Source organism: Asterias amurensis, chromosome 10 (assembly GCF_032118995.1).
Source record: "Asterias amurensis chromosome 10, ASM3211899v1".
In the NCBI taxonomy this organism is placed as follows: domain Eukaryota; kingdom Metazoa; phylum Echinodermata; class Asteroidea; order Forcipulatida; family Asteriidae; genus Asterias; species Asterias amurensis.
In genome coordinates, this window is record NC_092657.1 from 18,074,793 (window position 1) to 18,218,971 (window position 144,179).

A 144,179-nucleotide genomic window follows, 5' to 3' on the forward strand; every position below is an offset into this window, starting at 1 on the left:
GGAGATATACCACCCATGGTCTATTTTTAAACTAGGCACATTTGGTAATTATTGTCGAAGACCAGTATTTTCAGTTGATTTCCAATATGCATTAGATAACCAACCTCTGGGAGAAAAAAAACACATTATTTTTGTTGCATAATTTTATGTGGTCAGATGCATACTGGTGACGTTAGTAATGCAGTGTACTATTAAATTTCATCAAAAAACATTAGGGACCACAGCCGTTCATTATGACCGTCAGCCTATTTTCATAATTGACCTCCCCCCACACCCCCCACCCCCTCCCAACCATATCCAAACATATTTTATCGGGCAATCAAGACTTGGCAATGAAAGCAAGCGCGACGCATTTATAAACAAAAGGTAGAGTTGTACAAAATACGCAGTTTTACATGGTACATGTAACATGTGTGCGTGTATGGGTGTATGTGTACATGTTTAATATGCGTGAGTTATTACGTCGAAGTACGCATGTGCATGGAAAAATGTACAGTTTCTAACTACGCCCATTTATGTAAATTGCCCAAGTTCGTCCTAGGAAAACAAATACGCACCCCGGTTTGTGGCGGATTTATTTTATTTTTTTTCAGGACGAACGTGGATAATTTTCTGCACACGTTCGTCCTGTGAAAAAAACAACCGACACACACCGGGGTCGACCCGGGGAAGCTTAACGAACGCACCCTATATAGATACTCAGCGCATTGAGTACCTTGTTAATTGGTAGATACGTGCGCTGTATAAGACTTCGATATTATAAGAGTGGTTTTTCACTTATTTACATTAAGAGGGTCCAAAAAAATTATTATAGGTTTTCCCGGCCAACTTCAGCAAAAATCCAGTCATTTTAACTCCTAGTTAGCATTCACTGGTCAACTAACATCATTCAATTTTATCAGGCCGCAAGACTCATTCAATTTCATTAAAGCCAGGCAGCTAGAGCTGGTCAACCATTCATTTTCACTACTGGGCAAACATTTTCCAAATTTTTGTATTCAAGTTAAGATTTTTCGTTATGCCTATGTACTTATACTCATTCGCTGCTGCCTATGTTGGACAGATAACTCATGAAAAATGCGTCAGATGGTATAACCATAGCCAGACCTACATGCCAAGGTATCTTGCACGTCAGATCATTGAAGGTTAAAGAAGAAGAAGATGGAGACAAAACATAACCCAGAACAATAACACAAATATAACAAATGTATAACAAACAAAGAAAGAACCTGTGAAAAAAATAACAGGTTAACATTGAGTTTAACTTATTTGTAAATTTGAGAACGAACCCTAAGGCTTAAGCCAAATAAAAAATAAAAAAAATCATTTCAATGTTATCGGACATAGGCTTTAACTTTAAAGGTAAGGCAAGCAATGGGAACAATTATTACAATTAAGAAAACAAAATGATGTAAATAGTGTGTCACAAGTGCCATGTTTATTTTATGCAATGCCCAGTTAATTAGTTTAGAGTATGTTTAACTTATATGTTGTGCTGTGTTTTATATGTGCGAGGTTGCCTCTTTAATTTAGCTCCTTTAAGGCTGTCAAAAGTTTGGAGGCAGGCCAAGAGGGTCCCAAGAGGGCGCCAATTATATTTAAATTAGGGCTTCAGGGTGTCAGAGAGGGCAGTATTTGGGGTGGGGCTTTTAAGGAATGTTGGTATTTACTTGTATTGTCCTAGGGAATGGGTTCCCTTTGTTATGTATTGTTCTGGTGGGTTGTGCAGTAGTTTCTAGCCAGTCTTGAGTTGAATTTGGATGAGAGCAGTCCGTATGAATAATGTTCTGACACAAGGCTCGCAACATCTCTGTCCGGGGTGGACTTTATCCTGTGTGGATTCATCAGAAGTTTAATATCCTGAGTGGATGAAAACAAACTTCTCAGAGCTTGTCCTGTGTGGACTTTATCATCAAATCCTGTGTGGATTTGTCAGAACTGTCCTGAGTGGACCCTTGCCAAAGAATCCTGAGTGGGTTTTGGCTGAGAAGACGAGACCAACGAATTCAACCAGCAAAATATCAACCGGTTTGAGTTGGCTGTAACTACCTATGTATGAGAACTCGAAGGCCAACAACTCATGGGGCAGACGTAAAAACTGCTGAGGAGAAGCTATAAAGAGCTCCAGCCGTCTATACGGAAGACTGCAGTATCGCCACTCAAAGGAGATGGGCAAGTAAACACACACCCCCCCCCATATAATCGGAGAAAACTACGAGATTGAACATTTGCCTGCATTGAACAATCATGCATTGAGAGACAATTGGTGGCGGGTAATTAAGATTGCATTGTCTTAGAGTGACTTTGCTTTATTGACAGATTTGTGGTGTAGCGAGGACAAAAGTGCACCTCAGTGGAGGAAGAATTTTGTGGAACAAAGAACGGAACTAGCTCATTGATTTGTATTGTGTATGACTAGGGTTTCATTGACTTTGTAGGGGATTAATATTTTCGTTGTTAATAAATTAAGTAAATTTTTGGTTAATGCAGACAATGTTTCACTAAGAATCATTTTTGTGTGTCATCGTCTCGGTTTAGCGGTCCACTGTATAGTCAGCCAGGGGAAATACAGCCCCATGATGTGACAAATGTACATGGAAACACCTATAGATAAACATCTGTGTTAGTGAGCTCTAATTTTCAGTTTACTCATGTCACAAAGCCATTACAAGTCATCTTTAATTTGAATGCAAAGAAGTTGAAATTCGTTGCACATAAATAAAAAAGAAAACTCAAACTAGCAACAAAATCACGTTTGCTTCGGTGAGTCTTAGTTCGAATGCATCAATTGTAAATAGGTGGTAGAAATTCAACTTAATTATGGTCAAAGTGTAGTCTTGAATACCTAAAAAATGAAATAGAATCACTGAAGCGAATCTGAACGAGAAAATTGCAGATCATGTGTGCACGAAAACGAAATTGAATGCATTAAGAGCTAAAAAGAAACCCTAGTTTGAGAGGATTACGGGAAACTTCGTGAATTTGAATGCATGTCAATGAAATTGCATGACTTTTTGCTGAAATTGGCCGGGAACACCTATACAAGGGAAACGTTCAGTTTTATAAAAGCGTAAGTTGAATGTAAATCTCTGTGGATGTTTGTGTTTGTGTCGTACAAAAAGTACCCAAACCCTAACGTATTTATTGGGGGTGCAGGTACAGTAAACACCGGCCTGAGTCTTTGATTTAAAGTCTTTTGTATAGGTGTTGTCGGTAAATTTCGGAAAATGAGCAGCCAATTTAACCACCAGCCTATTCTTTTTCGCACGAAATCGAATGTTACTAAAAAAGGGTCATTCTATTTCATTTTAAAACTAGTCAAATCTACTTTTACGTCATTCGATTTAACAAATTAATCATTCAATTTAACAACTCACCGAAGCTGCATTCAAATTAGCAGGAGTGTTTTTGAGGCGTGTGTTTAGTCATTCAATTTCAGTTTGAGGCAGTCAATTATAATAGTTGTGCAGTCTTAAAAACGCTTGGTTAACTTTTTGTTTCCTTATACGAATGTTAAAGGCATGCGGTTAATGTTTTGGCACTCCTGAACATAAATGCCAAGATGTTTGGCACGCCAACAGATAGTTGGTGAATATTTACAAAAAACAACAACTGGAAAAACATTGAAGGTCTCCCCCAAAAATAAAGAAATAAAAAAATAAAACAACCCTTATTGGGCCCAATGTAAAGTCTACTGGAAACAAATTTTCATTTATTGAAAGATCGATTCTTCAGCTCGACTTCGCCTTTTTGAAGGAAGCATTCCATCTTGAACATGTGATGGTACGAAACGGTTTGCCTTATACAGTTTATCTATTTATTCGTATTTCTTTAGTCGTACTTGTTTGAATTCTCGGTGAGCGAAATTGATGCCTCTTTACGAAATTGAAAATGATTAAATCAGCAAAATCTGTAGTCGAACCAGCTTTGCTAAATTGAATGATGATTGTGTGTCATGAAAAAGAATGAGTGTGCTAGGAACTTGAATGCCTCAAAACGAAATTGAATGACCGAATTCTGAATTTGAAGCGCAGTAAAAACCGGTGAGGCAAAATAGCTTTAATTCGAGCGCCTGAAAATGAAATTGGCTGCTCATTTGCCGAATTTGACCGAGAAAACCTATATTTATGATGGCCTACTTTAAACTGTTCAATCATTCAACCAGTGTTTCATATGCATATAATAATAACTTACCTTGTGTAAGCTGTCTTGCTCTCCGAGATAAATGCTGAATTTGATGATTTTAGTGGTACGTGTACACCTTTTATAACAATCACGCCGCAAAAGTGTGTACAGTACTGGCTCAGACCACGCCCAAAAGACATCACCGTCCTTTCGGATTCTCAGCGTGATTGGTCAAAAACAAAGTGACGTCAGAGCGCTTTTTATTTGGAACCAGTGGTCGGACATTTTAGCAAACTGTGTTAAAGGGCTACTTTCTGTTACCATAAGTGCCGCTTCCCACTCTGATTTAATTTCATAAATTTGTTTCCCCCCCCCCCCGCTGTTTATGGTATTTAGCATGAACCTTAAAGCCACCTGGAAATATATTTTCTTTTCAAACATAAGAGTATCATTATGTGGTTGTTTTTAACGATTTATATGTTTAAACAAACAAATAAAGTTGGGTGGGGTGACTCCGCCTACCATTTAGGTGACGTCAATCGAGGCAGACTTTGCCTCGATCGAACATCGAACACACGTACGTGCAACGGTACATTCAAGTATTGGTCGTGAGTTTGTACGTTTCGAAAAAGTTGTTATCTTGCATTTTTCCGGCAGTGTCGCCCCAGGTGTATTGCTGCTGGATGAAGCAAAACAACTAAAGATGGGGTCAGTTTGCAAAGTGGTCCGGTCCGACGTAATTTCCAGCGCTGTGCAGCAAACATTCGAGCCGTCCTGCTTCGAGAATCTGTTTTAATCTGTTTTAATCTGTTTTAAAACATGACGCCATTCCAACAGTTTTCCAGCTAGTGGGGACGTCGAAAAAGGTACCTGAAAGACGTAACGAACCTAAAATAGCATTTGCCTAACGTGAACAAAAGCAGGTATTGTTTCAACGTTGAGGGCATGTTTTTAGCTTGCGCCAAGCGTCACTATCTTGTGTTGGCACTGCATGCGATTCATCGCGCCTCGATTGACGTGACGAACAGCGTCCTCTCGGTCGGTTTGTTTTCTTCAAATTTGTAAATAACATGGAAACTAAGTTTTGTAAACCTTAGTTAATCGTTTATTGATATTCCACTCATCAAAACACATGTTTTAGTGACAAAAGCTTCCAGGTGACTTTAATATTGGCACAAAACCAAAATGCTGTGTGTTGACACGTTGTAACTTACGGAAGCTTAAAGTGACAATCCGCGCTAACAAATTTCCGAGATAATAATCTCGGAAATGTGAAATATTGGGATGTCTTTCCCTGATATTATATCCAAGTAAGACGTCTTTCCCCAAAATCTTATTTCTGGGAAAACGTCTTTCCCTAATATTGTATCCGGGTAAGACGTCTTTCCTGATATTTTTTTCTGGGACAACTTTTTTCCCTGATATTCTTTCTTGGTAAGACCTCTTTCCCCGATATTTTATTCTGGAAAAACGTCTTTCCCTGATACTCTTTCTTGGTAAGACTCATTTCCTGATACTATCTTGGTAAGTTGTCTTTCCCCGATATCTTATTCTGGGAAAACGTGTTTCCCTGATAGTCTATCTTGGTAAGACGTATTTCCCTGATATTCTGTTTTGATATAAGACGTCTTTCACACGCTTCGTATTGACCCCATTTTGACCCTTTCTTCTTTCCGGTTAAAATCGGAAGTTGAAATTTAAAAATTCATATCTCAGGAACTACGACCATACTACGTTGAAGGTACCGGTTCTGGTCCGATAACTGAAGTTAAGCAAAGTCGGGCCCGGTCGGTACTTACATGTGGCTTCGTATTGTCTGTGATCAAGGCGTTTTCGACATACATTTCCCTTTCGGTTTGTTAGTCTCTTCTACAGTCGTACATATTTGTGGGGGGTCATTTTAAGATACATTTATTTCATGTCAATATCAATCAATTTCATCTTTAAAAAAAAATAATAATAATATTTTGACAATTTATACATCATAATATGAAAGAGCTTAACTTCACAAACGGATATGTTGGTGACCTTTTCTTGATCTTTTGACCTGTCTTAATCGGAATTGCCTATAAAATGCAACTTTGGTAATCAAGCTGTGCATATATCCAAACTGGGATTTGTTACTTCCGAAAAAAAAATAGTTCACACCACGATGACGTCATCAAGCGGCACATGACGTCACCTTAAAGATACATGATCTATTTGATCTATATGCTAAGTAATACAATTCAGGCTTGGTCAAGGTGAAATGAAGCTTACATGTATTTAAACTGAGATGTGTTACGACCAGAAACTTATCGACATTTCGAACACCTTGTTTTTGTTACGATGACGTCATCAAGCGTCTCATGACGTCACCATAAAGGTGCAGGTTCATGATCTATATACTAAGTATTACAATTTAGGCTTGGTCAAGGTGAAAAGAAGCTTACATGTATTTAAACTGGGATGTGTTACGACCAGAAATGTATCGCCTATTCGAACACCTAGTTTTTGTTACGACAAAAACTTAAGGCTAGTTCTTCTCTTCGTCCGCTAGCAAAAGCACCTTTGTCTTCCGGTTCAAGTCGGAAGTTGAAAATTAAATTAAAAAAATCATGTTTAAAGGACGACGTACTTTCCACATTGGTCGTGCATAACGGTTTTACACGTGCAACACGTAGTGCTGCGGTGACGAGTCACGCTCCACAACAGGGTGTAGGTCAAAAACTAGGGTATAACAGTGCAAAAACCCGGTCTTCACTGCGTGGTAATGACCGAGTTGGTGGCTGGAGCTGTTAACGGACCGAGCCGGAGGCGAGGGAGTCCGTTAACAGCGCCAGCCACCAACCGGCTAAATTAAACGGCTAAAATTGTTCAAATTGTCCATTAAAACGCGCGCATGCATGAGCTCAGCGTCAGTTTATACGCGCGCACATGTAACACGCGCGCACTCAAAATTTATACATTTTCAGCGCGCGTACGCGCAAGTGCGCGAAGTTGCAATGAAACTAACATGGACATAAATAAGCATGCGATACAGTGCAACGCGCAAGGTTTACACAATGTATGCTGAGTTAGGGGCCACTTATTCGCTATTTTCCAAAGCCGGTCTTTATACCACCGTTAACACTCTCACACGTGACCGGGTTTTTACCAATCAGAGACTTGAAACCGTCCAAGGTATGTATTAATCATTCTTAATGTAGTTGTATGTACATGTATAGTCTGTGTTCGAGGCGTTTTCAACATACCTTTCCCTTTCGGCTAATTAGTCTCTTCCACAGTCGTCAATATTTCACAAGTTCATATTATTCAACAAAATAAGCTATTTTTTTACAATCTATACATCATATGAAAGGGCTTTACGTACTTCACAAAGGTAAAATGAAGCTTACATGTATTCACCTGGGATGTGTTACGACCAAAAATTTAACGACATTCTGAACACCTTGTTTTTGTTAAGTCTAGTGTAGTGTTATGTTTGTTTGCTTAACAAATCTTCTTCTCAGCGTCCATTGTCCCCTGACAAAAGCCTCTTCCGAAGCTCATATGAAATTGAAACTTAGTTACGTTATGACGACGTCATTGTTCAAAGTTTAATATTTCAAAATAACTTAAAACGCCTCAACGAATTTGTTAGAATCTATACATCCTCGAAAAGGGCATTCAACATTCAACATTTGTTACAAAAATTTGACCCCATTTGACCCCAATTATTGGTTCAACCCGGAAGTTGAATAAATTAGAAAATCATATCCCAATAACTACCAATCATTTCGTCAACATTTTCACATCAGTGTGTAGGTCTGTAATCCTTCTCAAATGTTTGCTTATAGAGATACCCCTTTTATACCCATTTTGATAACAATTAAAAACTACCAATAAACAGACCCAAGTTTTGTGTATATTGCACAAAGCATTGTATTTGGCTGTTCCGCTCCATTGATCAGCCGACGGTTCATTGACCAGAAAGTCCTCAAGACCTAATTTGGCAGGGGGCTTTGTTAGTATATTCGTATGGTGAGCACAACAAAGACACATGAGTTCGGTGGTCTAATGGTAAGAGATCTGCTCTAGCAGTGGTGAGAGATCTGCACAGCATTGCAAACCTTGTAGGTTCGAATCCCACCCATTTTATAAAACACCTTGGGTTGGGATTAAAGGGGTTAAGTTTTTATAATAAATTTGATGTGTTTGTACACCGAACAATTAGTGTTTGTCAAATACAACCACTACATGTAAAGTTTTTCTTTATAATGTTTTTTGTTTTTCCGAAAGAACCATATACCTGAAGATACTCGTGTAGTGCTTAAGAAATGTCAGTTTTAGATTTGGTATAGGCAACTATTATATAGAAAACCCCAAACAATGACGTATAGGGTCTGAACAATCAATCCACACGATTCAAGCCATCGTCCCTAGGTTTAAACTGGGGTGCACTAAAAGTTCACATGCTAAAATTTGCACTTTAGTTTGTATTGGTGAATTATTCATGTTTGGAGTATTATCAATTAAGGGTTCCAACAGCCGGTGTGGATGTTGTGTTATTGTCATTTATGAGCTAACAACTATTAGTGCAACTTTTGACTTTACAAACACTGTAAGCTTTCCACATATGTTTTCATGAATATAAAAGCCACCAAAAACCATTGTTATCTTCGCAAGCATATCAACTTGAAAAGTACAAATCAGTACTTGTATTAAGATAGCTAATTATGTTGAACAGCAGTGCAAGATGAAGTTGGATTTAAGTCCAGTTTGTAGAAAGGAGACCTTATTATTAAGTTTTCGTTCATTTTTTTCACCATGACACCATTAGATGTCAGGTCACGCGAATTCAATGCTTAGTACAGATAAACAAAAATATACCTCCTGTTCCACGTGTCATCGAGTCGCCATGTTTTGTTTTCTTTCTTGTAGCTCATCGGACACTTCCCCTAGATGTGCAAAAAAAGTTGCTATACGATTTTACGGACCAAGAGCAAACCCTTTTTTTGAACAAGATGTAAGAAAACGTATGGAATACCATACGTTTTCTATCTTGTTCAAAAATCGTTCCGACAAGCGTATTGTCCACACTTGACACTATTGGTTATTGTCAAAGATCAGTGTTTTCACTTGGTTTATCTCAACATATGCATAAAATAACAAACCTGTAAAAAATGTAAGCTCAATTGGTCGTCAAAGTTGCGAGATAATATTAAAAGAAACAAAACGCCCTTGTCACACGAAGTTGTGTGCGTTTAGATGTTGATTTCGAGACCTCAAATTCTAAATCTGAGGTCTCGAAATCAAATTCATGGAAAATGACTTTTTTCTCGAAAACTATGTCATTTCTGACGGAGCCGTTTCTCACACAGTTCTCTACTATCAACCTCTCCCTATAACTCGTCACCAGGTAAGGTTTTATGCTTATAAATATTTTGAGTAATTACCAATAGTGTCCGCTGCCTTTAAAGCCATTGGACCCTTTCGGTTCAGAAAAAAAAAAAAAAAAAAAATCACAGATTTACAAATAACTTACAGGGTTTACAGAAGGCAATGGTGAAAGACTTCTCTTAACAAGTATTCCATGAAATGCTTTACTTTATGAGAAAACAGCAAAACAATATAAATTCTCGTTAACGAGAATGACGGATTTATTTTAAACACATGTCATGACACGGCGAAACGCGCGGAAGCAGGAGTGGGTTTTTTCCGTTGTTTTCTCCCGACTCCGATGACCGATTGAGCCTAAATTTTCACAGGTTTGTTATTTGATATGAAAGGTGTGGTACACAAAGTGTGGGCCTTGGACAACACTGTTTACCGAAAGGGTCCAATGACTTTAAGACGTGGTGTAGGCAACCCTGATAGTAAGGAAACCCCAAACAATCACGTTAGTCTGAACAAACCAATCCACACTTTGCGAGGCTTCGTCCCTAGATTTAAACTGTATTGGTGAATTATTCATGTTTGGAGTATTATCAATTAAGGGTTCCAACAGCCGGTGTGGATGTTGTGTTATTGTCATTTATGAGCTAGCAACTATTAGTGCAACTTTTGACTTTACAAACAACGTTAGCTTTCCACATCTGTTTTCATAAATGTAAAAGCCAACAAAAAACATTGCTATCTTCGCAAGCATATACAATAAATAATAAACTAAAACCAAGGCGCACTTTCAATTACTGAACAAGAGAAACATTCAAAGGCGTCGGTCAAGGTTGTCAAGAGGAAAGCAAGCAAGAATACAAACTTGAAAAGTACAAATCAGTACTTGCATTAAATTGGCTAATTATGTTGAACAGCAGAGCAAGATACAGTTTGATTCAACTCCAGTTTGTAGAACGGAGACATTATTATAGTTTCCGTTCGTTGTTTTCATCATGACATCATTAGATGTCAGGTCACGCGAATTCAAGGCTTACAGTTTATAGGTGAACAAAAATATACCTCCTGCACCACGTGTCATCGAGTTGCAACCTTGTTTCTTTCTTAAAGCTCATCGGACGCTTCCCCTGGATGTGAACAAAAAATGCTGTTTATGTTAAAACAAGTTACTATACGATATTATGGGCCAAGAGCAAACCTACTTCTTTTAATATTCCTTACGTTTTCTGACATATTTGGTTTGCGGTAACACCATGTACGTGTGTATCATACTTGCCAGGTAGAGTTTGTTCTTAGAGCCCTGTCTTGCATTTATTCTACTGCCGCTGAGTAGATAATCGGTTTCGTGAGACTTCTCAGTTCTGAAAACAGCTGTCCTGCTTTTTAACTATAACCAGGGCGGATGGTGTAGAAAATAGACCTGGACTTTAGCTTATAGGATCGTATTAACTGACTGCCGAGGAGTCAGTTCTGAACTGGTCTCAACAATTCGACTAGCTTGCTCTAGTTATCGTCAGGAGACTGACATCTTATTCAAATATCTGATGTCTCAAAATCAAATTCATGGAAAATGACTTCTTTCTCGACTTCTTTTTCACAAAGTTCTTTACTATCAAACTCTCCCTATTACTCGTCACCAGGTAAGGTTTTATGCTAATAATTATTTTGAGTAATTACCAATAGTGTCCGCTGCCTTTAAAGCCATTGGACACTATCGGTTCAGAAAAAAATAATAATAATAAATAAATAAATCACAGATTTACAAATAACTTCCAAGATTTACAGAAGGCAGTGGTGAAAGACTTCTCTTGAAATAATATTCCATGAAATTCTTTACTTTTTGAGAAAACAGCAAAACAATATAAATTCTCGTTAACGAGAATGACGGATTTATTTTAAGCACATGTCATGACACGGCGAAACGCGCGGAAACAGGGATGGGTTTTTCCGTTGTTTTCTCCCTACTCCGATGACCGATTAAGCCTAAATTTTCACAGGTTTGTTAATTGATATAGAAGTTGTGGTACACAAAGTGAGGGCCTTGGACAACACTGTTCACCGAAAGGGTCCAATGGCTTTAATATGTGGTGTAGGCAACCCTGATAGTAAGTAAACCCCAAACAACCACGTTAGTCTGAACAAACCAATACACACTTTGCGAGGCTTCGTCCCTAGATTAAAACTGGGCTGCACTAACAGTTCACATGCTAAATTTGCACTTTAGTTTGTATTGGTGAATTATTCGTCACCAGGTAAGGTTTTATGCTAATAATTATTTTGAGTAATAACCAATAGTGTCCACTGCCTTTAAGATGTGGTAGGAACCCTGATGTGATAGTAGGGAAACCCCAAACAATTACGTAGAGTCTGAACAACCAATCCACACATTGCAAGGCTTCGTCCCTAGATTTAAACTGGGCTGCACTAACAGTTCACATGCTAAAATTTGCACTTTAGTTTGTATTTGTGGATTATTCATGTTTAGTGTATTATCAATTAAGGGTTCCAACAGCCGGTGTTGATGTGTTATTGTCATTTATGAGCTAGCAACTATTGGTGCAACTTTTGACTTTACAAACAACGTTAGCTTTCCACATCTGTTTTCATAAATATAAAGGCCATCAAAAAACATTGCAATCTTCACAAGCATTATACAATAAATAACAAACTACAACCAAGGCGCACTTTCAATTACTGAAAAAGAGAAACCTTCAAGGGCGTCGGTAAAGAGGGAAGCAAGCAAGAATATCAACCTGAAAAACACCAATCAGTACTTGCATTAAATTGGCTAATTATGTTGAACAGCAGTGCAAGATGAAGTTTGATTTAACTCCAGTTTGTAGAACGGAGACATTATTATAGTTTTCGTTCGTTGTTTTCATTATGACATCATTAGATGTCAGGTCACGCGAATTCAAGGCTTATAGTTTATAGGTGAACAAAAATATACCTTATGTACCACGTGTCATCGAGTCGCCATGTTTTTTTCTTTCTTGTAGCTCATCGGACAATTCCCCTTGGATGTGCGAAATGTGCAGTTTCTGTAAAAGCAAAAAGTTGCTATACGATATTAAGGGCCAAAACCAAACCCATTTATTTTAATATTCCATACGTTTTCTGACATCTTGTTCAAAAATCATTCCGACAGGCGTACTGTCCTCACTGGACACTACTGGTAATAGGCATAGATCAGTGTTTACACTTGGTTTATCTCAACATATGCATAACATAACAAACCTGTAAAAATAAGCTCAATTGGTCGTCGAAGTTGCGAGATAATAATTAAAGAAGAAACGAATACCCTTGTCACACGAAGTTGTGTGCGTTTAGATGGTTGATTTCGAGACCTCAAATTCTAAATCTGAGGTCTCGAAATCAAATTCATGGAAAATGACTTCTTTTTCAAAACCTATGTCACGTCTGAGAGAGCCGTTTCATACAATGTTCTCTACTATCAACCTCTCCCTATTACTCGTCACCAGGTAAGGTTTTATGCTAATAATTATTTTGAGTAATTACCAATAGTGTCCACTGCCTTCAAGACGTGGTAGGCAACCCTGATGTGATAGTAGGGAAACCCCAAACAATTACGTAGAGTCTGAACAACCAATCCACACATTGCAAGGCTTCGTCCCTAGATTTAAACTGGGCTGCACTAACAGTTCACATGCTAAAATTTGCACTTTAGTTTGTATTTGTGAATTATTCATGTTTAGTGTATTATCAATTAAGGGTTCCAACAGCCGGTGTTGATGTGTTATTGTCATTTATGAGCTAGCAACTATTGGTGCAACTTTTGACTTTACAAACAACGTTAGCTTTCCACATCTGTTTTCATAAATATAAAGGCCATCAAAAAACATTGCAATCTTCACAAGCATTATACAATAAATAACAAACTACAACCAAGGCGCACTTTCAATTACTGAAAAAGAGAAACCTTCAAGGGCGTCGGTCAAGAGGAAAGCAAGCAAGAATATCAACCTGAAAAACACCAATCAGTACTTGCATTAAATTGGCTAATTATGTTGAACAGCAGTGCAAGATGAAGTTTGATTTAACTCCAGTTTGTAGAACGGAGACATTATTATAGTTTTCGTTCGTTGTTTTCATTATGACATCATTAGATGTCAGGTCACGCGAATTCAAGGCTTATAGTTTATAGGTGAACAAAAATATACCTCATGTGCCACGTGTCATCGAGTCCCCATGTTATTTCTTTATTGTAGCTCATCGGACAATTCCCCTTGGATGTGCGAAATGTGCAGTTTCTGTAAAAGCAAAAAGTTGCTATACGATATTAAGGGCCAAAACCAAACCCATTTATTTTAATATTCCATACGTTTTCTGACATCTTGTTCAAAAATCATTCCGACAGGCGTACTGTCCTCACTGGACACTACAGGTAATTGGCATAGATCAGTGTTTACACTTGGTTTATCTCAACATATGCATAACATAACAAACCTGTAAAAATAAGCTCAATTGGTCGTCGAAGTTGCGAGATAATAATTAAAGAAGAAACGAATACCCTTGTCACACGAAGTTGTGTGCGTTGAGATGGTTGATTTCGAGACCTCAAATTCTAAATCTGAGGTCTCGAAATCAAATTCATGGAAAATGACTTCTTTTTCAAAACCTATGTCACGTCTGAGAGAGCCGTTTCATACAATGTTCTCTACTATCAACCTCTCCCTATTACTCGTCACCAGGTAAGGTTTTATGCTAATAATTATTTTGAGTAATTACCAATAGTGTCCACTGCCTTCAAGACGTGGTAGGCAACCCTGATGTGATAGTAGGGAAACCCCAAACAATTACGTAGAGTCTGAACAACCAATCCACACATTGCAAGGCTTCGTCCCTAGATTTAAACTGGGCTGCACTAACAGTTCACATGCTAAAATTTGCACTTTAGTTTGTATTTGTGAATTATTCATGTTTAGTGTATTATCAATTAAGGGTTCCAACAGCCGGTGTTGATGTGTTATTGTCATTTATGAGCTAGCAACTATTGGTGCAACTTTTGACTTTACAAACAACGTTAGCTTTCCACATCTGTTTTCATAAATATAAAGGCCATCAAAAAACATTGCAATCTTCACAAGCATTATACAATAAATAACAAACTACAACCAAGGCGCACTTTCAATTACTGAAAAAGAGAAACCTTCAAGGGCGTCGGTCAAGAGGAAAGCAAGCAAGAATATCAACCTGAAAAACACCAATCAGTACTTGCATTAAATTGGCTAATTATGTTGAACAGCAGTGCAAGATGAAGTTTGATTTAACTCCAGTTTGTAGAACGGAGACATTATTATAGTTTTCGTTCGTTGTTTTCATTATGACATCATTAGATGTCAGGTCACGCGAATTCAAGGCTTATAGTTTATAGGTGAACAAAAATATACCTCATGTACCACGTGTCATCGAGTCCCCATGTTATTTCTTTATTGTAGCTCATCGGACAATTCCCCTTGGATGTGCGAAATGTGCAGTTTCTGTAAAAGCAAAAAGTTGCTATACGATATTAAGGGCCAAAACCAAACCCATTTATTTTAATATTCCATACGTTTTCTGACATCTTGTTCAAAAATCATTCCGACAGGCGTACTGTCCTCACTGGACACTACTGGTAATTGGCATAGATCAGTGTTTACACTTGGTTTATCTCAACATATGCATAACATAACAAACCTGTAAAAATAAGCTCAATTGGTCGTCGAAGTTGCGAGATAATAATTAAAGAAGAAACGAATACCCTTGTCACACGAAGTTGTGTGCGTTTAGATGGTTGATTTCGAGACCTCAAATTCTAAATCTGAGGTCTCGAAATCAAATTCATGGAAAATGACTTCTTTTTCAAAACCTATGTCACGTCTGAGAGAGCCGTTTCATATAATGTTCTCTACTATCAACCTCTCCCTTTTACTCGTCACCAGGTAAGGTTTTATGCTAATAATTATTTTGAGTAATTACCAATAGTGTCCACTGCCTTCAAGATGTGGTAGGCAACCCTGATGTGATAGTAGGGAAACCCCAAACAATTACGTAGAGTCTGAACAACCAATCCACACATTGCAAGGCTTCGTCCCTAGAATTAAACTGGGCTGCACTAACAGTTCACATGCTAAAATTTGCACTTTAGTTTGTATTTGTGAATTATTCATGTTTAGTGTATTATCAATTAAGGGTTCCAACAGCCGGTGTTGATGTGTTATTGTCATTTATGAGCTAGCAACTATTGGTGCAACTTTTGACTTTACAAACAACGTTAGCTTTCCACATCTGTTTTCATAAATATAAAGGCCATCAAAAAACATTGCAATCTTCACAAGCATTATACAATAAATAACAAACTACAACCAAGGCGCACTTTCAATTACTGAAAAAGAGAAACCTTCAAGGGCGTCGGTCAAGAGGAAAGCAAGCAAGAATATCAACCTGAAAAACACAAATCAGTACTTGCATTAAATTGGCTAATTATGTTGAACAGCAGTGCAAGATGAAGTTTGATTTAACTCCAGTTTGTAGAACGGAGACATTATTATAGTTTTCGTTCGTTGTTTTCATTATGACATCATTAGATGTCAGGTCACGCGAATTCAAGGCTTATAGTTTATAGGTGAACAAAAATATACCTCATGTACCACGTGTCATCGAGTCCCCATGTTATTTCTTTATTGTAGCTCATCGGACAATTCCCCTTGGATGTGCGAAATGTGCAGTTTCTGTAAAAGCAAAAAGTTGCTATACGATATTAAGGGCCAAAACCAACCCATTTATTTTAATATTCCATACGTTTTCTGACATCTTGTTCAAAAATCATTCCGACAGGCGTACTGTCCTCACTGGACACTACTGGTAATTGGCATAGATCACTGTTTACATTTGGTTTATCTCAACATATGCATAACATAACAAACCTGTAAAAATAAGCTCAATTGGTCGTCGAAGTTGCGAGATAATAATTGAAGAAGAAACGAATACCCTTGTCACACGAAGTTGGGTGCGTTTAGATGGTTGATTTCGAGACCTCAAATTCTAAATCTGAGGTCTCGAAATCAAATTCATGGAAAATGACTTCTTTTTCAAAACCTATGTCACGTCTGAGAGAGCCGTTCCATACAATGTTCTCTACTATCAACCTCTCCCTATTACTCGTCACCAGGTAAGGTTTTATGCTAATAATTATTTTGAGTAATTACCAATAGTGTCCACTGCCTTCAAGATGTGGTAGGCAACCCTGATGTGATAGTAGGGAAACCCCAAACAATTACGTAGAGTCTGAACAACCAATCCACACATTGCAAGGCTTCGTCCCTAGATTTAAACTGGGCTGCACTAACAGTTCACATGCTAAAATATGCACTTTAGTTTGTATTGGTGAATTATTCATGTTTGGAGTATTATCAATTAAGGGTTCCAACAGCCGGTGTGGATGTTGTGTTATTGTCATTTATGAGCTAGCAACTATTAGTGCAACTTTTGACTTTACAAACAACGTTAGCTTTCCGCATCTGTTTTCTAAAATATAAAAGCCATCAAAAACATTGTTACCTTCGCAAGCATATACAATAAATAATAAACTACAACATTAATAAGGCGCACTTTCAATTACTGAAAAAGAGAAACATTCAAAGGCGTCGGTCAAGTTTGTCAAGAGAAAACAACAAGAATATCAACCTAAAAAGTACAAATCAGTACTTGCATTAAATTGGCTAATTATGTTGAACAGCAGTGCAAGATGAAGTTTGATATAACTCCAGTTTGTAGAACGGAGACATTATTATAGTTTTCGTTCGTTGTTTTCATTATGACATCATTAGATGTCAGGTCACGCGAATTCAAGGCTTATAGTTTATAGGTGAACAAAAATATACCTCATGTACCACGTGTCATCGAGTCGCCATGTTATTTTTTTATTGTAGCTCATCGGACAATTCCTCTTGGATGTGCGAAATGTGCAGTTTCTGTAAAAGCAAAAAGTTGCAATACGATATTAAGGGCAAAAACCAAACCCATTTAATGTAATATTCCATACTTTTTCTGACATCTTGTTCAAAAATCATTCCGACAGGCGTACTGTCCTCACTGGACACTACTGGTAATTGGCATAGATCAGTGTTTACACTTCGTTTATCTCAACATATGCATAACATAACAAACCTGTAAAAATAAGCTCAATTGGTCGTCGAAGTTGCGAGATAATAATTAAAGAAGAAACGAATACCCTTGTCACACGAAGTTGTGTGCGTTGAGATGGTTGATTTCGAGACCTCAAATTCTAAATCTGAGGTCTCGAAATCAAATTCATGGAAAATGACTTCTTTTTCAAAACCTATGTCACGTCTGAGAGAGCCGTTTCATATAATGTTCTCTACTATCAACCTCTCCCTATTACTCGTCACCAGGTAAGGTTTTATGCTAATAATTATTTTGAGTAATTACCAATAGTGTCCACTGCCTTCAAGATGTGGTAGGCAACCCTGATGTGATAGTAGGGAAACCCCAAACAATTACGTAGAGTCTGAACAACCAATCCACACATTGCAAGGCTTCGTCCCTAGATTTAAACTGGGCTGCACTAACAGTTCACATGCTAAAATTTGCACTTTAGTTTGTATTTGTGAATTATTCATGTTTAGTGTATTATCAATTAAGGGTTCCAACAGCCGGTGTTGATGTGTTATTGTCATTTATGAGCTAGCAACTATTGGTGCAACTTTTGACTTTACAAACAACGTTAGCTTTCCACATCTGTTTTCATCAATATAAAGGCCATCAAAAAACATTGCAATCTTCACAAGCATTATACAATAAATAACAAACTACAACCAAGGCGCACTTTCAATTACTGAAAAAGAGAAACATTCAAAGGCGTCGGTCAAGTTTGTCAAGAGAAAACAACAAGAATATCAACCTAAAAAGTACAAATCAGTACTTGCATTAAATTGGCTAGATATGTTGAACAGCAGTGCAAGATGAAGTTTGATTTAACTCCAGTTTGTAGAACGGAGACATTACTATAGTTTTCGTTCGTTGTTTTCATCATGACATCATTAGATGTCAGGTCACGCGAATTCAATGCTTATAGTTTATAGGTGAACAAAAATATACCTCCTGCACCACGTGTCATCGAGTTGCAACATTGTTTCTTTTGTAAATCTCATCGGACGCTTCCCCTGGGTGTGAAAAAATGCTGTTTCTGTTAAAACAAGTTGCTATACGATATTATGGGCCAAGAGCAAACCTATTTCTTTTAACATTCCTTACGTTTTCTGACATATTTGGTTTGCGGTAACACCATGTACGTGTGTATCATACTTGCCAGGTACAGTTTGTTCTTGGAGACCTGTCTTGCATTTATTCTACTGCCGCGGAGTAGATAATCGGTTTCGTGAGACTTCTCAGTTCTGAAAAGAGCTGTCCTGCTTTTTATCTATCACCAGGGCGGATGGTATAGAAAATAGACCTGGACTTTAGCTTATAGGATCGTATTAACTGTACTGCCGCGGAGTCAGTTCTGAACTGGTCTCAACGTTTCGACTAGCTTGCTCTTTTTATCGTCAGAGGAGACTGACATCTTGTTTAAAGATCGTTCCGACAAGCGTAGTGTCCACACTGGACACTATTGGTAATTGTCCAAGACAAGTGTTCTCACCTGGTTTATCTCAGCATATGCATAAAATCACAAACCTTTTAAAATTTAAGCTCAATTGGTCGTCGAACCTGCGAAATAATAATGAAAGAAAAAACACCTTTTTCACACGATGTTGTGTGCCTTGAGATGGTTGATTTCGAGACCTTAAATTCTAAATCTGAAGTATCGAAATAAAATTCGTGGAAAATGACTTCTTTCTCGAAAACTATGTCACTTCTGGGGAGCCGTTTCTCACAATGTTCTATAATATCAACCTCTCCCCATTACTCGTCACCAGGTAAGGTTTTATGCTAATAATTATTTTGAGAAGTTACCAATAGTGTCCACTGCCTTTAAAATATGGTAGGCAACCCTGATAGTAGGGAAACCCCAAAGAGTCTGAACAACCAATCCATACATTGCAAGCCTTTGTCTCTATATTTAAACTGGGCTGCACTAACAGTTCACATGCTAAAATTTGCACTTTAGTTTGTATTGGTGAATTATTCATGTTTGGAGTATTATCAATTAAGGGTTCCAACAGCCGGTGTTGATGTTCTGCATGGTGTTCCAAAGACGACACTTCGCGTCGCCGTCGCCTTCGCCGTCTCCTCCGGACTCTTGAGGGCGCTGTTTCACTGTCCTGCACAGAGCCGTATATTGGGAGAGTTGCGACAACTTGCGATTAGAAGCCATTTTGTGTCCAAAACAAACGCGCGGGACCAGACTATAATGTGGACTACACCGTAGACTACACATGTAGGATGCGACGTCCCGACTACTCGCGCACACGAACAAAATCCATCGTTTTGTATCGAGTAAAAACAGAGATTCTTCTTTAGTTTTGAGCAGATCAGCAGGGAAACAATGTTCTGCCATTCAGGTAGTGATATAAAATCGTTTAACCTTCCACCCAGGATCTTGTACGTTAAAGTTGTATGCATGTGAAAAGTTTGTTATGATACTGACTGAACTCACCGAACTCATGCTGAGTCAGTCGGCGACTGTGAACAAGTTTAAACGATACAGTGACAAATGTGGACCATGTCATTTCTGAAATTCTTAACTCTTGAATATTATTAATAACTGTTTACATAAGAATGCCTCAGTTCGTTCATGGCGGTACTGATGGAGCATGAAGGAAATATTTTCTTTCTGGTTTGGAGCCAACACTTTGTTCAACGCCGACTCTGTCCGTGTATCTACTGTTCACAAATGCAATGGCTAATATAAAAAAAAAAATTGTCAACAACAACAAAAACCAAAATGAGCCATGACTATTGTTTAACTCACATTTAGCCAGGAATGGCTCCCAGTCAAAACTGGGCCAGTGGCTCAATGTCTTTTTGTCAAAAGTTTTTGGCCATTATTGTGAACAGAGGAGCCGATATTTTTGGCTCAAACTGAGTTTTTTTTTTGCAGTGAAAGATTATATTCATTGATAAAAACATGTAAAATACAAGTGTGGAATGTATAGACGATGTGACCTCTGACGTCACACGAAAACCACAACATGTGTACGCAATCTCACTTTGACTACGCATCTCAGTGCCCGGCGAAACATGACGTATATAGTGTTTTGTCAACAGAGGGCGGTTTGAATGTAAACATAGGTCACATCGTCTATGTAAGACTGGGAGTAAAAGTCAACAAGGGTTCAGGGTTTTAAACCAAGTGCAATCAACAATTCTCAAAGGGGGGCTATATTGAAACAACTGAAGATGTTTACCTTCAACCTTCCTCGTGCAGTTGAGCCATGTTTGAATCTCCTGTTAGTCATCACTGTGGATGAATGTATCCATGTATGTAACCACGAAGGGTCTGTAAGGTGTACGGGTATTCAGACCACCAACACGTATCGTAGCGCACTGGCATGGATCAGGTTCAGGAATTACCCAACGGTAACGAAAACCAGACTCTGGATCACGTTCAATGGTGCAGATAAGTGCTTCGTGAAAAAGAGAATATACAAAACAATCAGTTTTTGTTTTGACTGCCTGGATGGCCCATATAGTAAGGTGGATTAAGGAAAAGATCGTGACAGGGCGGACAGAAGCACCATTTTTTTCACCAAAGTATCAATTTGACCCACAGATTTCAAAAAAGTCATGCTCCAAAAAATCTAAGAATGGCATCACCTTGAATTACGTCATTATGACGTCATAACCTTTTTTTATGTAATAAAGCCTAGGAAAATGCCATGCGATGGGATTTCTACTTGCCAAAATTATGTTTCTAAAGGTCAAGGAATTCAATTAGGGTAGTATTAGTTTGAAAAAAATAAATAATATATTATATGGTGAGTATAGTGATGTAATTATGACGTCATCATCATCAACACTACACAAATAACGCAAAGTTTGAAAGTAAAATTAATGTCGTGTGGCTTCGTCAAAATGCTAATCTGTTTGAGTTCATATGGTATAATTACCGTGACACTGATCTATAAGACACCGTGATGTCATTATGATATCGTAAACAATATACTATCAACCAAAACAAAACACAATAACACAATGAAACACAATGACTCTTACCTGATATAGGTTATAGGGTGTATTATTATGTTGAATAGCGCATATGGGAAACTTCAAAGGAAATGTTGCAAAAAAGTCTCACGGAGAGTCAAAAATGAAACTTTTTGTATTAATAGTAGTAGGCATCCGTCAATCTTTGAGAACCACGGAGTTGTGCTGTTTGAATTGGATGTTGGTTAGGGAATAGCGTATGGTGTGGCTGTAGAGTCCAATGCGGGAATGACAGTCTCTGCCGCAGTAACTGCAGGTGAAAGATGAAGCTGTCCTAACTGCTTGAGGCTGGGCCTTCCTCTGGAGTCATTCCTCATCTGCCCGTTGCGACAGGTATTCCTCGAACTGAGAAATACCTCTCTGCACCTCCTGCTTCCGGGCGCATCGGTCTGCAGTGACTGCTTCACAGGTGGTTGTATTGGTTGCAAGTGACTTGGGGTCACACTTGGAAGTGTCTTTGTAGCGCAGCTTGGGTCTACCGAACGGCCTCTTCGTTCCCTGATGCCAGCTCTCCATACAGGAGGTCTTTTGGGATACGTCCGTCCTCCACTTGGTGACATGTCCCAGCCAAGGCATTATACTCGAGGAGGGTAAACATGGAGACTTGCTGCTCTATCAAGCAATGTGTTATTGGTATGTGGTCTCTTCAGGAGATGCAGAGGATGCGCCTCAGGCGTTGCATGTGGGAGGCGTCGAGTCTATGCTCTTGACGGGAGCCTATGGGTACGGGGTTCACTGCCGTATAGAGGAGCGTTTTCACCAAACGAACCTTCTAAGGCTGGACTTTGGTATGCTCTGAAAGCTTTTTGTTACATCATTACTCTCTTTGTAAGCGTGGAGAGTGTTGTGGTAGTCTTTCCTATACCTTAGACGCCTGTTGAGTTCTACTTATACGAGCGAGAGATTGTCGGAGATGGTTGAGACATGATACACAAACTCATGGACAGCCTCAAGCTCATGGTTGGTGATGCTGGTAGACAGTGGTTCATCAACATCCTGGCCCCTTACCTGCGTTTTTGTAAGACTGATGGTAAGTCCAAAGTCTTTGCAAACCGCATAACATCGATCCATGAGCTGCTGTTGGTCATCTGGTGTGTGTGTGTGTGTGTGTGTAGAGATGGCTGTGTCGTCTGCAAACAGGAAATCTCTAAGGCATCTCGTCCGAACTCTGGACTTTGTTTCGAAATGTGAGGGGTCAAGAGGATTCCATCCGACCTCGTACGAAGGTAGCTGCCCTCTGTGGCTGATCTAAGAGCATGCTTGGGTAGAACAGAGAAGAAAATGCCAAAAGGGTTGGAGCCAGACACAGCCCTACTTTACACTGTTGCAGAGGTCGAAGGGTTCAGATGTTGAGCCACTGAGACTATGAACCCCGTAAAGTTCTCCTGAAAGAAGATTTTACGATGCGAAGCAGAGCAGGAGGGCAACCAATCTTGGAGAAGTCCTTGGTGAGGTCTATACGGCGATGTAGGGTGACTTTCCCTACTCCCTACTTTTTTCTTGCAAATGTCTGATGGATAATATCATGCCAATGGTCGACAGTTTGGCTTGAAACCACACTGAGACTCTTGGTAGACTCTTCACAAAGAATTCAAAGTCTCTTTAGGACAACTCAAGCAAAGAGTTTCCCCACAATGCTAAGAAGAGAGATGATGCGATGGCAAAATATATCATGCAGATCCTTGATGTGGATTCGTTTTACGCACTTGAGGACTTCGGGGATGCCATATTTTCCTGAAGCTTTTCCGGGGGAGAGTGGACGGGCAATCTTTGTTGTTCAGAACTTCTGTGTTGACATTGTTCTCTCCGGAGTACAGCTCTGAGTAGTGCTCCACCAATCGATCCATCTGCTTCACAGGGTTCTTTAGGACCTTACCGGTAACTTACTTTAGAGGAGCGGTCATCTTCGGGTGGCCTACTTTATTCCCTCGTACATACCTCTAACATTTCCTGTGGCAGCAGAGGTCTGGATCTGAGAGCAGAGTTGGGCACAGTAGTCAATGGCGCATCGCCTTGTGGTTTGCTTGACTCGGTTTCACGTGGTCCGTGGTGCATGCAAGTTTCTCACAGAAGGTGAGTGTTTGTATGCAGAGAGAGCGCGTCTCTTATTTTCTATGCGAGTTGATATCTCCTCAGCATGAGCCTCGAACCAAACGGGTAACTTGATTAGCCTCTTGCCGAACCAATGGCATTGTAGACAGCATCCCTGAGGTGTTCCCATCTTCCGCTGACATCGAAATTGGGTACTCTTGGCAAGACATCTTTATGGACCTGGACAAACGCTTCCACTATCTCAAAGTTGTGAGTCTTGTTCGTGTCAATGCGAGGCTGCCCTGCCTTCTTGGATCTATGAACTCTCCTTGGTTGAAGCTTTACTTTGCTGCACTCAAGGGAGTGGTCTGTATCACAGTCTGCATTTGGGAGCTGCGGGTTACCTCTCGTGAGCACGAGATCAAGTTGGTGCCAATGCTTTGCTCTATAGGGTGTCTCCAGGATACCTTGTGTTGGGGTTTTGTGTTGAAGAAAGTGTTTGGTGCAGAGATTGTTGTGCAGCAGACGTTGACCGTTTACATTCATAACTTTCCGATGTGAGGAAGACCAGGATTTTGATCGGCACCAACTCTGGCGTTGAGATCTTCGAGGATGAAGATTGGATCTTGCTCTGGGACTTTGCTGATAATGGAGCTTAGATCGTTGTACAATTTGTCCTTAGGTTCCGACCAGTTAGCTTGAACATGTTCCGGTTTAAAACCTAAATCAGTGAGTGATACAAATCCTGATACCATTCGTTTAACACCACCAGACGCAATCCAGATGCAAGATGTTTATACTTGTGTGTTTTTTATCTCCAAAACAAATCCGTGGTTTGGTCATCGTAGGACATTTTCGACACCAGTCGGCCCCAAAACAGTTTACAAAGTTGTATATGGTAATTACATTGTCTCAAACTGAAACAAAACCATTTCAATCCAAAATCAAATTTTAATTTCAAATGTAACTAACGCTGGTTTGCTAGCCATCAGAACCATAAGCTGAAAATTAAACATAATAAAATGTTTTCATACAAACCACTGATTTGTCCTCACAGTGATGATGACGTATTTTATACCATTATATGCTAAAGAAATACAAATTTAATACACAATCATAAAACTGTTTGTTTCAGCGAAACAAGAACGTCGCCATTCGATTCCCTGGCCTCTGATACATATAATTCGCAACTGAAATAAGTTGCATCGGCATTACATAGCTAAAGTTATGCTGTTTTAAGGAAATGACTGCCATTTTCAATATATTACGTTATAATAAGGTCAAGGTCATTGCAATTTTTTGAGCATCAACATAGTCACCATAAAGGATATTAATTTGTTACAAACTAATACCACCGTCATTAAATTCCTTGGCCTCAGAAACATAATTTTGGCATGTAGAAATCCAACCATTGTATTTGCGTTTGCTTTACTACATCATAAAAGACGTAATGACGTCATAATGACGTAATTCAAGTCATCCCATGCTCAGATTTTTTGGAGCATGACTTTTTTGAAATCTACGGGTCAAACTGATACTTTCGTGAAAATTTGGTGCTTTTGTCCGCCGTGTCACGGTCTTCGTGTTTTTTGTCCCTAATGCACGCATTACCAGCAAGCGTACACTAATTAATACCACGCAGGGAAGATTGGTTGCGTCAAACTAAGATTCATCGCTTCAAACCCACGCAAACCCTGGCAGAAAATAATCAAGGTTGAATCAATTTTGAAACCTTACTATTTTGAATCGTTGTTTGTTTATGTCGGTATAGAAAAATAACTGGGCAGTTTCCATTCGATGATTTTGTTTAAAGCTACTAATTGAGTCAACCTGTCCACCTGGGTAGTGCAAATCAAACAATTCATGTTTCATTTAACAGTTTGCTTCATGTTTTAAGGTTTTAATTGACTTCGACATGGTGTTAATTTGACGCTTCTCGTTGGAGACTTAGTCTTTATGTCGAGTATTTTTGTCAAATAAGTAAATAAATTACTCTAACGCATGTAATGACAATTGTTTTCATCTTAAATTGAAAAGGTAAAGGGAGACTTTCGAGACGCTTGGTGGCAGCAGACTCACCAGGTAAATTCCATTGTTCTCGGTAATGTACGTAGACAATGGAAATTTACCTGCTAAGTCTGCTGCCACCTAGCACCTCAAAGTCTCACATTGATGAAAACAAAAACAAGTGTTGCTTACTTTACCTGACTTTACTTCCCCAAAAATGCAGCTTTAAGTTGTGTACTAAATAGATCCATTTTGATGTCGAGGCTTCGGGAGCAACTTGGTAGGACGAGCGAACTGCTTCTTCGTTGTGCCAATTAAGCATTTCCTTTTCGTGTGTGGCTTAAAGACACTGGACACTATTGGTAATTGTCAAAGGTCACTCTTCTCACTCTGTGTATCTCAACATATGCATAAAATAACAAATCTGTGAACGGGACTCAATTGGTCGTCGAAGTTGCGAGAGAATAAAGGACGAAATAACACCATTGCCGCCAAGTTGTGTGCTTTCAGTTGAGGTCTCGGATTCAATTCAATAGAGTGATAAATTACTCCTATATCAAAAACTACGTCTTAACTTCAGAGGGAGCCTTTTCTAACAGTTCCCAAGTAAGTTTGTAATACAAAGAATCATGTTAAGTAATTACGGTATAAAATACCAATAGTGTACAATGCCTTTGAAGCTAATTCTTGAGTCAAACTTACAAAATATCCGAGTACATTTTTGCATGCGTTTTCCCAATTTACCCCTTTTATCTATTTTTTTTTTTTTTCTGCAATCAATTCAATTTTCCTTGGCGATATTTTTGTTTGTACTGTTGGTTACTATACCTGACTTTACTTCCCCAAAATGCAGCTTTAAGTTTTGGAATAATGGCCCCATTTTGATGTCGAGGCATTGGGGCGAATCGGAAGGACGGAGCGAACTGCTCCTTCGTTATGCCAATTAGGCATTTCCTCTTCGTGCGTTTCCTTAAAGACACTGGACACTAATGGTAATATTGTCAAAGACCAGTCTTCTCACTTGGTGTATAATATACACCAAGTGATGTTATCAACATAATATTGCATAAAATAGCCGACCTGTGAAAATTTGAGCACAATTGGTCGTCGAAATTGCGAGATAATGACGACAAAAAAAAATCCCTTGTCACACGAAGTTGTGTGCCTTAAGATGCTTGATTTCGAGATCTCAAACTCTAAACTTGAGGACTCGAAATCAAATTCGTGGTAAATTACTTCTTTCTCGAAAACTATGGCACTTCAGAGAGAGCCGTTTCTCACAATGTTTTATACTATCAACCTCTCCCCATTACTTGCTACCAAGTAAGTGTTTAAGTTAATAATTATTTTGAGTAATTACCAATAGTGTCCACTGCCTTTAAAACGTGAGCTTTTCTGACGTTCACGTTCACGTTTGTGCTCGCGTAACGTGCAGATTAACATCACTATTGATAAAAGCCATCCTTGCCTGATGCTGAGCATAGCTTTGAAAAGTTGTTGAGCCGATAAAGTTATTTTGTTAACAATAACCTTTGTATCACACAACAAGTTGCAGTGCTTGTTATGGCGACCTGTTGTCATGACCTTTGTAACAGCAGAAGCAAATAGTGTTAGCATTGCTAGTTGTTTGCAGACAGGATATATGTGCATATTACAAGGTCTCTGCCAGGAGTGTCTATTGAAGTTTTATCAATCAAACATGTGTTATTTCAGATTATACAAAATACTAGCACATAGATTGAGTTTGGTCTTTTTAGCCGGGATGCTAAATATTATGTGATTTGTATAATAGCAAATAATTGTTTCAAAATGAAGCCCGGCTGTTTTGTACGCGTTTTGCACTTTGCAATTGAGACTTTTCAAGATGGTGGTCTTCATGGTTGGATTGCTTTGTTGGGTTTGTTAACAACCAAAGTAGCTTGGTGTAATTTGGTAAAAAGGTCTAGGTATGATGTTACCTACACTACAAGAACAGTTCGTCACATCAACTTGGTTAATTGGCTGGATGGTTGCTTTTGTCAACGCTGGGGGATATTTCGCAGGTAAGCAGAGATTGAGTTTATTGTGGGTTACGGCATTCAGCCCCAAACACAAAGTTGTTATTTGTGTTGGTAGGATTCCAAAGGGGACGAACTAGTTTCTCAGGATGCTTGCTACTTGTGTACCTATTATTATTTTGTATTGTTTGGTATGAACACAAATTACTAAAGCAGCAGCTGTTGAAAGGTCATTATTAAAGGATTTGGGTGCTTTTTCAAAATGTCCATAAATTTATATTAAACTTACAGGGTTTGAAGATAATGATAGTGGAAAGCTTCCCTTCAAAAATTACTTACTGAGGTGCTGTATTTTTTGAGAAATGAGTAAAACAATGTAATGAAAATACGTTTGTAAATGCTTAAAATAATTTTCGTCTCGATCATGAGACGAAAATTATTTTCATGACATTGTTTTACTCATTACCCAAAAACTACAGCGTCTCAACACGTAATATTTTCAGGGAAGCTTTCTACTATCATTATCTTCAAACTGCATGTGTAAGTTTAGTGTAAATCTGTGGACATTGTGTTTTTTGTCCTACAAAATGTACATACACCCTTTAAAGGCAGTGGACACTATTGGTAATTGTCAAAGACTAGCCTTCACAGTTGGTGTATCTCAACATATTCATAAAATAACTAACCTGTGAAAATTTGAGCTCAATTGGTCGTCAAAGTTGCGAGATAATAATGAAAGAAAAAAACACCCTTGTCACACGAAGTTGTGTGCGTTTAGATGGTTGATTTCGAGACCTCAAGTTCTAAATCTGAGGTGTCGAAATCAAATTCGTTGAAAATTACTTCTTTCTCGAAAACTATGGCGCTTCAGAGGGAGCCGTTTCTCACAATGTTTTATACCGTCAACCTCTCCCCATTGGTCGTCACCGAGAAAGGTTTTATGCTAATAATTATTTCGAGTAATTACCAATAGTGTCCACTGCCTTTAACTTACAAAACCCTAACGTTTCAGCAGTTGTAGAATGATCGACTCTTTGCAACTCACTGATACAATGGTAAAATTTATTTCAATACCGCAATTATATTACAAAAAAGCACAATAAGTTGAAATTACCCAAGTAACACAGTAACATGAGATAATACAAATAATTGGTGCACAATGTATTAATAATAACCGGGAGAATGACAACATTTAGGAGTAAGGTGAAGCAGAACGCTTTTGTACCATAACCTATGGACAAACAAACATAAAACCACGGAACCGTGACAGGACAAAGGACAAAGGAAACAGACAAGACAACGAGACAAGGCCAACACAACTTACAAGTTACACCTTTTGAGACTATGAATAAGAGTCAAGGAACTGAGATCTTAGGTTTTTAACAAACATAGATAAAGACGGTGAAGATTTAAAAGAATCATTTAAACTATTCCACTATTCCAGTATTTTTTACCTAAACAAGATTATGTTTCTTCTATTTCGAGTGTTGTCCTCGGTCAATGATATTACGGCGGAGGTTTCTCCAGGATGCATGTGGACACTTCCCCCGCTGTCTCAAATCCATTGTCCTTTTTTTCAGCAGATCGACATAGGTCAGATGGCCTCGACCTCTTTGAGCTTGACTTTGCTTGGGCTCCCAGAGCACAAGCTTGCTGGCTGGAAGCTCAGGGTGGCGTTAGCAGTGCCCTGCAAACCTCAGTCTTCTAGCGCAGATTTTGGCGCTAAGCTTGGGGAACCCGAGATAAAGGTCTGTGTTTGATGTTCTTCGCTCCCGATACCAAGCACATGGTGTAGCATTCTGGTGTAGCAACCGTGAAGTTGTTTATGTAGAACAGATGTTAATGTCCATGCTACGCACCCATAAAGTAGCACTGATTCAACAGTGGCCACGAAGAGCTGTACTTTCAGGTGTTTACTCATCTTTGTACACCATACATTTTTCATGCTGTGGAGTGCTTTCCAGGCCAGAGCTTTCCTAACTTTGATATCCCTGCTTGTGTTGTCAATCCATGACCCTAGATATTTGAAGTCAGCTTGTCTTACAAGTTTGTCCCCATTAATTGCTTTGAGGCATGTACCCTCGTCTTCCGTATTGTATGCCATGTACTTTGTCTTCTTGATGTTCAAAGTCACCTGGAAATATTTGTTTCCTTTAAAACATAACAGTATAGCTTACGAACAATAAAACATTTTTTTTAGTAATTGTTTGCCACGATTTATATGTTTAAAACATATATAAATTTGTTTGGGGGGCTGACTCCGCCTACCCCTTTTGTGACGTCAATCGAGGCGGACTTTGCCTGCAAAGCGTATAGTAAAAACACGTGCAAAGTACATGTACGTCCAAGTCGTGAGTTGGTACATTGCAAAAAGTGTTTTTCTGCATTCAGCAGCAATACACCTGGTCGGCATTGCCGGAAAAAAAAAAAAAAAATCTTTTTGAAACGTACAAACTCACGACTTGGTCCGTACATCTACGTCACGAACAGCGCCCTCTCGGGTTGGGGTCTACTGTTAAAGTTGTAAATAACATAAGAATTGATTTTTTAAAACCTTAGTTAACTGTTTATTCACATTCCACTCATCAAAACACATATAAAAATTATTAGTGACAAAAGTTTTATTTTGAAAAAATACCACTTGCAGGTGACTTTAACTGCAGACCCACTTTTTGTCATTCAGTCTCCACCCTGTCAAGAAGCTCTTTTGCTTGACTGATTTGCTCTGTAAGTAGGGCAATGTCATCTGCAAAGTCCTGTCTGTCTGTAGGTAAAGTAGGTCCTAACTCTCCTACTCTGTTTGGGGTTGATTATAAAGCCAAGATTCTACTTTGACTCAATTCGTATTGTTTTGAGTCAGAATAATTTGGGTAAAGGAGTCAGTTTTGTGTTTTGTTGGGGTTTGTGTAACCCTTTTTTTTTTTTTAAGACTAAAGCATGTTTATGTTTTCTAGAAGGAAAGTAGCTAGGGGTTTGCTTGAAGGCATCGGACACTGTTGGTAATTTCTAAAAATAATTGTTAGCATAAATCTTATCTTGGAAACGAGGAATGGGAAGCTGTTGACTGTGAGAAAAAACGGCTCCCTCTGAAGTAACGAATTTTGTTTTAAGAAGTAATTTCTCACTAAAATATTTCAATTGAGTTCGAGGCGTCAGTTAAGTCGAATTCGATAATGTGAAAGCACACAACTTGTGCTACAAGGGTGCTTTGTGTGCCATTACTCTCTCGCAACTTGGACGACCAATTTTTGAGCTCAAATTTTCACTGGTTTGCTATTTTAGGATGTTGTGATACCCCGATTTTCAAAGGCGTCCACTGCTGAAGGCACTGAAAGGGAAGGAAAAAATTGCGAAAGAGTTCACGCCAAAAGCTTGCTAACGGCCGCCACTTTGCCTGCAAACACAAGCGTAAGAACTCAATAATCATGCAAGTGTTCATCCTTGTTAATGTTTTTATTTATTTCAAAGGTTCTTTTCCAAGTTCACAGCGTAATCTATTACAAAAATGCCAGGTTAACGCATCCCAGTGAGATGCAATACGTTTTACTTTTCTAATTTACTTTTGAAAAACTTACTTTCATAAAAGGTATCCTAGCCACGCCACTAAAGGAGAGATTTGGCGCTAGGACTGTGGTGACAGTGAGTGGATTGGAAGCTGGTATCTCCATGATAACTGCGTCATTCCAATCCTGTTTATATGCAATCACCTTCATCCTCACCATGTTTTCTTTAAAGATGAGCTATAACGGATTTTTGATATAGCCAATATTACTATTTTTGTACAAGAAATGTAAAATAAGGACTGATATGTTAGTAGTATTCAATAAAACCTTTTCCTTCATGCAAAAAAAAACACAAATTCGCGCGGCGTACTCCGACCCAGAAAACTCAGTTTCGGCAAAAGCCGGTGACCCACGAACCATTCATACACAGTGTGTGACGTCACACCACGTACCGAAGCTCTGTACACAGTGTGTCAGGTCAATCGTGTGCGTGCATTTTGAATGTGGAATAACATCGGACACTATAGGCTGCATTTTTTCGTCACAAAAAACAGCGAAAATGTCCGATGGCAGCGAGTCTTGGGAAAACCACAGTATAGATGAGGAAAAGGCATTTCAGGGAGGCACTTCAGAGGAAAGTGAGGGCTCTAGCGATAAGGGGAGCTCACCGGACGATTGAGAAGCCGAAGACGTGTTATGAGTACATGTAGTTAACCAGCCCGGGGACGATGATCGTCAGGCCGAAGACGATGAGCCAAACCCTGATGATCGACGGCTAAAGCCAGACTGGTAAGGCCACAAAACGTTTCATGAACTATACTGAATGATGCTTCGTTTGATCAGTTTATTTCTGCTTCATAAAAATAGTTTAAGGCTATCCTTGACTAAATTAAAACATGAACGAACATGATGGACAAGGTTTATTGTTTACCTCCATTCACGTTATAATACATGTATGTGAACAACACATGCACTGACTTAGGCAGTAGAAATGTGAGGGGAGGGGTAATTTTTGTCTTGCGTTTTATACTTTGTTGGCAAAATTCATACACTATCAATTTAAACTGATATTGTAGATAACTCATGTTGTTGTTTTTCTCCACCAAGTAACTGCGTGGTGGTTGACACATGTGCATACACAAATATCTCATGTACTTGCATGTAACTGCTACTTTGGATTATGATTGCCTTCTGGCATGGGTATAGTTTTAAAGCAATTCAGGTACACACATACAATATTGACACGTGACCATGCAAACCACAAATCTGTTAATAATTTTGTATGAATTCTTTTGTTAATAATTTTGTAAGAATTATTTTGTTTTGTTTTACAGAAAATATTGCAATGTTGAATATCAGCAAGTGGTGAGCTTAGGACTATCTCGGCCGTTCAATCGCTGCCACTGACATCAAGTTTGATGGCAGCAACACGAAGGACGTTTCCAAACCCTCATGTACAGTACAGTGGAAGGATTTTCGTATCCACCAACGGATTAGGCAGCTTTGCTTTGGTTTAGTCGTAACAATTTTCCTAGTTATAATGATCCGGAGGGAGTGAGAAATAATTTTATAAGCATAATAATTTATGCATACATGTACATGTATATTATTTCTTTTTGTGTCTTTCAGAGGGGTGGGTGGTTCAAATTGATTAATTTAATTTGAACCACCCACCCCTCTGAAAGACACAAAATGTAAATTACTATGGCTTAGGTGTGTGGTTCAAATTGAATAATTTAGCACTTATGTGCAATAAACTTGCCACCTGTTGTCAACAATACACTATGATTAACATGGTAACAACATTCAACTTGGTTAGCAGAAATATAAAAACAAAACAAAAAAAACAGAAGCCTACATGTACACCTCCATAATAACGACAACACTAAAAATGTATGTATTTGCAAACGACAGTAGTTTATTTTTGAGTCTAAAATATCAAAATTGAAAAAAGGTTGCCTAGTGATAGCGAAATCATCTGAACATTCCGTCTTCAAACAAAGTTAACTATACAACCCTGTCAACGCCCCTCCCCCTAATAAAAAAACCTAAGACATGTTATGTACCTAGTTAGCTGTGGTTCTCTTTGTAAATTGTAAATTAAGTTGTACATTAAAAGAGTATAATAAAATCATTGTTTACAGACCATGTCATTCTGTTTTTAAACAAAGTTGATTGTACTACCCTGGTTACCCCCACCCCCAAAACAAAAACAAAAATAATATAAATATAAAAAATAAAATAAAACACCCACATCATTTTTGGCTTTTGCGGGTCATGGGTGCATACTTGGTCTATACCAGGCATTCTACAATAGTAAGCGCAGAAATTTAGCCTTTCGACGTAAGCAGAGAACGGTGGTCATGGCGCAGAATTTGGTGGTGAACAGATCCATGAAATTGGGCACAGGTCATTCTTCCTTCAAACAAAGTTGATTCTACTACCATGGAACCCCCCCCCCCCTATCAAAAAAAATAAATAAATAAATAAATGTGTACAGGCTAGGGCCCAATTTCATGGATCTGCATACTGTAAACAAAGAATCTGCACTTGCGGAAGCAGGGAATTCTGTGCTTACATCAAGCGCGTTTCACAGGTTACCAGCGAATTTTGGCTTTTGCGGGTCATGGGTGCATACTTGGTTTATACCAGGCATTCTACGCTTACAAAGTGAGCGCAGAAATTTAGCCTTTGGACGTAAGCAGAGAACGGTAATCATAGCGCGGAATTTGGTGGTGAACAGATCCATGAAATTGGGCACAGGTCATTCTTTCTTCAAACAAAGTTGATTCTACTACCATGGAACCCCCCCCCCCCCACCCAAAAAAAAACCACCAAAAAATCTATGTGTATATACAGGCTAGGGCCCAATTTCATGGATCTGCATACTGTAAACAAAGAATCGGCACTTGCGGAAGCAGGGAATTCTGTGCTTACATCAAGCGCGTTTCACAGGTTACCAGCGAATTTTGGCTTTTGCGGGTCATGGGTGCATACTCGGTTTATACCAGACATTCTACGCTTACACAGCTAGCGCAGAAATTTAGCATTTGGACGTAAGCAGAGAACGGTGATCATAAGCGCAGAATTTGGTGGTGAACAGATCCATGAAACTGGGCACAGGTCATTCTTTCTTAAACAAAGTTGAACCCACTACCTTTGACCCACCCCCCCCCCCAAAAAAAAAAAAAAAAAAAAAAAAAAAAAGCTGCTCCATCCTTTTCCGGCTGGTGAAGGTTGATGTCAATGACACGGGGGTTACACATCAGCTGCGGATGGAGTTGTTTTCATGTTTTGTCACCCTGCTGACAATGAACAAGTGCATTGTGCATGCATTCTTTGCGTATCTGTTTATGAAAAATAAAAAACAAAACCAAATAATCGTTATGTGGGATTTCTTGAAAATTTACAAGGCAGAAATACAATCTCGGAAGGTTTGACGTAACATCATGAACTGACAATCTCTCTTTGAGTTGGCGTAGTTTTGAAAAGAACCTTACAGGAGTTAACGCAAAACCAGAACAAAAGGAGTCCACATGCAACAAAACCAAGGGGGCAGGTTTTCTTTATGTCTGATAAAAACATGACCTCCAACCACCCCCTCCCCCAGATCTACACCTAGTACAAAACTGTTCAGGTACAGATCAGGGTGGGTGGGGGGGGGGGGGGGGACTTCTTGCGATTCAACACCCCATCCCCTCCCCCCCCCCCACCTTGAACAGTTTTCAAAGGGGCAGCTGAAAAACTAAAAATGAAGAAATCATCTGATCCTCTGAAAATTTGCATGCATAGGCCTACTACTTACCTAAAGTGCTATTGAGAATCTTAGGTCTCCATTTCTAGTTCTGGCTAGCATGTGTCCGTCCTGCATTGTCTTCGTCCTGCATTCTCATTGTAGTGTAGAGCTGCGAGTTATTTCTATCAAAAAAATACAAAAACAAAAAATAAATCAAAAAACTAGTGCTGAAAAAGAACTGGCCTTATTTTACAAATGCAAATAAAAATATAGTAAACACTCCATGTAATTAACCGTGCCAAGCCAATAATAAACAACAGCTATAGGAAAACTTCACACTAAACTTCTCCGGAATTGGTAATTCCTGAATTAGGAAAAAAAATGACCATGGATGGGCAATTATATGGATGGGAGTTTGAACATATTTTTGAGCTGTGCCTTAAAAAAAAAACACGAACAATTCTTAGGCAGCTTTGGCAAAAACAATGTCCAGCAATCCAGCATAGACCAATATAAATACATGTCAGCAAGGCCAATAAACTGTTAACTGTAACAATCAACTTTTTAAATGGATTAATATAGTGTTCACACATGTTTGAGCATGAACTTGCCAGAAAGTGTAAACCAGGGCATAAACATGCCAAACGCACTGGGTGGCTACATGGATTCATCACTCAACAGAGTCAATACACTATGTAGCTATTTTATGGTAGTCAGATTCAGAGCATGCACATCGTGTCATTTGACAGCATGATGATTGTTCCTTGCATGAAAAGGGTAGAGATTGTTTACTATTTTTCTTATTATAATTACATGTACATGTATTGGGCCTGAATTAATAATGGAGATAGTTTCTCAGTAGTAGATTTTTAAAAATTATTAACAAGTACTTACCAGGCTTTTCTCCCTCTCTTTTCTGTAATGCCTTGATTCTTTTGCTGTTCCACGGCCACTTGTGACCAGGGCCACGGCAGTGGGACCCCCCCCCCCCCCCCCGACGTCGTAGCATGCACAAGCAGCACTGGCTGGGGCCTGGTGGTAGAAGATCCCCCTGAATTCTCTCGATGTTTTGAAATTTTGAAACTTCTAGTGCATCCACAAACAACCAAATAGTCGGCAGTATTTATAGCTGATACACTAGAAACAAAAAGCTTCGTAGCACACACGCACGACTATAGTGTGGATGAAAACGCATACACAACACACGGAGTAACATGGCGTAATCTTTGTTTACTCTCGTTGCTTCATGGGTGTGACGTCACCATTTTTTGACCACGTTCATGACGTCCGCTGGTTTACAAATCCGCTTTGGTTTCAGTGTTGGTTTAATAGCCGGGAACCAGTACAGGGCGGGAAATTTCAAAATCGAAGAATCGAGGTCAAATTTTTTTGGTCAAATTGTAGCAAAATTATTTGGAGAAAAACATGACCACAACAATAAATTGATAGCTGAACACAACATAAACAAGTTCTGATAGTGATTTTAATGTAGGAGTACCATTATAGCTCATCTTTAACAAGTTTGCTCCTTCTGAACAGGTGTCTTAGCTACGCCTCTAAAGGAGAGATTTGGCGCCAGGACTGTGGTGACAGTGAGTGGATTAGTTGCTGGTATCTCCATGATAACTGCGTCATTCCTATCCAGTTTATACGTCATAACCTTCATCCTTACCGTAATTACAGGTAAGTAAAGGAATGAGTGATCACGAAAACAATTAGATATAGTAGCGAAGTTTGGAGAAATTTCTTAAATACGAATACAAACAAACAAATCAATACCTCTAGACCTTTGGCAAAGTGCACCCTATGTTTGTTACGCATCTTTATGTTTGACACGGGACAATGTGTATGACGTCATCGGCCACAATAATTTTGAAGTCTTATACAGCGCACGTACCAAGATACGGCGCTGAGTGTAATAAGGGAATCAATGTGTGTTGAATTTGAAAACCGATTCAACACACTTTGATTCCCGTTCATAAATACCTTTTCGGTCAAAAAATATCAACACTTTTTGGTCAAAAAGTAAACTAAATGCAACAGTTATAATTGTTCAATGATTTATTTCAACACAGCACCCCTCCAGCTATGAAATGGTAAGGCCCTAGCAGATAAACAACTCCTTATAAGGGAATGCTGTGCGCGTCGCGCGTATCGGGATGGCAGAACTATTTCAGCCGTCGCTCTCGACCAATATGAATGAACAAACTATCTTATAAGCACAGGTGCAAGCTCGCGTGTCACGCCCATATCAACACTTTTGACTGGTCATAATCAAAGGTTTAAACACACCCACGTGACGCGCTGTGCACCAATGGACCGATCCGACTTTCCACTAAGCTCCGCCCACCGCAAACTCGAGCAAGACACGTGTACGAAAACTCCCAATGACATTCTGCACGATTCTGCCAAATATACGCGCACGCATGACCGAGTTTGTCCGACCACAATCATTGCTGTGATTGGTCAAATGGGTGAACGCGCACAGTTTGATTGATAGGCCGGATCGGTCCATAGGAACAGCGAAACTGTCTGAGGTATTTATATATCAATCTTTCAATAGGTTTTTTTATGGTATACATTTTGAAACCCTAGAATGTAGTAACTTGTAAGGGTCTGCAAGGTGCTACGGCACATTCAGAACACCGGGGCGAACCCCTTCTCTGATCAATAAGTTCTTTTACATGCGTTACACCGCACATGGGACCAAGGGCTTTACGGCCCATCCCAAGGACGCCACAAGTGTCACGACTGTGGGATTCGAACCCACACTATGCTGATCAGAAACACCGGAGTTTAAATTCGGTGTTCGTATCCGCTCGGCCACGACACTTCCACGATATATGGGGCATAATTGTAATCATCTTTATTTCTTTATTCAAATCATAAGTTGTTTGTAAAAAATTGTGTCCTCTACATTTGCATGATCAGCCATTGGCATCTCCTACGTGATAACGAAGCATCTGATTGGAAGCTATTTTAATAAATCCATCACAACAGCCTACGCTATGTCTTCCATTGGCAACTCCTTCGTCTTCGTGGCGTTTGTGCCCTTGATACAGCTTTTCCTAGACATCTACGGCTGGAGGGGAACAATGCTACTACTTGGGGGATTATCATTACATATCGCTGTTTGTGGAGCTCTGGTGAAACCACCTGCAGCTAGTAGGAGTCAAGATGGTTATGAGGCAGCTCACACAGACGAGGAGCAAGAGACCAGGGACGATGATGTAGTACCAAGCAACCGCTGTGGCTGGCTGTTATTGTTTTGCCAAAGTCTACTCACAGAGATACATTCCAGCTGGGATTGTTTTAATCCATATCATTCTTGCTTGTCTTGTTTGTGTTCATTGCGATGGAAATGTTACATAATACACTATCTCGAAATGATTCACACTGGAAGACGCATCACATTTTGTTGTTGTATTGGTAATAGGGGGAACAATAGCTTCCATTGTAATCGGTCCATTGTTTCAAGCTGTGCAGGTTGTCAGCGCATACGTATGGATTGCTGGATCTCACTCGCAGTCGTCATGTTTTATGCTGTCGATCCATGGTTGCACCATATTGCTGAAAACATGTGCATCGATACATTTTAAAAAGAAACTTTTTGAGAACTGGCGTTTTGGAGGTAAACAGTATTACATAGGCTGTCAGAATTTGATTTTGAGCAGCAAATTTTATGTTTAAACACTCTAGTAATTTGTTGCAACAAATTTCAAGGCTTCTTTTTAGCTAGTGCTTCCTGTGATTGGGCGCTGTACTACATACAGCTCAACCAAACTTGCTCCAAAACTGTCTTTGTGTGTGTTTTTTTTAGTCTACTTGAGGCTCTAGTTTTGTTAGTAAACACTGCATTAAGGCCCACTGACACTGCAGGATCTTTTTGAACTGAACATTTTAACAATTTGAAGGTGTTTTTAATAATCGTTTCTCTGAACCTATACCTGAAGTGGTCTTTAGTAACATTCATACTACTTCTTCCATCTTGGCCATGCTCGCTCAACTGTGCCAAGCAACAACAAAATACTCTACAAGGGACTACATGCTTCTTGAATGGTGATCTGCTAACTGAACAATGACTAGTAACAAGGGTCACATTGTGTTACTTCTGCTGCTTTCATGGAGTTTCTACAGCAGGACACAATGTACTGTATACTTGGTTCCTAGTTTTACTGCAGGTATACGTGAGCTTAAACATATACCTTTTAAATATGTAGGGCCAAGAGTTCAATATTACGACAACTCAACTTCAACATTTCAGTCATTGGTTCAATGTGGTGATATTGATCCTAAACCCAGGACCAACTACACAGGACTCGATTCGCCAGTATTCCAGTCGTTATCTTCACAGTGTTAGGGCCAAATGTGACAAGCTAAAAGTTCCACCACCAACTTGGAACATCATCAAAACTCTTGGACTTAACACCAAACCTGCTACTCGTCGAGGACACCGTGGTGGGTTGAAGACACATCGAAATGCTGTCAACCTCCAACATCCAATTATCCACAATAACAATAATGTCAACAATGAGAAGATTGATGTTTTAATACGCCCACGTCTACCTGCAGCACCAAGTTTTCAAGAAAAATCAGCCATAAGACTCCAATCAAGATGTCTAACAAAGGTAACAATCACGACGACTGCTCGTCCCAAGAAAACATATTGCTAACCTACACTGTTCCTGCTAAACTCTAGATCAATAGTCAACAAATTTGATGAAATAACTATGGTAGCCAATGCCAACAATGCTGATACCATAGCTATTACTGAAACTTGGTTACACCCTGATTCGCCTCCCGACCAGTTTGCCATTCCTGGATTTTCTGCTAACTTCAAATCAAGAAGCAACCGCCAGGGTGGTGGAGTGGCTTTTTATGCTAGGCACTTTTTGAAAGCGAGGGAACTACCAATACACGTTCCTGATAACATTGAAGCTCTTTGGATCCACATGAGACCCCCTAGACTACCACGTCAAATGTCATCTCTTATTACGTGTGTTGTCTACTTCCCACCAAGGAGTCCTCATGCCCAAGACTATATAGATCATCTCATTGCAAGCATTGATTCTCTTCAAGTACAGTATCCGGGTGCTGGAATTTCTTTGATTGGAGATTTTAATGACTTGGATATCCAAGGATTTTTACAGGATGAGCGTTTTACTCAAGTTGTCTTGCAGCCGACTAGAGGTCTTAACATTTTAGATAAGATTATCACAAATTATTCTTATCTTTATTTTCAGACTGAAATTTTATGTCCAGTGGCTAGAAGCGACCATAATTGTGTACTTTGGGTGCCTAAAGACAAAGTTGTAAAAACTAACCAAGTTAGTCGCAAGAAGACTGTACGCCCATTGACAGACAGTGGCCTCAGGTCATTCGGTTCATGGCTCACTAGCCATACCTGGGAAGAAAACTTGCAAATCGATGATCCATCTCAAAAGTGTGATCTACTATGCAAAACAATCCAACAGCACCTTGGTGTCCACTTACCTACTCGCAATATTCGTTTCCACGCGACCGACAAGCCATGGATCACGGCCGAAATTAAAGCGGTTATAAAACAACGACAACAGGCTTGGCATCAAAACAACCGGCCCTTATGGAGTCATGTGAAGACTAGAGTCATGCATGCTATCTCGTCAGCCAAGAGACATTACTACCAAAATAAAGTTCGTCATCTGAAGACCAAGGACCCTGCTGGCTGGCACCGACAAATAAAGTTACTCACCCAAGGCCGACGAGATCAGCCACCCATAACTGTTCCTGGGGTTGATTGCAATGGACAGTTTGAACATGTAGATAATTTGATAAACAATCATTTTATATCTATAGCTAAGGACATTCCAAGTATTGATAGATCACTATTACCTCCCTATTTACCGTCACCCATGCCTTGTCCGTATGTTCAGCCAAGAGAAGTATACAAGGAAATTCGTCAGCTTAAAACTAACAAGTCTAGTATTTCTGGTGATTTACCTGTACGTATATTGCGTGAGTTTGCTTATGAGTTGTCTTTCCCACTTACTGACATTCTTAACACTTCCTTTGATCAGGCCAAAGTCCCTGAACAATGGAAATGTGCTGAAGTAGTACCAATCCCAAAAACTAATCCTCCGACCATTGCTGAGCTGAGACCAATTGCACTTACCAGTTGTTTTGCCAAAATTACGGAAACCTTTGTAGGTAAATGGTTGTTGGATGACGTTGCCGGGAAAATTGATTTTAACCAATTTGGCAATCAACGCAAATTATCCACTTGTCGTTATTTGGTAAAATTGTTGCATCAGTTGTACGAAAATGCAGACAACCCTAAATAAATTTCCACCATTGTTTTAACGGATTTCTCTAAAGCATTTGACCGAATTGATCATCATATATTGGTTCAAAAACTGCTTCAGTTACAAGTACGGCCATGTATTGTGTCCTGGGTTATTAGTTTTCTTGAATGTCGTAAGCAGCGTGTGAAGTATAAAGGAACATTTTCCTCCTGGGAAACAATTCACACTGGAGTCCCCCAAGGAACAAAGTTAGGCCCAGTATTGTTTCTTATTATGATCAACGATGCTTGTATTGATGACAACACCCCTTACTATAAATATGTTGATGACTTAACCTTTGTTGAAAGTCGAAATTATGTTCAATTACCTCATATTCAACAGTCCTTAGTCAATCTACAAAACTGGACTTAATAACATGAAGTTAAATGCAGCCAAATGTTGTACCATGTCAGTGTCTTTTGCCAGAAACTTGCAACATCATGAAATCCTGCTCATTAATGACACTCCATTAGAAAATGTGCATTACGTTAAAGTGTTGGGTGTGATTATTCAAGACAATTTAAAGTGGGACAGACATGTCAATGAGATAATCAAAAAATGTAACAGAAAGTTGTACATGTTGCGTTGTTTACGTTCTCATAATCTACCTGTGAACGATCTATTGGCAATTTACAAGGGTTATGTTAGACCTGTTTTAGACTACTGTGTTCCTTTGTTCAATGGTAATCTAACTAAAGAGCAGGTCAACAAACTGGAACGTAATCAAAAAAGGGTGTGTCGGATAATTTTTGGTAAGAACTATTCTACTTATAGGGAAGCTTTAAATGTGTGTAAACTTGAAACCCTTGAAAACCGTCGAGACAAACTGTGTAGCGATTTTGCTTATTCAATCGACTCCCATCACATGTGTAGAAATTGGCTACCTCCCCATAGAAACTGTCAGATTAATTTAAGACACACCAACAAATATGACCCACCCAGATGTAAAACAGTTCGCTACAAACAAAGTGCAATTCCTCAAATCGTCAGTCTGTTAAATACCTTTTAATATAGTTATGTGTGTATATTTAATAATTGTGCCTACTGGTTTTTTTTTTTTTACGAATGTATTTTTGCCAATGAATATCTAATAATAATTTTTATCTGATGTCCATTTCCTTGTTAACTTCTACTTAATGTAATTTTTTAAACATATTATTATGATGTTGACATGTGCAATTCAGTTTTTTTAACTGCGAGTCATGTTTTAATAAACCATTTTTGAATTGAATTGAATTGAATAATGGATGGAATGTTATGGCGGATGGGGTACCTCCATCGACATCTACGATTCCACCAACGGCAGCGGCGGTGCATGGGGCAGTGATGCCGCCGACAACGATCGGTGAATCTTTCAATACACCAGTATTTGTAAGTTCCGTTAGCGCGTTGGGCTAGATAGCGCGCCACTGCATAGCGTTTGTGACGATCTTGGAGCCGCCGCGCCCTTTTAGCGTTGCACGAAAAAATTTGGAAGGGCGAGTTTGTGATTGTTATAACTATGGTATTCTGCGTTGACGAGATGAACCGTATTTTAGGCGCTTTGGCTTAATTTGCCAACAACCGGGGAATATGTGCTGTTTATTTAACTGTGCTATATTTGCTTTAATTTCAAGTTCCTTTGCAAACCTTTTATTTTAACGCTTTTGGTTTCGCGGTACAGCCTCGTCCGGAAACCTGTATGCAGTAGTAGTTTTGGCGACCTCGCGGATTTAGCTACGGCCGGAGGTCAGTTTTGCTATTGGTTGATTTACTGTTGTTGATTTCGCGGAAATCAGTTTGGCTTTACTTGCTTTATTTATTACTTTTGATTTCGCGGGTGAAGCGACTACCGGGAATCAGTTCAGCTTATTGGTTTGCATTAAACACATTTTAGACGATCTTGCGGATGGCAGGCAACAGCCGGAGATCTGGTTAAGCTTTATAAAATACAAGCATTTTGTTATGGCTTGGCTCATTGCAGCATGAACAAATAAAAGGCTGCCCAGGCCACTCTGTTGATCGAGCCAATCTGTTTCTGTGTCGTATGTGGTAATAAAACCGGTAAATAGGGTGTACGTTGTGCCATTGTGTAATCATTTCTAAAAAAAAACACAGCACCTCATGAAGTAAGATTTCACCGGAAGCTTTCTACTATTTTCAAACCGTGTAAGTTTAACCACAATCGAGGAACAAAATGTAAGATTTTAAAAGTGGCAAGGATAATGGTTTGTTTTTGATTATTCAACAACTTAGCAGTTTGGCCCCCTTTTTGATTGGTAAGTGTTACCGTTATTCTTAATCATTTTACAGCCCTATTTATCGAGGCATTATGTGATGGCCTAAAACCTTTTTGTATCGACAAAGATTCGAACCCACAAACCGATTATCTTTGCCACTTTACTTTGATTCCAGTGCAATAAAGACATTCAATTAAAACATGCAATTGAAGTAAAATCTAGGTCTAATTTTTTTGTTAGCTTGATAAAGTTACGTTTAAATAAGACATTCTTAAATCAGAAGAAACCATTATTAAAGCTTGAATTCTTGAGTATCAATATCAGTAAACGTTCATTGCTTTTTGCAAAATGTTTTTTTTTTTTTTTTTTTTTTGTATTGTTGTATTTCATTATTTTCAATACATTATTTGTTTACTCAGAAAATAGTAAAACCCTAAGTCGTCCAACTCGTTTTCCTGGTCGTTAGCATTTTGATGTTTGTTTAATTCATCAAAAGAGAATTCTAGCATTTAACAATGATTTCAACTATTACCATTAATACATACATCGATATAATAATACATAATAACTCAACAAATGTTGAAAGGTTTAAATCTTCTCATGACTGATTATATAATAAGGTTACCTAGATAAAGATTATTGATTTCTCATTTGATTGTGATTTGTTCAGAATTGAAAGCTTTAACAAATCGTCTGCGATAGTGTAAAGGACCTGCTTGGTCACCAGATGTAAATTAACTCCGTTGCTTACAATAGCGAACTATAAAACAAATACCAGTTAATGCCCGCTACCATCGTTTGCCTTTAACTTTTAAAGGTCAGTGTTCAGAAATAAATGTTAATTATAATAATGTTCTCTTTGTTCAACAGATATCTTTCTGGTACCATTTTAGTCTAGTTTATCATGTTTTGCTCCACTAAAACCAAGAGACTTTGTAAATTTTTGAAAACTGGCAGTAGGAGAGCTCAATAATGATCTACTTCTTACTTAAAATTTAGTTGAATGATTTTTAACAAGTAGCTGTGACCTATATTAACCGTTAACTATCAAGTGTGTTCATGTGTTTGTCTCGTTTTGAGTTTGCTTGCTTGTAATTCTTATTTGATTACATTGACACATACCACCAACATTGGTTGTTTTGTTGACAATTTCCATGAGTTTTGCGGATTATTGTTTTATCCCCTAAACCATTTCAGCTCTCTGTAGACAGACATGTTGTCACTTATAAGTCACTATAACTTAATCCAAACACTCACAACAACTATATATCTTCCATCTAGCCATACATACCCAGCGACCGGGATTTGAATCCAACCCATTGCCTTAGTTACTGAATTTGTTAAACAATTAACGGCAAGTACCACCACTAAAATAAACACTTTTCCCCTAAATTTAGGAACTTTTCAAAACAATTACAATTGAATTACAACACTTAAAATCAGAAACCCTTCTTAAAACAAAGCTTTTTTTTTACCACAGTTTGGTAAAACGTAATGTTTCTTTTAAGGATTTTTGCCATGTTTGCTTTGTTGACAAATATGAAGCTGTTGTTATTCTTCTACTCAATCGCAGCTTTCATGTATTTAATTTTAACAACATTTCTTTTTAAAACTTAGTCTTGAAAATGGTTTATGAGATGACAATTTTACCAATAATTTACCATATTAATCAACACCAATATAATACTACCTTAACACACAAATATTGATAGGTGCAAATATTAATTAAAATAAGTTAAAATTTAGTGAAAATTGCATGTGACAGAAGTTCTTGAATCAAGCTGAAATGTAATACTTAAGATTGGAAAACAAAAGTTTTGTAAAAGTATTTCCACCTATGTAAAAGCACAGGTACAACTTCTCTGTTCATTTATCATTCAGCAGTCGTTGTTAAAAGTTGTATACATAATGATATGTTTGAAGGTTTCTGTTCAAATTTCAAGAACAAATCTTTCCCTTGCAAGGCTAAGTTGTTTGTCCAACTGGAAACGGAACTGCATTGTTTGACAAATTTGCCACCAAAGTAGTCCTGTAACATTCACTGCAGTTGGTTTGCCTCCATGTAAATTGACCTTGTGTGACAAGGCCCTTACAGTATCTCTAACGAAATGACATTAAAACCATCGAGAATTAGGCATGGGAACACAATGTAATCATTTTCCTTCAATGTTGTTATGGTATGTTAGGGGGATGTTGATCAACACAAAGCTCGTGACTTGTTTTAACAGACTTGTTTTAATGTAACATATACAGGTGAACAAACTGAAAAGATTAACGTATTACCATGGCAACTGTTTCATTTTACCATGGTACGCATTGTTTGATATGGCTGTTTGACAAGTTAGATTGCTGAGTAAAAGGGACAAAACGCTGTGCCGTTTTGTTTGTAGAAAATAACAGTCAAAGTATTACATTTGCGTGATTTTGATAAAGTCACTGAACATTTATCTAAAGTTATAATTTTTTAAAGCGGCAATGCTTATTACTTAATACTTCTTCCTTCCGAATTGTGCTGAAAAGTTAAATAATCCGTTCGCTATATTCATAAAACCCTTTTAAATTTGTTGTTTACATCAACCTCTACAAGAAACCATTTTTAAAATTTGAACTCTGTAAAATTCAAATCAATTACAAAGGTTTTGTTTTCCTTAAGTTAAACCCCACTCATTGCCCATAAATTCATTTCTACCTGTGTTTCCTCTAAATCGTAACGTAACTGTAACTTATTTAGCAGTTTGTTTTTTATGTTTACGAAAAGTTTATTTAACTTTACATTAATGTGATAACTTCTTCTGAATTTTAAATATGGTTTCAGCAGCTATCTACGAAATACAATTCAAAATTACTTTGATTAAAACAATGCTTAATAAGTGCACAATATGAATAAATAAAGATTTTAGGGCAAACATGGCCAATTCAACTACGTAATCTAAAAAAACATTTTTGAGCCAAGTAAAACACCAGGTTACCAGTCATGCTGCATTCGATTTGTTTTAGCTGATAGACCGTATTGAATAACCCTTTTTGCCATGAAAAGTCGCCATCTTGTATGGCAAACCGTAAATGAGTATGATAAATAATGCACAAACATACTAGTCTGCGTTTCTTGATCTTTTGACGGTGAAAGACCAAATTTTAAACGGATTTTTGTAACACATGTTTAAGACTCGGCTGAACAGCTTTTCGATTTAACAAATAAACGCACCAACATGCGATTGTGCGTTTCCTAATCGTTTGACCGTGAATGGGCTTAGAACATTTTCATCCTGAAATATTTTTAGCCACGAGGTGGAGATTGGCGGCGAATTTTGATTTCAGTCTTTACAATACGAGACCCATTCCATTCAGTAGCTCTAATAACTCGTTTGTATGGACCCTTAGTATCACCAGGTTGGATATATTCAGCGTTAAGGTTATTATCTACACCAGGTATACCAGAGCATCTATTAAACCACCATCCTCCTTCACTATTCAGACCTGGGCAGTTTGTGTCGTTTTGGTTATTATCTGTACGATGGTGAATGCTGAAGGCTTGATTGTTGGCAGTCTCAAGAATATCATCTGGAAAAAACAAAATAAAATACAAATATTATTTGATGCTCTTTTAAAGGATTCAGGTACTTTTTCAAAAATTAAGTAAGCAATTTTTAATGTCTGGTAAGCTTTTTTTGAGAAAAGTTACTGCACGCGTATTCTAGAATATAAGTTATATCAAAGGTGTAAATTAGCAGGCTATACTGAAAGGTGTAAATTAGCAGGCTATACTGAAAGGTTTAAATTAGCAGGCTATACTGAAAAGTGTAAATTAGCAGGCTATACTGAAAAGTGTAAATTAGCAGGCTATACTGAAAGGTGTAAATTAGCAGGCTATACTGAAAGGTGTAAATTAGCAGGCTATACTGTTTCAAAACACTTTAATACAAGGCTTGCTTTATACACGTTTCAGATCGTTGTTATTTCTTTATATTAAGATTAAAGCCAAACCAACAAGTAAAACAACACCAGCAGTTGGAATTACAATTCAGTTGGGTTATTACTTTCAAGGAACTTACTTCTGCATCCAATGAGTTCAATGCTTACAGCTGGATATCCGATGTCTGTTTGAGTGACAAGGATGAAGCGTGCTCGGATCGGCTGCTGAAACATGATGGTTACCGGTGCGGTTTGATTCGTGTTACCATGGAATATCTGCAGCACAGGATAGATAGAGCAACTTGATTAAGGTAAAAACAAATTGACAACTTTGCTTTTATATTCGTCACAAAGAAAACTAAATCTATTGTTCATAATGTTGCAATGTTCCTTGTGCGTACGAGTTTCTGGGATTACCAATTGTCTTTGTTTAATGCTAAGTTGAGTAACAAGTCCACGAGAATCAAAACTCGTCAATTTAAAGAGGCACACCGGCTCACCGTATACGCAATTTAGTGGTGTAGGATCATAACACATATTTTTATAGTGACTGCTCTTCTCCATTCCTGGCAGACCTTTGAAGTCATTATCTTAGTCTGTGTTGTAGCCCAAATAGCCCAATTCAGCCGGTGCGCCCCTTTACAAAACCAGTTTTGTTTGTGCAATGACAGAACCATTTACCTGAGGTTCTTTTTCAGGTGCTCCCTGGTGGCTTAGGTAGACCCAAGTAACGTTATCAAGGCTGTATTCTACTTGAAATGACGGTTCGCTTTCCCCTTGAGCTATGACTCCCTCAACTAGAGTTACTAACAGCAGGTCAATCTGAAGCTGTGGTGATTCGTCTGGAATAATATGGGCTTCCTTAAGAAGGCGTTGACCACATACCCATCGTACTGTAAATACAAACAATTGATTGATTGAAGATTTGATGTTAATGCGTTGTGCTCCAGTTCTGGTAAGTTCTGGATTGTTTTTATAAAAGGCTTCTCTATAACACGATAGACTGAAACTGGGCTCTGGTTCGTGAGTTAATTAAACAAATCTTGTTTGGTTGATCAATTGAGTTTAGAAATACTTCATGAACAAAAAACACATTTGTGAACATTAAAATTCAAAAGATCACCAAGCTTTTTGATAATTTATTGTCCATACTCAGAGAACAAAACGGAGAGACATTATCGTAAGAACTAGTTCTCAGATCGAAAGTTTGTGGGGGAAAACAGTTCCGTTTATCAATCAAATAAGTTGTTATTGCCATTACTTTGAAGTAATATTACAAAACGTGAATTTAACTTAACTGTTCGAGAACAATCTTGGTTTTAGAGTTGTAAGTTGCCGTTAAAAAGCTGAGCAAAACTCATTCAAATTATGTACACTTTAAAATTATAAATCGTAACTTTGTCAACCACCCTTTTATTGTTTAAAATATTGCTGTGTTTGATTTGTTTGTTTATGTATATACACAGTTTTCGCGATCAGTTCACTGTTATATTTAGACGAATATAACTTGTTTTAAAGACAATGTGTCTCAGACATCTCGTTAGAACTAACCTTTGCACCCTAGTAGTTCAACACGTATCCACAGAGAGCCATCAGTCTGGTTTAGTATGATGCGGATATAACGAGCACTGATTGGTGGATTGAACATGCTGGTAGCTACCGAGTCTGCTGCGGTGTTTCTTCGGATAATCTGTGAAGAAACAAAAACTGCAAATTATGATCATGCTATCTCCATCAAATAGCATGTCACTCACTAGTAAAACAAAAACCATTTAACTTAGCAAAGCAGAATTATCAATACACATTTTGTATTTTGTTCAAATCAGACTTATGGTCTCGAAATCAATTCAACTGTGCATATCACAACAGTTGAATTGATTTCGAGACCATAAGTCTGATTTAAACAAAATACAAAATGTGTAGTTAAAAAGTAGCCATAGAAGCTTAAACTAAAGTATCTTTGGCACAGCGACATTGTGGTTGTCCACAAACAAGTTGAACAAGATCAACCAAATCTGTTTGAATAGAATTTGCTTGTCAGTTCTTAGATTCGGACTTAATGGATTTGTGAAACCATTATAAAGCGCCAACTCATCAAGAACACAGCGTGTTTCAGTGGGTAAAGATAATGTTTGATACACTTCGCGAATTTGCATGGAAAGTCTGACTCCCTGTCTGAGTGCATTCCGGGTGTGTGGAGCAAAATGCGAGAAGGTGCGAATGGAAGCAGACTTTAGAAGCTTGACAGGTTGACATAATTAGGTTCCAATAACCTAATCAGTTTACATTAAACATGTATGTTCTTACCTGTGCTGAACCCTTAGTATGCCAAGTGTTCTGGTCATCACTGTACTCCAGCCTGTACCCATGACTCACATCTTCATTGATTACCTGATCAGATCCCTGCAGCATCATAATTCCCTCTACTATGACATTACTTTCGAGATCAATCTGTAACCATGGGTTGATGTCATTAGGATCAGGGCACCAGCCAATAGTATCACTGTTTGCTGATTGAGTGAGTCGTGCATTGCTTGGTTGACAGTTACCATCTTCCCTCTGCTGTGTACTTGATGCTGTGATTCTGTAGTCTGGAATGCTGCCATCTCCCATTCCGAGACGATTCAAACAAAAGAATCGTTCTGTATCAGATGTAATAAAGGCAACACAATAATATAAGATTTCTGGACATAACGGTATGTTTCGAAAAAAGAAGAAGAAAAAAAAAAACCACACACAAGCAAGTGACTTAAACGCTTTTGACAAAACAAGGTAATCTCAAATTATGGAACTAACAGGTTGTATTTGGCCCGGGACTTTGCTAGTTGTTGTTCCTTGCTCCATCAAAATAAAACAACTTGTATTAAACAAAAAATGAGCATTATGTGCGTGCTATGCATTTTTACATAACACATACTTATATCAATAGTTAATACATGTAGAGATTATACATGTTTAGATAAAAAACAAAGTATTTGCAGCGATTGTTTTTAGTAATGTTGTCATTTGAGATCAATATGAATCAAGTAAGTGTTTGCTTAATGAGACGTATCCCAACGGCGAGGGCACTTTGGTGCTTTTTGAGTCTTGCTGTGAAACATAACACAAAGTTTCAACAAATCAAACTAAAGAAGTATTATGGTTACTTTGATGTTGTACAAATCAACGGGATCAATAAATAAATAAATAAATTAATCACTTTTACAACTTTACCATTACATCCAAGGAGTTCAACACGCAACCCAGGACGAGTCGAAAATCCAGAAGTAGTATAATACCCAGTTGGTATGATGCGGATGTAGCGCGCTCTGATTCCCTCATTGAACATAGTGGTAACTTTTGTATTCATATCTGTATTTCCGGAAAATCTCTGTTAAGAAAACAATGTGATGCTCAATATCAAGAGCTATTTCAGAACAGAACAGTTTGATTCCGCCAAGGTCATGTGAATCGCAGCTTCCATACACGAAATCGATTTTGTTTTAGTTGAGATTGTTAAAGCATGCAGACGCTTACTACAGCAGTTGCTGTTAATTTTGGTAAAACATGCTGATAAACAGTGTTATAAACAATTGTTTTTTTACAAAATCTGGTTTAAAAGTTCATTCCGTTTCCATATGTAAAACAAAAGAATTGTTGATTATGGAGGAATAGTAAAATTGCCGTTTTAGTGAATCGATGGTCAATAAATAATATATTTTCGTAATCAATTACATATGGTGTCGTTAATACTTATTCAATATTCTGCATTGAACGGTTTTCTGCCATGTATTTATAACGTCATACCTGTGCGTTGTCCTTTTCTGCACCTCCTATAAAGCGCATGTCTTGCTCAGTGTCACCGTAAGATACGATGAACTCTGTAACCCAGAACCCTTTGTAGAAGTTAGCCTGTGTAACAACACCTTGAATCAATACCGGGTGATGTAGATCCACTTGGAACCATGCACTGTCTGTGTCATTCAATGTGGGACACCAGCCACCGTACAAATCTAGCCGTCCGTAAGTGTTCCAACTGCAGTACTGGTCATCAGTAGACGATGTCGTTATGCTTCCATCAGGGATGGTACCATCTCCCATTCCAAGCTTCTGCTGACAAACTTCATGAGCTGAGAAAATAAACAAATTCATAGTGTTCCATCAAGCCAACCTTTAGTGAAAACATTCAATTTTTTTGCGAATTTTGAAGTTGGTCTTGTTTACCTCAGAATTGTTTTAATTTTATTAATTCTAATTGAGACCGCGGTTTACCTTAAAAACGCGTTTTATTTTGGCTTTATAGTACATTTTCATAATAGTAGCTAATGTGTTGTCTAATAATTGTTTACAATAACTTTGAAGGGGAGTGAGGTAGAGAGTGCAAATATATTCTTACTTTACGAATTTTCCCCCCTATTTCTATTTCAATTGTATGACTTCGTGTTCTTGGAGAACGTGGTGAGTGGTCAACAGCATACATTATTAATTTATATCCTTTACCTTTGCAGCCACTGAGCTCAATATCTTAAGTATTCCAGGTTGTTGGTTTGCAGCTGATGCACCGAATTTGTTATGTGCAGTGTTCTGTGCAAGTCTGGCAATAAATTGTTTTCTAGTTGCTTTATAGATGAGATTTATAGACTAACGTTCGAAATCAGAATAGGCGTGTCTCGGTTTTAGGGTCTGTGAACTTCTTTTAGGACACCACCAAATTTCATCAGATTTACAGTTTGAAAATACAAATTGCAGAAACCTTCCATCGGTGTTGTTTTAGCATGTACGACGTATTTTCATGACATCGTTTTACTCATTTCTTAAAAATTACAGCACATCAGCAAGCAATATTTTTTTTATATAAGTTTTTTACTGACATTATCATCAATCTGTGTAAATTAAATCTAAAGGTCAATCGGTAGACTTTTGTTTTGTTATACAAAAAGTACCCCAATCGTTTCAGTGAGATTATGTACAATTTGACGTTTGAAAAAGTGGTGATTGATTGAAACAATACCTCTGCATCCAAGGAGTTCAATACGTAGGGTTGGGCTATTATTCCAGGCTGTAGGTCTGATGCGGATGTACCGTGCTTGAATAGGCTGCTGGAATATATTGGTAACTGGGGTGTTTCCATCAGTGTTGCCAATGAATGTCTGTAAAAATAAATTCAAACCAGAGGTGGAGACACAAATAAATACAAAATGATTATTAACACTTTGGTTACAACTAACGGCTGTACTGCAATATTGGAGTGTTTGTGTTTTTAATGAATATTGGTAAGGGGTGTTTGTATCAGTGTTGCCAACGAATGTCTGTAAAAAAACAGGGGTGGAAACAAATAAAGAAATAAAAATGATAATTAAGCTTTTGGTCATGAATAATAGTTGTATAGCTTAATTGGAGTGTCAATACATGATTACATGTCTGGATGGAAGGTGTCTTTGCCGAGTACTCTTACCTGTGGAGTAGAGGCCTCATTCACATACAGCCATGCAGTGCCATCAATGCTGTATTGTACCTGGTAGTGTGTCGTCCAGTAATAACCGTCTGGATTGCCCTGTGTGATGACGCCCTCAATATGCACAGGCTCTAAACCCATATACATTATTTGAAGCCATGAACCTTGATTTTCAGCTGGTCCCCAACAACCGTTCATATTCAGTCGTGCATTACTTGGCAGATAATTTGAATTCCAATGACTAGATGCTGTGATCTTATCATCGGGAATACTCCCGTCTTCCATTCCTAGTTTGTGTCCACAATGTCTACCAACTTGAACAAAACAAAAACAATTTAGCCTTTAGTTATTTTAAGTAACTGTTGAATTAATAATAGCCTCGTTTAGATTTTTGCCCGGAGTCAACTAACAGATTTAATTGTGTCAATTTTAGTGTTAAATTGAACGGCGGTTTTAAAACGTTAACATAAAGCAACATAGTAATTAAGAACAGGCCCGTCAAAACGTCGTTTGTGTTTTACAAACAAATATTTTACAATTTGTTCTTTAAAAAAATTACAATAAATGGAGCCTTTAAAATAACCTTGATAGACTATCAATATAATCAGTGGAGCCCTGGTAATAGTATCCACAATATCTGCAAACTAGAAACTGTTGATGAAACTATAATAGTTTTCGTTTGAACTTTTCTCAGTAGTCGACGAACGGTAAATATATTTAGCAAAATTTAATTTTTAATTGAATGGCGGTTTTGAAATGTTAGCATTAAATGCAACATAATAATTAGAGAACATGCCCTTAAAAACATTGCCTATAAAGTTAAAGACAAATGTTTAAGATTTTGTTCAACACTACATTAAATTGAGCCTTGAATATAGCCTTAATCCTAATATAATAAGTGGAGCCTTGGTTATGGTGAATACAAATCACACGTTACACATACCACTTTGTTGTATCCCGGAGTGCTCCAGAAACAGGGTGTAATCGCCAGGTCCGACGTGAAACTGTTTCTTCAGCAAATGACCGGTCATGTTATCTTCATTGGTTAGGTCCAGACGGATTGTCCAGTTCCCTTCAGCATCAGTCAGCTCATGTAAAATCTCATTGCCAAGCCAGAACTCACCATCCATTGACCCAAAGCCTTTCTTGTATTCTGCCCAACTGCGGTTGAAACTGACCGATCCGTTATAGCGTCGCTGAACCACCTTCAAATAAACGTATCATTTTTTTTGTTATGATAATTTTTTCATCGACAGTCAGATTGATCTTCATTTAGCTATTTTGTACAGGTTACTTCAAAATGAAAAGAAATCGGAAAACTCTTATTTTCTTTTCCTGGTAAAATGAAGCAAATTTAATCTATTCGAAAAAGATATATACAAATTATATTTAGAGAGACGTGGGCGAAAGGGCGATCCTTTTTTTCTTAAAGTTATTGCAACAAGTGTGGATCAATTTTGTTTTTTTAAGAACTGATTGCTGGTAATGCAGTGGTTTCTGGTGAATAAAGTCAAATGTAAACAAATATTAAGGGGACGCCATTAGTCTATATTGTCTCATTATAATATACACAATCACATACTGTGTAAGCAGATACGTAATCATTTGAATACGTAAAGTTTTAATATTTACGTGTGATTTATTTTCAACAAACGCTTAAATAGTTAAGGTGTGGTTACAGAGAATTGGTCATACCATTAAAACATTATGTGTGCACAATTCAAACACTATATGTAGATCCAGCATGTACAATTATTTCTATCAGGCCGGCTCGGAGGGTTAAGCACATTATTTCATTTGTTAACAGTTCTGAAAAAAACAATGATTTGTCGTGCTATACAACATCATACACGTCAGTTCTTAGGATGGTTTGAAGCTGGAGAGAGTTCTTTTTAGTCTGAGGTGCGGTAGAAGAGCATTCCAATTAGATGGACCAGAATGTTCAAAGGAACGGTCTACCCAAGTGTGTTATTGGCGTAATGTAACCTTGAGAGCATCAAGCATGCTTGGATACAACTAGAGTTAAATAAGATTTTGCTTCGGAGTTGGCGGATTGTTTAAGATGTCTTTGAATCTACATGAGTGAGATGCATTCCCAAATGAGTGATGTACTTACAATCCAGCCGGTATGGTTCGTCATATCACAAAGCACCTTGATTCCTTCGTTATTCTGGAAGGAATGGATAGTGTATATACCATTGTCGTTGTTACCAGCATCCAACAAAGCCTGACAGTCTGGGGGAATAAACAGAGTGATTTGAAAAAGTTTAAAATAAACGAAACATCTTTCATAGAAAACACGATCTGTGATTATTTTTATTTAAAGTCTTAGTACCCGGCTTTGCTACCTTTTTCGTCTTCTATTAAAATGTAGAGATAAGATGTTTCCCATTAAAACGTTTTTTTTTTTTATATCCCCGACGTGGGCTAGCTCGGTAGCCTAGTGGTAATGCACCTGCTATAGCCGAGCAAGGTCGTGGATGGTAATCCCACCCGAGTCTTTTATATTCAATGAATCTTACCCTGAACATGGCATTCATAATAATCATGTATCTCTTCTTGGTCATCAGTGAAGATTGGTTCGTTAGTGTAGATTTGTTTAGTTTGTCTTTTTGGAGCTATTTTAAACAGCCCTCCTGGTCGGGTTGAGGTACATATACACATATCCTCAAATGGTTGGATCCATCGTAGTTTGTTTTGCCTTATTTGAAATTTTGACCTTAAAAAGAGTCGTTAAGACCCCCACATGAAGGTGGTATTGGAATTTTTTTTCTCAAAAACTGCCTGGGTATATTTACCTTTCAAAAAATGTTGTTTGGAACCATTATATGCACCAATGAGGATGGGGAGTGCAAAACCAATTGGTGTACTCAAAATGTACCCTTTTCAAGATAATCACACTTTTACACTTCGTTTTGCTATACATTTGTGCATAAGGTCAATATTTATACGTTAATTACATAGGTTTGTAGTATCAACATAAAGTTAAAAATACATTTTATGAATAGATCTATCAAATGTGAATACATTTGACACCAATTTTGAAAATATTGATTTTTGACCTTTTTTGACCTTTTTACCCCCAAATTACCTTAAAATACAAAATCAAGCTGGGCATCCACCATAATCGTCTTCCCGAGCCCATGATCCATACTTCTAGCATGGATGCCAGCCAATAACAAACTAAGCCGTTTTTTTTTTTTTTTTTTTTTTTTTTTTCTAGAGCACTTTTTAAAGTTTGGCTGGTCTACTATACTTAGAAATGTACACTATTGTTCAACATTGCTCTTGTTCATAAAGTATACACTCCAAACTAATAATTGCATTTTTTTTCACTCACCCGGTACAAGGGCCTATCCCTACAGGGATCTTTCTCAAAAAGTAGTATATTATAAATTGTCATGCAAAAAAAAAACTTGTTATCCCTTGAATTTGAAAAACCAAAAACTACAATAAAGCGTTGATTATAGATCGCTCAAAAACTAACATAATAATTATGTAAGACACATAGATCCTTGTAACTTGAGTGTATGCCACATGTTGTTCAATAAACCCAAACCAGTTAAACCACTCAACATTTTTTTGATTCCTTTCCTATTTTGCAAACCAGCCTACATGTTCATCCCCAGTGCTTTAACCAAGGACGTTGAGGCTGAGTGAACAACACACGCAGCAACATAAAACGTAGTCCGGTACAGTTGTACAGATTATTCTCACACAACTATTCTACACACAATGTCGATGTGTGTTAGCCCTGTATATACTCAGTATTTTCTAGTGTTCTGTGAAAACAAATCACGGACATTTTACTCGGGTTGGATTCGGACCAACGACTTTTGCAATTCTAGAGCAGTGTCAGGCAAATATAGGGTGTATGGATAAAAACCAATATTCTTTCTCTCCGATGCAAGTTTAACATTTGAAACAATACTTTGGGGTGTCATAAAATAATACTGTAAACAGTGATCGTTTTTGTACGGAGCCTAAAAGGGACATTTACAAAAATAAAAATTTTATATATTTTGTGCACACGAATTCTCTCGTGCGCACGACATAAATCTGGATTCAGGAAGCAGCCCGTCTCTTCGCAACGCCGCCATTATCACACAAGTGAAATACCCATGTGACTCACCGAGACCGACCATTGGGGTTTGATGTCAAACCAGTAACTGTTGTTTGGCATTCATAGGAGGAACTAGTTAAGTTTGACATTCGAATATCGACTGTCAAACAAGGACCATTTACTCGTTTGACATCAGACTCATTTCGCCGGCGGGAGGGTCAAATTTAAGGAACACACCCGGCCCATGAGGTTTTACTTTTTAAAGATTATTTGAAAAGTCAATAAATTTAACAAACAAAATCCGTACTTTACTGCTCACAAATATGGACAGTTTTACATATTTTTTTTAACCAAATTTTGAAGGGTCTAATCTACAAATTCAGACAACATGGGCCTGGCACAACTACATTGAATTTAAAGAGGATGGATGGTGGTAATTCCTTGATCGGGCCCATGAGGTTTAAATTTTTTGTTTTTATTTATTTTACTTTTTGACCAAAAAGTGATGATTTTTTTGACCGAAAAGGTATTTGAATGGGAACTAAAGTGTGTTGAATCGGTTTTCAACTAGTGGTTTAAACCTCCCGAGGCCTGGTTCTTTTTAATTTACCTCGACTTCGTCTCGGTATAAAATGATCAAGAACCAGGCCTCGTTGGGATAAAACCACTAGTTGAAACCTATCCACCACACATTGATTCCCTTATTCATAAATACCTTTTCGGCCTAAAACATCATCACTTTTTGGTCAAAAAGTAAATTAAATGCAAAAATGTTAATTGTTAAATGATTTATTTCATCACAACACCCCTCCAGCTATAAAATGATAAAGCCCTCCACCGCCCTCTGGTAAACAACTCCTTATAAGGGAATGTTATGCGCCTCGCGCGTATCGCGTGATGTGACACAACTGTTTCAGCCGTTGCTCTCGACCGATATGAATGAAGAAACTGTCTTATAAGAACAGGTGCAAGGTCGCGTGTAACGCCCATAAATTAACACTTTTTACCGGCCATACACAAAGGTTTATACACACCCACGTGACGCGCTCTCCACCAATATGAATAGCGAAATTGTCTGAGGTATTTATGAATCGAAGATAAAACACCATTTTCGCACAGTGTGTGTTTTCAGATGCTTAAATTTGGGACCTCAGCTTAGGTCTTGGACTCAATTCAAATATTTAAGTGAGAAATTACCTCTTTCTTAAAAACTACGTTATCTTGTACATTAGTTACAAATGTAAATTTGGAGGCAACCATATGCACTACATAATACAACAGGAAGGAACACCTCAGCAGCAAAAAAAAAAGATTTTCTTGCAACTCTATTTTACGGAAATTGACAAGTCAATGTTTGTTCCTTCGTGAAAGTTGTCTTATATTGGCTGCATGTACAATTATTGCCCTTCGTGACATGACCCGAAAATGAGTTTACAGGGCAATGTATTGATGGGAGCAATTATTTTAAGAACAAGAACAATTTTGTCAATTTCTAAGTAGGTCCTGGATTGACCTTTACAAAGGTGAAATAACTGGATTTCCCCAGCAGGCTGGGTGAACAACACACAACAACATAAAGCATAGTCTTGTACAATTGTACAGATTATCCTCGAGCCAGATATTTTGGAGCATTTAACCCAAAGAAGATGGAAATGAAACGGCGTTCCATTAGTAGGTATGCCACTTCATTTAGTCGCCGCATTGGGACAGCTGTTCTGCAGCACCCACAATTTATTTGGTCTAATCTCACTCTATTTCGTTTTGATGGCATTCATCTGTCTTAGGTTGGGATGAGCTATTTCGGTGTAATTTACGGGGCTGCATCAATTTACATCACCCCTCCTACAAATTTTCGAAGTACAAGTACAACATTTTGGTGTTGACTTGGTTGGAAGTTGAACCGAAGTGAAGTTCCCGCACATAAGCAGCATAGGGCGACCTGTTGAGCTCCGCCCATTGCAAAAAGACGTCTCGGGAAAACCCTGGAAAAATGTGCAAGGTCATGAAAAGACCAACTGTACTGGGCTTAGCAAGCCCACATAGCATTACTGAACTAGCCAAGGTGGCACCACAACAGTTGTGTGGGTCCACTGAATAATGTATTCTGTGAGTGATAAAATGAATTATTCTCCAACTATATTTAAATACCACTATTAAAATGTTACCCATACACCAGTATACATTATTTACCTGCCGGGAACTTGTGACCTACAACATACAGGAAACCAGCGTAAGGATGTTTTTCATATAGCACATGACCAAGTGCAATGACGTTAACGGTTTGTGTCCAGCAGTCTTTATCATCATTAAACGATGCAGCTTCACATCCATCAAGTCTTTTACCAGCTTGGAGAGCCAAACCCGACCTATCAAGCAAACAAAAACGTAACATAATAAAGTGCACCCTCCGTTTTATGTTCTGATATTTATTCAATTAATGTGTCAATAACTACGTATTAAGTGAATGGCCAAAATGATGTCGATATTATTTACTTTTAACCCAACACCTGTGACGCCATGCTATTGTTAAATCACCTGGATACATTATCATATACTGAAAATGAGCAATGGTCAATAAATTGACAAGTGACATATTTTTATCTAATAAAGTTGATACTTTTGGTTTATTCGTTTTCAGTCAGTGACGACACACATACGGAGCCGGCCCCTTCAGACGATGTGGCCTTTGACGTCACTCGAAACCATGATTCGCGCGTATACCACCGGGCAAAACCTTTTTGTTTTGGCAGCCACCTAGAAAGTACACGATTCGCGAATATACCGCCGGGCAAGACCTTTTGTTTTGACAGCCAGCTAAAGTAGACGTAAAAATTGAAACGAAGGCCATATCTGTCGTTATGTATGAAAAAATCGATGCAACTCAAATTTCAAAAAGATAAAATTGTACGTAAAAAACATTGCTTCAAAAAGACAGAAAACAAGTCACAAAAACACAGCAAATTTTCCCTTTATGAATGTCAGCAACATTCCCCAAGTAGTATTTATGGATTGAGTATTTCATATTCTTCCCGAAAATGTCAAAAACGAGACCGGATCGTAGCTCGTCCAGTCAGGATACAACGATTTCCACCGTTAATCCAAAACTCCCTTTACACAAAAAATCAACTATTAGACAGCATGGTTTTCCTGCACGGTGATTGGCTGATGATGACATCATCGACTGATATGGCATCATGCTGTTTTTTCGTTGTATCCTGACTGGACTAGCTACGACGTGTTCTCGCTTTTAACATTTCCGGGAAGAATATGAAATATTCTATCCATATATACCAAATGGGGACTGTTGCCGACAATCATAACGGGAAAGTTTGCCGTGTTTTTGTGACTTATTTTCTTTCTTTTTGAAGCATTTTTTTGTTTTAAGTTGCACTGATTTGTTTTCATACAGAACGACAGATATAATCTCCATTTGAATGTGCTGCTACATTATTTTTGTCAATACTTTTCAGATAAGGCCAAAAAAGACTGAATTTCAGAAGCCCTTTGTCCTAATTATTCATTCAAACCGAGGTCACGCATGAAAAACCACAATCAACACTGCATATAAAACCGGGCAAATAGGCCTATTAACGCATGGGTTGCGGGTAGACTGTACACGTCTTTTTGCCCGGCGAAATATGACGTGTACAGTGTTTTGTCAACAGAGGGCGATTTTGAATGTAAAGGTCACATCGTGTATAGAGACCGATCTAAAGAAGAAAATCATTCTATGATTCAATTCACAATGTCATTTAATTTGTGTCCCCTCATCGGAATTTTGTTGTATTGCTCTTAAACCGTTTTGATGTATAGACTTGCCTTTTTTACGTATATCATTTTTGGTGTGTTTTTCTGTGTTTGTCTTTGCTTGTTTGCCTTTTTATAAATTGTTTTGTGTTTTGTATTATCTTCTGCTTTTTTATATGCCCCCTCTTGCCTCAATGTATTTTTAGGGTTTTAGGAGACATACGCCTTTTGGCGACAGTTATTTTTTTATACTTTTATGCTCTCCTGGGCACCCCACTGTTGTTTTACTTTGTTTTCTTAAATATTTTTTAATGTATGTATATGTGCTTGTAAATGTGATTGCCCGAATAAATATTATTATTATTATTATAACTATCACAATGATCATTCAATTTCATTTGAACCAACCTAGGGGTTGATGAAATGATCAGGCATTTATCTTTATAAAATAATTTGGGTATTTTTTGTGACACAAAACACAATGACCACAGATTTACATTTAATTTACACCGTTTTAAGACATTGCTAGTATAAAGCGTAGCCGGCCTTAACATTTTAGTTGCTGGGGTGCTGACGGTTTTGAGAAATGAGTAAAACAATGTAATGAAAATACGTGTAACATGCTAAAATAGATTTCGTCTCATGATCACTGAGACGAAAATTATGTTCATGACATGTTGTTTTACTCATTTCTCAAACAATTTAGCACATCATCAGCAAGTAATATTTTGAGGGAAGCTTTCTACCATCATTATCTTCAAACTGTAAAAGTTTAATGCTAATCTGTGGACATTGTGTTTTTTGTCCTACAGAAAGTGCATAGCCCATAATGGGCTAACGATAGTAATGTCCTGCATGATGCCCAACACTCTAACAGTGTGGATGGCTACATTAAGGTCTACTCGTATGTTGTCTCAGGGTTACAACACTCTGCATTTAGACTCAAAACAAACAATGCTGATTTTTGCGGTACCCGCTGCCAAAACATAGGATTCGAACTGCCTCTAGCTGCCGGGCAACCTCGGTAGTCTAGTTGGTAAGACACTGCTCTAGAATTGCAAGGGTCGTGGGTTCGAATCCCACCCGAGTAACATGCCTGTGATATTTTTTCACAGGACTCGGGAAGTACTGAGTATACACATCGGTGTATGGGTAAAAAACGAAATTAATATTCTTTAACCTATAATATGACGTATAACCATGGGAAGTAGAAATGCTCGCAATCTGCCAGGCGCACATTGTCAACTTAACAATTAGGCAGAAGGTAACTTCAACTAGCATTCATTGACATTTAGGTATATCTGAGAAACAAAAGTGATTTAAAATGTGTGAACTCTTAAACCAAACTTGAAGGTGGTAAAATCTTTTAAACTTGGCTTATGAAGAAAATTTGCCCCTTGCTTGAATTGTTAAGTAATGTAGACATATTATTGTTTGCGTATAAAAGCAATAGTTTCGCAACAAACGACCAAAAACTATTACATTTATTTAACACTACTGAACAAGTAAAGTATGTTGTCAACGTATCTACCACTTTGAAGTTTCATTTTACTTTTGTATATTGTATAACATAGGTTTTACAAAAAGTATTTACATTGTAGAATTAGTTTTGGGAAAATGTTAGGGAAACAAACGAAAATGGGAGAACCTGCTCCCCTCTGCATGGAACACAGAACTTGATATTGTGTCAATTCCAGATAAGAAGGACATCAGGAGAGTATGGAACTTACGATAAACATGATGTAATCGGCTTCTCACTATTTACTGAATCAATTGGCACTTTCAGTGCAGGCTACGTTATACGTCATGTTTTAAGTCATATGTTTACTTATGTAGCGTTTCATGCTAGATACCTAGTAAAACAATAAACCTTCAGGTCTCACGCAATATATTAGGTCTTATACATGCTACATAAAGGTTTCCGGTTTCAGGTCCGGGCAGCACTCAATACCTGTTCCGACGTAGTGGTCGGAACAGGTATTGAAATCATCAAGATTTGTATTTGTTATTAGCTGTTCCGACGTAGTGGTCGAACCAGCTATTATTATTATTATTATTTCATTTTATCACAGCATGCAAAAGAAAGATGTCATATTCCTTTGTGCCGGTAACTCCTCGAGTCGGGCTACGTCCCGTAGCCTTAGATCTCAAGAGTCTTTCTCAGGATCCTCGCTGTTCCCAAAAGCGCTGCATTCTGTAACAGATCTACCCTCACATTTGTCCCTATTTCATCTAGATGTTTCCCCAGTGCTGTGGGAATGGTGCCAAGTGCTCCAACCACCACGGGGACTACTTTTACCTTTTCCTGCCAAATCTTACGAAGTTCCCTAGCCAGGTCCTGGTACTTCTCGATCTTTTCCATCTCCTTCGAAGCTACCCTTATATCACCTGGCACAGCTATGTCAATGAGATGACACATCTTCTTCGTCTTATCTAATAGCACAACATCCGGACGCCTATGTGGTATAACATGATCGGTCTGAATGTTAAAGTCCCAAAGGATCTTGACCTGGTCGGTCTCTACAACTTTTTCCGGAACATGTTCGTACCATTTCGCAAGCACTTTGACACCATACTTCTTACACAGATCCCAGTGAATCACCTTGGCCAGCTTGTCATGTCTTCCTTTGTACTCCGTTTGGGCCACCTTACTGCATTCGCTAACAATATGAAACTACTCACAAAAAGTAAGGAAACTTTTTTCAATCCAGTATATTTGTTATTATTTAAGAGTCAGTTCAGGTAAATAATTGACATATTTGTTTACGGTCAAAAAATGATTTTTTTTTATACTTTGTGGGTGGAAGGGCCTTGGGGTGCAAGTAAACAAAATTGCATTTTCAATTCCATATATAGCCCGTTGCCATGGTTACGGCTCATTTTTTTTTTTTTTTTTGGGGGGGGCCATTTTAGGCCGATTTTGGGGTCTGAAAAACTGGATTTTAGCTCATATTTACAACTCCACCCCACCAAAATGCAACATTATTTCAAAAAACCTTTTATATCACTACAAAGTATCATCCTTGGCCTTCCTTGAGAAAAAAAAATATTGCTTTAAATATCACCCTTGTGCTATTTTTGCATCATGTATTACAGTATGTTTTTAGAACTTGCAAAATCGACATTTTTACCCTATTTTTGGACCCCAAAATGTCAACTTGCCAGGGGTCTCAGAAAATTATCCTTTCGGCTGTGATTAGGGCAAAAATTGGTCTTTCCATATCTGGTGTCGAAAACTTGGGCAATTGTATCATGTTGTGACAGTACTGCCTCAAAACTAGACTACTTTTTTCCCCAAAACGTGAAAAATGCCTTTTTAAGGGTCTTTTCACATAGTATCGATAAACGTGTCCACGGTAAAAAATAAGGAACATTTTTGTTATACTTTGTGGATGGTAGGGACCTGGGGTCCAAATAAACAGCGTTTACATTTCAAATAATAATATAACACGTTGCCATGGTAACAGTTTATTTGTTTTTAGGCCACTTTAGGCCGATTTGGGGGTCTGAAAAACTGTGTTTTAGTTAATATTTACAACTCCACCCACCCCACCAAAAAACAAGCATATTTATGAAACCTTTTCCATCACTATAAATTATCATCCTTGGCTTTACTTGAGACAAAAAACTATTGCTATAAATTTCACCCTTGTGGTGTTTTAAGATCGTGCATTATAGTATGTTTTTAGAACTTGCAAAATCAACATTTTTACCATATTTTTTGCACTCAAAATTTCATTTTTGCAGGGGTCTCAGAATATTTTCCTTTCGGTTTTGATCAGGGCCAAAACTTGTCTTTTTATTTCTGTTAAGAAAAACCCGGGCAATTGCATCCTGATGCAACAGAACTGCTTCAAAAATAAACCCTTTTCCCCGAAAACATAGAGAAATGCATTTTGAAATATTTGCTTCATTTTGAATTTATAACATTAAGAAGTTAGTAATAATTCCATCAATCTGGCAGCTTTTCATAAGCACTCTGTAGGCTTAGTGCATTACCAAACATTGATCAGGACTTGTTAATGACCTAAATCTTAGAATTTGCCCCGGCCCCACCCCGGCCCAGGCCCAATCATATTTCTTGACATTGCATAACAAAATAAAAAAGTTTTGTGAACAGCGCCTCTTTTTTGAAAGTGACATTTTTTAATTTCCCTTGCACATCAAGAAAGTTTGTACTGTCTTAATTTATTATTGGTCCTCAGAATATTTCCCCTTTGGTTGTGATTGGGCTATCATTATGGTTTGCATGTCTGCTGGGGAGAAACACTTTGGTTTAATGTATTCTATTGTGACACTTCTGCCTGAAACATGGTAATTTTTCTAAAAACAATAAAAATGCATTTTGAAGTTATCCCTTAGTTTGAATTGATAAAAAACAAAAACGAGCATGCTTGTTAAAAAAATATGGCACTGTTTCCATGTTCTTTAAGTAACATTAAAAAAGTTTATAACCATGCTTTGCCACTGAGAGTTCTTGTTTTGTCATGACTACTTTACCTAGTTGTACATGTATGATTCACATTGCAAGAAGAGAAGTAGTACGATGAGCATTCTTTACTATTCTTGTGTATACATTTGTACATGGCCTTTTAACAGTCTTCTTGGTCCCCTGCTCGCTACCAAACTAAACATTTTCATCCCTATCAGAACAAAGAGGCTCTAAAAGTGAGCAAGTACTGTGTCCAAATTCAACTGCTTTGGCCTTCTGTAAGCAGTTCCCCCAACCATGGTGGGGTTCCTTTCAGTTGTACTGTTGCAAACAATAAAAGAGTTCAGCAGGTAATGTTTGACAATGTTTTTTGTTGATCGTTCTCAGAGACATATATGCTAATTATGAACTAGTAAGATAGTGAATGGAAAAAATAATCAAACTAGCCCGAATAAACTTTTGTCACTGCAAATGCATCTTACTTATTTATGTTGAGCAGGTGCAAGTATTTACAACTTCTATCCGTGTTGTTTCATTAAAGGAACACACGTTGCCTTGGATCGGTCGAGTTGGTCTTTGAAATGTGTTTGTAAACGTTTATTACAAAATGCATATGATTAGAAAGATATTTTAAAAGTAGAATATAATGATCCAGACAAGTATCACTCAAAAACATCTTTCTAGCCATGCATTTTATAACAAGCGGTTACAAACGCATTTCAAAGACCAACTTGACCGATCCCTGGCAACGTGTTCCTTTTAAATGATCTATACGCTCGTCATGCAAATCGTTAGTATCATTGTTTTTAATAAGATCTTGGCAAATTTTTCCAACACTTTTAAGCAGGCTTTTTAATTTCCCGCATTTGTGTTGGACATGATTGGATGCTCCAAACCATCTGCCTCAAGCACAGAAACTACATTGTTTATGATCTCTATCTCTATGAAAAGTTTTACATTTGGTAGCAGGCAGGGACCAAGGTGAGTAGGCCCTGTATTAAAGACAACCTGTAAAGAATGCTCATCGCACTCTACTTGCAATGGGAATCATACCTGTACAATAGGTAAAGTAGCCAAATCAAGAACTCTCAGTTTCAAAGCATTGGTTATGGTTTGGTTGGATACCATTATATACAAACTTTGTATTCATTACTCAAAGGGCATGGAAACAGTGCCAGATTTTTAACAAGCATGCATTGCTTTTGGAAAAATTACTATACTTAAGGCATGATCAGTCACAACAGGATACAATAAACACAGTGTTTCTACCCAGAAGACATGAAAATACCAATAACAACCGAAAGGGAACACTTTCACAAAAAGAGGCGCTATTCACAAAACATTGTTTTATGCAATGTCAAGAAATATGATTGGGGCTGGGCCTGGCAAGATCTAAAATTAAGGTCATCAATCGTTCCTGATCAATGTTGGGTAATCCACTAAGCCTATAGAGTGCTTAGGAAAAGCTGCAAGATTGATAGAATTATTACTTTTTAATGTTCGAAATTCAGTATGAAGAAAAAACAAAATCAAAGTGTATTTTTCTGTTTGGGGAAAAAAGTCTATTTTTGAGACAGTACTGTTAACATCAGGATACACTTGCCCAAGTTTTTCTACCAGAAAAAAAGACAAATTTTGGACCTGATCAAAACCGAAAGGAAAATACTCTGAGACCCCTGACAAAAATGACATTTTGAGGGCCAAAATATGGTAAAAATGTTGATTTTGCAAGTTCTAAAAACATATTCTAATGCATGTTCTAAAAATAGCAAAAGGGTGAATTTTATAGCAATATTTTCTTGTCCCAAGTAAAGCCAAGGATGATACTTTGTAGTGATGGAAAAGGTTTTATGAAATATTTTTGATTTTGGTGGGGTGGAGTTGTAAATATTAACTAAAAAACAGTTTTTTCAGAACCCCAAATCGGCCTAAAGTGGCCTAAAAACAAATAAACTGTTACCATGGCAACGTGTTATATTATGATTTGAAATGTAAATGTTGTTTATTTGGACCCCAGGTCCCTACCATCCACAAAGTATAACAAAAATGTTCCTTATTTTTTACCGTGGACACGTATGTCGATATGTGTGAAAAGACCCTTAAAATGGCATTTTTCACGTTTGGGGGAAAAAAGTCTAGTTTTGAAAAGTCACAACAGGATACGATTGCCCAAGTTTTTGACACCAGATATGGAAAGACCAATGTTTGCCCTAATCACAGCCGAAAGGATAATTTTCTGAGACCCCTGGCAAGTTGACATTTTGGGGTCCAAAAATAGGGTAAAAATTTCGATTTTGCAAGTTATAAAAACATACTGTAATGCATGATGCAAAAATAGCACAAGGGTGATATTTAAAGCAATAATTTTTTTCTCAAGGAAGGCCAAGGATGATACTTTGTAGTGATATAAAAGGTTTTTTGAAAAAATTTTGCATTTTGGTGGGGTGGAGTTGTAAATATGAGCTAAAAACCAGTTTTTCAGACCTCAAAATCGGCCTAAAATGGCAAAAAAAACAAAATGAGCTGTAACCATGGCAACGGGCTATATATGGAATTAAAAATGCAATTTTGTTTACTTGCACCCCAAGGCCCTCCCACCCACAAAGTATAAAAAAATTTCATTTTTTGACCGTGAGCAACTATGTCAATTATTTACCTGAACTGACTCTTAATACTCTCTTTGTATATGGTATATATCAATGCAAAGCTGAACTGTTCCTCTTTAAAATGATGCCACATTTGCAATGATTACATGTTGCTGGACTTGTCTACATGAATAACAATGAGGCAAAGTCACAAATCAAATGTGCCAAAATTACCGTTGTCTGTGAATGGTCAATAGGTAATGCTCATTAATCAAACCGATCAAGCTTTTCAGAACTATTACACAGTGATTTTCACCAGTGAGCTCATCGGACACGATTTACCCTCATCTCATGAAAAACACCTTGTTTGATGGGTATTTGCAAGAAGATATTCTACAGCCGGATGCAGTCCCATACTTGCAGACTTTGGACCAAACGCCATCTTTCAAGATGACAACGCTCGCCCCCCTCGAGCCCGACTGGTGATTGACTACCTGAAAAATGTTGGGGTGCACCGGATGGATTGGCCCGCTTACAGTCCAGACCTGGATCCTATGGAACATCTGTGGGACCAGCTTGGCCTCGCTGTCCGCGCCAGAACCACCAACACATCAACTGTGGCTGACCTAACCAGGTTCCTTAATGAAGAATGGAACGCCAATTCCTCATCATCAGCGCATCACAAGACTTGTGTGCAGCATGAGAAGAAGGTGCCATGCTGTTATCAACGCCTTCGGATCATCCACTCGTTACTGAACTTTTTGTATCAATAAAGTGTATTAAGATCAGTAAGTTGTCTTGCTCTATACCCAATTTCTAGTCTCAATCAAGTGGATTAAGATCAGTAAGTTGTCTTGCTTGTTTGAATTACAGTGTCAATTCATACAGTAACACCAAAATATTGCTAATTTTGGCACATTTGATTTGTGACTTTGTCTCATTCTCATTAACGTGTTCAAGTCCAGCAACATGTAATCATTGCAATTGTGGTATCATTTTAAAGAGGAAGAGTTCAGCTTTGCAATAATACATACCATATACAAACAGAGTATTTAATAATAACAAATATACCGGATTGACCGAAAAGTTTCCTTTCTAACGAAAAGAAAAATATATAGAACGTAACCAAAATATATAGAACGAAATAAAATATATATAGAATGAAATATATATCTATATAACGAAATAATAATTGATATATAACGAAATAATAATATAAAAATAATATAGAACAAAACAGAAATATATGGGACGAAACATAAATATATAGATCGAATCAGAAATATATAGAACGAAACAAAAATATATAGGACCAACCGATTTCACGAAACGCTAGGGATTAATTCTGTTTTGAGTTAGGACAAGTAACTTGTTCTAACTTATGGTATGTTCAATGCGTCCTAACGTTTATGGATACTGAAGTCCAAAAGTTTAATCCTAAGTTAAGAAGGGGTTGGTGAAATCGACGGCCGCACTATTTATACGTATAAGAAATCAGTTATGTTGCACATCAATAATTGATACCTTCCGTTTGCCGTTGGTGTTCTGTCGTCGTAATAGCTAGATTGTTCCTCGTGCTTGGGATAGAGGTAAAAGCCATTTGTGCCTCTATCAAGGGCTCTGTATTTCCCAATGAGGTACTCGTTGAAGGGTAAGGGCCCACCGATCATCGTGTCATTCGTCTCGTCGGTAGCGGTGATACAACACTTCGATGCCTTAGGCCTTCAAAAAAAAAAAAAAAAGGATTATAAAAGATATTGCTGTCATAAGCTTTTCATGCCATGGTAAGCTTGTGAAAATCATTTTTAGCAAACCAATATTTTGTCAAGGTTTGCGACTTGGGTTACAAATCGTGAATTATATATATCAAATTTTTACGATACGGGCAAGATCATTGGGCCGAATTCATACAACAACAACTTTTTGATTGCGTTTTTGAGCAATTGCTTGAAGTGTTACAAGACGCCAACATGACAGCTTGACCTCTTACTTGTTCGTGATTTACAGAAAAGATTATTTGTTCCGTGGAAGATTTCATCATGTTTATGCTCGGTACAGATGACCGGGCTCGGCCTAGAGAAACAATCGGGAGATATTCCACCAATCCAACCTATCGTAAATTGTTTTGTTTCGACAAACAAAAATGAATGTTCGTTCTATTTTTCTTTTCAGTTACTGTTGACACATTCATGCAGCCATAACTAATAAATTTTTTGCTTCAAGTACAGCTGTGACGGATTTGTTTTTCTTCAGAAACATAACGATAAAAAAATCATCACGTGTCTGAAACCTTTTTTAATGTTAATAATCTATCCCATTTCGGACAGAAAATAAGCCCCTGCTCTTTCACACAACACTTGTGTGCACAAACACACATATTCATGAACATGCAGTGCGGTCACAGCCATTCCAGATAAAGGGGGTAAATAAAACTAGAGCGGATAATGTTCTCGCATACAGCCATGAATACAGTGCATGTAGCCTGATAATTATTTCCAAACTGAAAACAATAAAGAGTGTTATAATTGTCATGCTTGTTGTAGTAGACTGAACAATAACAATAACAATAACAATAACGATAACGATAACGATAACGATAACGATAACGATAGCGATAACGATAACGATAACGATAACGATAACGATAACGATAACGATAACGATAACGATAACGATAACGATAACGATAACGATAACGATAACTATAACGATAACGATAACGGTAACGATAACGATAACGATAACGATAACGATAACGATAACGATAACGATAACGATTTGAGTGTCACAGATTGACTAATGGAAGCAGTTGCAAATAGTTGTTTTGTATATTTTGTGGTACACTAAAATATAGGGCCATGATTTGCTGTTGTAAATAGTGCTAACGCGAGCTGCTACTGTGCAACTACTGGGGCAAACGCTACTGGCTACTGTGCAGCGGCTACAGCTACTGTGTTGTAAAATCATTTTTGTTTAAAGGAATTAATGGTCCAAAAGCGGAGAATTGCAAGTTTGATAATTTGTCATTGTTTTATTGGAAAGCGTGCCGATACCATCCCATAATGTTAGCGACCTTGTTCTTGTACAGTTTTGGTTAATTTTTAGTTATTATAGATATCCCTTATCCACCCGGCTAGTAATTTCCGAGAGTGGAGGATTTGACGCTTCTGTAACATGAGAAAGCACATGGGAATGTCGGCCAACATACACTGAGCTATGGTGGTGAATGAGAAAGCCGGAGAGGCGAAACCTTTGCATCAATTGAACTGGATAATCTGGAACTGGGAAAGAATGCCAAGATGAACATCCAATGAACACTTGTACGAACATTGATGATCTATGATAGTGTAGATTCAACGAGAGAGTTGACGAGCCTAAGGAGTGAGGTTAACCCTTAGAATAGACAGTTGTTGAACACTTGTTGGATTATTGAGAAGTTACCAAGTACTGTGACAAATTGGGGTCGAATTATTGAAAAGTTTCAAAGTACTGTGATATGTTGTCGAATTATGGAGAATTTGCAAAGTACTGGAGATAGATTGTTGAAGCATTGAGAATTTGCAAAGTACTTGATATATAATATTGTTGAATTTAGCGAGAAGAAGGAAGCTGAGAAACTAGTTAAGATTACTCGGAGTCTGTAACTCCAAAAGCTAAGAGTTGAGGTGACTGACTTCGTGGATTGGAAGTAGTGAATTTTGAGGGTTGGATTTATTGTAGTTTGAGGCGTGAATTTCGTTGTTTAAGCGGTGGCCACAGAAAGGAACTCAGAGAGCAGAATTGTGTTGTAAATAAATTTGTAATATTTTGTAAATATAATCTTGATTGGCTTGAGTGCAAATTTATTTCTGCAGTGTTTGGTTCTTCCTCGGTTGCAACAACAACCCCGATGCGTTGGTTGTGACATTGAGCAACAAAGGATAAACCAATCTAGCCCTCCCTTTTCTTGCTAATTTTGTGAACCCGATACTGACTTTGTTCTCCCAAAAATATTTTATAGAAAAAAAACAGCAAATTTCAACACTTTGAAAACATCTTCAAGAAAATTTGCTATATATTACCGAAAAAAGCAAAAAATTAAAAATAATTGTTAATTGTGAACCTGTTAACCGTTCTTCCAATCCATCTCCAGATCTAGATCTCTTCATTGGAATCGGGATCATACAGTCGATAATGCAAACATACATCATCACACACAGTTTACCCCTCTCAAAAATAATGAGGTGATCCATCGCGAGGATGTCAATTCTTACACTTAATTGCTGGATATTTAGACAGATTTAACTTATGGCAGTGATTAAAAACGGAAGCGGAACATAAATACTTTTATAAAATCCCTTTACTTGTACAAAAATCTGAGATTGAAGCAGTATATTTCGCGATTTCGCCGACGAAAAAAAACAGAGTCACTCGCTTCGTCTTTCACGTGGACGGAAGCATGAGTGTATTGGGCTAGTGCCCAGTACAACAAGTGTGTTCGTTGCCTGCATACGGGAAACCAATGGAGCCAGACTTTACTAACTACTACATACCCATTACGGGTCACGTCTTCAGATATGAAAGGAGTTCAACAATTGGATCGAAAAAGGCCCTATATTCCTCAAGACCAATCAAAATTATTATTACATCACTGCAAAAAGTATTTTATTTAGTTTATTTAGACATGCGATCCAGTTGTGTAAGATGAATGGAACGGCGGTGCTGTTCAATTTAGTGAGCAAACCCCGGGAAAACTGAGTTGACCTCCAAAAGTATTAATTACACTTTTGAGCGTTTTTAGCAGTTCTTCAATCTAAAAAGGCCCTATGTTCTCGAGTTGCATGAATTTATAAACAAATATCGTATCGAAAGGGGATGTTTTATACACTCAAACACTGAGCGATCTGGTTTGATTCCTGAGCGATTCCACGATGGTGTATAGTTGCTCAAGTTATAAAGTGGTGCATTTGCTTTTTAATTCTGTGGAACACATATTTCACTGCAAATGTTGGATGGGAATTTTATTCAGTAAGATAGAACGACAAAACCAATACTTGATCAAATCATTTCTGACGAATAATTTTGACCAAAACTGCACTCCCTTGTTGATCACTTTATTTGACCATGACTGTGTGTAGCTGTGTTTTTCTATACCCACTATTGGTCACGTGATCACATGTAGTCGTTTGGAGGGTTTACGCAGTAGGGGTTGCGTCGCAATTTACTAAATTTCTGTGTTAAACAGTTACCCAACTATGCGTAACATTTCTGACACAACTCTCGAGGGTACTAGCCAAATCGCCACGTAGCCCAACATTGCGTAAGAAGGTACTCAACTTGCGTTCCCAACACATTTACTCATCAAGTTTTCACACTTCTTATTTAGAGTGCATGTAAGACGGACGTCCTCTACATTATTATTCAGCCCAGACTCATGACCCAGCCCATAGCCAGCGCTAGTGTATATGATTTTTTTTGTACGTCAATGTCTGAGTAAATATTTGTTAACGTTGGTGTTATGTGATTTGGGGCACAAATCGTGCATATTTGGACCAACATTGGAGTGAACAATATTTTGTATATTAATTTGTGCAATGTTCATAATTCAATGAAGCCAAGGAAAGGCCGAATTAGTAATGATAACAGTAAAGATCGGTATTTAAACATAAAATATATTACACGTCATACACACGTATCAGTTATGACAAATAAATTGCATTGTGTTATTAATAACTCAAAACATGCTCATGTAGGCCTATAAGTTTTACAAAAAGAAAATGAATTTTTACTTTTGATAACTATTGCGTATCACGTGCGTCAGTCAAAGACGGATATCAAAACTTACTGATACGGGTGGTTACACACCAAACAATTGACTTGTCTGTAGAGGACACAGAGCGTAGCATTAATGTTTGCTTCAGATCCACCTGCTGGACTCTGGCTCGATGGCCACTCAGGTGGGGATGCTGTAGGAACTTCCTTTCCAGCACAACAACTGTGGAGAAGGTAAAATATAACACATCAAGGAACAGATTATAATGTTTGGATCTAGTTGTTCCTGATATTCGAGATAACCAGAGGATGAGAAAAACAATCCAACCTAGTCTGTTGCATTATTAAACCCTGCTAGCTAGGTCATTACAAATCAATGGATGGTCAAATGAGGGAATTTTGTTTTTAGAGCCGGAGTAACAAAATGCCTAACAAAGCTCAAAAGGCCCTTTAAAGGCAGTCGACGCCATTGATAATTACACTCAAAATAATCATTAGCATAGAACCTTACTTGGTTTCGAGACCTCAGAAATTAGATTTTGATGTCTCAAAATCAAGCGTCTGAGAGAACACAACTTCGAGTGACAAGGGTGTTTTTGTTTGTTCATTATCATCACGCAAGTTCGACGACCAATTGAGCTTAAATTTGTACAGGTTCGTTTGTCTGCATATATTGTGTTAAATCAAGTGAGAAGCCTGGTCTTTGACAATTATTGATAGTGTCCAGAAACAGCTACCTGAGCGAAATGTTTTCAACAGAAATGGTATTTTTACCTGTTTATAATGCACTTGTTCACAATTTTAATGTTATTTTGATATGTGTACACTTCTGAACTTTTTGTATCATCGATTAAAAAATTAGGCCCCTACCTAAAGGTTTTTTTTAAACTAAAAACACTTCTGCCGTTGAGAGCGGGCGTCAAAGGACAATGCCGCTGACGTCATTTGTGGGAGTTTGCTTTGTTATACATCCACGCTGCAACAAAGCGGCCTTATCTACTTATGACGTTTTGAGAGTGATTACGTAACGGGGCTTTTCGCAAATCTCGCAGAAAAGCTCTGGATAAGGGTATACAAAATGATTGTTTTTTTTTTACACAATTGAAACCTATTTATAATCATATGACTCGATTTCCTTATTCATCGAAAACATTTTAAGTGGAATTCAGCAAAGTTCACGACTTGACATTTTCGTTCAAGCAGGTCTTTTAGACCGATTGTGCTGCGAACGTCACGTGACCTGAGATGGGTATTACACATCAACAAACACGGCATCTGCATATCAACGTGCATTAAAAGACATGATTATTGTTGCGTTTGTTTGTTTGTTTTAATAGAGGCTTTTATTCTCGAAATCACTGAAGAATAGTCTTGAGTTTGTACCTTGGGACTTAAGCGGTTGCTGAAAAAAAGAAACCGAGGAAATTCTACAAGAATGCTCACACGAAGTCATAATTGTGTTTGTGCACGGAAAGTGTGGTTTTGTTGTAATGATTTTACTGCCGATATAAAGCAAAAACAAATCTCCTTGAAAAGCTGCGCATTCTTTTATTGTCAACCTTAACTTATTTAATGAGAAGGGGTAGCTGTCAGCAAGAGTCGGACAACTTTGAGGTCTCTTTCGGCATAGCCCGACTTCACGCCGTGCATACCGCACTAACCACGGCGCATGAGCTCGCTCAAACCTCGGCAATTTAGTTACGTATAATCTAACCATACTCTCAAAAGACACCTCTTAAGTAGTAGAATTCTGGATTTATCAAACACAACATCTGATTTAAATCAATGTCACAACATTTTTACCTTTATTGAAAGGGCTTCGTTTTTAGTAAAATGTGTTTTATTATGGAAATACAACCAATTATGGTCCATCAGTACGCGCCTGCTCATATATTATGTCTGTACTGGTGTAGCTGTGTTTTTATATACCAATCACATGATCACATGTTAGTATTGACAGCGCAATCGGTCTACTGCTTGAGAAAATATTGAAAAACTTACGACTCGGGAAGCTCCTTGTCACATGTTTCTTGATCAGTACTTGCAATGATCTGCACCAAACCAAGCATGCATACGACGAGCACTGAGTAAGAAAGCTCGGCCATTTTACTATATTGTTAAAGGAATAAAAACAAAGAATTGAAAATACAATGAATCTCTTATTTTCATATAAGTTTAAGTTGTACTGACACCAACAGAAACCTTCCACTTGCTAAGGACCAAACCCACACACAGAAACAGTTTGTAAAGTATGGATTAAATTACCTCTTATTGGAAATAAATCAGTTTGATCTTCAAAATGAAATGCATCATACAAACTGTTGGATATCGTACGTCGGAACAGAGAAAAAAAATTAAGTTCAGAGATTTGCCAATAACTTACAGGGTTTACATATAGTCAGGTTGCTAAGCGTAAAATATAAAGGTTACCATTACACGGCGGACAAAAGCACACTTTTTTCCCACAGGGCTTCCTATGGGTATATTAATCAATACTAGTCGAGGAGCCCTCCAGAATTTGTAATTTCTTTTTATGTAAATCGCAAAAATTCAAAATGGCGGCCTACATAACAGAATATCACTTTTTTTCTTCCTTTTTTGTATAACTACTTTAGACCAGTGTAAAAGACACTTTCAATGAGTTCTCATTTTTTTCGAAGTATATATAGGGGATTGTTACGCTTATAAAAAACAATCGGTGTACACAGGAAAGGAAAAGCACACTCTTTCCCGACAGCTACTAAGCCTATTATATACCAGCCATTTCTTTAAAGCCATTGGACACTTTCGGTAAACAGTGTTGTCAAAGGCCCACCCTTCATGTATCACAACTTATATATAAAATAACAAACCTGTAAAAAATTAGGCTTAATCGGTCATCGTAGTCGAGAGAAAAAAAACGGGAAAACCCTACCTTTTTTCGCACGTTTCGCCGTGTCATGACTTTTGTTTACTGTAAATCCGTAATTTTCGTAGTCGAGAATTGATAATTGTTTTAATGTTTTCTCAAAAAGTAAAGCATTTCATGGAATAATATTTCAAGAGAAGTCTTTTACCATTACCCTTTGTAAGCCCTGTAAGGTATTTGTAAATCTGTGAACTTTTGTTTCTGTTCCGAAAGTGTTATGGCTTTAAAGTAATGCCAGATTGTATACGTGTTATGTTTTAAGTCGAGAGGTGCTTAGATCGGTAGAGCATTAACATTAACAACAAACTCTCCTATTCTTTGAGAAGTCCCCACTCCTGCTATAATCAAGCATGCAATGGATGTTGAGAGACACTGTAAAATGTCTTAGTCAATGAATAATCCCAGACATTACTTCGACCAACCTGTGTTCACCCTGGCAAAGTCGGTACAGAAGAAATGACCAGATTCTCACTGCGAGAGTAAGCATGTGCTACATGTAGGTGGTATGCTAACACAAAAGGCACTCTGGAATAAGCTTGGGGATGTCTCTGCTTGAAGTTTCTGGCCGGACCGGACGACATTTTTCTAAGAGGAAGCATTATCTTGTGTGGCTGACATGTATCTGAAGGCATCCCACACAGAAACTCGATAGGCAAGCCGACAAGATCACTCTCTTGTCTGTGCACATCTCCATGAGTTAGGGTGTCATGCTCATTGAGGGCCCCAAAGATAAAGAGTCTGCCACAGCTTGAAGAAAAGAAACAGATGAGAAATCCTACTTTCATATACTTGGACCCATTAGACAAAAAACCTCATTCTCATCTTCATCGGGCTCACAGAGAGAATCCTCCCCTCTTTCTGTATGTTGATTTTCTTGCAGGAACTTACACTGCTGTTCTTTGTCATGAACCGTGTAAACTACTCATGGAGGATGCCTGCTGTCCGCATCAGTGATGAGCTCCTTGCCCTGTTAATGATGAGTTGGGGAAGTTTTGTGTGCACTTGGTCCTTTCAGTTAGTTCTATGTGATCGCTATAATCAAGCTCATGAGCATAAGAACAGTGTGAAAGATTCAGGTGGAGTTTTTTGGCTCAAAGAAAACCTGTTGTTTTTATTAGTTATGGATGCTCTCGGGAACAGATACTTCCTGCTGAAGCAACTTCAAGAAGAATGACTTCTCGAAAATGTGAGAGATATCCTGGAGAACTTCCAGCAGAATGATCAGGGCCTCCCAACAAAGGAGATCTCCCAGCCACAGATTGTCAGCCTCTCAAATGCAATCAGATGAATGGGCAATTCTCCTTGGATTATTTTTCAGGTCGCATGTGCATAGATGAATCAATTGTAACCGAATCGTGCACCTTGTGGGCTCGGATACAGAGAAAGATAACTTTGTCAAAAATACATGATATGCGCAACCACTAATGTCCATGACCCAAAGGAATTCTAAGCAGTAGTATTTCGGAAACCTTAACAGAGACACAGATCGGAGGATGATCGACCTCCAACTCCACCACAAAACCAGAAGAAAACAATAGATAAATAAAACAAAACATAGTTACAACTACATAGTTTGTAATTTGGCGCTTTACAAACAGTTGTTGTTATTATTATTATTTTTAACAAATATTTAAATTTTTTTCTGTAAATGGGGGTTACTATGTGTATGGTGAGCATTATGATTATGTGAAACTAAAAACTGTTGCCAGAAACCCCCTGTCTTCAGAATATTTGGATCCGCCCCCTAGTTGAGTATCTGCGATGTTTAAAAAGCAAAAAAAAAAAAAGATGTTGTACTCATATGTTGTCAAACTACCTGTAAGTCACTTATTTAGCATCCACCCTTAGGTTTGTATGACCCCCAGGACTCAATAAAAATGCTATTTTGTCATATTTGGCGGCCATTTTGAAATTTTGCGATTTACATAAAAATAACAACAATTATGGAGGGCTCCTCGGCTAATTTATTTAATAGACCCTTAGGAAGCCCTGTGCCAAAAATGGTGCTTTTGTCCGCCGTGTAACGGTAATTTCGCTAAGCCACCTGACTAAAAAGGTAATGGTGAGAATTACAGATTTATTTTAAACACGTGTCATGACACGGCGAAACAAGCGGAAACAAGGGTGGGTTTTCCCGTTATTTTCTCCCGACTCCGATGACCGATTCAGCCTAAATTTTCACAGGTTTGCTATTTTTTTATATAAGTTGTGATACACGAAGTGTGGGCCTTTGAACAACACTGTTTACCGAAAGTGTCAATGGCTTTAAGTTATAAACAAAAGACAAATGAGGCAGGTGTAACGTACGTTCAATACTTGGGTTATATCCACGTGGTAAAAACAAGACAAATCGCCGAGCTCTCGTTACAACGAAAAAACAACACGGGTACGTCACTGCTGATAATGTGAAGAATGATTCGGTGGGACCACATTAGCCCTCAACATGAATACAAACAATCGTGAACAGTTTCAGTCATATTATAAACAGAATAATGGGTTTTGCTCGTGGATTTTAAATAAGGGGATCAATGCGTGGTGAATAGGTTTTCAACTAGTGGTTTAAACCCAACGAGGCCTGGTTCTTGATAACTTTACCGAGACGAAGTCAAGGTAAATTAACAAGAACCAGGCCTCGGCGGGTTTAAACCACTGTAGTTGAAAACCGATTTAACACACGTTGATTTCCATTCATAAATACATTTTCGGTCAAAAAAACATCCACACTTTTTGGTCAAAAAGTAAAATAATGCAAGAAATATAATATTGTTCAATGGTTTCTTTCAACACAACACCCCTCCAGCTATGAAATGGTAAGGCCCTCGGGTAAACAACTCCCTATAAGGGAATGCTGTGCGCGTCGCGCGTATCGCGTGATTTGGAACAACTGTTCCAGCTGTCGCTCTCGACCAATATGAATGAAGAAACTGTCTTATGAGCACAGGTGCAAGTTCACGTGTTACGCCCATGTTTCAACACTTTTTTACTGGTCATAAACAAAGGTTTATACACACCCAAGTGACGTGCTCTCCACCAATAGGAATAGCGAAACTGTCTGAGGTATTTGAGAATGGTAGTTTATATATTGACTATTTTTTAACCTACGAACTGTGCAGAAATATTCATGAAGTTGTACATTTTGAAGTTACTTTTTTTTTTAATACAAAAACAATAGGTCAAAGGTTACGATAACATAATTATTAAAGATCACGGTTATCGACTTTCAGCGAAAAAAAAATCATAAAAGATTTGGTTTGATGATGCAATTCTCATTACTTTGTGATGAAAATTAACATGTTATGACATATGTTTACTAAAAATACTTTACTTTACTTTAAAATCTATACATTTTAGCAGTTTATGCCCTGACAACATGGAAAGTCGGATCGGGCTAAAAATTGTGTGCATAATTGCTCACTAGGAACTACAAGCAATTTCTATTAAGGTAAAAACGTGCGTTGGTCTGACATGGAATGACCCGTTATTTATGTTCAACTCATTTAGTAGTTCAGACGGAAGACTTTATATTTTATGAGTTTCTGAATTTGTGTTCAAACTTGTTTTTTTTTTTCTGAAACATCTCGCTCAATCAATTTCGTAAAAAAGTCGATTGTTATTGTAATAACTTAACTTGAGAGTAACATTATTACTATGAAGTTAAGTTACTACAATGTTACTGTTTCACAATGAACCAAACGCAAGATTACAGCTGATTCCTTGTTGTTGTTATTTGTTTGGCTTTTCGTTTATTGGTTAACTATTTTGAATTTCTGAATCAATAATGTTTAAAATGCCGCAAATGTAGCGTTGTGCACGGGACACTTGCTGATGTTTTTTTTTTTTTTTTTTTTTTTTTTGCCGTTTCTCCTTATTTGTTGACCTCCCATCCAGCCGCGCAGGTCCTGCTAGTGGTTCTTTCCCAGTCCCGTTTCGGATTTTTTTTTTTTTTTTTTCACGTTTAGTTTATTACTTTCATATCCCGTATTGTTTATAAGAATCAGTTCAGGTAAATAATTGACATAGTTGCTCACGGTCAATAAATAATTTGTTGTATACTTTGTGGGTGGAAGGGCCTTGGGGTGCAAGTAAACAAAATTGCATTTTCAATTTTATATATAGCCCGTTGCCATGGTTACGGCTCATTTTGTTTTTTTGGCCATTTTAGGCCGATTTTGAAGTCTAGTTTTGAGGCAGCACTGTCACAACAGGATACAATTGCCCAAGTTTTTGACACCAGATATGGAAAGACCCATGTTGGCCCTAATCACAGCCGAAAGGAAAATTTTCTGAGACCCCTGGCAAGTCGACATTTTGGGGTCCAAAAATAGGGTAAAAATGTCGATTTTGCAAGTTCTAAAAACATACTGTAATGCATGATGCAAAAATAGCACAAGAGTGATATTTAAAGCAATAATTTTTTTTCTCAAGGAAGGCCAAGGATGATACTTTGTAGTGATATAAAAGGTTTTTTGAAATAATGTTGCATTTTGGTGGGGTGGAGTTGTAAATATGAGCTAAAAACCAGTTTTTCAGACCCCAAAATCGGCCTAAAATGGCCAAAAAACAAAATGAGCCGTAACCATGGCAACGGGCTATATATAGAATTGAAAATGCAATTTTGTTTACTTGCACCCCAAGGCCCTTCCACCAACAAAGTATAAAAAAAAAACATTTTTTGACCGTGAGCAACTATGTCAATTATTTACCTGAACTGACTCATAAGTGTTTTTTCCCTTTCCGTAGGCCTATTGTATCCCGGCCCCTTCCACCGTCCCCCGTCCCCTTGAGCCCCTTCCCTCTCCCGTCCCAGGCCATAGAACCCGCGCTCCGTTTGCCTTCGTTCCCCCGCAATCCCGTGTGTTTGCATTGTGCTTCCCTTGCCACTTGTCCCGTTATACCCCGTTGCGACAACCGCTAGACATCATTGCGTATTCAATTCTGCAAGTAGCGTGGTGAAAAGGGGGAGGGGTAAGTGGAGGGACACTCTGAGTAACGACGAACCGTTTGATTACTATTGTTCCCGAGCAGTTTATTATTTTCCGGTCCTGTACCGTTTTCAAGTCCCTTTGTTTTCCCTTTCCCTATATATATTCCCAGCCCGTTTATTTTCCCATAAATTATTTTGCCCTTCCTCCACTCCCTGTTCCATCGTGTGTTCCTTCCCTTTCCCCGTTCCATAATCCCGCGCCTCCTGCCTCCCTTCCCCGCGGTCCGGTGCGTTGGCATTGTTCTTTGCATGTCAGTGTTTGCCCATAACTCATGTTTTCCAGTTTTGCGCGGGTCCCACTTATAGTGGCTCTATCCCTGTTTTTACGGTTTGATTTTTCCCAGTTCAGTTTCCCATATCCCATATCGTCATAGTCCCTGTTATTTTTTCATGTCCTTACCCCAGCCCTGCTCATTCTCTCCGTCATTGTTTGGCCGTTCCCCCGTCCCCCATTTCACAGGAATACCACTGTGTTCCCCTTCCTGAACCGTCCCACATCAGTCTAACTCGTGCCCCCCTCCCCGTGATTCCGTGCGTGTTTGTTCTTTGCATGCACTGTTTACCGGCCCATAAACTCAAGTTGTTCCGTTCCGCGCGGGTTTTCCGCTAGTGGTTCTTTCTCTGTTTCGTATAATTTTCCCTGTTGATTTTTTTTTTCAGTTACCCATGTCATCATTGGTCCCCTTTTCCTTTGCCCTTTTCCGTATTATTTCCCCCTTTTAATTTGTTCCCGTCCTGGCCGTTCCCCGGCCCCTTCCCACAGACGTACCACTGTGTGCCCCTTCACTCTCCCTGTCCCACGTGCTTTTATAACCCCAGACTTGACTCAAGTCCCAATCTCGTGCCATCCCCAGGACACTACTGTTTTGTGATGCCCTGCATTCCAAAACCTGTTCCGCATGCGGGACAGGGACTTGACGATGTCGCAGTCGCCGAGTATGTAAATGTATTCACTTATGAATATGTAATATTGTTACGTGATACGTTTTTACCAATCAAACGCACCCAAAAAGAAGACTAGTTCACTTGTCACTTGTGGGTTAAGTACTTAGTTGATGACTGAAATACATTTTTTAATAACCAATAATTATAAAAAAAATCCCTTAATGTTCATTTGAATATAAATAATACCTTGTCACATACATTGGGGTCGGTTTTGTTTGCAAAAATTGAATTTTGGGAATTGCAATAAAACTACTTATGACACCGACACCCCCTTGCCTGCTAATGAGTTTACCCCCCCCCCCCCCCCACGCGCGTGCCGCGTATAGACGCGTGCATTACAATGTCTGCTACTGTGATGTCACAGAGTATAATGAATATTTTTACCGGCAGGGGGCAGCGCTTCTACGCTCCCATTGGTTTTCTACATCTCCCACTTTGGGGAGATTTTCCAATAGCAACGTGCAGAGTAAGAAACGACCTCGTCAAGTCCCATTTCCGAGACCACATTTTTGACGGCGAGCGCGCACTGTACTTTATGCTACGGGTTGTTTCATAATAAGTTGAGGTAATGACTGAGGGACCTCTCACACGAGAATGGGACTTGAATCAAGTATATAATAACCCCCAACTCCGTCGTGCTTTGGTTGTGATCCCGTGCACTGTTCTTTGCTTTTACTGTACGCGCGAGGTTACTGGACGCTCGCGCTATGACTCTGACATCCTGACGGGTATAAACAACGCAGACCCCCTGACAACCCTAGGATAACCAACCCCATGATAACCAACCCCGAAGTTACTACACGCTCGCACTTTGATTGTGACGTCACAAACAACACATATCCACAACCCACGGGTACCCCGAAATTGACCCCTGGCCAGGACGCATCATTTTAGCAGGGTGCGGGCACCACTTGAAGTGAAAACAACATTGCGGCACCTAAAACAAAACATGGCGGCGCCCGGCGCAACCTCGTCCTCGAGGGGGCGAGGTATACCGTGCGCCAGCGGATAATTGGATATCGCAGATATCGCAGCGCCGTGGGTAGGAAGTTTGTCTCAACTGTAATAATGGGTGCTTTCGTTTGGCTTCCCTTGGTCGACCCCGGGTGCGTATTTTTTTTTTCCTAGGACGAACGTGGGCATATAACATAAAATGGGCGTGTTTTTGTCCGAAAAACCCTCTCGCGCACGCACGAGCGTTAGTGATGACCGCAAGGGACCTTGGGCCACTGGTGGTGGTATGTGAAATGAAAATAGTCGCGGTAAATAAATGGGGACAACACAACCTGCACTTCTTCTACTATCGCTTCACACAATGGTGTATATAGGTTGTGATGAACCAGTCTACCTCCTATATTTCTTCCTCCATGGTCTAACCATGGAGATATACCACCCATGGTCTATTTTTAAACTAGGCACATTTGGTAATTATTGTCGAAGACCAGTATTTTCAGTTGATTTCCAATATGCATTAGATAACCAACCTCTGGGAGAAAAAAAACACATTATTTTTGTTGCATAATTTTATGTGGTCAGATGCATATTGGTGACGTTTGTAATGCAGTGTACTATTAATTTTCATCAAAAAACATTAGGGACCACAGCCGTTCATTGAGACCGTCAGCCTATTTTCATAATTGACCTCCCCCCACACCCCCCACCCCCTCCCAACCATATCCAAACATATTTTATCGGGCAATCAAGACTTGGCAATGAAAGCAAGCGCGACGCATTTATAAACAAAAGGTAGAGTTGTACAAAATACGCAGTTTTACATGGTACATGTAACATGTGTGCGTGTATGGGTGTATGTGTACATGTTTAATATGCGTGAGTTATTACGTCGAAGTACGCATGTGCATGGAAAAATGTACAGTTTCTAACTACGCCCATTTATGTAAATTGCCCAAGTTCGTCCTAGGAAAACAAATACGCACCCCGGTTTGTGGCGGATTTTTTTTTTTTTTTTTCAGGACGAACGTGGATAATTATCTGCACACGTTCGTCCTGTGAAAAAAACAACCGACACACACCGGGGTCGACCCGGGGAAGCTTAACGAACGCACCCTATATAGATACTCAGCGCATTGAGTACCTTGTTAATTGGTAGATACGTGCGCTGTATAAGACTTCGATATTATAAGAGTGGTTTTTCACTTATTTACATTAAGAGGGTCCAAAAAAATTATTATAGGTTTTCCCGGCCAACTTCAGCAAAAATCCAGTCATTTTAACTCCTAGTTAGCATTCACTGGTCAACTAACATCATTCAATTTTATCAGGCCGCAAGACTCATTCAATTTCATTAAAGCCAGGCAGCTAGAGCTGGTCAACCATTCATTTTCACTACTGGGCAAACATTTTCCAAATTTTTGTATTCAAGTTAAGATTTTTCGTGATGCCTATGTACTTATACTCATTCGTTGCTGCCTATGTTGGACAGATAACTCATGAAAAATGCGTCAGATGGTATAACCATAGCCAGACCTACATGCCAAGGTATCTTGCACGTCAGATCATTGAAGGTTAAAGAAGAAGAAGATGGAGACAAAACATAACCCAGAACAATAACACAAATATAACAAATGTATAACAAACAAAGAAATAACCTGTGAAAAAAATAACAGGTTAACATTGAGTTTAACTTATTTGTAAATTTGAGAACGAACCCTAAGGCTTAAGCCAAATAAAAAATAAAAACAAATAATTTCAATGTTATCGGACATAGGCTTTAACTTTAAAGGTAATAAGGCAAGCAATGGGAACAATTATTACAATTAAGAAAACAAAATGATGTAAATAGTGTGTCACAAGTGCCATGTTTATTTTATGCAATGCCCAGTTAATTAGTTTAGAGTATGTTTAACTTATATGTTGTGCTGTGTTTTATATGTGCGAGGTTGCCTCTTTAATTTAGCTCCTTTAAGGCTGTCAAAAGTTTGGAGGCAGGCCAAGAGGGCGCCAATTATATTTAAATTAGGGCTTCAGGGTGTCAGAGAGGGCAGTATTTGGGGTGGGGCTTTTAAGGAATGTTGGTATTTACTTGTATTGTCCTAGGGAATGGGTGCCCTTTGTTATGTATTGTTCTGGTGGGTTGTGCAGTAGTTTCTAGCCAGTCTTGAGTTGAATTTGGATGAGAGCAGTCCGTATGAATAATGTTCTGACACAAGGCTCGCAACATCTCTGTCCGGGGTGGACTTTATCCTGTGTGGATTCATCAGAAGTTTAATATCCTGAGTGGATGAAAACAAACTTCTCAGAGCTTGTCCTGTGTGGACTTTATCATCAAATCCTGTGTGGATTTGTCAGAACTGTCCTGAGTGGACCCTTGCCAAAGAATCCTGAGTGGGTTTTGGCTGAGAAGACGAGACCAACGAATTCAACCAGCAAAATATCAACCGGTTTGAGTTGGCTGTAACTACCTATGTATGAGAACTCGAAGGCCAACAACTCATGGGGCAGACGTAAAAACTGCTGAGGAGAAGCTATAAAGAGCTCCAGCCGTCTATACGGAAGACTGCAGTATCGCCACTCAAAGGAGATGGGCAAGTAAACACACACCCCCCCCCCCATATAATCGGAGAAAACTACGAGATTGAACATTTGCCTGCATTGAACAATCATGCATTGAGAGACAATTGGTGGCGGGTAATTAAGATTGCATTGTCTTAGAGTGACTTTGCTTTATTGACAGATTTGTGGTGTAGCGAGGACAAAAGTGCACCTCAATGGAGGAAGAATTTTGTGGAACAAAGAACGGAACTAGCTCATTGATTTGTATTGTGTATGACTAGGGTTTCATTGACTTTGTAGGGGATTAATATTTTCGTTGTTAATAAATTAAGTAAATTTTTGGTTAATGCAGACAATGTTTCACTAAGAATCATTTTTGTGTGTCATCGTCTCGGTTTAGCGGTCCACTGTATAGTCAGCCAGGGGAAATACAGCCCCATGGTGTGACAAATGTACATGGAAACACCTATAGATAAACATATGTGTTAGTGAGCTCTAATTTTCAGTTTACTCATGTCACAAAGCCATTACAAGTCATCTTTAATTTGAATGCAAAGAAGTTGAAATTCGTTGCACATAAATAAAAAAGAAAACTCAAACTAGCAGCAAAATCACGTTTGCTTCGGTGAGTCTTAGTTCGAATGCATCAATTGTAAATAGGTGGTAGAAATTCAACTTAATTATGGTCAAAGTGTAGTCTTGAATACCTAAAAAATGAAATAGAATCACTGAAGCGAATCTGAACGAGAAAATTGCAGATCATGTGTGCACGAAAACGAAATTGAATGCATTAAGAGCTAAAAAGAAACCCTAGTTTGAGAGGATTACGGGAAACTTCGTGAATTTGAATGCATGTCAATGAAATTGCATGACTTTTTGCTGAAATTGGCCGGGAACACCTATACAAGGGAAACGTTCAGTTTTATAAAAGCGTAAGTTGAATGTAAATCTCTGTGGATGTTTGTGTTTGTGTCGTACAAAAAGTACCCAAACCCTAACGTATTTATTGGGGGTGCAGGTACAGTAAACACCGGCCTGAGTCTTTGATTTAAAGTCTTTTGTATAGGTGTTCTCGGTAAATTTCGGAAAATGAGCAGCCAATTTAACCACCAGCCTATTCTTTTTCGCACGAAATCGAATGTTACTAAAAAAGGGTCATTCTATTTCATTTTAAAACTAGTCAAATCTACTTTTACGTCATTCGATTTAACAAATTAATCATTCAATTTAACAACTCACCGAAGCTGCATTCAAATTAGCAGGAGTGTTTTTGAGGCGTGTGTTTAGTCATTCAATTTCAGTTTGAGGCAGTCAATTCTAATAGTTGTGCAGTCTTAAAAACGCTTGGTTAACTTTTTGTTTCCTTATACGAATGTTAAAGGCATGCGGTTAATGTTTTGGTACTCCTGAACATAAATGCCAAGATGTTTGGCACGCCAACAGATAGTTGGTGAATATTTACAAAAAACAACAACTGGAAAAACATAAAAAAAAAAAAAAAAAAAAAAAAACAACAACATTCACACACATTCAAAATGTCAGGTCTTGGTCAGTTAACCATTGAAGGTCTCCCCCAAAAATAAAGAAATAAAAAAATAAAACAACCCTTATTGGGCCCAATGTAAAGTCTACTGGAAACAAATTTTCATTTATTGAAAGATCGATTCTTCAGCTCGACTTCGCCTTTTTGAAGGAAGCATTCCATCTTGAACATGTGATGGTACGAAACGGTTTGCCTTATACAGTTTATCTATTTATTCGTATTTCTTTAGTCGTACTTGTTTGAATTCTCGGTGAGCGAAATTGATGCCTCTTTACGAAATTGAAAATAATTAAATCAGCAAAATCTCTAGTCGAACCAGCTTTGCTAAATTGAATGATGATTGTGTGTCATGAAAAAGAATGAGTGTGCTAGGAACTTGAATGTCTCAAAACGAAATTGAATGACCGAATTCTGAATTTGAAGCGCAGTAAAAACCGGTGAGGCAAAATAGCTTTAATTCGAGCGCCTGAAAATGAAATTGGCTGCTCATTTGCCGAATTTGACCGAGAAAACCTATATTTATGATGGCCTACTTTAAACTGTTCAATCATTCAACCAGTGTTTCATATGCATATAATAATAACTTACCTTGTGTAAGCTGTCTTGCTCTCCGAGATAAATGCTGAATTTGATGATTTTAGTGGTACGTGTACACCTTTTATAACAATCACGCCGCAAAAGTGTGTACAGTACTGGCTCAGACCACGCCCAAAAGACATCACCGTCCTTTCGGATTCTCAGCGTGATTGGTCAAAAACAAAGTGACGTCAGAGCGCTTTTTATTTGGAACCAGTGGTCGGACATTTTAGCAAACTGTGTTAAAGGGCTACTTTCTGTTACCATAAGTGCCGCTTCCCACTCTGATTTAATTTCATAAATTTGTTTCCCCTCCCCCCCCCCCCCCGCTGTTTATGGTATTTAGCATGAACCTTAAAGCCACCTGGCAATATATTTTCTTTTCAAACATAAGAGTATCATTATGTGGTTGTTTTTAACGATTTATATGTTTAAACAAACAAATAAAGTTGGGTGGGGTGACTCCGCCTACCATTTAGGTGACGTCAATCGAGGCAGACTTTGCCTCGATCGAACATCGAACACACGTACGTGCAACGGTACATTCAAGTATTGGTCGTGAGTTTGTACGTTTCGAAAAAGTTGTTATCTTGCATTTTTCCGGCAGTGTCGCCCCAGGTGTATTGCTGCTGGATGAAGCAAAACAACTAAAGATGGGGTCAGTTTGCAAAGTGGTCCGGTCCGACGTAATTTCCAGCGCTGTGCAGCAAACATTCGAGCCGTCCTGCTTCGAGAATCCGGAATAGACTACACATTTTCACATGAAGAAAAAAGTTCTGTTTTAAAACATGACGCCATTCCAACAGTTTTCCAGCTAGTGGGGACGTCGAAAAAGGTACCTGAAAGACGTTACGAACCTAAAATAGCATTTGCCTAACGTGAACAAAAGCAGGTATTGTTTCAACGTTGAGGGCATGTTTTTAGCTTGCGCCAAGCGTCACTATCTTGTGTTGGCACTGCATGCGATTCATCGCGCCTCGATTGACGTGACGAACAGCGTCCTCTCGGTCGGTTTGTTTTCTTCAAATTTGTAAATAACATGGAAACTAAGTTTTGTAAACCTTAGTTAATCGTTTATTGATATTCCACTCATCAAAACACATGTTTTAGTGACAAAAGCTTCCAGGTGACTTTAATATTGGCACAAAACCAAAATGCTGTGTGTTGACACGTTGTAACTTACGGAAGCTTAAAGTGACAATCCGCGCTAACAAATTTCCGAGATAATAATCTCGGAAATGTGAAATATTGGGATGTCTTTCCCTGATATTATATCCAAGTAAGACGTCTTTCCCCAAAATCTTATTTCTGGGAAAACGTCTTTCCCTAATATTGTATCCGGGTAAGACGTCTTTCCTGATATTTTTTTCTGGGAAAACTTTTTCCCCTGATATTCTTTCTTGGTAAGACCTCTTTCCCCGATATTTTATTCTGGAAAAACGTCTTTCCCTGATACTCTTTCTTGGTAAGACTCATTTCCTGATACTATCTTGGTAAGACGTCTTTCCCCGATATCTTATTCTGGGAAAACGTGTTTCCCTGATAGTCTATCTTGGTAAGACGTATTTCCCTGATATTCTGTTTTGATATAAGACGTCTTTCACACGCTTCGTATTGACCCCATTTTGACCCTTTCTTCTTTCCGGTTAAAATCGGAAGTTGAAATTTAAAAATTCATATCTCAGGAACTACGACCATACTACGTTGAAGGTACCGGTTCTGGTCCGATAACTGAAGTTAAGCAAAGTCGGGCCCGGTCGGTACTTACATGTGGCTTCGTATTGTCTGTGATCAAGGCGTTTTCGACATACATTTCCCTTTCGGTTTGTTAGTCTCTTCTACAGTCGTACATATTTGTGGGGGGTCATTTTAAGATACATTTATTCAATGTCAATATCAATCAATTTCATCTTTAAAAAAATAATAATATTTTGACAATTTATACATCATAATATGAAAGAGCTTAACTTCACAAACGGATATGTTGGTGACCTTTTCTTGATCTTTTGACCTGTCTTAATCGGAATTGCCTATAAAATGCAACTTTGGTAATCATAGTTCAAAAAAAAAAAAATAGTTCACACCACGATGACGTCATCAAGCGGCACATGACGTCACCTTAAAGATACATGATCTATTTGATCTATATGCTAAGTAATACAATTCAGGCTTGGTCAAGGTGAAATGAAGCTTACATGTATTTAAACTGAGATGTGTTACGACCAGAAACTTATCGACATTTCGAACACCTTGTTTTTGTTACGATGACGTCATCAAGCGTCTCATGACGTCACCATAAAGGTGCAGGTTCATGATCTATATACTAAGTATTACAATTTAGGCTTGGTCAAGGTGAAATGAAGCTTACATGTATTTAAACTGGGATGTGTTACGACCAGAAATGTATCGCCTATTCGAACACCTAGTTTTTGTTACGACAAAAACTTAAGGCTAGTTCTTCTCTTCGTCCGCTAGCAAAAGCACCTTTGTCTTCCGGTTCAAGTCGGAAGTTGAAAATTAAATTAAAAAAATCATGTTTAAAGGACGACGTACTTTCCACATTGGTCGTGCATAACGGTTTTACACGTGCAACACGTAGTGCTGCGGTGACGAGTCACGCTCCACAACAGGGTGTAGGTCAAAAACTAGGGTATAACAGTGCAAAAACCCGGTCTTCACTGCGTGGTAATGACCGAGTTGGTGGCTGGAGCTGTTAACGGACCGAGCCGGAGGCGAGGGAGTCCGTTAACAGCGCCAGCCACCAACCGGCTAAATTAAACGGCTAAAATTGTCCAAATTGTCCATTAAAACGCGCGCATGCATGAGCTCAGCGTCAGTTTATACGCGCGCACATGTAACACGCGCGCACTCAAAATTTATACATTTTCAGCGCGCGTACGCGCAAGTGCGCGAAGTTGCAATGAAACTAACATGGACATAAATAAGCATGCGATACAGTCCAACGCGCAAGGTTTACACAATGTATGCTGAGTTAGGGGCCACTTATTCGCTATTTTCCAAAGCCGGTCTTTATACCACCGTTAACACTCTCACACGTGACCGGGTTTTTACCAATCAGAGACTTGAAACCGTCCAAGGTATGTATTAATCATTCTTAATGTAGTTGTATGTACATGTATAGTCTGTGTTCGAGGCGTTTTCAACATACCTTTCCCTTTCGGCTAATTAGTCTCTTCCACAGTCGTCAATATTTCACAAGTTCATATTATTCAACAAAATAAGCTATTTTTTTACAATCTATACATCATATGAAAGGGCTTTACGTACTTCACAAAGGTAAAATGAAGCTTACATGTATTCACCTGGGATGTGTTACGACCAAAAATTTAACGACATTCTGAACACCTTGTTTTTGTTAAGTCTAGTGTAGTGTTATGTTTGTTTGCTTAACAAATCTTCTTCTCAGCGTCCATTGTCCCCTGACAAAAGCCTCTTCCGAAGCTCATATGAAATTGAAACTTAGTTACGTTATGACGACGTCATTGTTCAAAGTTTAATATTTCAAAATAACTTAAAACGCCTCAACGAATTTGTTAGAATCTATACATCCTCGAAAAGGGCATTCAACATTCAACATTTGTTACAAAAATTTGACCCCATTTGACCCCAATTATTGGTTCAACCCGGAAGTTGAATAAATTAGACAATCATATCCCAATAACTACCAATCATTTCGTCAACATTTTCACTTCAGTGTGTAGGTCTGTAATCCTTCTCAAATGTTTGCTTATAGAGATACCCCTTTTATACCCATTTTGATAACAATTAAAAACTACCAATAAACAGACCCAAGTTTTGTGTATATTGCACAAAGCATTGTATTTGGCTGTTCCGCTCCATTGATCAGCCGACGGTTCATTGACCAGAAAGTCCTCAAGACCTAATTTGGCAGGGGGCTTTGTTAGTATATTCGTATGGTGAGCACAACAAAGACACATGAGTTCGGTGGTCTAATGGTAAGAGATCTGCTCTAGCAGTGGTTAAAGATCTGCACAGCATTGCAAACCTTGTAGGTTCGAATCCCACCCATTTTATAAAACACCTTGGGTTGGGATTAAAGGGGTTAAGTTTTTATAATAAATTTGATGTGTTTGTACACCGAACAATTAGTGTTTGTCAAATACAACCACTACATGTAAAGTTTTTCTTTATAATGTTTTTTGTTTTTCCGAAAGAACCATATACCTGAAGATACTCGTGTAGTGCTTAAGAAATGTCAGTTTTAGATTTGGTATAGGCAACTATTATATAGAAAACCCCAAACAATGACGTATAGGGTCTGAACAATCAATCCACACGATTCAAGCCATCGTCCCTAGGTTTAAACTGGGGTGCACTAAAAGTTCACATGCTAAAATTTGCACTTTAGTTTGTATTGGTGAATTATTCATGTTTGGAGTATTATCAATTAAGGGTTCCAACAGCCGGTGTGGATGTTGTGTTATTGTCATTTATGAGCTAACAACTATTAGTGCAACTTTTGACTTTACAAACACTGTAAGCTTTCCACATATGTTTTCATGAATATAAAAGCCACCAAAAACCATTGTTATCTTCGCAAGCATATCAACTTGAAAAGTACAAATCAGTACTTGTATTAAGATAGCTAATTATGTTGAACAGCAGTGCAAGATGAAGTTGGATTTAAGTCCAGTTTGTAGAAAGGAGACCTTATTATTAAGTTTTCGTTCATTTTTTTCACCATGACACCATTAGATGTCAGGTCACGCGAATTCAATGCTTAGTACAGATAAACAAAAATATACCTCCTGTTCCACGTGTCATCGAGTCGCCATGTTTTGTTTTCTTTCTTGTAGCTCATCGGACACTTCCCCTAGATGTGCAAAAAAAGTTGCTATACGATTTTACGGACCAAGAGCAAACCCTTTTTTTGAACAAGATGTAAGAAAACGTATGGAATACCATACGTTTTCTATCTTGTTCAAAAATCGTTCCGACAAGCGTATTGTCCACACTTGACACTATTGGTTATTGTCAAAGATCAGTGTTTTCACTTGGTTTATCTCAACATATGCATAAAATAACAAACCTGTAAAAAATGTAAGCTCAATTGGTCGTCAAAGTTGCGAGATAATATTGAAAGAAACAAAACGCCCTTGTCACACGAAGTTGTGTGCGTTTAGATGTTGATTTCGAGACCTCAAATTCTAAATCTGAGGTCTCGAAATCAAATTCATGGAAAATGACTTTTTTCTCGAAAACTATGTCATTTCTGACGGAGCCGTTTCTCACACAGTTCTCTACTATCAACCTCTCCCTATAACTCGTCACCAGGTAAGGTTTTATGCTTATAAATATGTTGAGTAATTACCAATAGTGTCCGCTGCCTTTAAAGCCATTGGACCCTTTCGGTTCAGAAAAAAAAAAAAAAAAATCACAGATTTACAAATAACTTACAGGGTTTACAGAAGGCAATGGTGAAAGACTTCTCTTGAAATAGTATGCCATGAAATGCTTTACTTTATGAGAAAACAGCAAAACAATATAAATTCTCGTTAACGAGAATGACGGATTTATTTTAAACACATGTCATGACACGGCGAAACGCGCGGAAGCAGGAGTGGGTTTTTTCCGTTGTTTTCTCCCGACTCCGATGACCGATTGAGCCTAAATTTTCACAGGTTTGTTATTTGATATGAAAGGTGTGGTACACAAAGTGTGGGCCTTGGACAACACTGTTTACCGAAAGGGTCCAATGACTTTAAGATGTGGTGTAGGCAACCCTGATAGTAAGGAAACCCCAAACAATCACGTTAGTCTGAACAAACCAATCCACACTTTGCGAGGGTTCGTCCCTAGATTTAAACTGTATTGGTGAATTATTCATGTTTGGAGTATTATCAATTAAGGGTTCCAACAGCCGGTGTGGATGTTGTGTTATTGTCATTTATGAGCTAGCAACTATTAGTGCAACTTTTGACTTTACAAACAACGTTAGCTTTCCACATCTGTTTTCATAAATGTAAAAGCCAACAAAAAACATTGCTATCTTCGCAAGCATATACAATAAATAATAAACTACAACCAAGGCGCACTTTCAATTACTGAAAAAGAGAAACATTCAAAGGCGTCGGTCAAGGTTGTCAAGAGGAAAGCAAGCAAGAATACAAACTTGAAAAGTACAAATCAGTACTTGCATTAAATTGGCTAATTATGTTGAACAGCAGAGCAAGATACAGTTTGATTCAACTCCAGTTTGTAGAACGGAGACATTATTATAGTTTCCGTTCGTTGTTTTCATCATGACATCATTAGATGTCAGGTCACGCGAATTCAAGGCTTACAGTTTATAGGTGAACAAAAATATACCTCCTGCACCACGTGTCATCGAGTTGCAACCTTGTTTCTTTCTTAAAGCTCATCGGACGCTTCCCCTGGATGTGAACAAAAAATGCTGTTTCTGTTAAAACAAGTTACTATACGATATTATGGGCCAAGAGCAAACCTATTTCTTTTAATATTCCTTACGTTTTCTGACATATTTGGTTTGCGGTAACACCATGTACGTGTATCATACTTGCCAGGTAGAGTTTGTTCTTAGAGCCCTGTCTTGCATTTATTCTACTGCCGCTGAGTAGATAATCGGTTTCGTGAGACTTCTCAGTTCTGAAAACAGCTGTCCTGCTTTTTAACTATAACCAGGGCGGATGGTGTAGAAAATAGACCTGGACTTTAGCTTATAGGATCGTATTAACTGACTGCCGAGGAGTCAGTTCTGAACTGGTCTCAACAATTCGACTAGCTTGCTCTAGTTATCGTCAGGAGACTGACATCTTATTCAAATATCTGATGTCTCGAAATCAAATTCATGGAAAATGACTTCTTTCTCGACTTCTTTTTCACAAAGTTCTTTACTATCAAACTCTCCCTATTACTCGTCACCAGGTAAGGTTTTATGCTAATAATTATTTTGAGTAATTACCAATAGTGTCCGCTGCCTTTAAAGCCATTGGACACTATCGGTTCAGAAAAAAATAATAATAATAAATAAATAAATCACAGATTTACAAATAACTTCCAAGATTTACAGAAGGCAGTGGTGAAAGACTTCTCTTGAAATAATATTCCATGAAATTCTTTACTTTTTGAGAAAACAGCAAAACAATATAAATTCTCGTTAACGAGAATGACGGATTTATTTTAAGCACATGTCATGACACGGCGAAACGCGCGGAAACAGGGATGGGTTTTTCCGTTGTTTTCTCCCTACTCCGATGACCGATTAAGCCTAAATTTTCACAGGTTTGTTATTTGATATAGAAGTTGTGGTACACAAAGTGAGGGCCTTGGACAACACTGTTCACCGAAAGGGTCCAATGGCTTTAATATGTGGTGTAGGCAACCCTGATAGTAAGTAAACCCCAAACAACCACGTTAGTCTGAACAAACCAATACACACTTTGCGAGGCTTCGTCCCTAGATTAAAACTGGGCTGCACTAACAGTTCACATGCTAAATTTGCACTTTAGTTTGTATTGGTGAATTATTCGTCACCAGGTAAGGTTTTATGCTAATAATTATTTTGAGTAATAACCAATAGTGTCCACTGCCTTTAAGATGTGGTAGGAACCCTGATGTGATAGTAGGGAAACCCCAAACAATTACGTAGAGTCTGAACAACCAATCCACACATTGCAAGGCTTCGTCCCTAGATTTAAACTGGGCTGCACTAACAGTTCACATGCTAAAATTTGCACTCCAGTTTGTATTGGTGAATTATTCATGTTTAGTGTATTATCAATTAAGGGTTCCAACGGCCGGTCTTGATGTTGTGTTATTGTCATTGATGAGCTAGCAAGTGTTAGTGCAACTTTTGACTTTACAAACAACGTTAGCTTTCCGCATCCGTTTCTTAAATATAAAAGCCATCAAAAAACATTGTTACCTTCGCAAACATATACAATAAATAATAAACTACAACATTAATAAGGCGCACTTTCAATTACTGAAAAAAAGAGAAACATTCAAAGGCGTCGGTCAAGTTTGTCAAGTGGAAAACAAGCAAGAATATCTACCTAAAAAGTACGAAACAGTACTTGCATTAAATTGGCTAATTATGTTGAAGTTTGACTTAACTCCAGTTTGTAGAACGGATAGTTTTCGTTCGTTGTTTTCATCATTACATGATTAGATGTCAGGTCACGCGAATTCAAGGCTTATAGTTTATAGGTGAACAAAAATATACCTCATGTACCACGTGTCATCGAGTCGCCATGTTTTTTTCTTTCTTGTAGCTCATCGGACAATTCCCCTTGGATGTGCGAAATGTGCAGTTTCTGTAAAAGCAAAAAGTTGCTATACGATATTAAGGGCCAAAACCAAACCCATTTATTTTAATATTCCATACGTTTTCTGACATCTTGTTCAAAAATCATTCCGACAGGCGTACTGTCCTCACTGGACACTACTGGTAATTGGCATAGATCAGTGTTTACACTTGGTTTATCTCAACATATGCATAACATAACAAACCTGTAAAAATAAGCTCAATTGGTCGTCGAAGTTGCGAGATAATAATTAAAGAAGAAACGAATACCCTTGTCACACGAAGTTGTGTGCGTTTAGATGGTTGATTTCGAGACCTCAAATTCTAAATCTGAGGTCTCGAAATCAAATTCATGGAAAATGACTTCTTTTTCAAAACCTATGTCACGTCTGAGAGAGCCGTTTCATACAATGTTCTCTACTATCAACCTCTCCCTATTACTCGTCACCAGGTAAGGTTTTATGCTAATAATTATTTTGAGTAATTACCAATAGTGTCCACTGCCTTCAAGATGTGGTAGGCAACCCTGATGTGATAGTAGGGAAACCCCAAACAATTACGTAGAGTCTGAACAACCAATCCACACATTGCAAGGCTTCGTCCCTAGATTTAAACTGGGCTGCACTAACAGTTCACATGCTAAAATTTGCACTTTAGTTTGTATTTGTGAATTATTCATGTTTAGTGTATTATCAATTAAGGGTTCCAACAGCCGGTGTTGATGTGTTATTGTCATTTATGAGCTAGCAACTATTGGCGCAACTTTTGACTTTACAAACAACGTTAGCTTTCCACATCTGTTTTCATAAATATAAAGGCCATCAAAAAACATTGCAATCTTCACAAGCATTATACAATAAATAACAAACTACAACCAAGGCGCACTTTCAATTACTGAAAAAGAGAAACCTTCAAGGGCGTCGGTAAAGAGGGAAGCAAGCAAGAATATCAACCTGAAAAACACCAATCAGTACTTGCATTAAATTGGCTAATTATGTTGAACAGCAGTGCAAGATGAAGTTTGATTTAACTCCAGTTTGTAGAACGGAGACATTATTATAGTTTTCGTTCGTTGTTTTCATTATGACATCATTAGATGTCAGGTCACGCGAATTCAAGGCTTATAGTTTATAGGTGAACAAAAATATACCTCATGTGCCACGTGTCATCGAGTCCCCATGTTATTTCTTTATTGTAGCTCATCGGACAATTCCCCTTGGATGTGCGAAATGTGCAGTTTCTGTAAAAGCAAAAAGTTGCTATACGATATTAAGGGCCAAAACCAAACCCATTTATTTTAATATTCCATACGTTTTCTGACATCTTGTTCAAAAATCATTCCGACAGGCGTACTGTCCTCACTGGACACTACAGGTAATTGGCATAGATCAGTGTTTACACTTGGTTTATCTCAACATATGCATAACATAACAAACCTGTAAAAATAAGCTCAATTGGTCGTCGAAGTTGCGAGATAATAATTAAAGAAGAAACGAATACCCTTGTCACACGAAGTTGTGTGCGTTGAGATGGTTGATTTCGAGACCTCAAATTCTAAATCTGAGGTCTCGAAATCAAATTCATGGAAAATGACTTCTTTTTCAAAACCTATGTCACGTCTGAGAGAGCCGTTTCATACAATGTTCTCTACTATCAACCTCTCCCTATTACTCGTCACCAGGTAAGGTTTTATGCTAATAATTATTTTGAGTAATTACCAATAGTGTCCACTGCCTTCAAGATGTGGTAGGCAACCCTGATGTGATAGTAGGGAAACCCCAAACAATTACGTAGAGTCTGAACAACCAATCCACACATTGCAAGGCTTCGTCCCTAGATTTAAACTGGGCTGCACTAACAGTTCACATGCTAAAATTTGCACTTTAGTTTGTATTGGTGAATTATTCATGTTTAGTGTATTATCAATTAAGGGTTCCCAAATTTACAAATAACTTACAGGGTTTACAGAAGGCAATGGTGAAAGACTTCTCTTGAAATATTATTCAATGAAATGCTTTACTTTTTGAGAAAACAGCAAAACAATATAAATTCTCGTTAACGAGAATGACGGATTTATTTTAAGCACATGTCATGACACGGCGAAACGCGCGGAAACAAGGGTGGGTTTTTCCGTTGTTTTCTCCCGACTCCGATGACTGATTGAGCCTAAATTTTCACAGGTTTGTTATTTGATATAGAAGTTGTGGTACACAAAGTGTGGGCCTTGGACAACACTGTTTACCGAAAGGGTCCAATGGCTTTAATATGTGGTGTAGGCAACCCTGATAGTAAGGAAACCCCAAACAATCACGTTAGTCTAAACAAACCAATCCACACTTTGCGAGGCTTCGTCCCTAGATTTAAACTGGGCTGCACTAACAGTTCACATGCTAAAATTTGCACTTTAGTTTGTATTGGTGAATTATTCGTCACCAGGTAAGGTTTTATGCTAATAATTATTTTGAGTAATTACCAATAGTGTCCACTGCCTTCAAGATGTGGTAGGCAACCCTGATGTGATAGTAGGGAAACCCCAAACAATTACGTAGAGTCTGAACAACCAATCCACACATTGCAAGGCTTCGTCCCTAGATTTAAACTGGGCTGCACTAACAGTTCACATGCTAAAATTTGCACTTTAGTTTGTATTTGTGAATTATTCATGTTTAGTGTATTATCAATTAAGGGTTCCAACAGCCGGTGTTGATGTGTTATTGTCATTTATGAGCTAGCAACTATTGGTGCAACTTTTGACTTTACAAACAACGTTAGCTTTCCACATCTGTTTTCATAAATATAAAGGCCATCAAAAAACATTGCAATCTTCACAAGCATTATACAATAAATAACAAACTACAACCAAGGCGCACTTTCAATTACTGAAAAAGAGAAACATTCAAAGGCGTCGGTCAAGTTTGTCAAGAGAAAACAACAAGAATATCAACCCTTGTCACACGAAGTTGTGTGCGTTTAGATGGTTGATTTCGAGACCTCAAATTCTAAATCTGAGGTCTCGAAATCAAATTCATGGAAAATGACTTCTTTTTCAAAACCTATGTCACGTCTGAGAGAGCCGTTTCATACAATGTTCTCTACTATCAACCTCTCCCTATTACTCGTCACCAGGTAAGGTTTTATGCTAATAATTATTTTGAGTAATTACCAATAGTGTCCACTGCCTTCAAGATGTGGTAGGCAACCCTGATGTGATAGTAGGGAAACCCCAAACAATTACGTAGAGTCTGAACAACCAATCCACACATTGCAAGGCTTCGTCCCTAGATTTAAACTGGGCTGCACTAACAGTTCACATGCTAAAATTTGCACTTTAGTTTGTATTTGTGAATTATTCATGTTTAGTGTATTATCAATTAAGGGTTCCAACAGCCGGTGTTGATGTGTTATTGTCATTTATGAGCTAGCAACTATTGGTGCAACTTTTGACTTTACAAACAACGTTAGCTTTCCACATCTGTTTTCATAAATATAAAGGCCATCAAAAAACATTGCAATCTTCACAAGCATTATACAATAAATAACAAACTACAACCAAGGCGCACTTTCAATTACTGAAAAAGAGAAACCTTCAAGGGCGTCGGTAAAGAGGGAAGCAAGCAAGAATATCAACCTGAAAAACACCAATCAGTACTTGCATTAAATTGGCTAATTATGTTGAACAGCAGTGCAAGATGAAGTTTGATTTAACTCCAGTTTGTAGAACGGAGACATTATTATAGTTTTCGTTCGTTGTTTTCATTATGACATCATTAGATGTCAGGTCACGCGAATTCAAGGCTTATAGTTTATAGGTGAACAAAAATATACCTCATGTGCCACGTGTCATCGAGTCCCCATGTTATTTCTTTATTGTAGCTCATCGGACAATTCCCCTTGGATGTGCGAAATGTGCAGTTTCTGTAAAAGCAAAAAGTTGCTATACGATATTAAGGGCCAAAACCAAACCCATTTATTTTAATATTCCATACGTTTTCTGACATCTTGTTCAAAAATCATTCCGACAGGCGTACTGTCCTCACTGGACACTACAGGTAATTGGCATAGATCAGTGTTTACACTTGGTTTATCTCAACATATGCATAACATAACAAACCTGTAAAAATAAGCTCAATTGGTCGTCGAAGTTGCGAGATAATAATTAAAGAAGAAACGAATACCCTTGTCACACGAAGTTGTGTGCGTTGAGATGGTTGATTTCGAGACCTCAAATTCTAAATCTGAGGTCTCGAAATCAAATTCATGGAAAATGACTTCTTTTTCAAAACCTATGTCACGTCTGAGAGAGCCGTTTCATACAATGTTCTCTACTATCAACCTCTCCCTATTACTCGTCACCAGGTAAGGTTTTATGCTAATAATTATTTTGAGTAATTACCAATAGTGTCCACTGCCTTCAAGATGTGGTAGGCAACCCTGATGTGATAGTAGGGAAACCCCAAACAATTACGTAGAGTCTGAACAACCAATCCACACATTGCAAGGCTTCGTCCCTAGATTTAAACTGGGCTGCACTAACAGTTCACATGCTAAAATTTGCACTTTAGTTTGTATTGGTGAATTATTCATGTTTAGTGTATTATCAATTAAGGGTTCCCAAATTTACAAATAACTTACAGGGTTTACAGAAGGCAATGGTGAAAGACTTCTCTTGAAATATTATTCAATGAAATGCTTTACTTTTTGAGAAAACAGCAAAACAATATAAATTCTCGTTAACGAGAATGACGGATTTATTTTAAGCACATGTCATGACACGGCGAAACGCGCGGAAACAAGGGTGGGTTTTTCCGTTGTTTTCTCCCGACTCCGATGACTGATTGAGCCTAAATTTTCACAGGTTTGTTATTTGATATAGAAGTTGTGGTACACAAAGTGTGGGCCTTGGACAACACTGTTTACCGAAAGGGTCCAATGGCTTTAATATGTGGTGTAGGCAACCCTGATAGTAAGGAAACCCCAAACAATCACGTTAGTCTAAACAAACCAATCCACACTTTGCGAGGCTTCGTCCCTAGATTTAAACTGGGCTGCACTAACAGTTCACATGCTAAAATTTGCACTTTAGTTTGTATTGGTGAATTATTCGTCACCAGGTAAGGTTTTATGCTAATAATTATTTTGAGTAATTACCAATAGTGTCCACTGCCTTCAAGATGTGGTAGGCAACCCTGATGTGATAGTAGGGAAACCCCAAACAATTACGTAGAGTCTGAACAACCAATCCACACATTGCAAGGCTTCGTCCCTAGATTTAAACTGGGCTGCACTAACAGTTCACATGCTAAAATTTGCACTTTAGTTTGTATTTGTGAATTATTCATGTTTAGTGTATTATCAATTAAGGGTTCCAACAGCCGGTGTTGATGTGTTATTGTCATTTATGAGCTAGCAACTATTGGTGCAACTTTTGACTTTACAAACAACGTTAGCTTTCCACATCTGTTTTCATAAATATAAAGGCCATCAAAAAACATTGCAATCTTCACAAGCATTATACAATAAATAACAAACTACAACCAAGGCGCACTTTCAATTACTGAAAAAGAGAAACATTCAAAGGCGTCGGTCAAGTTTGTCAAGAGAAAACAACAAGAATATCAACCTAAAAAGTACAAATCAGTACTTGCATTAAATTGGCTAGATATGTTGAACAGCAGTGCAAGATGAAGTTTGATTTAACTCCAGTTTGTAGAACGGAGACATTACTATAGTTTTCGTTCGTTGTTTTCATCATGACATCATTAGATGTCAGGTCACGCGAATTCAATGCTTATAGTTTATAGGTGAACAAAAATATACCTCCTGCACCACGTGTCATCGAGTTGCAACATTGTTTCTTTTGTAAATCTCATCGGACACTTCCCCTGGGTGTGAAAAAATGCTGTTTCTGTTAAAACAAGTTGCTATACGATATTATGGGCCAAGAGCAAACCTATTTCTTTTAACATTCCTTACGTTTTCTGACATATTTGGTTTGCGGTAACACCATGTACGTGTGTATCATACTTGCCAGGTACAGTTTGTTCTTGGAGACCTGTCTTGCATTTATTCTACTGCCGCGGAGTAGATAATCGGTTTCGTGAGACTTCTCAGTTCTGAAAAGAGCTGTCCTGCTTTTTATCTATCACCAGGGCGGATGGTATAGAAAATAGACCTGGACTTTAGCTTATAGGATCGTATTAACTGTACTGCCGCGGAGTCAGTTCTGAACTGGTCTCAACGTTTCGACTAGCTTGCTCTTTTTATCGTCAGAGGAGACTGACATCTTGTTTAAAGATCGTTCCGACAAGCGTAGTGTCCACAATGGACACTATTGGTAATTGTCCAAGACAAGTGTTCTCACCTGGTTTATCTCAGCATATGCATAAAATCACAAACCTTTTAAAATTTAAGCTCAATTGGTCGTCGAACCTGCGAAATAATAATGAAAGAAAAAACACCTTTTTCACACGATGTTGTGTGCCTTGAGATGGTTGATTTCGAGACCTTAAATTCTAAATCTGAAGTATCGAAATAAAATTCGTGGAAAATGACTTCTTTCTCGAAAACTATGTCACTTCTGGGGAGCCGTTTCTCACAATGTTCTATAATATCAACCTCTCCCCATTACTCGTCACCAGGTAAGGTTTTATGCTAATAATTATTTTGAGAAGTTACCAATAGTGTCTACTGCCTTTAAAATATGGTAGGCAACCCTGATAGTAGGGAAACCCCAAAGAGTCTGAACAACCAATCCATACATTGCAAGCCTTTGTCTCTATATTTAAACTGGGCTGCACTAACAGTTCACATGCTAAAATTTGCACTTTAGTTTGTATTGGTGAATTATTCATGTTTGGAGTATTATCAATTAAGGGTTCCAACAGCCGGTGTTGATGTTCTGCATGGTGTTCCAAAGACGACACTTCGCGTCGCCGTCGCCTTCGCCGTCTCCTCCGGACTCTTGAGGGCGCTGTTTCACTGTCCTGCACAGAGCCGTATATTGGGAGAGTTGCGACAACTTGCGATTAGAAGCCATTTTGTGTCCAAAACAAACGCGCGGGACCAGACTATAATGTGGACTACACCGTAGACTACACATGTAGGATGCGACGTCCCGACTACTCGCGCACACGAACAAAATCCATCGTTTTGTATCGAGTAAAAACAGAGATTCTTCTTTAGTTTTGAGCAGATCAGCAGGGAAACAATGTTCTGCCATTCAGGTAGTGATATAAAATCGTTTAACCTTCCACCCAGGATCTTGTACGTTAAAGTTGTATGCATGTGAAAAGTTTGTTATGATACTGACTGAACTCACCGAACTCATGCTGAGTCAGTCGGCGACTGTGAACAAGTTTAAACGATACAGTGACAAATGTGGACCATGTCATTTCTGAAATTCTTAACTCTTGAATATTATTAATAACTGTTTACATAAGAATGCCTCAGTTCGTTCATGGCGGTACTGATGGAGCATGAAGGAAATATTTTCTTTCTGGTTTGGAGCCAACACTTTGTTCAACGCCGACTCTGTCCGTGTATCTACTGTTCACAAATGCAATGGCTAATATAAAAAAAAAATTGTCAACAACAACAAAAACCAAAATGAGCCATGACTATTGTTTAACTCACATTTAGCCAGGAATGGCTCCCAGTCAAAACTGGGCCAGTGGCTCAATGTCTTTTTGTCAAAAGTTTTTGGCCATTATTGTGAACAGAGGAGCCGATATTTTTGGCTCAAACTGAGTTTTTTTTTTGCAGTGAAAGATTATATTCATTGATAAAAACATGTAAAATACAAGTGTGGAATGTATAGACGATGTGACCTCTGACGTCACACGAAAACCACAACATGTGTACGCAATCTCACTTTGACTACGCATCTCAGTGCCCGGCGAAACATGACGTATATAGTGTTTTGTCAACAGAGGGCGGTTTGAATGTAAACATAGGTCACATCGTCTATGTAAGACTGGGAGTAAAAGTCAACAAGGGTTCAGGGTTTTAAACCAAGTGCAATCAACAATTCTCAAAGGGGGGCTATATTGAAACAACTGAAGATGTTTACCTTCAACCTTCCTCGTGCAGTTGAGCCATGTTTGAATCTCCTGTTAGTCATCACTGTGGATGAATGTATCCATGTATGTAACCACGAAGGGTCTGTAAGGTGTACGGGTATTCAGACCACCAACACGTATCGTAGCGCACTGGCATGGATCAGGTTCAGGAATTACCCAACGGTAACGAAAACCAGACTCTGGATCACGTTCAATGGTGCAGATAAGTGCTTCGTGAAAAAGAGAATATACAAAACAATCAGTTTTTGTTTTGACTGCCTGGATGGCCCATATAGTAAGGTGGATTAAGGAAAATATCGTGACAGGGCGGACAGAAGCACCATTTTTTTCACCAAAGTATCAATTTGACCCACAGATTTCAAAAAAGTCATGCTCCAAAAAATCTAAGAATGGCATCACCTTGAATTACGTCATTATGACGTCATAACCTTTTTTTATGTAATAAAGCCTAGGAAAATGCCATGCGATGGGATTTCTACTTGCCAAAATTATGTTTCTAAAGGTCAAGGAATTCAATTAGGGTAGTATTAGTTTGAAAAAAATAAATAATATATTTTATGGTGAGTATAGTGATGTAATGATGACGTCATCATCATCAACACTACACAAATAACGCAAAGTTTGAAAGTAAAATTAATGTCGTGTGGCTTCGTCAAAATGCTAATCTGTTTGAGTTCATATGGTATAATTACCGTGACACTGATCTATAAGACACCGTGATGTCATTATGATATCGTAAACAATATACTATCAACCAAAACAAAACACAATAACACAATGAAACACAATGACTCTTACCTGATATAGGTTATAGGGTGTATTATTATGTTGAATAGCGCATATGGGAAACTTCAAAGGAAATGTTGCAAAAAAGTCTCACGGAGAGTCAAAAATGAAACTTTTTGTATTAATAGTAGTAGGCATCCGTCAATCTTTGAGAACCACGGAGTTGTGCTGTTTGAATTGGATGTTGGTTAGGGAATAGCGTATGGTGTGGCTGTAGAGTCCAATGCGGGAATGACAGTCTCTGCCGCAGTAACTGCAGGTGAAAGATGAAGCTGTCCTAACTGCTTGAGGCTGGGCCTTCCTCTGGAGTCATTCCTCATCTGCCCGTTGCGACAGGTATTCCTCGAACTGAGAAATACCTCTCTGCACCTCCTGCTTCCGGGCGCATCGGTCTGCAGTGACTGCTTCACAGGTGGTTGTATTGGTTGCAAGTGACTTGGGGTCACACTTGGAAGTGTCTTTGTAGCGCAGCTTGGGTCTAACGAACGGCCTCTTCGTTCCCTGATGCCAGCTCTCCATACAGGAGGTCTTTTGGGATACGTCCGTCCTCCACTTGGTGACATGTCCCAGCCAAGGCATTATACTCGAGGAGGGTAAACATGGAGACTTGCTGCTCTATCAAGCAATGTGTTATTGGTATGTGGTCTCTTCAGGAGATGCAGAGGATGCGCCTCAGGCATTGCATGTGGGAGGCGTCGAGTCTATGCTCTTGACGGGAGCCTATGGGTACGGGGTTCACTGCCGTATAGAGGAGCGTTTTCACCAAACGAACCTTCTAAGGCTGGACTTTGGTATGCTCTGAAAGCTTTTTGTTACATCATTACTCTCTTTGTAAGCGTGGAGAGTGTTGTGGTAGTCTTTCCTATACCTTAGACGCCTGTTGAGTTCTACTTATACGAGCGAGAGATTGTCGGAGATGGTTGAGACATGATACACAAACTCATGGACAGCCTCAAGCTCATGGTTGGTGATGCTGGTAGACAGTGGTTCATCAACATCCTGGCCCCTTACCTGCGTTTTTGTAAGACTGATGGTAAGTCCAAAGTCTTTGCAAACCGCATAACATCGATCCATGAGCTGCTGTTGGTCATCTGGTGTGTGTGTGTGTGTGTGTGTAGAGATGGCTGTGTCGTCTGCAAACAGGAAATCTCTAAGGCATCTCGTTCGAACTCTGGACTTTGTTTCGAAATGTGAGGGGTCAAGAGGATTCCATCCGACCTCGTACGAAGGTAGCTGCCCTCTGTGGCTGATCTAAGAGCATGCTTGGGTAGAACAGAGAAGAAAATGCCAAAAGGGTTGGAGCCAGACACAGCCCTACTTTACACTGTTGCAGAGGTCGAAGGGTTCAGATGTTGAGCCACTGAGACTATGAACCCCGTAAAGTTCTCCTGAAAGAAGATTTTACGATGCGAAGCAGAGCAGGAGGGCAACCAATCTTGGAGAATAGTCCTTGGTGATGTCTATACGGCGATGTAGGGTGACTTTCCCTACTCCCTACCTTTTTCTTGCAAATGTCTGATGGATAATATCATGCCAATGGTCGACAGTTTGGCTTGAAACCACACTGAGACTCTTGGTAGACTCTTCACAAAGAATTCAAAGTCTCTTTAGGACAACTCAAGCAAAGAGTTTCCCCACAATGCTAAGAAGAGAGATGATGCGATAGTTGTTGCAATCACTCCCGTCACCTTGTTTTTGAAGAGAGTGACAATGTTGGCGCCTCTCATGTCTTGTGCCACTGTACCTTCTCTGCAGCACTGGCAAAATATATCATGCAGATCCTTGATGTGGATTCGTTTTACGCACTTGAGGACTTCGGGGATGCCATATTTTCCTGAAGCTTTTCCGGGGGAGAGTGGACGGGCAATCTTTGTTGTTCAGAACTTCTGTGTTGACATTGTTCTCTCCGGAGTACAGCTCTGAGTAGTGCTCCACCAATCGATCCATCTGCTTCACAGGGTTCTTTAGGACCTTACCGGTAACTGACTTTAGAGGAGCGGTCATCTTCGGGTGGCCTACTTTATTCCCTCGTACATACCTCTAACATTTCCTGTGGCAGCAGAGGTCTGGATCTGAGAGCAGAGTTGGGCACAGTAGTCAATGGCGCATCGCCTTGCGGTTTGCTTGACTCGGTTTCACGTGGTCCGTGGTGCATGCAAGTTTCTCACAGAAGGTGAGTGTTTGTATGCAGAGAGAGCGCGTCTCTTATTTTCTATGCGAGTTGATATCTCCTCAGCATGAGCCTCGAACCAAACGGGTAACTTGATTAGCCTCTTGCCGAACCAATGGCATTGTAGACAGCATCCCTGAGGTGTTCCCATCTTCCGCTGACATCGAAATTGGGTACTCTTGGCAAGACATCTTTATGGACCTGGACAAACGCTTCCACTATCTCAAAGTTGTGAGTCTTGTTCGTGTCAATGCGAGGCTGCCCTGCCTTCTTGGATCTATGAACTCTCCTTGGTTGAAGCTTTACTTTGCTGCACTCAAGGGAGTGGTCTGTATCACAGTCTGCATTTGGGAGCTGCGGGTTACCTCTCGTGAGCACGAGATCAAGTTGGTGCCAATGCTTTGCTCTATAGGGTGTCTCCAGGATACCTTGTGTTGGGGTTTTGTGTTGAAGAAAGTGTTTGGTGCAGAGATTGTTGTGCAGCAGACGTTGACCGTTTACATTCATAACTTTCCGATGTGAGGAAGACCAGGATTTTGATCGGCACCAACTCTAGCGTTGAGATCTTCGAGGATGAAGATTGGATCTTGCTCTGGGACTTTGCTGATAATGGAGCTTAGATCGTTGTACAATTTGTCCTTAGGTTCCGACCAGTTAGCTTGAACATGTTCCGGTTTAAAACCTAAATCAGTGAGTGATACAAATCCTGATACCATTCGTTTAACACCACCAGACGCAATCCAGATGCAAGATGTTTATACTTGTGTGTTTTTTATCTCCAAAACAAATCCGTGGTTTGGTCATCGTAGGACATTTTCGACACCAGTCGGCCCCAAAACAGTTTACAAAGTTGTATATGGTAATTACATTGTCTCAAACTGAAACAAAACCATTTCAATCCAAAATCAAATTTTAATTTCAAATGTTACTAACGCTGGTTTGCTAGCCATCAGAACCATAAGCTGAAAATTAAACATAATAAAATGTTTTCATACAAACCACTGATTTGTCCTCACAGTGATGATGAAGTATTTTATACCATTATATGCTAAAGAAATACAAATTTAATACACAATCATAAAACTGTTTGTTTCAGCGAAACAAGAACGTCGCCATTCGATTCCCTGGCCTCTGATACATATAATTCGCAACTGAAATATGTTGCATCGGCATTACATAGCTAAAGTTATGCTGTTTTAAGGAAATGACTGCCATTTTCAATATATTACGTTATAATAAGGTCAAGGTCATTGCAATTTTTTGAGCATCAACATAGTCACCATAAAGGATGTTAATTTGTTACAAACTAATACCACCGTCATTAAATTCCTTGGCCTCAGAAACATAATTTTGGCATGTATTTGCCATTGTATTTGCGTTTGCTTTACTACATCATAAAAGACGTAATGACGTCATAATGACGTAATTCAAGTCATCCCATGCTCAGATTTTTTGGAGCATGACTTTTTTGAAATCTACGGGTCAAACTGATACTTTCGTGAAAATTTGGTGCTTTTGTCCGCCGTGTCACGGTCTTCGTGTTTTTTGTCCCTAATGCACGCATTACCAGCAAGCGTACACTAATTAATACCACGCAGGGAAGATTGGTTGCGTCAAACTAAGATTCATCGCTTCAAACCCACGCAAACCCTGGCAGAAAATAATCAAGGTTGAATCAATTTTGAAACCTTACTATTTTGAATCGTTGTTTGTTTATGTCGGTATAGAAAAATAACTGGGCAGTTTCCATTCGATGATTTTGTTTAAAGCTACTAATTGAGTCAACCTGTCCACCTGGGTAGTGCAAATCAAACAATTCATGTTTCATTTAACAGTTTGCTTCATGTTTTTAAGGTTTTAATTGACTTCGACATGGTGTTAATTTGACGCTTCTCGTTGGAGACTTAGTCTTTATGTCGAGTATTTTTGTCAAATAAGTAAATAAATTACTCTAACGCATGTAATGACAATTGTTTTCATCTTAAATTGAAAAGGTAAAGGGAGACTTTCGAGACGCTTGGTGGCAGCAGACTCACCAGGTAAATTCCATTGTTCTCGGTAATGTACGTAGACAATGGAAATTTACCTGCTAAGTCTGCTGCCACCTAGCACCTCAAAGTCTCACATTGATGAAAACAAAAACAAGTGTTGCTTACTTTACCTGACTTTACTTCCCCAAAAATGCAGCTTTAAGTTGTGTACTAAATAGATCCATTTTGATGTCGAGGCTTCGGGAGCAACTTGGTAGGACGAGCGAACTGCTTCTTCGTTGTGCCAATTAAGCATTTCCTTTTCGTGTGTGGCTTAAAGACACTGGACACTATTGGTAATTGTCAAAGGTCACTCTTCTCACTCTGTGTATCTCAACATATGCATAAAATAACAAATCTGTGAACGGGACTCAATTGGTCGCCGAAGTTGCGAGAGAATAAAGGACGAAATAACACCATTGCCGCCCAAGTTGTGTGCTTTCAGTTGAGGTCTCGGATTCAATTCAATAGAGTGATAAATTACTCCTATATCAAAAACTACGTCTTAACTTCAGAGGGAGCCTTTTCTAACAGTTCCCAAGTAAGTTTGTAATACAAAGAATCATGTTAAGTAATTACGGTATAAAATACCAATAGTGTACAATGCCTTTGAAGCTAATTCTTGAGTCAAACTTACAAAATATCCGAGTACATTTTTGCATGCGTTTTCCCAATTTACCCCTTTTATCTATTTTTTTTTTTCTGCAATCAATTCAATTTTCCTTGGCGATATTTTTGTTTGTACTGTTGGTTACTATACCTGACTTTACTTCCCCAAAATGCAGCTTTAAGTTTTGGAATAATGGCCCCATTTTGATGTCGAGGCATTGGGGCGAATCGGAAGGACGGAGCGAACTGCTCCTTCGTTATGCCACTTAGGCATTTCCTCTTCGTGCGTTTCCTTAAAGACACTGGACACTATTGGTAATATTGTCAAAGACCAGTCTTCTCACTTGGTGTATAATATACACCAAGTGATGTTATCAACATAATATTGCATAAAATAGCCGACCTGTGAAAATTTGAGCACAATTGGTCGTCGAAAATGCGAGATAATGACGACAAAAAAAAATCCCTTGTCACACGAAGTTGTGTGCCTTAAGATGCTCGATTTCGAGATCTCAAACTCTAAACTTGAGGACTCGAAATCAAATTCGTGGTAAATTACTTCTTTCTCGAAAACTATGGCACTTCAGAGAGAGCCGTTTCTCACAATGTTTTATACTATCAACCTCTCCCCATTACTTGCTACCAAGTAAGTGTTTAAGTTAATAATTATTTTGAGTAATTACCAATAGTGTCCACTGCCTTTAAAACGTGAGCTTTTCTGACGTTCACGTTCACGTTTGTGCTCGCGTAACGTGCAGATTAACATCACTATTGATAAAAGCCATCCTTGCCTGATGCTGAGCATAGCTTTGAAAAGTTGCTGAGCCGATAAAGTTATTTTGTTAACAATAACCTTTGTATCACACAACAAGTTGCAGTGCTTGTTATGGCGACCTGTTGTCATGACCTTTGTAACAGCAGAAGCAAATAGTGTTAGCATTGCTAGTTGTTTGCAGACAGGATATATGTGCATATTACAAGGTCTCTGCCAGGAGTGTCTATTGAAGTTTTATCAATCAAACATGTGTTATTTCAGATTATACAAAATACTAGCACATAGATTGAGTTTGGTCTTTTTAGCCGGGATGCTAAATATTATGTGATTTGTATAATAGCAAATAATTGTTTCAAAATGAAGCCCGGCTGTTTTGTACGCGTTTTGCACTTTGCAATTGAGACTTTTCAAGATGGTGGTCTTCATGGTTGGATTGCTTTGTTGGGTTTGTTAACAACCAAAGTAGCTTGGTGTAATTTGGTAAAAAGGTCTAGGTATGATGTTACCTACACTACAAGAACAGTTCGTCACATCAACTTGGTTAATTGGCTGGATGGTTGCTTTTGTCAACGCTGGAGGATATTTCGCAGGTAAGCAGAGATTGAGTTTATTGTGGGTTACGGCATTCAGCCCCAAACACAAAGTTGTTATTTGTGTTGGTAGGATTCCAAAGGGGACGAACTAGTTTCTCAGGATGCTTGCTACTTGTGTACCTATTATTATTTTGTATTGTTTGGTATGAACACAAATTACTAAAGCAGCAGCTGTTGAAAGGTCATTATTAAAGGATTTGGGTGCTTTTTCAAAATGTCCATAGATTTATATTAAACTTACAGGGTTTGAAGATAATGATAGTGGAAAGCTTCCCTTCAAAAATTACTTACTGAGGTGCTGTATTTTTTGAGAAATGAGTAAAACAATGTAATGAAAATACGTTTGTAAATGCTTAAAATAATTTTCGTCTCGATCATGAGACGAAAATTATTTTCATGACATTGTTTTACTCATTACCCCAAAACTACAGCGTCTCAACATGTAATATTTTCAGGGAAGCTTTCTACTATCATTATCTTCAAACTGCATGTGTAAGTTTAGTGTAAATCTGTGGACATTGTGTTTTTTGTCCTACAAAATGTACATACACCCTTTAAAGGCAGTGGACACTATTGGTAATTGTCAAAGACTAGCCTTCACAGTTGGTGTATCTCAATATATTCATAAAATAACTAACCTGTGAAAATTTGAGCTCAATTGGTCGTCAAAGTTGCGAGATAATAATGAAAGAAAAAAACACCCTTGTCACACGAAGTTGTGTGCGTTTAGATGGTTGATTTCGAGACCTCAAGTTCTAAATCTGAGGTGTCGAAATCAAATTCGTTGAAAATTACTTCTTTCTCGAAAACTATGGCGCTTCAGAGGGAGCCGTTTCTCACAATGTTTTATACCGTCAACCTCTCCCCATTGGTCGTCACCGAGAAAGGTTTTATGCTAATAATTATTTCGAGTAATTACCAATAGTGTCCACTGCCTTTAACTTACAAAACCCTAACGTTTCAGCAGTTGTAGAATGATCGACTCTTTGCAACTCACTGATACAATGGTAAAATTTAAGAACAAGGTCAATCACAAATCAATTTAAAGGGTTCAATAGTTAATCCAAGAAAATAAGATTAAAGATTACTAAAAACATGCCGATAAAGAAGGCTTTCCAAATAAAGTATCCATGAATTCTTTTCGGGGTATTCAGTTCAGTTCAGTAATTTTTATTTCAATACCGCAATTATATTACAAAAAAGCACAATAAGTTGAAATTACCCAAGTAACACAGTAACATGAGATAATACAAATAATTGGTGCACAATGTATTAATAATAACCGGGAGAATGACAACATTTAGGAGTAAGGTGAAGCAGAACGCTTTTGTACCATAACCTATGGACAAACAAACATAAAACCACGGAACCGTGACAGGACAAAGGACAAAGGAAACAGACAAGACAACGAGACAAGGCCAACACAACTTACAAGTTACACCTTTTGAGACTATGAATAAGAGTCAAGGAACTGAGATCTTAGGTTTTTAACAAACATAGATAAAGACGGTGAAGATTTAAAAGAATCATTTAAACTATTCCACTATTCCAGTATTTTTTACCTAAACAAGATTATGTTTCTTCTATTTCGAGTGTTGTCCTCGGTCAATGATATTACGGCGGAGGTTTCTCCAGGATGCATGTGGACACTTCCCCCGCTGTCTCAAATCCATTGTCCCTTTTTTCAGCAGATCGACATAGGTCAGATGGCCTCGACCTCTTTGAGCTTGACTTTGCTTGGGCTCCCAGAGCACAAGCTTGCTGGCTGGAAGCTCAGGGTGGCGTTAGCAGTGCCCTGCAAACCTCAGTCTTCTAGCGCAGATTTTGGCGCTAAGCTTGGGGAACCCGAGATAAAGGTCTGTGTTTGATGTTCTTCGCTCCCGATACCAAGCACATGGTGTAGCATTCTGGTGTAGCAACCGTCAAGTTGTTTATGTAGAACAGATGTGCATGTCCATGCTACGCACCCATAAAGTAGCACTGATTCAACAGTGGCCACGAAGAGCTGTACTTTCAGGTGTTTACTCATCTTTGTACACCATACATTTTTCATGCTGTGGAGTGCTTTCCAGGCCAGAGCTTTCCTAACTTTGATATCCCTGCTTGTGTTGTCAATCCATGACCCTAGATATTTGAAGTCAGCTTGTCTTACAAGTTTGTCCCCATTAATTGCTTTGAGGCATGTACCCTCGTCTTCCGTATTGTATGCCATGTACTTTGTCTTCTTGATGTTCAAAGTCACCTGGAAATATTTGTTTCCTTTAAAACATAACAGTATAGCTTACGAACAATAAAACATTTTTTTTAGTAATTGTTTGCCACGATTTATATGTTTAAAACATATATAAATTTGTTTGGGGGGCTGACTCCGCCTACCCCTTTTGTGACGTCAATCGAGGCGGACTTTGCCTGCAATGCGTATAGTAAAAACACGTGCAAAGTACATGTACGTCCAAGTCGTGAGTTGGTACATTGCAAAAAGTGTTTTTCTGCATTCAGCAGCAATACACCTGGTCGGCATTGCCGGAAAAAAAAAAAAAAAAAAAAAATCTTTTTGAAACGTACAAACTCACGACTTGGTCCGTACATCTACGTCACGAACAGCGCCCTCTCGGGTTGGGGTCTACTGTTAAATTTGTAAATAACATAAGAATTGATTTTTTAAAACCTTAGTTAACTGTTTATTCACATTCCACTCATCAAAACACATATAAAAATTATTAGTGACAAAAGTTTTATTTTGAAAAAATACCACTTGCAGGTGACTTTAACTGCAGACCCACTTTTTGTCATTCAGTCTCCACCCTGTCAAGAAGCTCTTTTGCTTGACTGATTTGCTCTGTAAGTAGGGCAATGTCATCTGCAAAGTCCTGTCTGTCTGTAGGTAAAGTAGGTCCTAACTCTCCTACTCTGTCTGGGGTTGATTATAAAGCCAAGATTCTACTTTGACTCAATTCGTATTGTTTTGAGTCAGAATAATTTGGGTAAAGGAGTCAGTTTTGTGTTTTGTTGGGGTTTGTGTAACTTTTTTTTTTTTTTTAAGACTAAAGCATGTTTATGTTTTCTAGAAGGAAAGTAGCTAGGGGTTTGCTTGAAGGCATCGGACACTGTTGGTAATTTCTAAAAATAATTGTTAGCATAAATCTTATCTTGGAAACGAGGAATGGGAAGCTGTTGACTGTGAGAAAAAACGGCTCCCTCTGTAGTAACGAATTTTGTTTTAAGAAGTAATTTCTCACTAAAATATTTCAATTGAGTTCGAGGCGTCAGTTAAGTCGAATTCGATAATGTGAAAGCACACAACTTGTGCTACAAGGGTGCTTTGTGTGCCATTACTCTCTCGCAACTTGGACGACCAATTTTTGAGCTCAAATTTTCACTGGTTTGCTATTTTAGGATGTTGTGATACCCCGATTTTCAAAAGCGTCCACTGCTGAAGGCACTGAAAGGGAAGGAAAAAATTGCGAAAGAGTTCACGCCAAAAGCTTGCTAACGGCCGCCACTTTGCCTGCAAACACAAGCGTAAGAACTCAATAATCATGCAAGTGTTCATCCTTGTTAATGTTTTTATTTATTTCAAAGGTTCTTTTCCAAGTTCACAGCGTAATCTATTACAAAAATGCCAGGTTAACGCATCCCAGTGAGATGTAATACGTTTTACTTTTCTAATTTACTTTTGAAAAACTTACTTTCATAAAAGGTATCCTAGCCACGCCACTAAAGGAGAGATTTGGCGCTAGGACTGTGGTGACAGTGAGTGGATTGGAAGCTGGTATCTCCATGATAACTGCGTCATTCCAATCCTGTTTATATGCAATCACCTTCATCCTCACCATGTTTTCTTTAAAGATCAGCTATAACGGATTTTTGATATAGCCAATATTACTATTTTTGTACAAGAAATGTAAAATAAGGACTGATATGTTAGTAGTATTCAATAAAACCTTTTCCTTCATGCAAAAAAAAACACAAATTCGCGCGGCGTACTCCGACCCAGAAAACTCAGTTTCGGCAAAAGCCGGTGACCCACGAACCATTCATACACAGTGTGTGACGTCACACCACGTACCGAAGCTCTGTACACAGTGTGTCAGGTCAATCGTGTGCGTGCATTTTGAATGTGGAATAACATCGGACACTATAGGCTGCATTTTTTCGACACAAAAAACAGCGAAAATGTCCGATGGCAGCGAGTCTTGGGAAAACCACAGTATAGATGAGGAAAAGGCATTTCAGGGAGGCACTTCAGAGGAAAGTGAGGGCTCTAGCGATAAGGGGAGCTCACCGGACGATTGAGAAGCCGAAGACGTGTTATGAGTACATGTAGTTAACCAGCCCGGGGACGATGATCGTCAGGCCGAAGACGATGAGCCAAACCCTGATGATCGACGGCTAAAGCCAGACTGGTAAGGCCACAAAACGTTTCATGAATTATACTGAATGATGCTTCGTTTGATCAGTTTATTTCTGCTTCATAAAAATAGTTTAAGGCTATCCTTGACTAAATTAAAACATGAACGAACATGATGGACAAGGTTTATTGTTTACCTCCATTCACGTTATAATACATGTATGTGAACAACACATGCACTGACTTAGGCAGTAGAAATGTGAGGGGAGGGGTAATTTTTGTCTTGCGTTTTATACTTTGTTGGCAAAATTCATACACTATCAATTTAAACTGATATTGTAGATAACTCATGTTGTTGTTTTTCTCCACCAAGTAACTGCGTGGTGGTTGACACATGTGCATACACAAATATCTTATGTACATGCATGTAACTGCTACTTTGGATTATGATTGCCTTCTGGCATGGGTATAGTTTTAAAGCAATTCAGGTACACACATACAATATTGACACGTGACCATGCAAACCACAAATCTGTTAATAATTTTGTATGAATTCTTTTGTTAATAATTTTGTAAGAATTATTTTGTTTTGTTTTACAGAAAATATTGCAATGTTGAATATCAGCAAGTGGTGAGCTTAGGACTATCTCGGCCGTTCAATCGCTGCCACTGACATCATGTTTGATGGCAGCAACACGAAGGACGTTTCCAAACCCTCATGTACAGTACATTGGAAGGATTTTCGTATTCACCAACGGATTAGGCAGCTTTGTTTTGGTTTATTTGTCTGCAGTCGTAACAATTTTCCTAGTTATAATGATCCGGAGGGAGTGAGAAATAATTTTATAAGCATAATAATTTATGCATACATGTACATGTATATTATTTCTTTTTGTGTCTTTCAGAGGGGTGGGTGGTTCAAATTGATTAATTTAATTTGAACCACCCACCCCTCTGAAAGACACAAAATGTAAATTACTATGGCTTAGGTGTGTGGTTCAAATTGAATAATTTAGCACTTATGTGCAATAAACTTGCCACCTGTTGTCAACAATACACTATGATTAACATGGTAACAACATTCAACTTGGTTAGCAGAAATATAAAAACAAAACAAAAAAAACAGAAGCCTACATGTACACCTCCATAATAACGACAACACTAAAAATGTATGTATTTGCAAACGACATTGGTTTATTTTTGAGTCTAAAATATCAAAATTGAAAAAAGGTTGCCTAGTGATAGCGAAATCATCTGAACATTCCGTCTTCAAACAAAGTTAACTATACAACCCTGTCAACGCTCCTCCCCCTAATAAAAAAAACCTAAGACATGTTATGTACCTAGTTAGCTGTGGTTCTCTTTGTAAATTGTAAATTAAGTTGTACATTAAAAGAGTATAATAAAATCATTGTTTACAGACCATGTCATTCTGTTTTTAAACAAAGTTGATTGTACTACCCTGGTTACCCCCACCCCCAAAACAAAAACAAAAATAATATAAATATAAAAAATAAAATAAAACACCCACATCATTTTTGGCTTTTGCGGGTCATGGGTGCATACTTGGTCTATACCAGGCATTCTACAATAGTAAGCGCAGAAATTTAGCCTTTCGATGTAAGCAGAGAACGGTGGTCATGGCGCAGAATTTGGTGGTGAACAGATCCATGAAATTGGGCACAGGTCATTCTTCCTTCAAACAAAGTTGATTCTACTACCATGGAACCCCCCCCCCCCTATCAAAAAAAATAAATAAATAAATAAATGTGTACAGGCTAGGGCCCAATTTCATGGATCTGCATACTGTAAACAAAGAATCTGCACTTGCGGAAGCAGGGAATTCTGTGCTTACATCAAGCGCGTTTCACAGGTTACCAGCGAATTTTGGCTTTTGCGGGTCATGGGTGCATACTTGGTTTATACCAGGCATTCTACGCTTACAAAGTGAGCGCAGAAATTTAGCCTTTGGACGTAAGCAGAGAACGGTAATCATAGCGCGGAATTTGGTGGTGAACAGATCCATGAAATTGGGCACAGGTCATTCTTTCTTCAAACAAAGTTGATTCTACTACCATGGAACCCCCCCCCCCACCCAAAAAAAAACCACCAAAAAATCTATGTGTATATACAGGCTAGGGCCCAATTTCATGGATCTGCATACTGTAAACAAATAATCGGCACTTGCGGAAGCAGGGAATTCTGTGCTTACATCAAGCGCGTTTCACAGGTTACCAGCGAATTTTGGCTTTTGCGGGTCATGGGTGCATACTCGGTTTATACCAGACATTCTACGCTTACACAGCTAGCGCAGAAATTTAGCATTTGGACGTAAGCAGAGAACGGTGATCATAAGCGCAGAATTTGGTGGTGAACAGATCCATGAAACTGGGCACAGGTCATTCTTTCTTAAACAAAGTTGAACCCACTACCTTTGACCCACCCCCCCCCCCCCAAAAAAAAAAAAAAAAGAAAAAAAAAAAAAGCTGCTCCATCCTTTTCCGGCTGGTGAAGGTTGATGTCAATGACACGGGGGTTACACATCAGCTGCGGATGGAGTTGTTTTCATGTTTTGTCACCCTGCTGACAATGAACAAGTGCATTGTGCATGCATTCTTTGCGTATCTGTTTATGAAAAATAAAAAACAAAACCAAATAATCGTTATGTGGGATTTCTTGAAAATTTACAAGGCAGAAATACAATCTCGGAAGGTTTGACGTAACATCATGAACTGACAATCTCTCTTTGAGTTGGCGTAGTTTTGAAAAGAACCTTACAGGAGTTAACGCAAAACCAGAACAAAAGGAGTCCACATGCAACAAAACCAAGGGGGCAGGTTTTCTTTATGTCTGATAAAAACATGACCTCCAACCACCCCCTCCCCCAGATCTACACCTAGTACAAAACTGTTCAGGTACAGATCAGGGTGGGTGGGTGGGGGGGGGGGGGACTTCTTGCGATTCAACACCCCATCCCCTCCCCCTACCCCACCTTGAACAGTTTTCAAAGGGGCAGCTGAAAAACTAAAAATGAAGAAATCATCTGATCCTCTGAAAATTTGCATGCATAGGCCTACTACTTACCTAAAGTGCTATTGAGAATCTTAGGTCTCCATTTCTAGTTCTGGCTAGCATGTCTCCGTCCTGCATTGTCTTCGTCCTGCATTCTCATTGTAGTGTAGAGCTGCGAGTTATTTCTATCAAAAAAATACAAAAACAAAAAATAAATCAAAAAACTAGTGCTGAAAAAGAACTGGCCTTATTTTACAAATGCAAATAAAAATATAGTAAACACTCCATGTAATTAACCGTGCCAAGCCAATAATAAACAACAGCTATAGGAAAACTTCACACTAAACTTCTCCGGAATTGGTAATTCCTGAATTAGGAAAAAAAATGACCATGGATGGGCAATTATATGGATGGGAGTTTGAACATATTTTTGAGCTGTGCCTTAAAAAAAAAACACGAACAATTCTTAGGCAGCTTTGGCAAAAACAATGTCCAGCAATCCAGCATAGACCAATATAAATACATGTCAGCAAGGCCAATAAACTGTTAACTGTAACAATCAACTTTTTAAATGGATTAATATAGTGTTCACACATGTTTGAGCATGAACTTGCCAGAAAGTGTAAACCAGGGCATAAACATGCCAAACGCACTGGGTGGCTACATGGATTCATCACTCAACAGAGTCAATACACTATGTAGCTATTTTATGGTAGTCAGATTCAGAGCATGCACATCGTGTCATTTGACAGCATGATGATTGTTCCTTGCATGAAAAGGGTAGAGATTGTTTACTATTTTTCTTATTATAATTACATGTACATGTATTGGGCCTGAATTAATAATGGAGATAGTTTCTCAGTAGTAGATTTTTAAAAATTATTAACAAGTACTTACCAGGCTTTTCTCCCTCTCTTTTCTGTAATGCCTTGATTCTTTTGCTGTTCCACGGCCACTTGTGACCAGGGCCACGGCAGTGGGACCCCCCCCCCCCCCCCCGACGTCGTAGCATGCACAAGCAGCACTGGCTGGGGCCTGGTGGTAGAAGATCCCCCTGAATTCTCTCGATGTTTCTTACACAAATTTTGAAACTTCTAGTGCATCCACAAACAACCAAATAGTCGGCAGTATTTATAGCTGATACACTAGAAACAAAAAGCTTCGTAGCACACACGCACGACTATAGTGTGGATGAAAACGCATACACAACACACGGAGTAACATGGCGTAATCTTTGTTTACTCTCGTTGCTTCATGGGTGTGACGTCACCATTTTTTGACCACGTTCATGACGTCCGCTGGTTTACAAATCCGCTTTGGTTTCAGTGTTGGTTTAATAGCCGGGAACCAGTACAGGGCGGGAAATTTCAAAATCGAAGAATCGAGGTCAAATTTTTTTGGTCAAATTGTAGCAAAATTATTTGGAGAAAAACATGACCACAACAATAAATTGATAGCTGAACACAACATAAACAAGTTCTGATAGTGATTTTAATGTAGGAGTACCATTATAGCTCATCTTTAACAAGTTTGCTCCTTCTGAACAGGTGTCTTAGCTACGCCTCTAAAGGAGAGATTTGGCGCCAGGACTGTGGTGACAGTGAGTGGATTAGTTGCTGGTATCTCCATGATAACTGCGTCATTCCTATCCAGTTTATACGTCATAACCTTCATCCTTACCGTAATTACAGGTAAGTAAAGGAATGAGTGATCACGAAAACAATTAGATATAGTAGCGAAGTTTGGAGAAATTTCTTAAATACGAATACAAACAAACAAATCAATACCTCTAGACCTTTGGCAAAGTGCACCCTATGTTTGTTACGCATCTTTATGTTTGACACGGGACAATGTGTATGACGTCATCGGCCACAATAATTTTGAAGTCTTATACAGCGCACGTACCAAGATACGGCGCTGAGTGTAATAAGGGAATCAATGTGTGTTGAATTTGAAAACCGATTCAACACACTTTGATTCCCGTTCATAAATACCTTTTCGGTCAAAAAATATCAACACTTTTTGGTCAAAAAGTAAACTAAATGCAACAGTTATAATTGTTCAATGATTTATTTCAACACAGCACCCCTCCAGCTATGAAATGGTAAGGCCCTAGCAGATAAACAACTCCTTATAAGGGAATGCTGTGCGCGTCGCGCGTATCGGGATGGCAGAACTATTTCAGCCGTCGCTCTCGACCAATATGAATGAACAAACTATCTTATAAGCACAGGTGCAAGCTCGCGTGTCACGCCCATATCAACACTTTTGACTGGTCATAATCAAAGGTTTAAACACACCCACGTGACGCGCTGTGCACCAATGGACCGATCCGACTTTCCACTAAGCTCCGCCCACCGCAAACTCGAGCAAGACACGTGTACGAAAACTCCCAATGACATTCTGCACGATTCTGCCAAATATACGCGCACGCATGACCGAGTTTGTCCGACCACAATCATTGCTGTGATTGGTCAAATGGGTGAACGCGCACAGTTTGATTGATAGGCCGGATCGGTCCATAGGAACAGCGAAACTGTCTGAGGTATTTATATATCAATCTTTCAATAGGTTTTTTTATGGTATACATTTTGAAACCCTAGAATGTAGTAACTTGTAAGGGTCTGCAAGGTGCTACGGCACATTCAGAACACCGGGGCGAACCCCTTCTCTGATCAATAAGTTCTTTTACATGCGTTACACCGCACATGGGACCAAGGGCTTTACGGCCCATCCCAAGGACGCCACAAGTGTCACGACTGTGGGATTCGAACCCACACTATGCTGATCAGAAACACCGGAGTTTAAATTCGGTGTTCGTATCCGCTCGGCCACGACACTTCCACGATATATGGGGCATAATTGTAATCATCTTTATTTCTTTATTCAAATCATAAGTTGTTTGTTAAAAATTGTGTCCTCTACATTTGCATGATCAGCCATTGGCATCTCCTACGTGATAACGAAGCATCTGATTGGAAGCTATTTTAATAAATCCATCACAACAGCCTACGCTATGTCTTCCATTGGCAACTCCTTCGTATTCGTGGCGTTTGTGCCCTTGATACAGCTTTTCCTAGACATCTACGGCTGGAGGGGAACAATGCTACTACTTGGGGGATTATCATTACATATCGCTGTTTGTGGAGCTCTGGTGAAACCACCTGCAGCTAGTAGGAGTCAAGATGGTTATGAGGCAGCTCACACAGACGAGGAGCAAGAGACCAGGGACGATGATGTAGTACCAAGCAACCGCTGTGGCTGGCTGTTATTGTTTTGCCAAAGTCTACTCACAGAGATACATTCCAGCTGGGATTGTTTTAATCCATATCATTCTTGCTTGTCTTGTTTGTGTTCATTGCGATGGAAATGTTACATAATACACTATCTCGAAATGATTCACACTGGAAGACGCATCACATTTTGTTGTTGTATTGGTAATAGGGGGAACAATAGCTTCCATTGTAATCGGTCCATTGTTTCAAGCTGTGCAGGTTGTCAGCGCATACGTATGGATTGCTGGATCTCACTCGCAGTCGTCATGTTTTATGCTGTCGATCCATGGTTGCACCATATTGCTGAAAACATGTGCATCGATACATTTTAAAAAGAAACTTTTTGAGAACTGGCGTTTTGGAGGTAAACAGTATTACATAGGCTGTCAGAATTTGATTTTGAGCAGCAAATTTTATGTTTAAACACTCTAGTAATTTGTTGCAACAAATTTCAAGGCTTCTTTTTAGCTAGTGCTTCCTGTGATTGGGCGCTGTACTACATACAGCTCAACCAAACTTGCTCCAAAACTGTCTTTGTGTGTGTTTTTTTTAGTCTACTTGAGGCTCTAGTTTTGTTAGTAAACACTGCATTAAGGCCCACTGACACTGCAGGATCTTTTTGAACTGAACATTTTAACAATTTGAAGGTGTTTTTAATAATCGTTTCTCTGAACCTATACCTGAAGTGGTCTTTAGTAACATTCATACTACTTCTTCCATCTTGGCCATGCTCGCTCAACTGTGCCAAGCAACAACAAAATACTCTACAAGGGACTACATGCTTCTTGAATGGTGATCTGCTAACTGAACAATGACTAGTAACAAGGGTCACATTGTGTTACTTCTGCTGCTTTCATGGAGTTTCTACAGCAGGACACAATGTACTGTATACTTGGTTCCTAGTTTTACTGCAGGTATACGTGAGCTTAAACATATACCTTTTAAATATGTAGGGCCAAGAGTTCAATATTACGACAACTCAACTTCAACATTTCAGTCATTGGTTCAATGTGGTGATATTGATCCTAAACCCAGGACCAACTACACAGGACTCGATTCGCCAGTATTCCAGTCGTTATCTTCACAGTGTTAGGGCCAAATGTGACAAGCTAAAAGTTCCACCACCAACTTGGAACATCATCAAAACTCTTGGACTTAACACCAAACCTGCTACTCGTCGAGGACACCGTGGTGGGTTGAAGACACATCGAAATGCTGTCAACCTCCAACATCCAATTATCCACAATAACAATAATGTCAACAATGAGAAGATTGATGTTTTAATACGCCCACGTCTACCTGCAGCACCAAGTTTTCAAGAAAAATCAGCCATAAGACTCCAATCAAGATGTCTAACAAAGGTAACAATCACGACGACTGCTCGTCCCAAGAAAACATATTGCTAACCTACACTGTTCCTGCTAAACTCTAGATCAATAGTCAACAAATTTGATGAAATAACTATGGTAGCCAATGCCAACAATGCTGATACCATAGCTATTACTGAAACTTGGTTACACCCTGATTCGCCTCCCGACCAGTTTGCCATTCCTGGATTTTCTGCTAACTTCAAATCAAGAAGCAACCGCCAGGGTGGTGGAGTGGCTTTTTATGCTAGGCACTTTTTGAAAGCGAGGGAACTACCAATACACGTTCCTGATAACATTGAAGCTCTTTGGATCCACATGAGACCCCCTAGACTACCACGTCAAATGTCATCTCTTATTACGTGTGTTGTCTACTTCCCACCAAGGAGTCCTCATGCCCAAGACTATATAGATCATCTCATTGCAAGCATTGATTCTCTTCAAGTACAGTATCCGGGTGCTGGAATTTCTTTGATTGGAGATTTTAATGACTTGGATATCCAAGGATTTTTACAGGATGAGCGTTTTACTCAAGTTGTCTTGCAGCCGACTAGAGGTCTTAACATTTTAGATAAGATTATCACAAATTATTCTTATCTTTATTTTCAGACTGAAATTTTATGTCCAGTGGCTAGAAGCGACCATAATTGTGTACTTTGGGTGCCTAAAGACAAAGTTGTAAAAACTAACCAAGTTAGTCGCAAGAAGACTGTACGCCCATTGACAGACAGTGGCCTCAGGTCATTCGGTTCATGGCTCACTAGCCATACCTGGGAAGAAAACTTGCAAATCGATGATCCATCTCAAAAGTGTGATCTACTATGCAAAACAATCCAACAGCACCTTGGTGTCCACTTACCTACTCGCAATATTCGTTTCCACGCGACCGACAAGCCATGGATCACGGCCGAAATTAAAGCGGTTATAAAACAACGACAACAGGCTTGGCATCAAAACAACCGGCCCTTATGGAGTCATGTGAAGACTAGAGTCATGCATGCTATCTCGTCAGCCAAGAGACATTACTACCAAAATAAAATTCGTCATCTGAAGACCAAGGACCCTGCTGGCTGGCACCGACAAATAAAGTTACTCACCCAAGGCCGACGAGATCAGCCACCCATAACTGTTCCTGGGGTTGATTGCAATGGACAGTTTGAACATGTAGATAATTTGATAAACAATCATTTTATATCTATAGCTAAGGACATTCCAAGTATTGATAGATCACTATTACCTCCCTATTTACCGTCACCCATGCCTTGTCCGTATGTTCAGCCAAGAGAAGTATACAAGGAAATTCGTCAGCTTAAAACTAACAAGTCTAGTATTTCTGGTGATTTACCTGTACGTATATTGCGTGAGTTTGCTTATGAGTTGTCTTTCCCACTTACTGACATTCTTAACACTTCCTTTGATCAGGCCAAAGTCCCTGAACAATGGAAATGTGCTGAAGTAGTACCAATCCCAAAAACTAATCCTCCGACCATTGCTGAGCTGAGACCAATTGCACTTACCAGTTGTTTTGCCAAAATTACGGAAACCTTTGTAGGTAAATGGTTGTTGGATGACGTTGCCGGGAAAATTGATTTTAACCAATTTGGCAATCAACGCAAATTATCCACTTGTCGTTATTTGGTAAAATTGTTGCATCAGTTGTACGAAAATGCAGACAACCCTAAATAAATTTCCACCATTGTTTTAACGGATTTCTCTAAAGCATTTGACCGAATTGATCATAATATATTGGTTCAAAAACTGCTTCAGTTACAAGTACGGCCATGTATTGTGTCCTGGGTTATTAGTTTTCTTGAATGTCGTAAGCAGCGTGTGAAGTATAAAGGAACATTTTCCTCCTGGGAAACAATTCACACTGGAGTCCCCCAAGGAACAAAGTTAGGCCCAGTATTGTTTCTTATTATGATCAACGATGCTTGTATTGATGACAACACCCCTTACTATAAATATGTTGATGACTTAACCTTTGTTGAAAGTCGAAATTATGTTCAATTACCTCATATTCAACAGTCCTTAGTCAATCTACAAAACTGGACTTAATAACATGAAGTTAAATGCAGCCAAATGTTGTACCATGTCAGTGTCTTTTGCCAGAAACTTGCAACATCATGAAATCCTGCTCATTAATGACACTCCATTAGAAAATGTGCATTACGTTAAAGTGTTGGGTGTGATTATTCAAGACAATTTAAAGTGGGACAGACATGTCAATGAGATAATCAAAAAATGTAACAGAAAGTTGTACATGTTGCGTTGTTTACGTTCTCATAATCTACCTGTGAACGATCTATTGGCAATTTACAAGGGTTATGTTAGACCTGTTTTAGACTACTGTGTTCCTTTGTTCAATGGTAATCTAACTAAAGAGCAGGTCAACAAACTGGAACGTAATCAAAAAAGGGTGTGTCGGATAATTTTTGGTAAGAACTATTCTACTTATAGGGAAGCTTTAAATGTGTGTAAACTTGAAACCCTTGAAAACCGTCGAGACAAACTGTGTAGCGATTTTGCTTATTCAATCGACTCCCATCACATGTGTAGAAATTGGCTACCTCCCCATAGAAACTGTCAGATTAATTTAAGACACACCAACAAATATGACCCACCCAGATGTAAAACAGTTCGCTACAAACAAAGTGCAATTCCTCAAATCGTCAGTCTGTTAAATACCTTTTAATATAGTTATGTGTGTATATTTAATAATTGTGCCTACTGTTTTTTTTTTTTTTACGAATGTATTTTTGCCAATGAATATCTAATAATAATTTTTATCTGATGTCCATTTCCTTGTTAACTTCTACTTAATGTAATTTTTTAAACATATTATTATGATGTTGACATGTGCAATTCAGTTTTTTTAACTGCGAGTCATGTTTTAATAAACCATTTTTGAATTGAATTGAATTGAATAATGGATGGAATGTTATGGCGGATGGGGTACCTCCATCGACATCTACGATTCCACCAACGGCAGCGGCGGTGCATGGGGCAGTGATGCCGCCGACAACGATCGGTGAATCTTTCAATACACCAGTATTTGTAAGTTCCGTTAGCGCGTTGGGCTAGATAGCGCGCCACTGCATAGCGTTTGTGACGATCTTGGAGCCGCCGCGCCCTTTTAGCGTTGCACGAAAAAATTTGGAAGGGCGAGTTTGTGATTGTTATAACTATGGTATTCTGCGTTGACGAGATGAACCGTATTTTAGGCGCTTTGGCTTAATTTGCCAACAACCGGGGAATATGTGCTGTTTATTTAACTGTGCTATATTTGCTTTTAAATTCAAGTTCCTTTGCAAACCTTTTATTTTAACGCTTTCGGTTTCGCGGTACAGCCTCGTCCGGAAACCTGTATGCAGTAGTAGTTTTGGCGACCTCGCGGATTTAGCTACGGCCGGAGGTCAGTTTTGCTATTGGTTGATTTACTGTTGTTGATTTCGCGGAAATCAGTTTGGCTTTACTTGCTTTATTTATTACTTTTGATTTCGCGGGTGAAGCGACTACCGGGAATCAGTTCAGCTTATTGGTTTGCATTAAACACATTTTAGACGATCTTGCGGATGGCAGGCAACAGCCGGAGATCTGGTTAAGCTTTATAAAATACAAGCATTTTGTTATGGCTTGGCTCATTGCAGCATGAACAAATAAAAGGCTGCCCAGGCCACTCTGTTGATCGAGCCAATCTGTTTCTGTGTCGTATGTGGTAATAAAACCGGTAAATAGGGTGTACGTTGTGCCATTGTGTAATCATTTCTAAAAAAAAACACAGCACCTCATGAAGTAAGATTTCACCGGAAGCTTTCTACTATTTTCAAACCGTGTAAGTTTAACCACAATCGAGGAACAAAATGTAAGATTTTAAAAGTGGCAAGGATAATGGTTTGTTTTTGATTATTCAACAACTTAGCAGTTTGGCCCCCTTTTTGATTGGTAAGTGTTACCGTTATTCTTAATCATTTTACAGCCCTATTTATCGAGGCATTATGTGATGGCCTAAAACCTTTTTGTATCGACAAAGATTCGAACCCACAAACCGATTATCTTTGCCACTTTACTTTGATTCCAGTGCAATAAAGACATTCAATTAAAACATGCAATTGAAGTAAAATCTAGGTCTAATTTTTTTGTTAGCTTGATAAAGTTACGTTTAAATAAGACATTCTTAAATCAGAAGAAACCATTATTAAAGCTTGAATTCTTGAGTATCAATATCAGTAAACGTTCATTGCTTTTTGCAAAATGTTTTTTTTTTTTTTTTTTTTTGTATTGTTGTATTTCATTATTTTCAATACATTATTTGTTTACTCAGAAAATAGTAAAACCCTAAGTCGTCCAACTCGTTTTCCTGGTCGTTAGCATTTTGATGTTTGTTTAATTCATCAAAAGAGAATTCTAGCATTTAACAATGATTTCAACTATTACCATTAATACATACATCGATATAATAATACATAATAACTCAACAAATGTTGAAAGGTTTAAATCTTCTCATGACTGATTATATAATAAGGTTACCTAGATAAAGATTATTGATTTCTCATTTGATTGTGATTTGTTCAGAATTGAAAGCTTTAACAAATCGTCTGCGATAGTGTAAAGGACCTGCTTGGTCACCAGATGTAAATTAACTCCGTTGCTTACAATAGCGAACTATAAAACAAATACCAGTTGATGCCCGCTACCATCGTTTGCCTTTAACTTTTAAAGGTCAGTGTTCAGAAATAAATGTTAATTATAATAATGTTCTCTTTGTTCACAGATATCTTTCTGGTACCATTTTAGTCTAGTTTATCATGTTTTGCTCCACTAAAACCAAGAGACTTTGTAAATTTTTGAAAACTGGCAGTAGGAGAGCTCAATAATGATCTACTTCTTACTTAAAATTTAGTTGAATGATTTTTAACAAGTAGCTGTGACCTATATTAACCGTTAACTATCAAGTGTGTTCATGTGTTTGTCTCGTTTTGAGTTTGCTTGCTTGTAATTCTTATTTGATTACATTGACACATACCACCAACATTGGTTGTTTTGTTGACAATTTCCATGAGTTTTGCGGATTATTGTTTTATCCCCTAAACCATTTCAGCTCTCTGTAGACAGACATGTTGTCACTTATAAGTCACTATAACTTAATCCAAACACTCACAACAACTATATATCTTCCATCTAGCCATACATACTCAGCGACCGGGATTTGAATCCAACCCATTGCCTTAGTTACTGAATTTGTTAAACAATTAACGGCAAGTACCACCACTAAAATAAACACTTTTCCCCTAAATTTAGGAACTTTTCAAAACAATTACAATTGAATTACAACACTTAAAATCAGAAACCCTTCTTAAAACAAAGCTTTTTTTTACCACAGTTTGGTAAAACGTAATGTTTCTTTTAAGGATTTTTGCCATGTTTGCTTTGTTGACAAATATGAAGCTGTTGTTATTCTTCTACTCAATCGCAGCTTTCATGTATTTAATTTTAACAACATTTCTTTTTAAAACTTAGTCTTGAAAATGGTTTATGAGATGACAATTTTACCAATAATTTACCATATTAATCAACACCAATATAATACTACCTTAACACACAAATATTGATAGGTGCAAATATTAATTAAAATAAGTTAAAATTTAGTGAAAATTGCATGTGACAGAAGTTCTTGAATCAAGCTGAAATGTAATACTTAAGATTGGAAAACAAAAGTTTTGTAAAAGTATTTCCACCTATGTAAAAGCACAGGTACAACTTCTCTGTTCATTTATCATTCAGCAGTCGTTGTTAAAAGTTGTATACATAATGATATGTTTGAAGGTTTCTGTTCAAATTTCAAGAACAAATCTTTCCCTTGCAAGGCTAAGTTGTTTGTCCAACTGGAAACGGAACTGCATTGTTTGACAAATTTGCCACCAAAGTAGTCCTGTAACATTCACTGCAGTTGGTTTGCCTCCATGTAAATTGACCTTGTGTGACAAGGCCCTTACAGTATCTCTAACGAAATGACATTAAAACCATCGAGAATTAGGCATGGGAACACAATGTAATAATTTTCCTTCAATGTTGTTATGGTATGTTAGGGGGATGTTGATCACCACAAAGCTCGTGACTTGTTTTAACAGACTTGTTTTAATGTAACATATACAGGTGAACAAACTGAAAAGATTAACGTATTACCATGGCAACTGTTTCATTTTACCATGGTACGCATTGTTTGATATGGCTGTTTGACAAGTTAGATTGCTGAGTAAAAGGGACAAAACGCTGTGCCGTTTTGTTTGTAGAAAATAACAGTCAAAGTATTACATTTGCGTGATTTTGATAAAGTCACTGAACATTTATCTAAAGTTATAATTTTTTAAAGCGGCAATGCTTATTACTTAATACTTCTTCCTTCCGAATTGTGCTGAAAAGTTAAATAATCCGTTCGCTATATTCATAAAACCCTTTTAAATTTGTTGTTTACATCAACCTCTACAAGAAACCATTTTTAAAATTTGAACTCTGTAAAATTCAAATCAATTACAAAGGTTTTGTTTTCCTTAAGTTAAACCCCACTCATTGCCCATAAATTCATTTCTACCTGTGTTTCCTCTAAATCGTAACGTAACTGTAACTTATTTAGCAGTTTGTTTTTTATGTTTACGAAAAGTTTATTTAACTTTACATTAATGTGATAACTTCTTCTGAATTTTAAATATGGTTTCAGCAGCTATCTACGAAATACAATTCAAAATTACTTTGATTAAAACAATGCTTAATAAGTGCACAATATGAATAAATAAAGATTTTAGGGCAAACATGGCCAATTCAACTACGTAATCTAAAAAAACATTTTTGAGCCAAGTAAAACACCAGGTTACCAGTCATGCTGCATTCGATTTGTTTTAGCTGATAGACCGTATTGAATAACCCTTTTTGCCATGAAAAGTCGCCATCTTGTATGGCAAACCGTAAATGAGTATGATAAATAATGCACAAACATACTAGTCTGCGTTTCTTGATCTTTTGACGGTGAAAGACCAAATTTTAAACGGATTTTTGTAACACATGTTTAAGACTCGGCTGAACAGCTTTTCGATTTAACAAATAAACGCACCAACATGCGATTGTGCGTTTCCTAATCGTTTGACCGTGAATGGGCTTAGAACATTTTCATCCTGAAATATTTTTAGCCACGAGGTGGAGATTGGCGGCGAATTTTGATTTCAGTCTTTACAATACGAGACCCATTCCATTCAGTAGCTCTAATAACTCGTTTGTATGGACCCTTAGTATCACCAGGTTGGATATATTCAGCGTTAAGGTTATTATCTACACCAGGTATACCAGAGCATCTATTAAACCACCATCCTCCTTCACTATTCAGACCTGGGCAGTTTGTGTCGTTTTGGTTATTATCTGTATGATGGTGAATGCTGAAGGCTTGATTGTTGGCAGTCTCAAGAATATCATCTGGAAAAAACAAAATAAAATACAAATATTATTTGATGCTCTTTTAAAGGATTCAGGTACTTTTTCAAAAATTAAGTAAGCAATTTTTAATGTCTGGTAAGCTTTTTTTGAGAAAAGTTACTGCACGCGTGTTCTAGAATATAAGTTATATCAAAGGTGTAAATTAGCAGGCTATACTGAAAGGTGTAAATTAGCAGGCTATACTGAAAGGTTTAAATTAGCAGGCTATACTGAAAAGTGTAAATTAGCAGGCTATACTGAAAAGTGTAAATTAGCAGGCTATACTGAAAGGTGTAAATTAGCAGGCTATACTGAAAGGTGTAAATTAGCAGGCTATACTGTTTCAAAACACTTTAATACAAGGCTTGCTTTATACACGTTTCAGATCGTTGTTATTTCTTTATATTAAGATTAAAGCCAAACCAACAAGTAAAACAACACCAGCAGTTGGAATTACAATTCAGTTGGGTTATTACTTTCAAGGAACTTACTTCTGCATCCAATGAGTTCAATGCTTACAGCTGGATATCCGATGTCTGTTTGAGTGACAAGGATGAAGCGTGCTCGGATCGGCTGCTGAAACATGATGGTTACCGGTGCGGTTTGATTCGTGTTACCATGGAATATCTGCAGCACAGGATAGATAGAGCAACTTGATTAAGGTAAAAACAAATTGACAACTTTGCTTTTATATTCGTCACAAAGAAAACTAAATCTATTGTTCATAATGTTGCAATGTTCCTTGTGCGTACGAGTTTCTGGGATTACCAATTGTCTTTGTTTAATGCTAAGTTGAGTAACAAGTCCACGAGAATCAAAACTCGTCAATTTAAAGAGGCACACCGGCTCACCGTATACGCAATTTAGTGGTGTAGGATCATAACACATATTTTTATAGTGACTGCTCTTCTCCATTCCTGGCAGACCTTTGAAGTCATTATCTTAGTCTGTGTTGTAGCCCAAATAGCCCAATTCAGCCGGTGCGCCCCTTTACAAAACCAGTTTTGTTTGTGCAATGACAGAACCATTTACCTGAGGTTCTTTTTCAGGTGCTCCCTGGTGGCTTAGGTAGACCCAAGTAACGTTATCAAGGCTGTATTCTACTTGAAATGACGGTTCGCTTTCCCCTTGAGCTATGACTCCCTCAACTAGAGTTACTAACAGCAGGTCAATCTGAAGCTGTGGTGATTCGTCTGGAATAATATGGGCTTCCTTAAGAAGGCGTTGACCACATACCCATCGTACTGTAAATACAAACAATTGATTGATTGAAGATTTGATGTTAATGCGTTGTGCTCCAGTTCTGGTAAGTTCTGGATTGTTTTTATAAAAGGCTTCTCTATAACACGATAGACTGAAACTGGGCTCTGGTTCGTGAGTTAATTAAACAAATCTTGTTTGGTTGATCAATTGAGTTTAGAAATACTTCATGAACAAAAAACACATTTGTGAACATTAAAATTCAAAAGATCACCAAGCTTTTTGATAATTTATTGTCCATACTCAGAGAACAAAACGGAGAGACATTATCGTAAGAACTAGTTCTCAGATCGAAAGTTTGTGGGGGAAAACAGTTCCGTTTATCAATCAAATAAGTTGTTATTGCCATTACTTTGAAGTAATATTACAAAACGTGAATTTAACTTAACTGTTCGAGAACAATCTTGGTTTTAGAGTTGTAAGTTGCCGTTAAAAAGCTGAGCAAAACTCATTCAAATTATGTACACTTTAAAATTATAAATCGTAACTTTGTCAACCACCCTTTTATTGTTTAAAATATTGCTGTGTTTGATTTGTTTGTTTATGTATATACACAGTTTTCGCGATCAGTTCACTGTTATATTTAGACGAATATAACTTGTTTTAAAGACAATGTGTCTCAGACATCTCGTTAGAACTAACCTTTGCACCCTAGTAGTTCAACACGTATCCACAGAGAGCCATCAGTCTGGTTTAGTATGATGCGGATATAACGAGCACTGATTGGTGGATTGAACATGCTGGTAGCTACCGAGTCTGCTGCGGTGTTTCTTCGGATAATCTGTGAAGAAACAAAAACTGCAAATTATGATCATGCTATCTCCATCAAATAGCATGTCACTCACTAGTAAAACAAAAACCATTTAACTTAGCAAAGCAGAATTATCAATACACATTTTGTATTTTGTTCAAATCAGACTTATGGTCTCGAAATCAATTCAACTGTGCATATCACAACAGTTGAATTGATTTCGAGACCATAAGTCTGATTTAAACAAAATACAAAATGTGTAGTTAAAAAGTAGCCATAGAAGCTTAAACTAAAGTATCTTTGGCACAGCGACATTGTGGTTGTCCACAAACAAGTTGAACAAGATCAACCAAATCTGTTTGAATAGAATTTGCTTGTCAGTTCTTAGATTCGGACTTAATGGATTTGTGAAACCATTATAAAGCGCCAACTCATCAAGAACACAGCGTGTTTCAGTGGGTAAAGATAATGTTTGATACACTTCGCGAATTTGCATGGAAAGTCTGACTCCCTGTCTGAGTGCATTCCGGGTGTGTGGAGCAAAATGCGAGAAGGTGCGAATGGAAGCAGACTTTAGAAGCTTGACAGGTTGACATAATTAGGTTCCAATAACCTAATCAGTTTACATTAAACATGTATGTTCTTACCTGTGCTGAACCCTTAGTATGCCAAGTGTTCTGGTCATCACTGTACTCCAGCCTGTACCCATGACTCACATCTTCATTGATTACCTGATCAGATCCCTGCAGCATCATAATTCCCTCTACTATGACATTACTTTCGAGATCAATCTGTAACCATGGGTTGATGTCATTAGGATCAGGGCACCAGCCAATAGTATCACTGTTTGCTGATTGAGTGAGTCGTGCATTGCTTGGTTGACAGTTACCATCTTCCCTCTGCTGTGTACTTGATGCTGTGATTCTGTAGTCTGGAATGCTGCCATCTCCCATTCCGAGACGATTCAAACAAAAGAATCGTTCTGTATCAGATGTAATAAAGGCAACACAATAATATAAGATTTCTGGACATAACGGTATGTTTCGAAAAAAGAAGAAGAAAAAAAAAAACCACACACAAGCAAGTGACTTAAACGCTTTTGACAAAACAAGGTAATCTCAAATTATGGAACTAACAGGTTGTATTTGGCCCGGGACTTTGCTAGTTGTTGTTCCTTGCTCCATCAAAATAAAACAACTTGTATTAAACAAAAAATGAGCATTATGTGCGTGCTATGCATTTTTACATAACACATACTTATATCAATAGTTAATACATGTAGAGATTATACATGTTTAGATAAAAAACAAAGTATTTGCAGCGATTGTTTTTAGTAATGTTGTCATTTGAGATCAATATGAATCAAGTAAGTGTTTGCTTAATGAGACGTATCCCAACGGCGAGGGCACTTTGGTGCTTTTTGAGTCTTGCTGTGAAACATAACACAAAGTTTCAACAAATCAAACTAAAGAAGTATTATGGTTACTTTGATGTTGTACAAATCAACGGGATCAATAAATAAATAAATAAATTAATCACTTTTACAACTTTACCATTACATCCAAGGAGTTCAACACGCAACCCAGGACGAGTCGAAAATCCAGAAGTAGTATAATACCCAGTTGGTATGATGCGGATGTAGCGCGCTCTGATTCCCTCATTGAACATAGTGGTAACTTTTGTATTCATATCTGTATTTCCGGAAAATCTCTGTTAAGAAAACAATGTGATGCTCAATATCAAGAGCTATTTCAGAACAGAACAGTTTGATTCCGCCAAGGTCATGTGAATCGCAGCTTCCATACACGAAATCGATTTTGTTTTAGTTGAGATTGTTAAAGCATGCAGACGCTTACTACAGCAGTTGCTGTTAATTTTGGTAAAACATGCTGATAAACAGTGTTATAAACAATTGTTTTTTTACAAAATCTGGTTTAAAAGTTCATTCCGTTTCCATATGTAAAACAAAAGAATTGTTGATTATGGAGGAATAGTAAAATTGCCGTTTTAGTGAATCGATGGTCAATAAATAATATATTTTCGTAATCAATTACATATGGTGTCGTTAATACTTATTCAATATTCTGCATTGAACGGTTTTCTGCCATGTATTTATAACGTCATACCTGTGCGTTGTCCTTTTCTGCACCTCCTATAAAGCGCATGTCTTGCTCAGTGTCACCGTAAGATACGATGAACTCTGTAACCCAGAACCCTTTGTAGAAGTTAGCCTGTGTAACAACACCTTGAATCAATACCGGGTGATGTAGATCCACTTGGAACCATGCACTGTCTGTGTCATTCAATGTGGGACACCAGCCACCGTACAAATCTAGCCGTCCGTAAGTGTTCCAACTGCAGTACTGGTCATCAGTAGACGATGTCGTTATGCTTCCATCAGGGATGGTACCATCTCCCATTCCAAGCTTCTGCTGACAAACTTCATGAGCTGAGAAAATAAACAAATTCATAGTGTTCCATCAAGCCAACCTTTAGTGAAAACATTCAATTTTTTTGCGAATTTTGAAGTTGGTCTTGTTTACCTCAGAATTGTTTTAATTTTATTAATTCTAATTGAGACCGCGGTTTACCTTAAAAACGCGTTTTATTTTGGCTTTATAGTACATTTTCATAATAGTAGCTAATGTGTTGTCTAATAATTGTTTACAATAACTTTGAAGGGGAGTGAGGTAGAGAGTGCAAATATATTCTTACTTTACGAATTTTCCCCCCTATTTCTATTTCAATTGTATGACTTCGTGTTCTTGGAGAACGTGGTGAGTGGTCAACAGCATACATTATTAATTTATATCCTTTACCTTTGCAGCCACTGAGCTCAATATCTTAAGTATTCCAGGTTGTTGGTTTGCAGCTGATGCACCGAATTTGTTATGTGCAGTGTTCTGTGCAAGTCTGGCAATAAATTGTTTTCTAGTTACTTTATAGATGAGATTTATAGACTAACGTTCGAAATCAGAATAGGCGTGTCTCGGTTTTAGGGTCTGTGAACTTCTTTTAGGACACCACCAAATTTCATCAGATTTACACAGTTTGAAAATAAAAATTGCAGAAACCTTCCCTCGGTGTTGTTTTAGCATGTACGATGTATTTTCATGACATCGTTTTACTCATTTCTTAAAAATTAAATCACATCAGCAAGCAATAAGTTTTTTACTGACATTATCATCAATCTGTGTAAGTTAAATGTAAAGGTAAATCGGTAGACTTTTGTTTTGTTATACAAAAAGTACCCCAATCCTTTTAGTGAGATTGTGTACAATTTGACGTTTGAAAAAGTGGTGATTGATTGAAACAATACCTCTGCATCCAAGGAGTTCAATACGTAGGACTGGGTAATTTACCCAGGCTGTAGGTCTGATGCGGATGTACCGTGCTTGAATAGGCTGCTGGAATATATTGGTAACTGGGGTGTTTCCATCAGTGTTGCCAATGAATGTCTGTAAAAATAAATTCAAACCAGAGGTGGAGACACAAATAAATACAAAATGATTATTAACACTTTGGTTACAACTAACGGCTGTACTGCAATATTGGAGTGTTTGTGTTTTTAATGAATATTGGTAAGGGGTGTTTGTATCAGTGTTGCCAACGAATGTCTGTAAAAAAAACAGGGGTGGAAACAAACAAAGAAATAAAAATGATAATTAAGCTTTTGGTCATGAAAAATAGTTGTATAGCTTAATTGGAGTGTCAATACATGATTACATGTCTGGATGGAAGGTGTCTTTGCCGAGTACTCTTACCTGTGGAGTAGAGGCCTCATTCACATACAGCCATGCAGTGCCATCAATGCTGTATTGTACCTGGTAGTGTGTCATCCAGGAATCACCGTCTGGACTGCCCTGTGTGATGACGCCCTCAATATGCACAGGCTCTAAACCCATATACATTATTTGAAGCCATGAACCTTGTTTTTCAGCTGGTCCCCAACAACCGTTCAGATTCAGTCGTGCATTACTTGGCTGCCAATATGAACCCCATTGACTAGATGCTGTGATCCTATCATCAGGAATACTCCCGTCTTCCATTCCTAGTTTGTGTCCACAATGTCTACCAACTGGAAAGAAAGAAAAAAAAAAAACAATTTAACCTTAAGGTATTTTATGTAACTGTTGAATTAAAAATAGCTTCGTGTAGATTGTTGCCCGGAGTCAACTAACATATTTAATAGTGTAAAATTTAATGTTAAATTGAATTGCGGTTTTGAAACTATAACATAAAGCAATAGAGTAATTGAGAACAGGCCCGTCAAACATAGTTTGTGATTCTTTCAAAACGTTACAATAAATGGTCCCTTTAAAACAACCTTGATAGATTATCAATATAATCAGTGGAGCCCTGGGCCCAATTTCATAGAGCTGCTTAAGCAAAACAAATGTGCTTAAGCGAAAAATTCATTGCTTAGTAAAATCAGATTACCGGCCAAGACTCCACTCAATTGTAATTATAAGTAAACAACAGCTTAATACTAGTCATAAGCAGTGTATATGGCAGGAAATTTTGGCCAGTAACATGTGTAAAATAAGCGAGCTATTTTCGTGCTTATTGCTTAAGCAGCTCTATGAAATTGGCCCCTGGTAATGGCGATAACAAACTAAAAGTAGACATACCAGTTGGTGGTATCTCAGAGTGCTCCAGAAACAGGGTGTAATTGTCAGGTCCGACGCGGAACTGTTTCTTCCGCAAATGACCCGTGATGTTATCTTCATTGGTGAGGTCAAGACGGATTGTCCAGTTCCCCTCAGCTTCGGTCAGGTTGTGGAGATTCTTATTGCCAAGCCAGAACTCACCATCCATTGACCCAAAGCCTTTCTTGTATTCTGCCCAACTGCGGTCGAAATTGACGGACCCATTAACGCGCCGCTGGAACACCTTCAAAGCAATTATTTATATGATAATGTTTTGACGTAGCCGTCAGATTTATCTCAATTTTTTTTTTAAACATATTATGTGACCGGTATTAATAATATCCCGTCACTAGAATTACGTCACTGTTAATCTGCATAAATATTCATATATGCAAATCACGCTAAAATGTTAAGGAGAAACAATAAGGTTTTGAAAACTGTGGAAAATATTTGCAATAATTTGTGTATCCATTGCAAACTTCTCAATTTCCTTGAGTAATGACTCAATTTTAATACATTCAAAAAACAGTTATTTCATTGGCTGTTATTCTAAGTATTTTTCATGAAAAAAATGGAAGACGTTGCAAACTGTTAGTTAAACAGTGGACCAGGTTCGTCTTCAAAAGGTGTGATGGACAAAATGAAATAATGCAAACAATTGTTGGACAAAAGACACATTTTAAACCAATACAGTAAGACAGTACAAAATTTATTTCAATCTAAACAAGTGAGTTTTGTGGTTTGTTTTAAGGCTGGAGAAGACGTCTACTAGTGTGAGGTTCAGTGGAAGATCATTCAAAAGAAATTTGGCAGAATGTCCAAAGCGCTTAACCAAGTGTGTTTATTCGAAGGAATTTTCACTGGAGAGTAATTAATTAATTTATTTGTTTGTTTGTTTGCTTGATTGCTTGTTTGCCTGCCTGCCTGCCTGCCCGCCTGTCTGCCTGCCTGCCTGCCTGCCCGACCGCTCGCCCGCCTGCCCGACCGCCCGCCCGCCCTACGGCCCGCCCGCCCAACCTCCCGCCCGTCCCGGTGTTGGTTTGAAGTTGACGTATTGTCTACGATGTCATTGATCGTAAATGTATATTCACCTCACACAGTTTCACTATTCATATTGGTGAAGAGCGCTTCACTGGGTGGTGTGTAAACTGTTGATAATGACCAGGTGGAGCTCTGTTAATAACCGGTTGTTTTCGGATACTACGCGCTAGTCTTGGTGCAAAACGTTTCTCGTCAAGGGCGATGCGTGTGCTGTCGGTGAGTTGGCCGCGCTATGTGTGAAAGGAAAACGGGAAACGTCTTGCACCAAGATTACTACGCGCACGAGCAGTTATGAAAAGGCAACACACGTACATCGGACAACCGCTAAGATTTACATAACTTCTTACTTTATTATGCCTGTTAACCAAGAACGCATTTATGAATGGGAATAAAAGGGTAGCCACCCATTCTTAAACCGCCGTTTAAAACCTTGCAGGGTCGTGTCTGTGCGATCACACGACCATGACCCAGCCAGTTTTAAACGCCCGTTTAAGAACTCGTTGCTACCCTTTTAATCCATGTACTTACAATCCAGCCTGTATGCTTCGTCATATCACAAAACACTTTAATTCCTTCATCATTCTGGTAGGGATGGATAGTGTAGATACCATCTTCTTTGTGTCCAGCATCCAGCAAAGCCTGGCAATCGGTAAATGTATCTGTTAGATTAGACATGAGAAAATGATATTGAAATTAAAATCATTTGTTATGAGGAGTATTTCGGTGCCCTGTGCTATAATGATCCGAACTGACTCTAGTCATTGATGGAGATCGACGGTCCAGTTCTGAAAACATTAACCTTTATTATGGCAAAGTCAAAGGTTTGAAACCCATCCGTGTCGGTTGCTTGTGGAATGATATGTTCTTTGTTATGTATACCTTGCTCTATACGTGGAAGTGTCGTGGCCGAGCCGTTTCTAATCAACAGATTGTGGGTTCGGGTTAAGCTTGGTCGTTCTGTGAGACGTGAAGCCGTTGGTCCCATGTGTTGTGTAACGCATGTAAAAGAACCCAGTGTACTTGCCGAAAAGAAAAGGGGTTCGCCCCAGTGTCCCAATGCTATGATTGCTAAGTGCGCCGTATCACCATGTAAACCCTTATTATGTGTACAATAGGGGCACATAATTCATGGGGAGTAATGGATCAGCGTTCTTGCCGCACCCCCGTGAGTACCCAGGTTCGCCCTGGGAAACTGATGATCGAACCAGCTTGCCAAATCCTGCACCGGATTCTGGCCATGATCTCGAACACCAACAAGCAGGCAATGTCTTTCTAGATATTGGCCCTGCTGTCCGAATCCTACAGCTCATCATTGAAGGCATCTCCGCTGCAGAGCGTGAAATCCCAGCTACCACCTGCTCCACAGAAAAAGTCGACGTTATCTGCCTCCAAGAAGTACACGTTGGCGCTAACGACCCAAGAAGCAGACTCAAGATTGCAAACTACGACCTTGTGGCCTTCACAGGTCGTAAGCAGTATGGAAGAGCTACATATGTCCGATCTGACATAGCCGACACTGAACTTCTTGAATCAGCTGAACTCTTCGATACCATCCGTGTGGGTAGCTATAAAATCATCAACGTCTACAAACCACCTTCCATCGACTGGACTGACACTGCTTTGCCTGCTCATCAACACCCAGCTATCTATGTGGGAGACTTCAACAGCCACCACGCAGTCTGGGGTTATGAAAACGGTTGGTCACTTCACAGAATGACCAACCACTACAAACAGCTGTACAGGTACTGGATGACTTTCCAAGGAGTCAACACAGGCCCATTGTGACCCACGTTGGGATACGAATCCCACTATTAAACCAGATCTCTACAAAAACCACGCTGGAACTTCCGTAAGGCAAACTGGACAAAATTCTCCAAGCAGCTTGAAAAGAGCATTGTCTGCATCCCCATCAAAGGGACTTCAGTGACTGAAGCATACACTAGATTCACCAAAGCATACTTCAAAGCAGCCAAGGCTAACATCCCGCGAGGCTTCCGGCCTGCCTACATTTCCTGCCTAGACTCTGAATGCCAACAACTTCTCGAAGAGTTCGCTAGCTCAGGTGATCCAGACACTGCCGACCACCTCATTGAGTGCCTTGACAATGCCCGCCAATTAAGATTGGAGAAAACCACCAGCAACTTGAACTTCACACACTCAAGCCGGAAGAGCTGGAACCTCATCCGCCAACTCGGCTCTAACCAACAACCGTCCAACTCAACCAGACCGTCAGTCAAACCAAATGCGGTAGCTAGCCACCTCATCAAAGTGGGGAAAGCTCCGATTGACAAAGAGACTAAACATGAGACCACACAAGAATGGCGCTCCTTCAAAAAGTCAAGACCAGAAGCTGAAACCGCAACTGCAACTCCAATCACCTTTGAAGAAGTAAATACAGCTTTGAAAGACCCGAAGTGTGGTAAAGCCCCAGGGTAAGACAACATCCACCCCGAATTCCCGAAACATCTGGGACCTGCAGCAAGAAACTGGCTAGCCGTCTTCCTTTCACGAGTCGTCTCGGTGAATAGTCTTCCTTAAACTTGGAGAACTGCTAAAACCATCGCCATCCCAAAACTTGGGAAAGACCCCAAACTGGCTTCCAGCTATCGCCCGATCTCTCTCCTCTTAATGTGCTATAAACTGTTAGAGCGGATCATCCTCCATCGCATCAAGCCAATCACAGAGGAAGTACTTCAAATCGAACAAGCAGGCCCTGGCAGAAGTACTCAAGATCAAGTTCTCGCACTCACCACCTACATCGGAAACGGACACCAACAAGGCCTAAAGACTGGCGCCGTCTTCCTGGATCTGACTGCCACATATGCGACTGTGTGGCACAAAGGTCTGCTAGTCAAAATCTCCAAAGTACTATCACGCTGAGCCGTTGACATCGTTGAACTGCTGTTGCAACAGCGACGATTCGTGTCCATATAGGAGACACTTGCAGCTCATGGAGAATGCAGAAGAACGGCTTGCCACAAGGATCAGTACTGGCACCCACCCTGTTCAACCTGTACACAAGTGACCTCCCAGCCACAATGTGCCGAAAGTTCATCTGTGCTGATGATATCTGCCTAGCCCATCAAGCAAGAACGTTTGAAGACCGCGGCACCAATATCAATGATGACATAGCAAAGATCAATGAATATTGTAAACGCTGGCGACTTCAGCCCAGTGTGGCTAAAAGAGTGTCCAGTGTCTTTCACATGCACAATGCAAAAAGCCAACAAGAGCTAGACATCTTTCTCAACGGAAAACGTTTTACCTTGGCGTCACCCTGGACCGTACACTAACCTTCAAACCTCACCTCCAGAACGTAGCTGCCAAAGTCCAGACCAGAAACAACTTGATCCACATGCTCGGGGGTACAACCTGGGGAGCTAAGACAAGGACACTCCGATCATCTGCTCTCGCCCTCTGCTACTCAGTGGCTGAGTACTGTGCTCCAGTCTGGAGGAATTCTGTCCTCACCGGCCTTGTCGACGTCCTACTCAACAACACCATGAGAACCATCACTGCCGCCGTTCGCAGTACAAAGACAGACTGGCTCCTCTCTAGGCTGGTCTGTAAGATCCGATTCAACCCTGAGCTCCCTCTCCTCAGTGACCTTGACTTCCACCCTAGGCCTAGACTTAAGTCGAGAAACCCAATCTGGTCCATTGTCCCGGACAGTGCAGCGACAGTAGAAGACCTATGGCGCACACGGTGGCGAGACCACACCAACGTTCCCCACAAGTTCCTGGTCGCTGACCCCACCATCCAACTGCCGGGAATGGACCTCCTGCGCGGCCATTGGTGCGTCTTAAACCGGTTTCGTACAGGCGCAGGGCCGTGCCGCATCAGCCTACACTAGTGGGGCTACCTTGCATTTCCGCTTTGTGACTGTGGAGAACCACAGACGATGCGCCACAGGATAGATGACTACCCACTCTCTCACCTTAATGGTGGTATCAAAGTCCTTCACCTGGGTGAGGACCCAGCCGTAAACTGGATTATGGACTTCAAAACGAGATCTACATAGCATACGACATCATCATCACATAATTCAACACTAATTCTTCACATAATTCAACATATAATTCAACACTTCAATAACCTATATTTCTTAAAGTTTGTACCAGCGCATTGAGTACCTTGTTATAGTGGGGACGTGCGCTATAAAGACTTCCATAGTACTACTGTATTCAAATAAAAACCCAAGGGTTGTACTTTGGCGTTAAGAAGTTCACCTTTTAAACAATGAGCTTCAATGTAGTTGTTGCTTACCTTTTTGAGTAGACTGGCATCGATTCCGTTTTGGTACCTGTTTCATGACTTGTGTGACCCAGTGTTGACCAGGAGTATAACCATCGGGTGGTGGTCCAAAATGATGAACTATCATCTTACTCTCAGTCAATTCAAGGATTACTAAATAAAATGAACAATCTCTGAGTAATTTCAATATAATGTTGTTTTTTTTTAGTTGGAATTAATAATTTGCTATGTAAGTACTTGATAACTTAACTCGCTTCAAAGCAGTGTTCTTGCTAAACCACTCATCTCAAAAGACAATTACTAAACAAGTTGGCCGTTATGATTGACGTAAGTGCATCATTTCCTGCTTCATTAAGCAGGAAATGATATTTGAAATTCGCGCTTGAATTAGCCATAAAGTTGCGATTTGATAGTGAATATGTTCCCGGTCGTCCCTAAACCCCTCCTTACCAGTATATTACGCAGTCCCAATCCTTATACCAATGCTTACGAAATCGATGGCAAATTACCGTCTTCGCAACATTCGCTGAAATTTAGGTAGCACTTCGTATCGCCCCCCCCCCACAAAGTGGCGAATGTTCTTGCAAAGATTAATATTTGAATTTCGCGTTGAATTTGTCCAAAATGGCTTACCAATATCTAACGAATATATTACGAGTGCTTACCAACGACTGCCAATGCCCTTACGAATGTTCCCAACATTTACACACGCTTTACCAACGTTACTAATCTTACGAAAATCGACGGCGAATGACCGTCTTCGCAACATTCGCTGAAATTTACAAACCGGTTTGTAAATTGACCGATCTTCGTAAGAAGGTGGGGATTAATTTGTGAACGTTACCAACGCTTACGAAGACACGGCGCATGTTGCGAAGTTTGAGCGAGTGTACAATATTTCCTTGCGTTAGCAAATTCGATAGCATATTCACCGTGTGAGACGTAGTAGAGTTACCGATCTAGACCGTGGGATGATGCTCCAAATTCTGCTTTTCAGTGGTCACCCTACACAACTACTTACATTTGGTCTCAAAATTTGAAGAAAATTCAACTTACCACCCCCAAAAAATCGTCAAGCACAAAACTTGCAAAGTATGGATTTATTCGCGTAATGAAGCTCAATAATACAGCGAAAATAAATGGCTGAACGTGCAACAAAACATAGATGACTTATAAGCTCGGCCAATCATAGCGCATATGACATGCATGCGGATGTGTGGACCAATGAAAGAGCTTGTTTCGAAGTCCTGTGGTTTTGTGGCCCTTTTCGAAACGACGGCGCCTGCGTTGGATTCAGCTTCAGGCTCCCTTATCTCATCTAAAGCCCTGACTGAGCGCGTACGCAAAGCACGCATAATTGCCAAAACACCCGCGGGGCCAAGCTAGCATCCGGAGCCGAAGCCGTGGTTTCGAGAAGGGTTTCAGAAAGATGTCGTCTACGCTTCTCAGGAAACTTCGTCCTGTTTGAAGGGAAGAAAGTTGCGAAGATCGGTTCGTTTTATGTTACATGAACACAACATAAATTAAATCCGAGCTAGTTCAGGAAAAT

At 38.6% G+C, this 144,179-nt stretch overlaps 4 protein-coding genes and 1 pseudogene across 4 annotated transcripts in view; 1 reads left to right on the forward strand and 4 right to left on the reverse strand.

Moving 5' to 3' along the window:
* Positions 1-4,213, reverse strand: part of LOC139943395 (uncharacterized) — a 19,047-nt gene extending 14,834 nt beyond the window's left edge. Inside the window, exon 1 of the mRNA XM_071940206.1 lies at positions 4,195-4,213. The gene's annotated coding sequence lies outside the window, so the exon portion shown is untranslated. The remainder of the gene's footprint in view (positions 1-4,194) is intronic.
* LOC139942761 (uncharacterized) overlaps positions 1-22,227 on the reverse strand; it is a 65,869-nt pseudogene extending 43,642 nt beyond the window's left edge.
* A 5,413-nt stretch (positions 22,228-27,640) lies between these two features.
* Positions 27,641-39,598, forward strand: LOC139942763 (uncharacterized). Its single transcript, XM_071939553.1, has 4 exons — positions 27,641-27,731; positions 36,465-36,608; positions 37,857-38,155; positions 39,146-39,598. The coding sequence occupies exons 1-4, from the start codon at positions 27,641-27,643 to the stop codon at positions 39,596-39,598; spliced, it is 987 nt and encodes a 328-aa protein (XP_071795654.1).
* A 5,054-nt stretch (positions 39,599-44,652) lies between these two features.
* LOC139943188 (uncharacterized) lies at positions 44,653-87,887 on the reverse strand. The gene is made up of 16 exons (XM_071940004.1): positions 87,870-87,887; positions 75,390-75,497; positions 73,462-73,611; positions 69,162-69,359; positions 59,064-59,239; positions 54,927-55,045; positions 53,754-54,015; positions 52,811-53,124; positions 52,367-52,505; positions 51,163-51,485; positions 50,590-50,746; positions 49,684-50,018; positions 48,928-49,066; positions 48,058-48,269; positions 47,517-47,652; positions 44,653-47,025 (listed from the first exon to the last, which is right to left on the reverse strand). Exons 2-16 carry the CDS (start codon positions 75,491-75,493, stop codon positions 46,742-46,744), a joined length of 3,048 nt encoding a protein of 1,015 aa, XP_071796105.1. The 5' UTR covers positions 75,494-75,497; positions 87,870-87,887; the 3' UTR covers positions 44,653-46,741.
* A 40,533-nt stretch (positions 87,888-128,420) lies between these two features.
* On the reverse strand, positions 128,421-139,361 carry LOC139942764 (uncharacterized). Its single transcript, XM_071939554.1, has 12 exons — positions 139,256-139,361; positions 138,905-139,035; positions 137,318-137,579; positions 136,451-136,764; positions 136,006-136,144; positions 134,813-135,135; positions 134,240-134,396; positions 133,334-133,668; positions 132,578-132,716; positions 131,708-131,919; positions 131,167-131,302; positions 128,421-130,675 (listed from the first exon to the last, which is right to left on the reverse strand). Exons 1-12 carry the CDS (start codon positions 139,359-139,361, stop codon positions 130,392-130,394), a joined length of 2,538 nt encoding a protein of 845 aa, XP_071795655.1. The 3' UTR covers positions 128,421-130,391.
* Positions 139,362-144,179: the final 4,818 nt, after the last annotated feature.

What these genes read in the sequence shown, in the direction of transcription:
- LOC139942763 (XM_071939553.1), top strand. Translation starts at nt 27,641, where the DNA reads ATGTTACCTACACTACAAGAACAGTTCGTCACATCAACTTGGTTAATT. An exon ending in CGCTGGGGGATATTTCGCAG is followed by an intron (nt 27,732 to 36,464) that starts GTAAGCAGAGAT and finishes CCTTCTGAACAG; the next exon opens with GTGTCTTAGCTACGCCTCTA. An exon ending in AAGAGACCAGGGACGATGAT is followed by an intron (nt 38,156 to 39,145) that starts GTAGTACCAAGC and finishes TTAAATATGTAG; the next exon opens with GGCCAAGAGTTCAATATTAC.
- LOC139942764 (XM_071939554.1), bottom strand. Translation starts at nt 139,361, where the DNA reads ATGGGACCAACGGCTTCACGTCTCACAGAACGACCAAGCTTAACCCGA. An exon ending in TGAACTCCTTGGATGTAATG is followed by an intron (nt 133,669 to 134,239) that starts GTAAAGTTGTAA and finishes CATCTGATACAG; the next exon opens with AACGATTCTTTTGTTTGAAT. An exon ending in ATACTAAGGGTTCAGCACAG is followed by an intron (nt 132,717 to 133,333) that starts GTAAGAACATAC and finishes GTTTCTTCACAG; the next exon opens with ATTATCCGAAGAAACACCGC.
- LOC139943188 (XM_071940004.1), bottom strand. Translation starts at nt 75,493, where the DNA reads ATGGCCGAGCTTTCTTACTCAGTGCTCGTCGTATGCATGCTTGGTTTG. An exon ending in GTGTGTAACCACCCGTATCA is followed by an intron (nt 69,360 to 73,461) that starts GTAAGTTTTGAT and finishes TTTTTTTTGAAG; the next exon opens with GCCTAAGGCATCGAAGTGTT. An exon ending in ACACCAACGGCAAACGGAAG is followed by an intron (nt 59,240 to 69,161) that starts GTATCAATTATT and finishes TTTGCTTGATAG; the next exon opens with GTCGGGTTTGGCTCTCCAAG.